This window comes from Protomyctophum parallelum (assembly GCF_964188405.1).
Source record: "Protomyctophum parallelum genome assembly, chromosome: 15".
In the NCBI taxonomy this organism is placed as follows: domain Eukaryota; kingdom Metazoa; phylum Chordata; class Actinopteri; order Myctophiformes; family Myctophidae; genus Protomyctophum; species Protomyctophum parallelum.
The window spans coordinates 20,498,163-20,632,188 of record NC_139710.1 but is presented as its reverse complement, the minus strand read 5'-3'; the positions used below and the strand labels follow the sequence as shown (position 1 = coordinate 20,632,188).

The following is a 134,026-nucleotide window of genomic DNA, read 5'->3' as shown; positions in this document are numbered from 1 at the left end:
CACGCACACGCACACGCACACACTCACATTCACGCATAATGCGGAACAAACTGTATGTACTTAATTGGTGTTTGCCAGGTAAAGCCTGGCCTATTTTCGCTCAGGTTGGATTTGAGGACCTAGTCATAATTGGTTGCCCCGGCCCCCGAGTCTGAACCCATAACGAACAAACCATTAGAAAGAAGAAAACTATTTTTTTGTTGTTTTTCTTTTTTTTTAATTATTTGTTCGGCCCAAAACATTGTGTTTGTTGTCATGAGTTGTAATCATCCGAGTTGGCTTTGACCGAGACTTACAGGTCTTGAAATAAATACTCTTCCGGGGCACTCGTCGTCATGAAAGGGGGCAGGACTGCGATGCTCTATTATTCAGGATAGTTATTCATCGCATGCTCATGCAGTAAAATGTTGACCTATAACATGAAGTAAATTTCATATTCTATAAAGATAGAAGAGGATTGTGTAATAACCACTGTGGTTTAATTACTACGCCTATTGTCTGTGTTACACGTCGACATCTTGTTACTGTATTATGGAACATATTAAAAGGATTCTGTGCAGGGAAATCTATGACACTATACTTTATCAAAATGCAAAGCTCAGGGTTTGGTGACATGTGGATATGTGCATGTGAATGTTGATGTTCATGTGGATATGTGCATGTGAATGTTGATGTTCATGTGGATATGTGCATGTGAATGTTGATGTTCATGTGGATATGTGCATGTGAATGTTGATGTTCATGTGGATATGTGCATGTGAATGTTGATGTTCATGTGGATATGTGCATGTGAATGTTGATGTTCAAATGTAGGCATTATGCAAAACGGGTGAGTGTGTTTTGCTCCCTGAGTTCATACGATTAAAGTAAATATAAGATACTGCACTAGTGATGAGCTTCGCTTAAACGTTCCAGTGGTCCAGTGGTTCCAGTAGCCCTGATTAAAAGGAATAAGCTATGATCCTGTATGAACATGACCAGCCATTCTCAGCCATCCACCCGAGATGTGCCTTTTCTGCATTCTCTTCTCTATTTCCGTCTATTCACGTCTCTCTCTACACAAGTCTAATGGGTCGACTCTACTGCCATATTCTGTTATTTAGTGCTCCACTGGGAATGCTGGGGTTAAGCGTGAAATTGAATGGGAACTCCATTTGTTTTCAAGTTCAAATACTGAACAAAGTTATAATAGCACTGCTAAAACAAATGCCTGTCTAACCTGTGAATTGTCTATGTAGTAATGTACTGTATAGGCAGCCTGCTACTTGAGCCATGGCATTCTGATTCAGAATCAGAATTAACTTTATTGTAACATCACAGTTTTACAGATAAAGATGTGGGTGAAATTTGTTTTGTGCAGGCTTTCTATTTTGAAATGTCACTAGAGGATAACCCCTGATGCAACCTCTTGAGTTGCATCAACTCATTTTCAATGGTGTTTCAAGGACACAACATACAACAAGAAAACAATACAGTAACACAGAACAAACAAAAAAGGACATAGGCCTATACACAAAGGCTCTTCCACCATCTCAAACCCACCACAAACACACTACATCAAACCCACTACATCAGTATATTTGTTTCCTTAGATATACCAGTAAGACTTCTGAGGGCAAGGTCGCATGCATGCATCCGCCTGGGTGATCAGGCGGATGTGCATTCATACAATGGGTTCTGTAAATGGAACATACAGTATATGCTACAACTCAACAATGCTTTATTGTACAGTTGCTATTCAGCCAGTATGGAGGACTTGAAGTTAAGCTAATCGACCTAAGACTTGGAGATAACCCATTCCACAACTGCTGTATAAAACCAAGTCCTTTCTCATGCAGCTTTTGAGTTCTCTCAACTTCTCTGTGTGATATCTGGAGGAGGTATTTCTAATTTCTTGGGGCCCAGATGTTATTTTTTATATAGTATCTATATGACCGCTGCTTATTTTGCCTACTTTATTAAAAGGCAGGGTAAGTGATATTATGATACTCAAGTTACTGCTTGTTCAGTAACAGGAGTCTCCCTGTCTCTCCAGCTCTTTAGTAAACAGAACATGCATTTTCAGGCCAGACACCAATTTTATCCAGTTAGGATAAATACATCTGGAAGTGATGACACAAAGAAATTTGTAGAAAAAAAGGAAATGCTGCTTTACAGTGGCGTGCACATACATTTAGAGGGGCAGGTGCTCAAGTGAAAAAAGGGCACCAATTGTGCAGCACGGGGAATCGGCCGGTTGCCTTAATAGTGTGAGATTTATAGATTTTGGGGCCTAAATAATATATCAGAAGCTTTTTTTTATCAAGAATTGATCAATGTCACCATGGTCCACATACTGTACAGTGTACTGTACACTATACACTGTACAAAAAAGGCCACATTGCCAAAAGGTCACATTGCCAAAAGGGTCTAGCTCTAGCACCCCTAGTGTATCTGTGCACCCCTAGTGTATCTGTGCACGCCACCTCTGATTTATCTTCACCAGACGTCCCCCCCCCCCCCCCCCCGTCTTTCATCATATTAATATTAATAATATTTTGGATGTCTCCTTGATTCCATCAACTCTAACACCACTAGTTGGTGCAGCAAAGCACATGTTTCTATCTTTTAATAGAGCACAACTAAAGCCATGGACTAAATTAACGGTGACAATATAAACAATTTTTTTTTTATTCCAATTCAGTGTTTCTTGTGATTTTCTATATATTTATTTTAAAGTTACAATTATATACATTGCCCGATGAAGCATTCCCTTAGAGGAAGAGGTTGACACTGTATGGCTGTTAATATGGTCAGTGTGGAGCCAACCTGAGAACCCATCGGCAAAAAATAAAGGAAAAAACAGCACCCTCTTTTTTCCCTTATTGACGTGATTCAGTCTGTCTCAAGAGACTAGTGTGGTCAGCTAGTTTGAGGACTATATTGGTGTATCGGATGGGATCATGGGGCATGTGTTGTGTCACCATGCAGAGGTGGTGGAAGAGTTGAGGACACTGACCTCTAGAGGTAAATGTGCAGCTTTTAGAAGAAACTGGAAGTTGTCTGCATGGTCCCAGTTATTATGCAACAATGCTAAGTGATAACAGCCCCAGGACAACCCTGAAGAGATGGCTGCATGCATACCAGGGGTAAAGAGTTCAGACGTCAAAGCAACAGGTTTGTGTGGTCAATCGGACAGCTTTGGTTGAGGCTGTGCAAGGGACTTTTCCGATTGCCTCGATTTTTTGAGTTTGATTTAGTTCAGAGATCTTCAATGTTTTTCAGGCCAAGGACTTAGTTAAGAGAGAGAGATGAAGCAGGGACCACACTAAAATGGTAGGCTAGGTTTGTAGCCTACCATTGGAGCATATCACTGTTTATTTTAAGAGGCTTGGACTGCATTTTGGATTATTCATTTACATTTTGACATTATTTTATTCTTTAAAAAATGAAACGTGTTGCAACCTCATCACAAAACACATTCAGTTTAATAATTGTGTGATTTTATTGATAACACGATTAACACATTTAATCTCCAACAATAAACGTATTTGTGTTTGTGTTCTCTCTTATACTGTAGCTGGTTTTCTCCATTGACCGTAATGAAAGATTGTTTGTTTGTTTGTTTGTTTGTTTGTTTGTCATGTTTATTTCGAATTAGCCCTAGAACGGCTCTTGTTGTTACATACAGTATGTACAGTATTTCACATACAGAGCCATAGAACAGAGCCATGATTTGTGGTAGAACGTTAACATGTGCGGCATAAATGTGATAAATGCTCCGTTTGTACTCACCCATTAAAACACAAAAGTTTGCGGTCACACAATTGGCAGGTGCTTTGCGATAGGTGCTGGGTAATTAATCACACCACCTGCCAATTGTGTGACCGCAAACTTTTGTGTTTCTTCGGTCAATTTGTGATGACAACAGGAAGTATCTAAAATCGGTTCATCGATATTCCAGTGCCCCCCCTCGCGCGGAGAGAAAGATGTCCGTGTGCATCTCTTGAAAAAGTGGAGATAATTCACTAAATACGCGTTTTGTGCCAGAACTTTCACATGGATATAAAACTAGAGGACCATTTTTCACTCCACGTCTTTGGAATAATTTAATGGGTGAGTACAAACGGAGCATTTATCACATTTATGCCGCACATGTTAACGTTCTACCACAAATCATGGCTCTGTTCTATGGCTCTGTATGTGAAATACTGTACATACTGTATGTAACAACAAGAGCCGTTCTAGGGCTAATTTGAATATGCCAATAAAACAGTTCAACAATTCCTTGCATTTCACATATCAAGGAAAAACTATTAAAATAAATAGTTAAAAAATAGTTAAAAAATGAATAAAAGGAAAAAGAAAAAAAGAAAGAAATCTAAGCATATCCGAAAAGGAGTGAGAAGAAGTAAAAACGTATAAACTCCCACCCCTCTATACAAGATTTCTCTTGTACGATTGTGCTCCCTAGTGGACTGCATTCATAACTGCACAGATAATCATCCATACCAGAAACACCTGTTCTCTGTCTGTAATAGGGGATATGGATGTTATATATTGTTCATCTTTTTATTAATTTTTGTGTAAATTTGTTAGACATAAATCTGTACTCACAAATCTTACTCACTGTGAATTATGACAAATTAAAATGTTTTTTCTTTTCACTGGATATTCTTAACTTCTCAACTTCCTTTGATCTTTCACCTCCATTATTTTTCTCCAATAAAAAAGCATTCAATCAATGAATCAATTAAACACCCCCCCCCCTCTTTTATCCTCTCCCTTCCTCTCTCTTTTACCCTCCCCCCTCTCTCTGCACATATGCTTGCATCAGTCATGAACTTTGTTAATAACAAAGATGGTTTAATTTGGTTTGTTACTTTGTGTTGTACATTGAGTTAAGTTTGTTTTATATTATTTTATTATACATAAAAATGCATATAATTTTATTATACATGAAATGCTTCATCCTTTATCATCACCTTTTATTTTGTTTTCATCTTTTATTTTGTTTACATTGAATATGCTTTTATATTTTTGATATCTTTCATTGTTTCTGTAAAAAGCAAAATGGTTTGTTAACTTTTAAGTTAAGTAGCAGTTTAAGTTTGTATTGTATTGTGTAATAAATAACATATTTTATTTGATAATCATATATCAAGCTTCATGTCTCTTCTTTTAGTGTTAAACATAATCTCTAATGTGAGGGGGACGTATTTGTTGCCGTATTACTTTTTGCATTCATTTTATTTCGTTTTTTCGTATATATATAGTTTTTTTCATTTTCCCCAAATATTAATAAAAACTAGAAAAAGTGCCGCCCGGGGATGTTTTGACATAAAAAAGATCTGTGTTGAACACATGACTATAGATATCGTGTATACAGATTTGCGTGATTTATGGATAATGTAAAGAAATGTGTTTTGCAAAAATCTGCCTCATGGCGCTATAATAGGCCGTTGTCTTTTAGGGAGTATGTTTATATATAATATATATATATAGGCCCTCAAAAATGTAATTGAAAAAAATCACACCCATGTGAAGTGATTATCATTGCACAGTATGGCATCGACCGGGCCAATGGTGCCGGAGATTATCTGTACACAGTCAGACGGACGGATGGACACACGGACGGACTGCAAAATATACTCTCCCCTTTGGCCTGGTGGAGAATAAATTAAAAAATCAGACCCGTGTCACCCGTCTGAAGTGAGTGGTGCTGTACTGTACTGTACTGTACTTCGTAGTACTGTACTGATAATCACTGTACTGTTCCCCTCACTGTACTGTACCGTACTGTACTGTACTGTACTGTACTGTACTGTACTTGCATGGCAACACGTGAGCTTGTAGATCTGAGAATATCTGTACTGTACGGGTGTGTGTTAGGCTGCGCAACAGTGACACTTGGTGGTGAACAAAAGGTATTTCCGTGCTCAGACATACATACATATAAAATCTACACTAATATATAGGCCCTCAAAAATGTAATTGAAAAAATCACACCCGTGTGAAGTGAGGTGTGCTCTTATCATCGTACATCATCTCATTCCGGCCAATCACAATTTGCGTCCTCAGCTTCGTCATCATTGTTTGTATTACGCAATGTTTGTGCACAAGTTAACTGCACAAACACCATCTAGGCTGGACATAGGAGGGGCTTGTGCCCTTAAAAAACACAAACCCTTAGGAAGGCAGTATGGGTGGGTACGGGTGTTATCACGGTTAAAATGGAGTTTGAAGTTACAATGGGTTTGTATAAGGCGGCGTGTCTCAAATGAACATCTCAAATGTTTGCTAGAAAAGCACACTTGACACACTTGACCTCATGGAGAGCGATCTTTATCATTGGCATGTCTGGTGTATATTCGGCGGTGTTGGTCGTCCACCTTTGTCAAGTACCATGTCCCAGGGAACAGATCGGCCACTGGGCTCTGCGGCACATAACTAGCGAGGTGGTGTATCTCTTCTCGTAGCTTCATGTTCTCAGCAAACACGGCAGGGGGGACCTTTCTCCGTGAGTCCAGTCGGACCTTAAGGTCACTTAGGCTGGCGAGCATTTTGTCCAGTCCAGAGCTGGGTGTACTGTCCTGTGTAACTGTGAGAGAGTAGAATGTAGCGGCGAGTCCTGACCCATAGGAGAAGACCCCAATCTTCTGACCCGACAGCTGTTGAAGTGTGTGTTGAGCAATGACAGACGCTAGGCAGCCGTACACTGAAGGGCAGTACATGTTGCCGTTCTGGTTGGAGACCAGGAGCGACGGCTTGGTCTTGTGCTCAAACAGCTCAGTACTGGCTTTCATGAAGGCTTTTTCTACGTCCCGGTCGAAGTAGGTCTCCTCTAGTTTCACGTCTCTGAGTGCTTCCAGGCCAGCGAAGGGTCCCGTCTCAGTATTGGGGTTTGGGTTGCTGAGGAAATCATTCAGCATGAGCCGGGCCAGGGACTTCTGCACCAGCTTGCAGTATGGCGTGTGGAAGACCACGAAACTGAAATCCTCCAGGCTGAAATGCTTGTCCGCGCTCTCTTTTTTCCACTGCGCTTGGATCTTGTCGCGGTACACGGAGTAGCACCGATCCAAGGCACTGAGGTAGCATTCGATGGACAGTTTGCCGTTCACTACGGGGTACTCTGACAGCATGTCAGGCTTGTAGAAGTCGTACACATGCCTCATGTGCGTTCCCCGCAGTCCTCGGTCGAAGACGAGAGGAGCGTTGGCGCCGACCAGCATGGCCACCGCCCCAGCACCGCCCGTGGGCCGAGCGCTTCCCATGGCGTAGACGGCGATGTCCCCCGCCACCACCAGAGCGTAGCGGCCATCCCAGTAGCTGGACTCGACCCAGTTTACAGCGTTGAAGAGTGCCGCCGTCCCCCCATAGCAGGCGTTGATGGTGTCGACCCCTTCCACGTCTGTGTTGCCGCAGGCCTCGAACAGCTGCATCAGGACTGTCTTGACAGACTTGGACTTGTCAATGATGGTCTCCGTCCCTACCTCCAGCCGCCCAACGCTGTCGTAGGCCAGCCGGTTCCCCTCCATGAGACGCTGAACGGCGGTGAGGCACAGCGAGTTGATGTCCTCGCGGTCCGAGCAGAAACCCATACGCGCCTGGCCCAGGCCCTCTGTGTACTTACCGGGGGAGACGCAGTCGAAACGCTCCAGGTCTGCCTGGTCCACATACTGCGAGGGGAAGTACACCTCCATGGCGAGGATGCCCACGTCTTTCGGCCACGTGGTCGCCATGATGCTTGCGGGATCTGATTTGAACATTAAGCCAACAATACAAAGAGATCTTCGATTTGGTTCAAATCCACTTAAAAGGGCCCGTTTTCTATCGGTACAGTGCATTATTTATACCGGTAAGACCACTGTCCCATATTAGGACACATCTATACAGGTTCTGCTCCCAACGTGACGTCAATCCTACTGACGAGTTATCTCCCTCCGAGAGTTTAGGCATGACTCTGAGACCCCCTTTCCACCAGTTCAGCTCTTTTTGGTTCTTAGTCCATGAGCCAGAACTCCAAAATCGGTGGGAAAAACTAGACCTATATTAAATTGTTTGTAGGATCAATACAAGTAAATTAATACATGATAATAACCCTTCCACGAGTGCATGTGTTTGGTCCGACGGAGCATTGGTCCGATCAACAACCTACCTCAAACCCTCACCCTAACCCTAACCTCCCCCGGGCAGACACCTAAACCTAACCCCAACCCTCTCCCGACCCCCAGCGCACCTCGGACCAATGCTCCTTCGGAGCAATGGTCCGTCGGATCATAGTACGCCCTTCCACAGTGACAGTAGTAGCTTTTTCATATTTTCGATTATTTTGCATATTTTCCTACATAATGGCTCATTTGCATTTTGCACATTTAAAAATGTAAAATGTGTAATACAATAAATCATTGTCTTCGTGTAAGTACTCAATTGGGGAAGTTTCATGGTGATAACAATCCAATATAGGTTTTTATGGTTTTATACCCGTTCCAATTTTGGAGCTCTGGGCTGGCTCATGGACTAAGAACCAAAAATAACTGAACCGGTTGGTTCAACAGACTGTAAAAGAAGAATAGGTTCAACCATTGGGAACCAAATGGTGGAAAAGGGGCCTGCCGCCTGAGTAAGACAGAGTTACGAAAACCCCTTTCACTTCATGGGGCCAGTCCAATGGCGGCGGGACAACAAATAGGGACAAGTCCGGAAGAAAGCCTGCAGCTTTAATGATCTTAAATCCATTTATTTTAGATTGTTTTGTAGTAATCGATTAGTACAACATAAACATTACAGAGACTTTAGTTGTCACTGTACAATACTTTAAAACAGTTGTCATGTTGCACAGTATGCACACATGCCTAAAATAGCTCTTATTTGCGCCGCCCTCGTTGAAAACAATGTAGGCCTACCTAGGCAGGCTATTTCAAACTCCAGCTTGTCCCCCTTCGTGGCATGGGCGCATGAAGCGCTCGGTTTCTGCCCCCTCAATATCGTAACTCTCTCTGGTTCAAAGTAACGGTTCTGTATGTGACGTTGACGCGATGACGTTCACATCGAGACCGAAACGCCTCAGCGTGCTTCTACGGATGATGGCAAGGTTCAATTCATTTTCGCTGCAGCCAGGACGGTTTGGGGGAATTAAAATAATGCTCCATCGAAATGAAACAACACGATGTACCAATTAACACCGCGATACAAATGTAAATGGGATTTCGGTCCCTTTGGTTGATCATTTCACGGTTTTGGATGAATTGGAGGTTGTGGTCACTGCAGGTTGACACTTGACAGTCACAGTAACGTTGAAATGATGCTGATGGCGTTTAGTGTAAGTGCGATACCAGGCCAATGATGTCTAAAAGGTACTTTATTGAATGTGTCAAAAAACGATATGCTTTATTAATGACGATCTTAGATCTTTAGAGATGGAAGTTGACTGTTGACATAGGCTACTGTATAGTAGACTATAATTTAGCCATGGTTCACATGACAGGTCGTCTGATATGACAGTCAAGTATGGGCCAGTTATATTCTATCTGTTCGTCTGTCGCAAATATGCAATAAGTACAACAGTGAATGTTGGTTCCAAAGTTTTCATCTAGCCCAGTAGTACAGTAAATTAATGTAGCCTAAAGCTATTCACTGTATTTAACTCACTGTATAGGCATATTAAACCTAATGGACCTGTAAGGGATTGACGATTATGTTGGATAGACTTCGGCCACTACTGGACCCATAATATGATGTACAGTGTAATCAAAAATATTGATGATTTCAATTGCATTGACTCTCATGACTTTTTTGTTACAAACCTGACATCAGGATACGCCTCCAATCTGGAAAAGGCCCAATCACTGAGTGTTATGGAGGACAATGGATGATCCCACAGGAGATCAGATTCAAGCGCATTGGCAGCCATGGGCGGGCCAAAACACCCGGTCCCCTGCTTCAACTCATGGACCCCAATATAACCCTGTACCCAACTTACAGCATCTCAATCTGACCTCAGATCACCTACCAGCCTCTGTGCATCACAACCAGGACAATCAGAAAAACTACAGCGTCCTAGCACCCTCACACGATGCTCATTATGATGCACTGTGCAGAACATCTCACACTGGCCACAGTTATCCACCCACGGCATTACATGCTAGCAGCACTGACCAGAATGCACAACCTGTTCATATTTTATCCACATCTCCAGTTGTAAGCCAAGGAAGAAACATACCTCCTCCACCTTCCGTCCCGATTTCAAACCGACATACACAGTCTTGCAGACCTCCACCCATGTCACCATGTGCCCCCGGCACCTCCCGAAAAGCAGCCTCCCCTCCTGTCCAACCCTCATATGCTCACCAGGGTCTATTCAACGGGCCGAAGTCACCGCATCAGAAAGAACCGGCCGCCCCCCAGCATCCGATGCGGCCGTGTGTGAACCAGAGACCACAAAGCATATCTCAGACCATGTGTGGAAGACCACCAGACCTGGGTTCTTCTCCTCTTTCCCCTCCTGGGGGATTCGGCTACGACCCCGGCCACACTTCACCCACCTCTCCTGTCCAACAACCAGCTCAGTGGGCACCTCCAACACCGCATTACAGTGGTACGTCTGTATGGCATGTGTCTGTGTGAGTGACTGACTGTTTATCTCTGGAGCTAATATTGCAAACTGCTACATTTGCTCACATGTTGTCAACCTCCACGCATTGAGGTATTTAACTTGAACATTATAGAGGAAGCCAATGGTGATCAGCTAGCGCCCTCAAATCTATTGGACTATTAGCTAGAGAATCAGATAGTTTTACAGTCAATTTTAATATAATTAGCCAATATAAATTGGGTAATTATATATACACACATATAAATAGTTATATAAAAAGGCATGCATTGAGATAATGTGTAGGCAAAATAGAAATTATACATGACTTGAAAGTAGACTAAATACATACAATAACACCAGTATGGTCCTTGAAGTAACTTGCTTATTAACTTGGAACAATCCATTGCCTCTGTCCTTATATTTTCCTCAGGGGTCATATATGATCCTGTTCCTGCGCCAGCTGACCATCCTTGCAGAAAGCCACCTGAAGAGGAGAACATGGTCTGAATGAATAACAGCACCAACAACATCTTCATCTTATTGTTATTATATTATTATGTTATGTTGGAGTAATGCAGAGGTGTATGTGTTATGTTCATGTCAGTGTCAGTTTGTAGATGCTTGGGTTAAAGCTGATATAAGCAATAATATGTCAAAAGTTTAATTACCTTTGTCTTGACTTGGTTGTTGTACTTTGTTTCCAGTCTCCCAGCTCCGAGTCTCGCTATGGTTTGGACCCGAAGCTGCTGCCCAGCGCTGTAAGCCCTCCTCTCATACTGCATGATTATTTTCACCCATTTCAGTCAGTTATCATTGACTCATTTCTTTCTTTCTTTCTTTCTTTCTTTCTTTCTTTCTTTCTTTCTTTCTTTCTTTCTTTCTTTCTTTCTTTCTTTCTTTCTTTCTTTCTTTTTTCTTTCTTTCTCAGGTGTTGGTGATGGCAGAGGACAGGGCAGAATGGGAGGGTAAGGTTTTCATGTCAGAACCCTACTCCTCCCTTCCCCCACTAGCTACCACAGCCTGCATCGTAGAGGACATGGGTAAACACACACACGCACACACACACACACACACACACACACACACACACACACACACACGCGCATGCATGCACACAACCTAACCTATAGTGTCTGTGTCTCTGCTACTGTCCAGGTAATGCCAGTCCCAGAGCCATCCGTTCCACCTGTTACTGTGTGCCCTGTGAGGGCCAGACCGCCTTGCTCAGCCACCTGCCCCTAGGGGCTCTGATCACCCCTCTGGCTACAGAAACTCCTGGAGAGGTTGGTGCTTTATAAAACATTCTAATAGATTTTTTGATGCGTTGCCCAAATACAGCGTCACAGAAAAAATAATGAAAATAGCCAATATTCTGTCTGTCTGTGTCTGTTTCTGTTTCTGGGCTTACCTGCCTGTCTGTGTGTCCCCCAGTGGTCCTTACCAGTGTGCGGTGAGGCAGAGTGTGTGACAGGTTGTGCAGAATGTGGGGCCTACATGTGCCCTGGGATGGGCTGGCAGGATTGTGGCCAGAGATTTTTCTGTCCCTTCTGTGGTAAAGTCAGCGAAGGTAAGACAACAAATACATGATTTGGAAAACATTCAATTTACTTTTATTGTGCGTTCAGTGGGGGTTCAGTGTCAAATAGTGTTTGTTGGCACACATTTGGCCTCATTTACTGTACGAATATTGACAGTATGAAAGAAAATTGGGCATCATTTCTACACATACATAGCCATTTACAGTATCAGATTCAACATGAGTGTACAGTGTAAAATATAGAAGGATGCAGTCTATGGCAAAGTACAAGCCCACGTCATCGACTATGTGTGTCAAATATCAATGTGTGTGTGTGTGTCTGTCTGTCAGTGCCCTGGCAGCACTACCAGCCCACCAAGGGGGTGGATGGGGTCAGAGTCGATAGAGACAAGAGGCCTGAGCTCAATATGGGATCCTATGAGATCCTAAACTCTCAGAAGGTTTGATTAACTTAATTACTATTGTCAACTTTGTGTGCGTTTGTGTATGTACAGTACCGAGGAGGTATTGTTTAATCTTAATCGTACGGTTCGCCATCTATGATTCAATCCTTATTCAGAGATAAAAAAACAGTTTTTCTTTGCGACAGTGCCTCACCCTCGCAAGGAGGTGAAGTCAGTGACAGAATGGAAAATCTAATTTTCTTTTTGGAAAAATAATTTTGGAAAGCATTTCAATATTTCTTTCATATTCCCCCCCACCAAAATGTCCTCAAAATGAATAAATGTCACGACATCAGGACGTTTGTAGTCTATTTTCATTCATTAGAATGCATTTGTACTGTTTGTGCAAATGTGGTACTTCTTAGAAGCCACTATGTACAGTATGTGTGCTGCAGACGTGCACTCATGCATTAGCGAGTACACGTGTAAAATTGCTGTATACCATATATTTCAATCCCAGGATGAAGCTGCAGTGCTGCTGCTAGCTATAGACGTATCTGCCTCAGCACTGAGAGGAGGACAGCTGGACTTTATAACACAACAGATACAATCTCTACTCGCCTCTCTCAATGGGTATCTCACTCTCTCTCACACACACACACACACACACACACACACACACACACACACACACACACACACACACACACACACACACACACACACACACACACACACACACACAGACCCTGCTGAATAGTAGCCTCGGTCCCAGGCTTACTCATCTGCGAAGAGAAAAGCCTGGTCACAGGCAGAGACGCTATCGGCGGAAGTGTTGGTCAGGAACATCCGTCAGATTTATTTCCCCCGGATACAACACTGATTTGTAGCATCAACGTCATTTCCTTGAGCAGTACTTCCGCCAAAATCCTGCAACTTCCGCCCAAACAAATGATAGCGTCTACAGTGTACTGTAGGTCTTGCCCAGCGTGGCTGAATAGTGTCCAACAATACAAGCAAACAGAATAATGGCTAATTTAAATTTAATTTGGTTGTCTGCCCTGTCACAAACCAAAAATAGCCGTTATCTACATTACAACGCTATCTACAATGCGCCACGGTGTGACGCCTGTTTAGATAGATCCATTTGATTAAGTATGAATCAACCATAACTGCTTGGCTTTGGTGTGGCACTATTAGTCAGTTTATGTCTTTTATCTGATTGGTTGGAGGAAGGACTGTGATGCGCAATCAGATGTCCGGGTGGGTTTGATGACCTATGACAGCAGGCTCCACCTCTACAACCTCAGCCCCGCCCTGTTCCGCCCACACATGCTGGTTGTCACGGAGACGGAGGACCTGCAGCTCCCTGTGCGGGAGGGGCTTCTCGTCGCCCTCAAAGACTGCATAGACAGTCTTGGCAGGTAACAGTCATATCCTCAAAGACTGCATAGACAGTCTTGGCAGGTAACAGTCATACAGACCAGTCTGACCATCAACTAGCAGCTAGTTGATGCCCCGCATTCCAAAGTGAAATTTTAAATCTTGCTATTAACCAACTTTGACATTGTACTGACATTGACACTGAGGCATTAAGTGGGTCGGTAAAGTGTGACTGAATGTTTTCTTCTGATTTTCAACATTTTGTGTGTGTGCGCGTGCGTGTACGTGTGTACGTGTGCGTGTGTGTGCGTGTGTGCATGTGTGCGCGCGTGCGTGCGTGTGCCAGTGTGTTGCAGCGTCTCCCTCTTCTCAGTCCAGAGTGTGATGACTCCAGTGGAGTTCCTTTGGAGATGCCCCTCACAGCAGCTTTGACCATATTTCAGGTCAGCATGGACCTGATGCATAATTATACCACAACCCATTCTTATTATAAAACCTGGAGGCACTCTGTTCATTTATTTTCTATGTATTGAGCAGTGGAATATTCTGGTAACATGTACGTTGTACATGGCTGTACGTATCTGCGTTCTTACTGTTTCACGTATCATCTTTTGCATAACAGCTGTGTAATGCCAATTGAAGTCCACCCAGTCCACCCCTACTTGTGTGGGGTTGTAAATAGTTTCAATGTACAATTTAGGCATTTGAAGAGTACGTGTTGAGTATTTACTAGAGTTGTGTTGTATTTAAGACTACCTAAAGTGTGACCAATACCAAAGGCAAGACTCCGACCAGAATTCTTTAAATTCTAATTGAGACAATATTACAATTGTTCTGTTCTGTTTAATTCTTGCTGCTTTACAGGCGATGAGTTGTCCAGGGAAGCTGTTGATGTTCCACACTGCCCCTCTGGTGGAAGGGGCTCACACACACTGCTCCTCAGCATTCTTTGGCTCCAACCAACCAAAGGTAACAAACGCACGCTCGCTCACAACTGTACACATGGTTATGCCTTGTTCCATATTCTTGCTGCTATAGCATATATACAACCTACAAGGTATCTCTATACATTCTTATGCCTTGTTGCACATTTCGTTTTGTTGTTATGCAGCTGCTTATGTTGCTATTGCTGCTATAGTAATTCTATAGTAAAGGCTTTTAGTCGTCTTATTATCTTGGCTGTATTATTGATATTGTTCTTATGTTGATGTTGCACAGTATGTCTAACCTCACCACACGTCGCTGCTTGTATGTATGAGTAGAGTAGTGACAGAGAAGAATGATTCTTCTTGATTCTTGACAAACACAAATAATTGAATTCCATTTTCCAGTCCATCTTCCAGCCATCAGAGTTTGCCGTCTCATTGGCCAATGACTGCATCAGTCAGGGCTGTGGCGTGCACCTTTACATCCTGTCCCAGCAGGAAGTGGGAGGGGCTTGGCCGGGACACGTTCCATATCTGACAGGAGGAGCTCTGTACACCTACAGCAACCTGCAGGTAAGGGGAGGTCTGTACACCTCTCCATCGCTGTTATGGAATATCAAACATCCTTATGATACTGTACATGTTCATCACATGACTCCCGATATAACGTTGCACGATTTGTGTGAGTTTTGAAGAAAATGGCATTAGTAGAATAAAGTGTCTTTAGAAGAAAATGCCAAATGGCACACATGCACAACATGTATAAATCAGGCTTTAGTCACCAGCCTTGGCGATGCACTCATCACCTGGTTGTCTCTTATACTGTATCAACAGCTGGACTTTCCTCTCTTACCCCCCACAGGGTGAGATGGACAGGCAGCGTTTCAGCACCGATCTGCAGAGGAGTGTGGAGACAGAGACAGTCTACAAAGCTCAGCTCAAGATACACGTCAGCAAAGGTGTGTGTGTGTGTCTGTGTGTTAGCGTGCCGTGCATGAGCATTCGCTCCCATAGTGGAAGAGAAAGATGGAATGCGAAAGAGATAACAGACTCCATCTTGTGCCACCCTTATCCCTTATCCCTAAACTAATTTGCCATTTTTTACTATTTAAAAAAACATTTTAAAATCTTTTAAACTAGCCGATCTACATTGAGACATAGAGCACCGAAGTCCTGACGTAACTCGCTCATCCCGACGATTCCCCTGGTTCGCGGAAGTGATTTCTCTATGGAGAATAACATGGGGTGATCTTAATATCGTCTACTATAAGCGTTGTGGTCCAAAAATAAACAAGCTGTCTCGGCGTTATTGTCGGGAAGGTGTCTCTGTATCGTTTGCAACAGTCAGTCACTCATATATGATACAGTCTGCTTCTAGCGAAAATCTAACTAATTCAGCAGCAGTAACATTAGCGTTTTCTCTCAGTCAGTTGATTCTTCATATCCATATGAGTGAAGCGGCCGGGGTGACATGTTTATTTTTCAAACACAGTTGTTATATGAGGCGATCTCAAATCGCCTCAATGGGGATTTCAATGCAACTAAACAAATACATGAACCTGGGGACAGACGCCCTCTACTGAAAGTGACGTCAGACTTCGGTGCTCTATTGTGAGCTTGTAGATCGGCTATTTGAACTATTTAAAAAGGTTAAAATAGGTTTAAATAGTAAAGAATTGCAAATTAGTTAAGGGTTAAGGGGTGGCGCAAGATATAGCCCAACGTGTGCACGAGGGATTCTGTGAGCGAGAGTAAGTTTCCTGTGTGTGCATGTCCACAGATCTGCGAGTGTCTGGGTGTTATGGGATGGTTGTCCCAGGGCCAGGTCCCAGTCAGGTGGCCCTGGCAACCCTCGACTGGCGCACCACGCTGGCTGTGGAGCTCACACACTGCAGGCCTCTGGATGAAAAGAGGGGCGTCGCAATACAGGTACAGTTAAGTGCAGCGGGACTACCTTTTTTTTGCAGAGCTTGGGAGTTGATGGGTGCTGATGGGGTGCTTGTTAGTTAGTTAGTTTCATTTATTGCCCACTTGTGGAAATTTGTCTTCGGTCTCAACACTTACACAATCATTTTCATGGAAAAAAATGCAGGACAACAGTGGCAAATACATTAAAAACAACAAATCTAGCGAGACATGGTATAATTTAGTGCCTTAATGGCATTTGGGATGAAGGAAATTTAAAAAATGTTACTGTTAGCTTTTGGTACTTTGACCGTCTACCAGAGGGAAGTAGAGTGGATCCCTGCAGAGTGGATGAGAGGGGTCATTTGCTATCTTGACAGCTTTTTTCCAAAGTACTTCCTTGTAGATGTTTTATAGGTTAGGGTTAGGTTTAGGCATAGTCTTGGTGAGGTTAGGGTTAGGTTTAGGCATAGTTTTTGGGAGGTTATATAACCCCGCCCTACTAGTAGTAGCCGGCGCAGTAAAACAAGCACCCCATCAGTGCCCATCGACTCCCAGGCTGTGCGAAAAACAGAGTCCCTAGGTGCAACAGAATTGTCAAGTCAGTTCTGTTTCTTATTGCGATAACAATAAATGAACAGACATAACAGGGCCCGCCCCATGCAAACGGAACCCTGGATGTCTAGTTACCACGGCTTCCTCTCCGTATTAGGTGGTGCTTTCCTACAGCAGCCAGAGAGGTGAGAGGAGGACCCGGGTTCATACACTGACTCTGCGCTGTTCTCGCCTCCCGCAGGACATCTTCCGCCACTGTCAGGCTCAAACGCTGCTCACCTTCTACTGCAAGAGGAGTACGTACGAAACCCACTGTCCATTATCATCTTAGTGATTATTCTATCAATTACTTTTTCGATTCATAGAATAATCGATTAAATTAATGCAAAACCTAAATTGATGAATGTGATTATACACTTAATTGTACAACGGTGTCGTGCAAAAACGAAGAAGCCGATCTAGATGCTCAGAGCTCACAATATTATTTTGAAAATCTTATATTGTAAAATCTAATATTTTATGCACCCCTTTTGCTATTCCCATGTTAATTTTTAAACCTTTCTGACCATTTTTGAGGATATCACCATCCAAATATGACTGCTTTAAAGTTTGCACTGGTTCTGCAATGCAATTAATTGCCTTTATGGGTGGACGGTGGGCGCCACAAATGTAGCTGTCCTGTTTTGACTGGCCAAGCCAGTCCATGTGGTCTATGTTTTGACATTGGTTTGTTGCCCTCCTCAGCATACTGTGCAGCGCTGCAGCGCCCCCTGCAGGAGCTAAGGGAGGAACTGCAGGCGGAGGTGACAAGAGCACTCGCCTGCTACCGCAAACACTGCAGCTCTGCCTTGGTGTCTGCAGGACAGGTACGTAGATACTGTTGTAATCAGCCTCATGCCGTGTTTTTGTTGTTTTTTAAATGGGAAAATGATATTTCGGTCAGGAGATCTTCATCAGGTTAAATTTCATACTGTAGTGTAATTTACAAAATTAGGGCAGTTTGAATTAAGCCTGCCAATTACATTGATTATGCATTATATCAATAGGAATAGTTTTGACAATAAGATATTGTTGAATTTGGCAATATTTGCCATTTTGAATTACTCAAATATATTAAAAATGTAACCAACATAATAGTACATACATACCTCCAACCACACACTATTATTTTTAATTCTTTTAGTTTCCCAAAGCAGTCGTGTCACTAATAATTATTGTCACAGGCACATTATTACATTGTTAACTGTACTTAACTTAATCATTTCACATTTGTCAATATTGGTCAGTGCAGCTATATCTTTTGACCATAGATTAATTATAAAGCAAGGCTTTTGCACACCTACAGGCGACAGGTGCGTAGGAGAGGGTACGGAACAAACACCCGCACACTGTCTTCAAATGCAGTGACCAACTTTTATTCAGTGAAACAGCAACGTTTCGGCCTATGCTATCAGGCCAAACTGTTCCCATTTTTCTTTCACAGGGAAAGTTTTTCATGAAGCTTCAACCTGCAAAATGTTGTCCTGATAGGCTTACCTTTAGGCCAGACAGCCTACAAAAAGGATGCTTTCCCATTTGTGGTCATAAAGATAGCCTGATGAAGGCCGCATAGGCCGAAACGTTGCTGTTTCCCTGAATAAAGGTTGGTCACTGCATTTGAAGACAGTGTGCGGGTGTTTGTTCCTTTTTCATAGATTAATTATAAAAATTGTGTGTGTGTGTTAGTTGGTCCTCCCCCAGTACCTGCGGGCGCTGCCCGTCTACATCAACAGCCTGAGGAAGAGTGAGGTGTTGCTGCCAGGCCTACAGAGCTCCATCCCCCAGCGGCTCCAGCTATGGTGCCAGCTCCTCCGAATGGACGCCAGCAGCACGGCCACTCACTTCTACCCCTTGCTGCTGCCGCTGGTATGTGACAATCATCACAAATCACTTTGAGCATGTCTGGAGTGGAACATGTATTTGAATGAACAACATGAAACATTTGAAAAGGTTTGGTTCTGGTGGTGTTTTAACAAAATAAATGCTCTCTACCTCCCTTTTTTATCGTCAGTAGAGTGCAATCAAAGAAGTTGTGTGACAATATTTTAGACATATATCGTGGTAGGTGGGCCATAAATAATCTGAGGACAATACCACTTAAACCCCTATATACTGTACTTTGTTGACTCGGGTCCCCCAGGCCCAGGGGTCTATACTTAGCCCCCTCCGCAGGTGCCTGCAGATTCTGGTCCTGTGTTCTATATTGTCACTCACTTTCTCTGCCCGCAGCCTCTGTCAATAGACGGCTCCAGTGGCGCTAGCTCCCCCAACCTAGCGGATGCGGTGCGCTGCAGTGCCGCCAGCCTGGACCCTGCAGGCATCTACCTGGTCCACGGCCCCCTGGCCCTGCTGCTCTGGGTGGGAAGTCAGGTCCCCGTGCAAACCCTGGTCCATCTCTTCAACGCAAGCTGCTTCTTGTCCATTCCCTCTGGGGAGGTGAGCCAGTTAGAGATATCACTAACCACAACATTTCGGCATTTAGCTTTTGGGGCATTTCATTACAGGCGAAACTTTTCCAACAATGTTCAAAGATAGCCATTGTACAATGGAACATGTTGGAATGACATGCTTTTGCTATTCGCCGTACAACTGACAAAGTATATAGGGCTTATACAGTAAGTGATTAAAGATGATTATACAGTGGAAAGTGAGGTGAAATGCAGTCAGATCGCACAGGTGTGAGGAAAGTAGAGAAGATGAGCCAGGGTAAAATGGACTAATTGAGTTATTTATACTGCATATTTTGTTGTTTTTCATTTTGATTTACATTCGACATACTACTGTATGCATATTTATGTTGTTCCATCAGACCAAGCTGCCAATCCTGGACAACCCCCTGTCCATCCATATCCGATCCTTCATCGACACACTGGAAGACAAGGTGCCTTATGCTCGCAAGGTGAGTATTCTTCTTCTTCTTCTTCTTCTTCTTCTTCTTCTTCTTCTTCTTCTTCTTCTTCTTCAGCGAGGCTAATAAATAAATGACAGTTACAGGAAGTGCTACAAAATACCTAGGATACCAACCAGGTAGACATCAAACGTTGCAAAATAATATGTGTGAACAGGTAAACAACATGCATTTGAATTACATAATCAACGTCTAAATAGGCAACAAGTGGAGATACAAAGACATGTGGAGTGCTAGCGGGTGAGGTAGTCTGAAGAGATGAGTCTTTAGAATGTAGTGGAAAATGAGGAGGGAGTCTGCAGTCATTGATACGAAGCTGGGCAGGCTCCTTGGTGAGCTAATCTTCTGGATATGCAAACCTACAGGAGTATGTTGCATTGTGTGCACATGTAGTAACACACATTCACCACAGAGTGGCACTACTGAATGATGCAGCAGGTGTATTATTTGGGATCCATGCCCAAGGCATCCTCACTGGCAGTTGTAAGAGGAGTCCCTGCTGGTTCTCTTGGGTTCAGATGCTTGTTTTGCATTCCAGTCAGTCAAATGCCTCTTCTCTAACCTTTAGGCAGCTAAATTGAATGGTTTTTAATATTGAAGAATATTTGGCGGAAATTACAACAGAAACAAAGTGAAAGGCAACGGGGCAGCAGTGATATAGATTTTATGCAACACCGACTACTGCAAAAACTTCCATCTGATCTAATAGGTCTCAGTAGGAATACGACGAGTCTGTCCATCGTGTCTGCACAGGAGTGGTGTGCAGTGTGCACTCATGCACTGCACATGAAATCATTGCATGTCGAGATGTGTCAGGATAAATTAAATGAATTGTGTTTCCACTTGACAGCTTAATGCCACTGGCTGTGGCCTCTGACAACTCGGCATCACTGTGTGTGTGTGTGTGTGTGTGTGTGTGTGTGTCTGTGTGTGTGTGTGTGTGTGTGACTGTGTGTGTGTGTGTGTGTGTGTGTGTGTGTAACCGCAGTGTGGGAACTTGTGTGTGCGTCTGTCGCCTCCAGACTTTCATGCAAGACCGCTAATAATTCTAAGTGTGTGTGTGTGTGTGTGTGTGTGTGTGTGCGTGCACTCCCCACAGCTCTGGTTGGTGAAACAGGGGGACAGTTGTGAGGAGGCCCTGCAGCGCCAGCTGGTGGAAGACAAGAGTCCCAACGGGGGAGCGTCATACGCTGACTTCCTGTACCACCTCCACGTCAACTCCGTCAGGCTGCTGCAGTGACCCATGCACACCCACGCCCCCCAAACCCCCAGGGAGGCTCTCCAACGTTGAAGCGATTGGCCCTACTGGTCAGAGCGGGGACTGCAAGCGGACCCATGGAGTTATGACGAGGAAACCCCGTGCAGCTGGGCTTTATCGTTGAGCGCTCGTTTGCACCTTCGCATTTTAGTCACCAAATTTTGGTGCCCAAATCGAAAAAATGCGGAAGTAGACCGTTCTTCCAGGTGCTTCAAAACGCCACTGAGCAACTTCCATTGAAATGAATAGGGGGGGGGGGGGGGGGGGGGGGGGGTCCGGTCCGGTCCGGTCCTCCCTCTATCCTTTTAAAACTCTATGGTTCTATGGTTCCTGTATTCACTATTCACTGTTTTTTTTTTTTTTTTTTTACACACTACTGCTGTTATTATTTAGGAATACGTGAAATTAGGGTGAGGGCTATGCATGTGGAACGTTTGAAGTCATACAGGTCAGCAAGTCTTTATTTGTTCATTTAACTCTTGGGCATTACAAATTACAAACAGACCCCCCGTTTGGTTACATTTATTTTGTACACTCAGGGTTACAGATGGATAAATGAACGGTGGATCATTTTTTACTGTTTGTCATTTTGTGTGTGTGTGTGTGTGAGGGTGTGTGTGTGTGTGTGTGTGTGTGTGTGTGTGTGTGTGTGTGTGTGTGTGTGTGTGTGTGTGTGCGCGTGTGCCTGTGTGTGTTGAAAAGAAAATGCTGAAGATGTTAATTTATTCCACTGTCATATCGACTTTAATCCTCGCCTGAGATGTGGTGCACACGTGGAGAGGGAGATAATGATGCCGTGTGCTTTGTGCATGTGTGTTTGTGAGAGTCATTCAGTGTGTGTGTGTGTGTGTGTGTGTGTGTGTGTGTGTGTATACCATAGACTGTAAAAGGGTGTATACCCAGTCATCTGTATACTGAGCAGAAATAAAGATTTAATGTAACTTTCCCCACTCTGTCATAAGAGGCTTTATAACATTGTGTGAGAAGTCTGAGAACACCAAAAACAGCAAGGGAATGTAGATTGTAATTAATGTTGGGAGCTATGCACTTTGAGGTGTACCCACTGTACCCATTATACACCACACAATGGCAGCCAAATGCACTACTTAAACAAATAGCAGCACCATGTTGAGTCCTAGTGGTTAATACATTGGGGCAATTATACTGTAACAATACTGCATATTAGGCTGTTTGATTGTCATGGAGAGGGAGGTAGGGACACATGGGAGGACTCACTCTGCCATTCTTTCTAATCTGAAACAGCTGGACTTAAAGTTAAAGCTTTCAGAACCTACAAAACCAGCTCCAGTAGGTAGCCTACTGTACAGCACCACCAAATTCTATTCATAGGCCTACTGTAGGCTACTATAATAATATAACCCATGCATGGCATAGGCTGCTCCACACATGCAGGCAAAAAGTATAAATGCCATAATTAATTAGTCATATATACATGTATGAGAATGAGATTAGTATGAAAAGGACTCCCTAAATAAAATAACATTGCAGTCCCAAACAGGTTTTACTTTTCCCTCTTTATAATTAACAAAATATACAGCTTGGCCTCAGTGGCCTGGCTCGCAAAGCGTAAAACCTCACAATTTGGCCCTATTTGGAAATAGGGAGGTGTGACACACACAAACACACACGCGCGCGCACACACACACGCACACACACACACGCGCACACAAACTGTCCAACAGGGGTCGTTGCGCTGCGCTTCTCAGCCGCGGCTTTGGGAGCGGAGAGTCAGAGCAAACGGAGCGAGCGCAGTCACCGCTGTGGACTAGCGATAGAGACACAGCTGATAGTGGGGGAGAGAAGAGAGCACGCAGCAGCACCCACCCTCGGTCTGGTCTGGTCGCCGGGCTTCTTTATCATCAAAAACCCTCATTTGAGAAAAGAAAAGCGTATCAACTGCCGCAAGAAAGGCCGTCTCCGAACAGGCGGCTGCTTATTGGCGACTTTTAGAGAAGAAATAGTATTTTGCAGCGGCGCTGAAACCCTGACAAGAGCGAGCGACGTGCTGTAGTAGGGAGACATGGCTACGACAACCTGTACACGATTTACGGACGAATTCCAGCTATACGAGGAGCTGGGGAAGTAAGTAGGAGGTTTATTAAGTGTGTGTTTTCTTATTTTTATGTTGGTCAGGAGCGTTTCAAACTACGGTCTTTCGTCCCCGTGGCGGTCTTCACACTTCAGCGACATACTGGCTTGCATTTCACTGTTGTGTTGGTGTGGTCTTATTTGACAGCTCTCAAAATACGCTCAGTGCTTTCTCTGTAACAGAACACGCGCGCGCGCGCACACACACACACACACACACACACACACACACACACACACACACACACACACACACACACACACACACACACACACACATTGCCATTTATTAGCCACCTCGTAGAAAGCTAAGAACATTATTGTAAAGGAGCTGTTTTTGCTACAGTGTAGCGGGTTTTGACACGCCGAGCTGTCAAAACCCACGCTCATTTGAGTCATTTATACTCTGTAGTACGACTGTGTCGCTGTCTAAAAAGAACAGATCTGGGACGCTTTATTAGCTTCATTAAAGACACCGCGCGATGGAGTAGACAAGTGAAGTGTTGATTAACAGCAGCAGCATGCATCTTTTTTGCATGCTGCTTTCGGGGGGCAATTTTGGCAAAAGAAAAAGGGGTGGTGCTGATCTGATCTGCTATCACCAAAGGATGATATAATTTGGACAAATATTCCTATCATTAAACGAATATAGACTAGAGCTATGTGTACTTGGCCTACAGTACTAGGTGGTGGCTTTGCTTTGAAAAATGCAAAAGGAAACTTAACTTTTTTTGATCTGTCCAATGCCTATGGTTTATATAAATCTCCCAAATCACCAGCTAGGCATGTTATACCTTTTTGAGTGGTGCAACCACTCCTACAACCAGGAATGTCCGTATCATGTATCCGTCAAGAGCACGAGTGGTGTGCACATGCGTGAAATTGGACATAAGTATGTGACATGGCTGCCACCTGCTGGACGCAAATCCAACTGCTGACTGTCTAGGTTCATTGATATCCATAATAAAGCAGAGAGAGAGAGGGGAGGGGGGAGGGGAGGGGAGGGGAGGGGGGGGGGGAGGGGGGGGGAGAGAGAGAGGGGAGTTGCACCACTCGGTTCACACAGGTGTGATTTTTTTCAACTAGAAATGAGTCCCCAACCCTCAGCAAAGCAATAATGTTCCTAGAATGTGTCTCCACTTGAATTCCATTCAACCCTGTAACAGTATGTGTCTACCATGGTTTTGGAGCAGTAGCCTACTACATTGTTCTCAAACATTTTCATGTCAAAGACCCCCAAATTGATTTGTATTAGGTGGGTCAATATTTAAAAATGATTAAAAAATAAAAATGTAGGTTGGCTTAGCTATATTTATACAGCTGAAGTAATTAAAGCGGTTAATCTGGACCCTCAATTTGTTGGGGACCCCCTGGAATCCCCTCAATGACCTCCGGGAGCCCCACTTTGAGAACCATTTGTATGGAGTAAAAAGTTGCAGAGGTGAAAAATACAACAGCATAACGACATTCAGAACAGTGCTTCAGTGCAGGACAGCTTTGAAGTGACAGAAACTAATTACAGTATTTAAGCCAAGAAATGATCATGGATTGATCTTAATATTCAGACAGAGTAGTGAGTCAAATTAAGATATGAGATTGAGCACAAGTGTGAATACATGGCTATCCATGGTTGTAATCCTAATCCCACATCTAAGGCATAGTAACAAATGATCACTCTCCAGCACTCTTCTGTGTAAGGTTGCAATATAAGTACTAGGCCTACATTGTTTTTCTGAAAGCACTTGTGCCACTGTGTTGCAAAGTGTTTTATCTTGGCACACACATTTCCTGGAGAAATCTTTTTCCATACCATACATCCTGATGTGGCCCTGTGTCAACTAATGGCATTAAACTTGTTTGTAGGCCCTTGCCATCACACACACTCACACTCACACTGTGACTATGGCCGTTTTTAGCCCACGGTTTTTTGTGCAAAACTAATGCTTGGAAAGGATTGAGCATCATGGCAAAATAATGGTGCTAGAGTGCCAGCAGATATGGTAGATTTTACTCTGAAAAGCCTTCAGTTACCCTCCAAAACTGGGAGGCATAATCTTCCGTTCTTACCTCGCACTGATTAATCCAGTCTCTAGTCGTTTATTTTCCAAAGGAGATGCTTCCTGAAGTCAGAAATGAAGACAGAACATTGCCCTTTTGGTCAAAACCATGGAGAGCGCCCTAGATTTAGAGTTATGAGCTCTAATGGAGCCGTAAACGATGAAGTGAACGGCAGTGTGCATGCGCGAAACACAAGGAGTGCGCTACAGAAGGAAAGGCCAACCAAAAAATAAAACAAATTGTTATTTTTTTTAATATCAATAAAAGAAACCTAAGGACGCCTATGTACACGTCCAAGGCACCCCGTGGTTTTGATTCCCAGGACGTGTATACACGTCCTTAGCATAAAAGGTGTTAAAGCATGATGAAATTTAGATTTCCGCCCACTTATATAGGTTGTTAATGGTATGGTCACATATTATGCCAATTATGAAAATTGCTCAACATATGCAAGTTAGCTTACTCAACATTTCTTAAAGATATTTTTTTTTTGTGGTTTACGCCTTTTATTGGTTTTTTGAAGGGACAGACAGTAGGCTGACAGGAAATAGGAGAGAGATGGGGGAAGACATGCAGTAAAGGCCGTGTGGGGCTCGGGAGTCGAACCGGCGGCCCAGACGGTTACGCCACCGCCTGGGCCTTACTCAACATTTCTAACATAAAACGTTAAGGTACTCAAATTGCCCAAGTTCACATTGGACTCTATGGGCTGGCAAGTAGGGGGAGGTCTCTGATACTTCTAGCTACAAAAGAGTAAAACTCCCATGACATTTGCGGTGGTGGTAACATTTCCATGGTAACATTGGATATGTATATGTTTTACAATTGGTATGTTTATCTAGGAGGAATATATTACAATTTATAATTATTTGTACTGTATCAAACAGAAATATGGCTTTTTATTACACATTGGAGCACATTTTGGTGGAGACTTCCCAATAAGTCCATGGTTCATCAAAACGAAACATGTTTTTCAAACAGTATTGGGCCCTTGGCCTAGAGTGGCCTTTGTAAGGCAGTAACAACGTATCAGGTGTGATAATCAGTCGTCCAAAAACCTTTGTCAATTTAATTGGCACAGTTTTTCCCCGGAGGAATTTGGGCTCAGAGCCGTAACTTCCACAGCCTTAAACCGGATTTATACTTGGTTGTATATATGCCGGATGTCGAGCACTGAAAACGGCGGATCTACAAACTGTGTTTGTAAAAGTGACTTTATAAGTGTGTGTGGGGCAAGTGCAGCTCATGTAGCCTATGCAAGTAATTTACGCAACTCATGTGCGTCAGTACGTCGTGTACCATCAGGTGTGTGTGTGTGTGTGTGTGTGTGTGTGTGTTGTTGTGTGTGTGTGTGTGTGTGTGTGTGTGTGTGTGTGTGTGTGCACGTGCGTCTGCTTTCCCAGCAGCCCTCTGCCACGCCAGCTATGTGGGGTGAGGTGCAAGTGTGGAGGAGCAGGAGCCTTGTGGCCTTCTCAGTCCTCCCAATCAGTTGACAGGGGATCTGGGGAAGGATAGTGGGCGTTATGGGGGCTTTAAATCACTTTAATGTCTCCACTGAGACACACGGGACAGACATGGGTCACTAATGAAAGGCACTTTGTTAACATATTGATTTCTACGACTCTAGATCAGGCAGGGCTAATTCTGGTTGATGTTAAGATCACTGGAGGTGGTGTGTGTGTGTGTGTGTGTGTGTGTGTGTGTTTTAAATGTTGCTGTCCTTGTGGGGAAAGTGACAATACAGGGAATGGGATATGTTTGATGGTTTCCCACTTTAGGAAAGGCACATTTTTAGAGTTGAGGCCCTAACACCGGGAGCGTGATGAGTACCGGTAAACAATTAAAAAATACCAATATTTCATATTAAAGTATTAAATTGGTGATGCCTCATTCATACAGGTTGATGGTTCTATTTAAATAAATTACTTTGCTTGATCGCCGCATAATATTCACGTTCTATGTGGATCGTACTCATGACACAGTCAATTATTGTGAATTAATTGTACAAAATAAGTGTCTAAGGGCCTTTAGTTATTATAGCTAGTCAAAGATTTAGGCTTTTAGTTTTTTAGCTTTTATGATATACATTAGTGTTGCGGTTAATTTTAGGGTTAGGGACATGTACCAAAGTTAACTTGTGTGAGATGGAACATTATTATCATATGGGCACGGTGGCGCAGTCGGTATCACTGTCGCCTGACAGCTAGAAGGTCCTGGGTTCGATTCCCATTGGGGACGCTGTGAGCGGTCCTCTGCGTCATCAGTGCCCTAATACATTGGGTGGGTTTGGCAAAAGGGCCTTTCTGTGTGGAGTTTGAGTCTATACATGGACTCCTCATGTATAGAAGGAAGCATGATATCAGTCTGTTGCTCTCCCCAAATTGGCAGAGGGAGTGTAGCGCCGACGGTTACGTTGCAAAAACCGTGGGATAAAGAAATAGAAGAAAATAAAGGTTACATAATTTTACTGTACGTCCGTGCTATTTAACATTTTTGAGTAATAAAGTATTTCGTCAATCATTGATATTTGATTCCTATATCACATCATTCCTGTAAAAAATTGCCAAAGGTAATAGGTTATGAGTGACAGGCTGACAGCCTGCTTAGTGGTGTCAAGGTTTGTGTCTGCTATCTGGGTAAAGAAACAGATTGTATTAAGCAGCACAAAACAAACCATGTATAGTCTTAGAGAACTGGACTTGAACTGCATGTACTGTACTTCAACCGCTTTCTTCCAAATCTCTTTGCCAAAAATAACAGATGTTCAAGCTCACAATGTGTCGCGTTGCAACACGCTGTGAACTTGTAGATCTGCTATTTTTGAGGAATGTTCCCCAAGTGGTTAAACTAGCAGCTGTAGATGTGATATTGGGCAGCCAGCTACAATACATTACCTACCTATGTGTATCAGCTAAAATGAGTAGGCTACGAGAGACCCCGTGCCTGTCGGCTCTCTCCTAGAAAATGATTTGGTGGATACCCCGCCTCAACCCCTATTTAGTGTGGTTGCCCAAATTAATCGAAGCATGTAGCTTACTGCTTATATCTTACTGTAGGGCAGAAATTAAGAAGTTAGGGTTAGGCCAGCCCAGCCCAGCAGGTTAAAATATGTCATTTCTTACAGCATACTGTATAAATGTGTCTGTTTTTAGTCGGAGTGAGAGAGTGGGTTTATTATTCAATGTCCTGTCTGCACAGAGGCAATCCCCCAATCCCTGTTTTAACTGTGATCAGCTGGGTTCACAATCACAGCTGTCACCTTTGACCCCGACCCTGTTGGTCATCTAGAACTATGATTTTTAACTATGTCTTTAGAGTGTACAAATGGAAGGGTCCATTTGCTTCAGGGTTAAATGAACACTTAACTTAACAGTGTTTGATGTCCTGTATGGAAGCAGAGCAGTGGTGCTGAATATATAGATATATCAGGCATTAGACTGGGATCAACTCGGACAGTACACTAGGCAGTTTTCTTTTTGTCTCCACCAGCCTACCCCAAATCTTCAACGACAGCCTGTTATAGCGCCGCCATGAGCAAGATTTTTGCAAAACACATTTCCCCATATTCCATCCCTATTGGCTAAGATTGCCTTCCAAAGTTTGCAAGATTGGTCCTTTTTGAACAAAATGCCTCAAATCATGCAGAGTACAATTTGAGGGAAATCTTTCATGTACATTCCCACTATGCAGAGGAAGAAATGACACTTGAAAATGTAGCAGCCTCATGTTTTACCTATAACTGCACCGATCTGTGTAAAACTTTGTATGCACACTCCCTAGACTAGAGGCAAAGGACAAACCTTTGACCTGCATTTTTCACATATGCTCTTTATGTGTGGGGCGGCGGGGTCTCAGGGTTAGAGTGGCCGGATGGTAACTGCAAGGTTGCCAGTTCGAACCCGGGCTCCCCCAGAGTTAGTGTCCTTGAGCAAGACACTGAACCCCAAATTGCTCCCGATGTGCTGGTTGGTGCTGGTATGGGCACTGATGACACGGAGGAGAGAACATGCCCACAGCATCCCCAGCGGGAATCGAACCCAGGACCTTCTAGCTGTGAGGCGACATCACTACCAACTGTGCCACCATGCCCCTACTTTAGGCAGTTTTCTGATCTAGAGACGGATAAAAAAATAATTCCCTCAGAAACCAGATAAGAGATATCAGGGTCCATGTTAGCTCTGGTCCATAGCCAATGCTTCTATGATTCTGCCCTGCATTGGCTATGCTACTTTCGCTTTTAACTCTCACATGGAACTCAGACCAGCCTCTCCTCTTTAGCGTAAATAAAAATAAAGTTTTTGCTACTCACCAAAACAAAGGCAGGTTGTGTCATTAGAAAGCCTACTTTCCTTAGTGGACGCACTCTGAGCCCCCCACCACATGTATAAACGGTACTTTTTGGCTAAAAAGGGATTTTGTTTCCACCGGGGAAAAAAATACTTTTAGTTACTCCAATGCGCCCTCTACCAAAAAATCCCTTTCTAGCCAAAGCGGACCGTTTATACGTGTGGTGGGGGGCTCAGAGTACGTCCACTAAGGAAAGTAGGCTTTTTAATGACACAACCCGCCTTTGTTTTGGTTAGCAGAAAAAACGTTCTTTTTAAATACGCTAAAGAGGAGAGGCTGGTCTGAGTTCCATGTGAGATTTAAAAGCGAAAGTAGCATAGTCAATGCAGGGCAGAATCATAGAAGCATTGGCTATGGACCAGAGCTAGGTCCATGTGGAATCCTATGAATCCAGTAAGTTCCGACAAGTGTATTATGTCTTTTATACTTTTGTTTGGTATGCCTCATAGCACCTGGCGAGACTATGCTACTCGATTCTGTATTCATGTGGGGGGAACAATAACATTGTGGTGCGCAACCGGATACAAGTAGGGGAATTCAAGAGTAGGCTTGACCTAGAGCATCACACTAGTTGGTTCAGAACGACAACCAGGCTTTCTCCAGTGTGAAATGCCTGGTGACATAAGGTTAACCGTTGTCATGATCACAATGCAGCCTATTGTGTTTTCTACAGTACATCAAATCTCTTCTACAAAAATAGTCAATCTACATTGCTCACTGATTGATGCTTGCTGAATGTTTGCCCCCAGAATGTGGTTAAGTTAATGTTCTTCACAATGTATTACTGTAAAGTTGTAAATGTGCGTTTTCACAGTTTGAAAGTGTCTAGCTATGTGATACAGCGTGAATTTACGAAGGCTCACACTGCCACTGGTTCTCGCGTTTAAATGTCTGTTCCAGAGCTCATTTTAGCCCTCTGTCTCGCGTGCCTCACATCTTCACGTTATCGAGTATGCGCTGACTGGCTTTTGGAGACCCCACAGGAGCCTATTAAGCAGACAAACCCTGGCAGTGTAGTCTATTTATGTACCTAGCCACAATTAGCAAGTGACATCAGAACTATATTCCGTGCTGGACAGGGAGAAATGCTAGCTGTGCAGAAAATGTTCTCGTCAAAAAGACTGCCTGCGAGCAAGCAAAGCTGTTGATTGACCACCTCTTTACGGTTTCAATTGTCTTCTGGGAATTTTATCACAAATGAGTGATGCTCACACTTGGACAGCAGAATTCCATATTATTAGCTCTGAGAGTGTAACAATGCAATGGTTAGAGCTAGGGCTGTCACGATTACAAATTGCAGTTAGCGATTAATTGGCACACAAATAATTGCGATTAACTATTAAATTGCAAATAGTTTTTGGCATTGAACATTGGAATAGGATTTTAATTTCTGTTAATTTTCTAGGCTTCATAATCACAAATTGTACAGGGCAGATATGTCGGATAACTTAGTTAATACAAAGAAATTACTGACATGACACATTTAATAAATCAGGAATGCCAGACGACGGTCAGAGCGATCGAAACAATGTACTCTAAATAAATAGTTTTTGTAAGTGAAGATGGTGTGCGGGACTCCCTCTTTACATTATTCAAGTTCATACTGAGAATGTATGAAAACTTTTCTACATGGAATGGAAACGATTGACAAAATAATTGTGTAGGTTACCGGTATGTAATAATTGTGACAGGCTTAGTTAGGTCAATTTTTATACTCTCAGAGTATATGTTGTTTGCTCTAAACCTGATCCTTCTGTTCTGTCTCTGTTTCCAGGGGAGCATTTTCAGTGGTGCGCAGATGTGTTAAGCTGTGCATAGGACAGGAGTACGCTGCCAAAATAATCAACACCAAAAAGTTATCTGCACGAGGTAAGCATAAGCACGTCCATTATTCTTTGACTTCCAACAGGCTGGTTGAGTAGGTTAGGATTATTAGTTGGGTTATGTAATGTTTTCAGGCCAACACATATAGCTGTATACTTGAAAACCTTACCTTGACATGTAGCCGAAAAATAAAATGGACCTTAGTTGGTTAAAACGGTTCCTGGTTTTGCTGGGGACATGCTGGAACCAGTAGAGACATTGAGAAGGACATAGCTACGCAGATCTCTGGCAGCAGATAATACACACACAACATAATCTGTCCATATAATGGCCTCTGATCAGGTGGCCCACAGTGGCCTTTCATGAGCAGCAGGTTCACCTTTAACATTGGCCTGCTTGAGTCACTCTAATAAGCATCACGCACTGTCCACTCAGTAACGGTTTTAGCCAAAGCCAAGGCCAAATGCCACGGCCACGGGATCCCAGTCATCCCCCTCCCCCAAGCCCCACCACCCCAGCTCCACAATGGCCACCGCGGTGCTCTTCACGCAGCCAGTTGCCCAGTGTAAATCTCCTGCTGCGCCACTGCCTAGTCGTAACTGGAGCCACGGCACAGCGGGGCTGTGCCAGGTGGCATCGCGCTGACACTTGACTGTCACCCTTCGCACGCACGCGCGACCACTACTAGTACTTGTGTGTGAAAATGTCGAGTGTGGTCTGCAGGCATTTTAACAGCCATTAGCAGAAGGCGTTTACCTAGAACTTCAAAGTCATCTTGTTATGTCTGTCTGTCTCTGATTGCGTGGTGTTATTTCCTGTAGCTTGATATCAGCTTAAGGTCAGGTCAAAGAAAGGAACTCTTCTTTCTGGGCCCATCTCTCAGGATAAATCACAAAGGAAATTCAATTCAGCTGGGCCTGCTATAAAAGTGATTTCACGTGAATAAACAAAATACAAAAATAAATGTTATGTGAACACTATTTGAGTGTGCTAGTCTTTCAATGTACTTTAATCTCGATCTGCAACTGTTGTGTGTGGCTGGTCTGTGTTGTGACTGTGTCTGACCACACACACACACTGCACATTTGACGAGATTAACCCATTCACCAGATTATCCTGCTCCTATTAGCGTAAAACTAACAGATAATCCCATTTATACTGGCTTGATGAGACTGATATCAGGGGACCACTCAACAGCACATGCCCGCTATGCATACACAATAAATAAATTATATCTAGCTATTATAGATCCCATTATGGCTAGGGCTACATATCTTAACTGTAACCGTTGTCGGATCACATCTCAGTGTGTCGACCGGTCTCTGCTTTCAGCCTGCCTCCATATTTCCGAGGTGGAGAATGATCACAGCGTTTAAATATTTGATAGCTGGATTGATCCATGCTGACTGAGGTGTGTGTGTGTGTGTGTGTGTGTGCGTGCGTGTGTGCGTGTGTACGTTGCAGGCTGGGCCACTGGCCCACTGTATATTTCTATCGGCACTCCGTGGGCCTATTTATAGCTCCATGACCTATCTGACATGGGCTTCTGCAGCAGGGTTTTATGGCAGCCCGGCCCCCTGACTCACTGTCCCGCTTTGGAGGTGGGAGTTTTTGGGGGTATTGTCTATTTGACTAGGGCCTCACCGATTCCTATAGGTTGTTACGATGATTTGACCGATATTTCGGTTCAAATTAAATCAAATCTTTATTTAATCACCATTAAAAAAACATAAATTAACATGTTTTAAAATAAAAACATGTATTGAATTTTTACTTTTTCACATAAAGATGAATCGTAAATGTATACAGATAAAGTAAGACAAACTAGAAATGTATAAATTAAAAGCACAACGAACATGTTTTTACAACCAACCAAAAATAGACTAATAACGACCTATATACCGATATATTTGTCGGACTAGTTTTGACATGCATAATGGTTGGTATGAGCCTTCTTGTGGCGGTGAGAGACTTTGAGGAGCGCCGGGTCAAGACTGGCGATGGATGTGGTTGCAAATTTGGTGGTGGGTGCAGGGGGTGGGGTGGTCTGTGTGTGTGTGTGTGTGTGTGTGTGTGTGTGTGCGGGGGGGGGGGGGGGGGGGGGGGGGGTCAGGCGAGAGAAGGCACCTCAGGCACTTGGCAGCTGTGGACCAAGCGTCTGTGCGCCTACATGCCTTTAGCACGGGACTCTCATCTGACTCTCTCTTAAGCACGCACTCACACATACGCACGCACGCACGCACGCACACCACACACACACACACACACACACACACACACACACACACACACACAGCTGTTTCCACAAGCTGCTTGATGGACTTTTTAATGTTTGCTTTAAGCATGCCCCCTCGTAGTCGTAACGTAATGTGTCAGCCAAGTCTATGGACTTTGTGTGCCCCAAAAGGCGCCCCTCAGTACAATTGTGTCCCCCACCTACCTCGAAAACCTGTTGTCCAGAACCGACCCGCGGCAATGATCTCCATATTGGAGATCCCTGAAGAATGCCGATGTCAATACTATGATGTGATATTGATAACGTCAGGGTCCGTACAGTACAGTACAGTACAGTACAGTACAGTACAGTACAGTACAGTACAGTACAGTACAGTACAGTACAGTACAGTACAGTACAGTACAGTACAGTACAGTACAGTACAGTACAGTACAGTACTACAGTATATGCCATATACTGTACTGTATGGCATAAAGGAACACTGACAGCAAATGGTACAACAGGACAACGGGTACTCTTGAGTCTTGACAACGAATAAAACTAGGTAGCATAACTGGCCAATGGGGCAATGAGTATTTGAAACATTTTGGAAACTTTTGAAGAAAAAAAAATATAACATGCCAAAACTAGGGACCAGGTTGAAAACGGTTAGGGCTTTCATTTTAACTATATCCCCAACAACCCACAGAGCAATAGTCGGCTTCTTTAGCTGTCTAGGGGCTTAGCTTAGACATTGATTAGCATGGATTTTACGTTGATTAACGTCTATAGACCGGCGATATCTTTGTCGTTTTTTAAAGGTCTATATATATAGTCTGTCTATAACTGTTGAAACCCATAGCCAATTTTAGACATATTAGCCTGAAAAATGCTCAGTGGGTATAGTATATAAATAAAGTGTACTATATCATATCATATCATATTATCGCTGTACAGCCGTGCACTATAGCCTCATTTAGTGGTTCCCAAATGGTGGCACACTGGTGGAGAAAGGTCTAGGTGTGCCTTGGGATTTTGTTGTGACAACCACTCATTTAATTAACCCATTAAGACCTGAGACCTAGATCAGTAGTTCTCAAACGGCCGCGGAACCCCCATCTGAAAATGTTTTGTCGCCAGGGACCCACAGAAGGGGAGATTTGTGTTAAAAAAAATCTAAATGACTCAACATTATTCAAACTTAGCAGATGTGCAAGCTCGCAGCGCTGCATTAAGTCTCATGCTGTGATATTTGTATTTTATTTAGCATACTGTATCAGTAACTTTGTGCACACCCATTCCTAATATAGAGGCAAATTCTATACTGAAACACTTTTTAACTGCTTTCAACCTGTGGTCCCTGTTCTATTTTCACATAAAAAAGAAGCAAAAATAGCAGATCTGCAAGCTCATAACGTCATTGTAAGGTTGTTGCTTGGCTATTCTTGCTAACAATGTACCTGTAGGTGTGCCTGGAGTTTTGTCTTTCTTGGGCACAAAAAGTTAGAAAACCACCGTCCTAATTCATACTCGGTAGTACGACAGTCGACATTGTCGCTTGCCAAAAGAGAACTGGTCTAGATTTGGTTCGCTTTGGCACACAGCACCCCTGGTGCCATGGAGCATAACTTGAGCTTATATGTATGTAATACACTGCTGGAGATTCAGCTGCAATGCAGTGGCGGTGGAGCTGACCTGCTTTTCAGCCAGCGAGCTCGGTGTCATTGTCAAGACCGCACGGGAGACTGGCTCAATGTCACATAGCCAGGATAGCTCTGATACAACCTATGTGGCTAAATGAAGCCTTATCACACAACATTACATTATCTTTAAAGCAGGCTAGGAACCCCTTAGCTGAGAGAGAGATGAAGCCGGGACCCTCATTACATAATAGTATATGTATATAATGTATTATTAGACATTTAACCACATTAAATGTTCAATAGTTGGTAAACTTGACCTTTGGCCCTGTACTTGGTTTCCAGAGTGTTCTTTAACTGAGAGTGTAAAAATGGACTTTATACTGCTTGTAAAGATGGCGCCTGTGGCTGTGCCAGGACCTTAACTATAAACGGTCGGTAACCGCAGCGATGATAAATGGATGAAAGTAAGTTGTCCGAGTGTATAGTGCAGTAGTGCAGGTGCTGGATGCCTGTGTGTGTGTGTGTGTGTGTGTGTGTGTGTGTGTGTGTGTGTGTGTGTGTGTGTGTGTGTGTGTGTGTGTGTGTGTGTGTGAAAACATCATGGAAACTATTATGGTGATTAGAATTGTGATTAGGTGATTGTTTAAGGCAGCGACATCTATTGCCACAACTGTGAATTGGGAAGGCCTGTAACGAGAGAGAATTTTGTAGTTTAATATAATATCAGGAGAGGCTGTGAGTTGCACTGCACTGTTTCAACAGTGTTTTTTGGTAGCCAAAAACGCCCGGTCTGTCAAAACACCAAAATACAGGGAGAGGGCAAAATGTGTCTGCAGTGAAACACCACCACCACACTACTATAGTGTAAGATTGCATTTGTTGTGTGACAACATGGTTTATTGTCATAGGACAAAAAGAGGAACTAACCAGGTGCTCAACGGAGATATCAAAAAGTAATGATGATAAAAGGTGCTCACACAGATCAAAACGGGATCAAGGCATAGATAAACTAGATAAAGTGCCCCTCGGGGCACAGGTCTCCACCAGGGCAGGTCAAGTTGTGGCCTCCTGGTGGTGCTATAATAGGGCCAATGTGAAAAGGGTGCCATTTCTTCTTAAATCCACCTGTTGGTGGAGCAGGCCAATGTGAAAAGGGTGGGATATACATATATTCCTCAGCCTAATAGGAAAGTCTGTGAAAGATTTCACATAAATTGCACGCTGTGTTCATGATCGAGGCTTTCTGTTCAAAAGGGGCCAATCCTGCTAATGTTAGCCAATTAGGATGGAATCTGAAATATCGGACAGATCCGTCTTGAACACATGACTAGTATAGAGAGAGTGTGTAACAATTGAGAGTAATATAAAAAAAATGTTTTTCAAAAGTCGGCCTACTGGTGGCGCTATAACAGGCTGTTCTGGGAAAATTTGGGGCTGAGGTTCATTGTTGGAATCCAGGGAGTGAGTGTGTGTAAAATTTGGCATCGGCCGGTGCCAGCTGTACACAGACGGACAGACGGATGGACACAAGCATGCATGCACGCTCACACACACACACACACACACACACACACACACACACACACACACACACACACACACACACACACACACACTGAAGTTAAAAATAGGAGGGAAGCCTTTATTAAATTAAAAAGGCGACTGCCACCATGTTTCGACCATTAATTGGTATTCATCAGGGCAAGAATGAATTGCCCTGATGAAGGGGGGTAATAGGCCACGAACCTTGCCGGAGTACTTATAATACAAGTAGTGTGAAATGTGGAGGCATTTGAGCATGTGTGTGTGATGCAGTGAGGAAGGTGAACACGCATGGTGTTGTGTGCAGGCACCCCACACGTTGTCTTTCTTTTATCTGTATTGTACTGTGTTTTTGTATGGACGTGGTGTTGGGTGCCTGCACATATGCATTGCACACATGGCATCAACGCATGGTGTTGAGTGCAGGCGCCCCACACTTTGTCTTTCTTTTATCTGTTGTACTGTGTTTTTGTATGGACGTGGTGATGGGTGCCTGCACATATGCACACATGGCATCAACGCATGGTGTTGTGTGCAGGCGCCCTACACTTTGTCTTTCTTTTATCTGTTGTACTGTGTTTTGTATGGACGTAGTGATGGGTGCTTGCACATATGCACACACGGCATCAACGCATGGTGTTGTGTGCAGGCGCCCTACACTTTGTCTTTCTTTTATCTGTTGTACTGTGTTTTGTATGGACGTAGTGATGGGTGCTTGCACATATGCACACACGGCATCAACGCATGGTGTTGTGTGCAGGCGCCCTACACTCTGTCTTTCTTTTATCATTTACTTTTTAAGAGCCTGCCCAGGGACTACAGATGAAATTTAGCTTTGGCTAACTCTGGCCCATTTACATTGATGTGAAAACTGACATGTTGATTAATGAGCGTTGTCCCTGTCAAAAATAATAATAATAATAATAATAAAAAAGGTGCATAGCTGTGGTGTTGAATTGTGTAGCTCTGATATTGTATTAACATAAAACAAAAATGTAACGATATTAATTAAAATAATGTTATTGTACATAATGCCGCTTAAAGGGTATAGACCACTGCGAACAGCAGTGATTCAGTCGGCGTAGGCATACCTACTGGATCTTCTTTCTACACAAATTAGTCAAAACATCCTTTCTCATCCTTTAAGTATGCCTTAAATAGGATTTCCTTTTTGAAAATGCATTCACAACATTGTGATTCCCGTTCATAGTTTGAGAACCTCTGATGTACAGTAGGCGAACATTTACAGTTTTTCTGGCAATGGCAGATTCACAAGCTCACGTTATCTGAGTGGTAGTGGGCAGAGAGGAGGCGTCTTTCTCCTCCAACAGCAGCCATGCTTTGTTTCTCTAATCCCTCCCTGCCCTCCTCCCCCTCCTGTTGTCTCAACAGTCTTCTCTCCAGTGAAGTACTCATGTTTTTTGTTTTTTTTACTTAAGTAAAAGTATCAATGTAGAAAATAAAGTACAAGTCTAGAATTCTAAATTTACTCGAGAATCTCAAAAATGCATCCTAAAGTACTCATTATGCAGAAGTTTTCGAATGTATAAAAGTAAAAACCTTTGGAAAATAATAGCAGATTCACAGCACAAAAAAAGTAAAAGCACAATATTTGCCTGAGATCTAATGGCATATAAAACAAATAAAAGTATTGGAAATACTCAAGTAAAGCACAAATACCTCAATATTGTACTTAATACCTCAGTATTGTTACTTTCCACCACTGCTTCTCTCTCCCCGACTCACTCCTCTCATCTTCTGAGAGCATAATCACTAGGTGCTCACTTCACTGTCACTCCTCGTGTGTGCGTGTGTGCGCGTGCTCACGTGCTTGTCTCTGTGTGGCACTGGCTTGTCCATGTGCTGTGTGTGTGTGGGCGAACACCGTTATCTTAGGGTTCATGCTGTGCTCTGCATGTATGCACAAACGTGGTGGTCCACTGCCCTGGCGTCTGTCTGTGCGTGTGTGTGTTTATGTAACACAGCCATGACGCTAGCCAGACCAGATCTTTATGTATGCATGTATACACAGGATGCATACATTCAGTTGAATTGAACCCTATGTTTCTGGAACACGGGATTTTAACTAACAGTTGAACAATTTAATATTGGGCGCTGAAGGCTAAATCCATCACGGTAATTCACATGGATTTGGTAGAATGCAAAAAAAGCTACAGCCAGGCGATCTCTGGTCGAAGTGTTTATTGTTGACATGTTTTGCTTTTATTTAAGGGACCGACGTTGGTCCCTTATTGTTTTTTGTCTTTTTCTTCTCCTTCTTCTTCCGCCAAAAATAGCAGTTCTGGCTGAACCGTGCAGTCGGTTTTCGCGAAACTTGTCAACATGGTAGAGGGCCAAAAGGTGGCGATATAGCACTCAATTGAAAATACAAACTTTGAACAGGCATAGCTCATGAACCGTTTGACCGTTGGCAATGAAATTTTGATACACATACAGTATGTGGCTCCTCATGCCGAACAACTTTCGTGCTCCGACTTTTGACCTCTGACCTTCATCACAAGACACTACAGTGGCAAGACACTGAACCCCAAATCGCTCCATATGTGCTGGTTGGTACCTAGCCCTGGAACATGACTGCCATGATGATTATCATGACAGTCATGCAGAAACTTTGCCCTGTTTTTTGCGCTCGCTGCATTTACAAGATTTCCGTATATATAAACATTCAGATTTCAAATATAAAGTACTCACAAAGTGTCCCACGGGTGTTAGTTAGTAGCAGCGCCAGCGATTAGAATTGCTGCGTCCCGCGTTGTTTAATAAAAAGCATTTTTGTCCGAGCTCCCCGGCTACTTTTTTCAAACGGGGTTGCTTATTCCCTTCTGGCTTGGTCCCACGACTCCCACCTTATCGCTGCTTGCAGCTATATTGTTGTGATTGTGACACTGATGTCTGTGAAATGGGCTTTATAAATAAAATGTAATTACTTACTTTCAATATTGACTTTGCTCAGCATTGTGTGTCGCTCACTGGAAATATCTGATCAACAAGCTCACAATGTGTGGCGGTGCCTTGTAGATCTGCTATTTTCGGCGATCTAAATCAGGCTTAACAAAGAAGTTTATGACTTGGATGTACGGCACAGTTCATATTAAGTTTGTTCCACTGGAAAAAGTTGCTATGTCTCTCTCTCTCTACTACTACTACTACTTGGACCCGCTTAAAATCCTTGCCATGAAATCCTTTGTGACGAAATATGCAGGTTTTTACGTGATTTTATGCAGTGAAATTGCGGGAAGTTGTCAAATATGCGGAAAGTTGCAAAATATGCAGAACATTTTCAAATGCAGAATATTCGTATGCGGAAAGTTGTGAAATAATATGCGAAAATTATCAAAATATATGGGATTATGTGGTAAATTATGCGATCACAATAAACACATTTTTCTGGAGGGTCTACTTCTACTACCTCCCCATCATCCTCCTCTCTCTCTCTGTCTTTCAGATCACCAGAAGCTGGAGAGAGAGGCTCGTATCTGTCGTCTGCTGAAGCACTCCAACATCGGTGAGAAGCTCCCTCCTCTACCGTTAATCACTGTCCCGACATCCTCACCAGCAGCACACCGAATCATAAAAGCATTTATTTTCATTTTTTCTGGCGCATTCCACCGGTTTCCTTCAGTCAACTATATTCATAGCATACGTATTCATATTGCGTGTTTAGCGTGCTCTAGTATGCTGCCCCCGCACTCTGAATTTCACACTGACGATTTAGGGTTTCAGAATATGTTCAGATGTGATTCGAGTCTCAATTAATTCCACCGGTTTGTCCCCCACCTCTCTCTCTCTCTCTCTCTCTCTCTCTCTCTCTCTCTCTCTCTCTCCCTCCCTCTCTCTCTCCCTCCCCCTCATTTTCTCCTCCTCCTTCTCTGACAGTTCGTCTCCATGACAGTATATCAGAGGAGGGTTTCCACTACCTCCTGTTTGACTTGTAAGTCTCCTTGTCACCTTCCTTCCTTAAACTTCGCCATATGACAGAGTTGCGCACCAAAAGTAGCAGATCCACGAGCGCACAGCGAGTCTCGTCTGAGACGTGCTGTGCGCTTGTAGATCTGCTATTTTCAGAATATGACATTTCGTACGGTGATGTATAAATCAGGCCATGTCTGCTCCGTCGTGCGATTGTGGCGCCGCGCTGCGAAAGTAGATGATCTACAATCTCGTACAAACTCTGACTAAATTCCTATACTTCGTGTTTTTTCCACATTCGTGAACACCTCCAGTTGCATAACTCCAACCCCCCCCCCCCCCCTAGATCCTAAACACACACACACACACACGCACATGCACATGCACACGCACACGCTCACGCACACTCACACTCCATCCTCCACATTTCCCTCTCTGCACTGCAACCCCAGCCTCCCATCTTCAAGCTATTCCCTCCTGTTTCCTTGGCAACGGTGCACAAGAAGGGGGGGGATGGGGGGGGTGGGGGTGTGGTGGTGGGGGGGGGGGGGGGGTGGTGTTGTTTGCCGTGGGGAAATGAAGGGGGGAAGTCCTGGTTTATAGCCGAAGCAAGCTGGGGGGCTTCCCCTCGCCAATGACTACACTGAAGGCAATTCTAAGGTGTGTGTGTGTGTGTGTGGTACAGGGTGACTGGAGGTGAGCTGTTCGAGGACATCGTAGCCAGAGAGTATTACAGCGAGGCCGACGCCAGGTATGAGCTTCCTCATCACCCCCCCCCCCCCCCCCTCTGACCCTCTGTTCACTGTTCCTGTCTTCTCCTTTTTCCTCACTCTCCATTCATACTCATGCAGTACATATACTGTATATTGGTTCCACCAGCTCTCTCTCTCTCTCTCTCTCTCTCTCTCTCTCTGTCCCTCTCTGTTTAATTGTTCTGTTACACGTTCAGTTCCCTAGCTGTCTCTTTGCTCCCCCCCTGTTTCTATGTCCTTCTTCCTTCACGGATCTTCTCTCCTTTCCTGCTTCCTCCACCACCTCTACACCACTCCTACGGTCGCTCACCACACGGCACGCCTCTCGAGCTTCTCAGTTATAACCCCCTCACACGTGTGTGTGTGTGTGTGTGTGTGTGTGTGTGTGTGTGTGTGTGTGTGTGTGTGTGTGTGCGTGCGTGCGCGCGTTTCATGTCCCACTTCTCTCCTGCGGTCCGTCATCTTTCCTCTTCAGCCATTTTCTCCACGCACGCACTTGTGTGTGTGCGTGTGTACGCGCACACGCACACTTCCTGCCTCTGACTGTACATATCTTAAGCCCATGCTGACTCATCCCCAGCCCAGCACACACAGTTATATTCATCTGGTGGGGGTGGGGGGTGTTACAGGAGGAACTGACAGACCCCCCCGCTGGTCACTGGCGCTCTGTGTGGCCTCGCTATCATAGAGAGAGAGAGAGACGGATAGAGTGAGTGAGAGACGAATGCACAACAAAACATGCACGCACGCACGTACGTGCGTGGATACTGTGTGTTCGTACGCACAGCGTGAGGTCCATAATCCTTACCTATCTGTCAGTGCTGCAGCAGGTGATTTACACTGTTCGTCATGGTGCGTTTATAAATGAGGCATTACACCCCCCCCCCCCCCCCAACACACACACAGTCACAGTACTGTTTCCGTTTGGAGATTTTGTTGCTAAATTGCCCACCCAAGTGTGTGTGTGTGTGTGGGCGTGGGTGCTCGTGTGGGTGGGTGTGTACGTACGTGCATGTATGTATTTTGATACAATACGAGTGAGGGCCAAATAGTAGTATTGTAGGATGGTAGAGATAGACATGGTGAGGACAACTTTCATGGTTATCACAAAATAAATGGTTGTTTTATTGCTGGTGTAACTCTGATTGTCGTCTCTATCCCCGTAATTGCAATGAGTGCCTGCACAACCAAATTTCACCCATGTTACTTGTAATGTGTTGTGACAATAAAGTCTGATTGATTGATTGATTGATAGTTTTTTTTCTCTTTTTTTAAGGACAACTTTAGTTTTTTTCAACCAAGGTTCATGTTTTAGGTTATTAGAGAAAGTAAAAGGTCAGTGTATTTTTTTTTCATGTGCTTCTTTCTTTCGTTTTAGGGATTTTAGCTGTTTTTTTAGGGGGTGGGGGCATTCGAGAACGGGGCAAAATATGTATTTCTTTACAAAGTTTTATAGCGATTTATTCTTTTATTCTTTACTATAGTCCTACTAGACCTCAGGAAATTACATCTGGCCACAGAAGATCACAGGCTATATTGAATGTGTCAAACTGGCATATTGAGCCTATACACACAGTGCTTGCCCCAGTAGGCTACCTTCACATCCAGTATAGATCCTGTGATCTTTTGTGGCCAGATGTAATTCCTTGGGGTCTAGTAAGACTATAGGAAATAATACAAAAAGTAATCGCTATAACATTTTTTTAAGAAATACACATTTAGCCCCATGCTCGAATGCCCCCGCCCCCCCCCCCCCCTATAAAAAACAGCTAAAATCCCTAAAACGAAAGAAAGCAGCACATGAAAACAAATTAACACTCATCTTTTACTTTCTCTCATAACAACCTAAAACATGAACCTTGGTTGAAAAAAACTAAAGTTGTCCTTTAAGCTCACTGATATGAGTTGCCGGTGGCAGTGGCTCAGAGTGGCCTGTAGATTTGCTGGATGGGAACCGCAATGTTCCCAGTTCCATCCTGGACTCCCCCAGAGTTAGTGTCGAAGTGTCCTTGAGCAAGACTCTGAACCCCTACGTAATTGCTCCCGATTTGCAGGTTAATTGGTGCCTTACATGGTTTCCTCAGCCATTGGTGTATGGATGTGTGTGTGTGTGTGTGAATGGGTGAATGTAATGCACAATCTATGTAAACGCTTTGGTTAAAAGAGCTACATAAAAGTGCCATTTACCATTTATGAGCTTGTAGATCGGTTACTTTCTGTTTTTATAGGGTTAGGGTCAAACATGTGTTATGCTGATGTTGCTATTGCTGTAACACAGTATATAGAACCTCTTCTTCTCTTAGTTTCTTCTTCTTGTTATGTTGATGTTGCACATTCTTTTTCAGCCCCTCACAGACGTGAACTTAGCTGCTTGTACTGTGTGATAAAGTATTGTAAAATATAAGTCAGTGGGGCTCGCATCAGGCTGAAACGTGCCCACATTTGGACTCGATATGTCAGATACTGTATGTCATGGACACATTCGGCGGGCCACATTAAGTCACAGATCCACGTGGAAGCCATGCGGTTATTAGACACCGCCTTGTGGTGTCAGTGTGTGGAGGTGAACAGAACGTGTGAATATGACACCACAAGCTTTGCAGCAGAGCTTATTTTCTTATATTAAACAAAACCCCAATGAAAATAAATTCCTTTGGAAATCAGCCATAGGGTCCCATGGCAGAGGTAACCGGGTAGGCATGCAAAAAAGTGTGTGTGTGTGTGTGTGTGTGTGTGTGTGTGTGTGTGTGTGTGTGTGTGTGTGTGTGTGTGTGTGTGTGTGTGTGTGTGTGTGTGTGTGTGTGTGTGTGTGTGTGTGTGTGTGTGTGTGTGTGTGTGTGTGTGTGTGTGTGTGTGTGTGTGTGTGTGTGTGTGCGTGCGTGGCTAATCTTGTACTGATCTGTGCCAAGCACGCTGCCGTAAGCCAAGGAAGTACAGTACATCCCTAAATATATCCCCCCTTTTTTGTGTGTTAATCTTTTCTCACATTTTGTGAATTCATAATCTCAGATTCCCCATCCGTTGTTCTGGTGTGTAGTATGCAGCTACCTTACTGTACGTGTGTCCAAACCATTGCTTTCAATGAGGACAGAGCCGGCTGTATTTCTTCCCGCTCCATTTTAGTCAGGCCAGCGACTGGCAGAGTGACCCAAGCTACTAATAGCCACACACTGCTTGTTGCACAACAACCATGGAAGCTGGGAAGGCAAGTCGACATTACCAGCAGGCAGCAGCAAAACAATAAAACCAAAAGTAATCAATAAATGAAAATTTAAAATTTTACATGAATCCGCCCCTAATCTTAGACTGATTGTGTCACCACCAGTGTGCTCTTGTTGGTCACATTTTCTGTCACTGCACGCTGGTTAAATTTAGCACCCTGCCTCAATTTTGTTTAGAGCATTCTTGCATCACCTCAGGTCTACACATAACGAGAGAGCCATTCACGAAATGCTTCGTCACACTGCTACACTTCCTGCCACACGATTTCTTTCTCGCACTCCGTCTCTCACATAGATATAAAAAATAGATGCCTCATTGGCTGCTGCAGTTGGTTGGAGCCATGTGTGTTGACGGGAGGGCGGAAGAATTTACACTGGTACGCCGGGACAGTGGACAGCACACTACGCAACGCTGCCACTCAAGTGACTACTGGCCAATCACATTGCATCTTTCCCGGGACTTATCAGACCCGTACACGCGCTCTGTGACGCACGCTCATGCTTCCGCGGGGCTTCGCAAGGAATCTCTGGGATTCTTTGCCCTCCCTTGAGCACATACGCTCCAGAGCTGAAATGGGTGTCTACCTTTATCTGTCTATGATCTCTCCCTTCCTCATGCACACACATGGAAATGTAGATGCATCTCAGTTACACGTGTGTGTGTGTGTGTGTGCGTACTACTGTATGTGTGACAGTGTGTCCTTCACTCAGTACTGTGTGTCCTGCACAGTATCTATAAATTGTTAATGTGTTTCGCTGCCCTGTAGCGTTGTGTAGTAAATTTGTTGGGGAACACCTTGTAATGTAGATGTTAAGATGAAGAGCACATTTCAGTTTGTTGCAATAGTCTTACTACAGTGGTAGCTGTGTGTAAGTAAGTAAGTAGTTGCGCAGGTCGAAAAGGCTTATTGTCGGCATCAGCCGAGAACGCGGGAGTATACTGTTTCGCTGTTACATTGCGCTATAGACTCCTGAGAGATGGAATGCTGATGTGGTGCGCCACACCCACCATCAGCTCCCAGTACTTTCTGCACGACTTGCAGCACTCGAGCTGTGCTACTCATATACACTGAGTTGGCGTTGCCCGGGATTGGACCCAACCAGGACCTTGTGATCCAAAGGCAAGACTGAGCTATCCCTGTATATGTGTTTGTTGCTGTGCTGTTGAATCCAGCATTGAGCCATGACCATGCCAACTGGCCCAGTTGTCAAACGGTCTCTGGCACTTGAATTCCCCTCATGGGATCAATACGGTATCTAATGGATTCACATTATGCTACGGTGATTCTGACCACGCACTGCGTTTGGACATTTCTCGTTTCAATGTTTGAGTGAGCTGTTCTTTCACCCATGTCTGTAGACGTAATTATGTCACATTATTAATACGGCTCCCGTAGATTTTAAGCTTGCGTGCTTTTTCACTTCATTGAGGACATTGGTTCTGTCGCTAGAGAAGCTTTTTGTGTTATCTTCTGCTCTCACACTGGTTAGTTCTTACCGGTGTTTGCACCTGACACTCTGATTGGCCATATTAATGTAACGCCCATTAATGCAGAAAGGTTATTCTGTCCACTCCCACAGCGTCATACTATGCGTATATGCGCCCCATCAGAGTTGTATTGTGATTACATGCCCCCACAGGTCCTTGAGGCTGTTCCAGCCGGGAACCCAGAAAAATAAGGACATGGAAATATTTGAGAATGTAAAAGCACCTCTTAACGTTATACGTTGTTTTGCACTAATGATTCAGAGGAGTTAAAACAACCGTAACTGTTGGCAATTTTGACGCATCACACGCCCACATGGAAAAGCTTTCTAACAAGTCGTCAAGTTGATGTGATGGTTTTTCGCCCTGTGAGTCCATTTGCGTTTTCTGCCCATGCCATACGTAATGTCCTACTAATGAGACAGACTCCCTAATGATCTCCACATGCACCATGTAACCCCTGAAGTGCCTCACGCAAGCACGCACACACTTGGCGCACACACGCATGCATTGCATGCACACACTTTTACCTCTCCGGTGAATGCTAGACATCCAGGCCAGACCTGTCCCCCAGCTCCCTTGGAGACCAGCAAGTGGGACTTTAATTAGCTCCGATAATTAGTCACACACACACACACACACACACACACACACACACACACACACACACACACACACACACACACACACACTGTGCCACATCACACCTTGCCTCCTCCTTTCAGAAGTCCAGTGGTAGGATTTGGAGACGTTTTAGTTCAGGAGTACACTGATGCTCCGCTGTGTTATGTGGTATTCTGTCGTTGCCATGGCACTCAAAATGACCAGGGTGGGGGTTTTTTTTGTAGAATTTTTCACCGCTGAAGAAGTACTCTTTGCTAGCATGACCAGGGTGTTTTTCTTTTTTGTAGAATCTTTCTAGCAGTTCAAAGAGGGGTGGAATCTTTCCCTACGCTGACCCCAGGCTAAACATGTCTGTGCGATTATGTGCTTTTCAGCGCTGCGAGCTCGTGTAGCCTCTGCCTGAGAAGTTAGTGAATTAGTGTCCCATTTTGTCACACATGCACACTGGCCCTGTGGTGCATGTCCCCCTGAGAAGAGAGAGGGCCATTGTTGCTCAAAGTGCTGAGTGGATTTTTGTATTTATTTTTGTATTGTTATTATTATTATTATTTTTGCATAAATAAATTTTAAATGTTTGCATAATTGTATTCATACTTTTATTTTTCCCCTACCTGTACTCAATAGTGTACACCTACTGTACATCCCATTACACCAACGTATATATGCACCTGGAAATTGTAATGCTGGGGGTTAACCATAACAAAAGCCGTGTGTTTCCCTGTCAACTGTCAGCTGCTGTCAGCTGTCATCTGTCACCTGTCAACTGTCACCTGTCACCTGTCACTTTCAATGATAAGGACCCCCCCCCCCCCCCCACCCCTGGCCCACACACACACATCATGCATACAAGTCACTTCAAAGATAAGGACCCCCACCCCTGGTTTTAACATCTAATTAACACACACTAACACAGCGACAGTGTTTTGAGGGGGGTTTACAAGTTTCAACTGGCACCTGGCACTTCAAAAAAAGTGTAGTCCCCACCCCACCAGAGCGGCATCTGCTATTCTATTGTTCTATTCACACCTCACCAAACTTCAAACGACTTTCGACAGTGCCCTGGCCATAAACAAGATTGCCTGGGTTAGATACCATCCCCCACCTCACCCCCAGAGCATCATCTGCAATTCTATTGTTCTATTAACACCTGTAGATGCCATGTCTGTAGGCTTGGGACATGTCACATGGACATAGAGGAAGAGATGATCAGCTTTTAAAACATACACATACATTATAAAAACTATTATTAGCTTTTATTATTTAATAATAACTATCATATGCTAATTATAATTATGATATTTATGAGATATACAATATGACTTTTATGATTTATGGAATGTAAAGAATTTAATTACTAATTTGCATAATTTATGCATTAATTGCTCACTAGCGCCACTAGTGGTAGTGGTCAGCATGGGTAATGAACACCAGCCATACTATACTACTGCTATTCATGAAGAATAATATGCAACCCTTTTACAACTAGCAGTTGCACTCATTCTGATTTTTCAAAGTGACTATTGCCACTCTGCAGTTGAATTAAAACTTTTACTTTTACTCCACTGCATCTCCGATGGACCCGTTTCTTACAGCCCTTGCACTGGAGAGAGTTAGCTTGTACTCCCTTCCCACAGACTCCACATGGCCAAGCTCCTGACTGCGGTATCACTCCCAGGCCAGCACCACCAACCATGACCTTTGACTTCTCCGCATTCACCTTCATGCCTTTCACTTCCAGGCATGTCTTCCAGGCCACTAGCCTCCATGCTAGGTCTTCTCTGGTGTGAGCCATCAGTACCAGGTCATCTGCATAAAGCAGTTCCCATGGTAGTCCACCCCTGACTTCCCTCGATACCACATCCATCACAATAGCAAACAGTAATGGTCCGAGTACTGATCCCTGATGCACACCCACCCTCACTTTGTCCTGTCCTGACTACTGTGCATGTTCTGCTGTAAAGAGTCATCACTACCTTGACCAGTCCCTCCTCCAGACTTCCTTACTACCTCACCACCTCTCTTGGCACCCTATCGAAAGCTTTTTCTAGGTCAACAAAAGCATAGTACAACCTCTTCCTCTTCTCTTGGTGTTTCTCTTGCATCTGTCGAGTAACAAAGATTGCATCTGTCGCACCAACGGGCTATGTACTGGCAGGGAGAGGCTTACGTACTCGGCTCTCCAGTTCGCAATCCTCTAGCCAGCGGTGAAGGTTGACAGTGACAAGTGACAGGCACTGGATGACACTAGACTCATCACAACAACGCGACTTCTTACGAAGAAGACAGACTAAAGAGTACAGTAGAGAGAAAATGGTAAATGGTGCATTTATATAGCGCCTTTTATCCAAGGCGCTTTACAGAGATTGTGCATTACATTCACCCATTCATACACCGATGGCAGCGGAAACCATGCAAGGCACCAACTAGCACATCGGGAGCAACTAGGGGTTCAGTGTCTTGCTCAAGGACACTTCGACAGTAACTCTGGGGGAGCCCGGTTCGAACTGGCAACCTTACGGTTACCATCCAGGCACTCTACCCCTGAGCCACCGCCGCCCCGAGAACAGGACTGGTACAGTAGAGGGAACAGGACTGGTACAGTAGAGGGAACAGGACTGGTACAGTAGAGGGAACAGGACTGGTACAGTAGAGAGAACAGGACTGGTACAGTAGAGAGAACAGGACTGGTACAGTAGAGAGAACTGGACTGGTACAGTAGAGGACTAGGTACAGTAGAGGACTAGGTACAGTAGAGAGAACAGGACTGGTACAGTAGAGGACTAGGTACAGTAGAGAGAACAGGACTGGTACAGTATAGAGAACAGGGCTGGTACAGTGAACACATAGAGCAGAATAGTGTGTCTTTCTCATATAGGCTGTTTATATCTTATCTGACTCAGCTAGTCATAAAGGGGTCACAAACAATAAGTATTGTCCGTCCACACTGAATTAGGGTGAGCAAGCACTTGCACAAGCTGATATCAGAGCCACGTACACCGCTTTTCGGTGCAGAATCCGGTGTATTCGCTTCTGTATTGAATATGTGCACAACATTTCGTTTGTGCCATTTTGATTGTCGTCTCAGCCCTGTTTGTGCTGTGTGTGTGTACTGTATGTGTGTGTGCGTGCGTGCACACGCACATCTGTGTGAGTGTAGTGCGGGTATCACAACATGAACTGTGTGTGTGTGTGTGTGTGTGTGTGTGTGTGTGTGTGTGATAAACGCTGCGAGTGATGGTGTGTGCAGTCTGTGCACATGTTTGTGTGTTTATGAGACGGGGAGAGGAAGAGTGAGTGATGGCAAGTGTTGGTGGTTGTGCATAAACTCTCTCTCTCTCGCCCACACAGTAGACACTGTGTGGGTGTGGATCCTGCAGCCTGCCTGTCTCCCTACTCCTACTGTTGGTCACATATCATCGCTGTCTGGCACAAACCTTGTATCTCCATATCTTATCTCTTTGTTTTCCGTTAATGAATGTCATGCAAAAGGGTAGCGGAATTAGCCGAGCTGTATATTATATATATATATCTTGAAATGGTTTTGGATTGGATCCATTGGAGCTATTCTATTGGAACCACAGGTTATTTTTTTTCCATTTCCTGGAAATGAAAGGTTTTGGACATACAAGGTTTCCGCCCGACATCGACGCACTCTCTTGGTGCTCACGCATAAATACACATACAATTGCAACAAACGGGCAAACAAACACTTGCATACAATCACACATATACGTCACACGTGCGTACCGGTACACAGTATACGTGCGAGGCACATGACCGTGAGGTGCAGATGCACTACAGTATAGCTTTCTCCAAGCTATAGCCGTCATTTTTTCATTTGTTCTACTTTCCATCATCCTCTCCTTCACTGTTTCACAGCTCTCCTCTTCTCCTTTCCTCAATGTTTTTGTGATGTTGTCTGACAGGATGTTCTGCTTTGGGTTGTCTTGTCTTGTCTGTCACCGAAAAAACCAAAAACAAAACAATGTTTTTTGTCTCCTCTGTTCCTCCACTTGCACCCCCCCCCCCCTCCAAATCAACCCCCCACTCGTTTATCCATCTTCGTCGTTTTCACCTCGTCTTCCCCTTTTCCCTTGTTGTGCGTCGTCTTCTCACCTCATGTTGGGATCCACCCTGCCCATCACTACATTCACCTGCCATACTGTCCTCTCCTCATCCTTCACCCATCCCACCCTTCCTTCCTTCTTTCTTTTTACCCCCCCCGCCCCCCACTCCTTCACTTCTCCCTCCCTCTCTCTGTTTTGTCTTCACAGTCACTGTATCCATCAGATTCTAGACAGTGTCCATCACATTCACCAACATGACATAGTGCACAGGGACCTCAAGGTTAGTATGTGTTAGAGGAGCAACTGCAAAGCCACCCTCCCGGCCCGTCCCGACCTCTCCTCTACCTCTCATCTTCTCTCTTTTCCTCTCCTCTCATCTCCTCTCCTCCCTTCTTTTGCCCCCTATGCCTGCTCCCTTACCTTCTTCCAACCTTCCTAAAGCACTTTCTCCGTCACCTGTCTGTCTTGTCTTGTCTTGGTCTGTCTGTCTGTCTGTTCGTGACTCTTGTCTGTGTGATGGTATGTCCGCCTGTCCGACTCTCTGTCTCTTGGTATGCTCTTTTTGTTTGATTTCCTTTCTTTCAACTTTGTTTTGTTTGTGTATCATGTTTTAATCGGCAGTGCCCGGCCTGCCCCCCCCCCCCCCTCACCCTTCCTTCCTCCTATCCCTTCCCCACCCCGGTCCTAGCCGCCCCACTCCTCCCACTGAGCCTGCCCACCACACCACCACCCCCTGCCCACCACCACCAGTCAGGCATCCCAAAACTCTGGAACCGAAAGGCTTGCAATGCACTGACTGTCCATCAGTGGATCAGTCAGTCGCCTCAACTTCACCCTACCAGCCAGCCAGCCAAATGTACCTTTGGGCTCCCTGTCATAACGTCCGTCCAACCCCGGTCCCACTCCCAACCCTATCCGCTTACAGGCTCTCCTCTACGTGTACTGTACTGTATGCCATGTACTCTTGACACCATGCACACTGCTTCACGTGCACCAGACAATCCTCTGTGTTCATTTAACTCACAGAGAGAGAGAGAGAGTGTACAAAATGAAACCAAAACCATTAAGGGTCCTTTTGATTCCATTTGTAGTAAAATTGACACTAATTTACACATTCACACACAATCCGCCACCATGTGAAATATTCTAATATCCATGACCAAGTGGCATACAGCGACCGGAACATTTGTAGGCTTTGTTGTTCATTTATTTATTGGACGCAGCAGACTCCACACCATAACAAAACACTGAGACTGCATTGTGTGTGTGTGTGCGCGCTTGTTTTCTTTGTAGTAATAGCACTGGTTGTAGAAGTGACCATATGTTATAGATATATTCACTTACTATATATATATATAACTATTAATATCTCATTGAAGGAAGATTATCGTAATATTGCAACATATGGAGGATCAAATTATTCTTGGTGTCGTCTGGCTACGGTACAGAAGACAGCCACCCAGGTCTACAAACTCACAACACGTTGACTGTAATACTGTAGAGACTTCTTTTTTTTAATTACTTTTTAAATATTTGAAATGTGTAAATACAAGGTTTCTACCCAATAGCGACGGCATGCACACACGCAGAGCACACATTTGGTGGATGTGACCTGCCCAGTATTTATTCATCGGGAGACCTTTCGGAACAAGACACAGGATTCTAATTTATAGCCATGAACTTTACAGGCATGCCTCTCTCTCTCTCTCTCTCTCTCTCTCTCTCTCTCTGCTCCCCCTCTCTTTTTCTGACTTTCTCTCTTCTCTGGCTTACAGTCATATCACATAGGTCAGAGTTCACAAACGGTGTGTGTACAAGTCCAGGTGTTTTTGATTGATTGATTGAAATATTTATTAACAGTTTGCAGAATTACAGTACATTTCAAGCACAAACTCAATACAAAGACTGTTAACTGAGTGGACGACCCAATTAAGCATTAAACTTGTTTACAACAGGGTCCACCATGTTCAATTCATCAAAACATTTAGAGACGTACAGGGGATTTTGTGGCACACACTCACGCATGCACACACGATCCATTGCGAGCTTGTAGGTTGGTTATTTTTGCTTTGAATATAGATGTGCCTTGAGATTTTGACTTACCCATTGGTGTGCCTTGGGAAAAAAGCCAATTATATTGCAGCCAGTAAAGTCGGTATAATATTCCCGACTTCTTTTTATTTGTTTTCAAATTCCGTCTTATTGAATTTTATTTGACTTCTCACCAAATGTCATTATATGATTAATCTCATGCGTTCGTCAGAGCAGAAATAAACGCACCTCGTGTTTAGAACATCATTGGCGTTGTCGCCTCTTGGGGGGGGGGGGGGTATTTTTAGTGCTCCGTGGTGTTGGTGGTGCATGACACACGGCGGTGGGTGGGTGGGCGTGTGGACGGGAAGCGGACTGTGGACAGACAGAGCCGCGGGTCCCAGACACTTCTTCATAATGTGTCATTAATTGTACGATGACTCACTCACTCTTTCTTTACCTCATCCTCCTATCCAATGCCCTCACCCGCCCCCAACCTCGGCCATGCAGCCACTTCCCTCACACACAGCCTCCTCAGTCACCCGGGGTCTGTTGACCACATCATAGGACAACAGGACACTTCCCTCACACACAGCCTCCTCAGTCACCCGGGGTCTGTTGACCACATCATAGGACAACAGGACGGGACGGAGTGTTCGGGACGGACGGACATTGGCTGAGTCGGTTGGAGTTAACTTTGGGCAAATACTGTGGAGATCTACTTCAAGATCTACAATCCTCAGCTATTTTCACCTATTCGTCGACAAATTGTATATAGCGTAGCCTCCCCATTCTGGGTCAAAGAGATTTGGTGTAAGGGGAAAAATCGGAGCAGACCAGTATTCTGAGAGTAAATTTTAAGAGGTTAAAGATATAGTGCAGGCTCCTTTTTGCTGAGACGCAAGGCAACAGCCAAGCCCCCCCACCCCCCCGCTGTGGGTTGGCCGCAGGGAACAAGGCTTAAGTGTGAGGCCATGGCAATGGAAGAACCCCTTCATCTCAACCACCCACCCCAAATCATCAATCACAACTACCCTGATACCCTGACCCCACCCCATCCCTGCCTACTCCACTCCCCTGGCCTGTGCACGGAATTGTAAGCGTTGCTCAGACTAACATGCGCCCCTCCCCCCTGGTGTTTGCATGCAGTCATTGCATCCAGCAGATCCTGGAGGCGGTGCTTCACTGCCATCAAATGGGTGTGGTGCACCGGGACCTGAAGGTGAGTGATGGCCAACACCCTTTCTGCCGTGTGTGTGTGTGTGTGTGTGTGTGTGTGTGTGTGTGTGTGTGTGTGTGTGTGTGTGTGTGTGTGTGTGTGTGTGTGTGTGTGTGTGTGTGTGTGTGTGTGTGTGTGTGTGTGTGTGTGACTCCCCACCATAAGCCCTCACTGACGAAACAAAAATGATACAAAATAACAAAAACAATCTTGTGTACATACAGTATAATGGACAGCTTCCTTATGACCATTTGCTTTGGCCTGCCAAACAACCTGCAGAACCTTGCAGATTGGGAGCAATGGCAGTCTTCCTGTGTGTAGTTCATTTGACTTGCATTGGAGTGGTTGACTACAAGTGAAATGCCTGCCAAGTGGGGTCAACTACACGCTTCTTTCCTATCGTTTTGACGCCCGGTCAGAGTTCACCGATGTTGAACTCAAAGGGAAGCAGCAGCCCTTCGCTCCCGTCCAATAGGACAAAAATCGAGAGTTGCAAATTGCGGCTAGGGAAATGCTTGATGTTAAATCTGCAGTCAGTCATTTTCAAGTCCTAGTCAGGATTTGGACCTTAGACCACCTGGCTCCAACCACTGTAGATGTGCTGCTCATATTGTGAAATGTATTAACATAAACAGCTTAACATTCGCATTAACATTTAAAATGTGTTATTCACTAGAATAACTTCTAGGTTGCACCTTTAAATATTCCCCTGCTGTCTCAGTCCCAATAATATGCCCTATATCTGTTTTTAGAAAGGTTAACCTACTAGCCTTGTCATGGGAATAAAAATCGCACTCTGTTGTCAATGATTGCCAAATATATAAAGGGCTATTATTAAGCATGTTCTACCAGTACATTGGTTCACATAGTATTGTGCTGAACCATAGCTGTCAGTGTCTGTTTAAAAGTTCATTCTGAGCTGAATTAGTCCTACTAGTTGTATACTGAAAATAGCCTACACTATGTCCATGAATGGTAATAAGAAATATTCAGCTCCTAGAAACCATATACTATGGTGAGTGTTGCTATCAAAAACTTATAAGAACTGACAATCAGAATTATCTCCAAAAACAAAACATTTCATTGTCCTGTTGTATTGTGTGTAATTGTGCATGGCCTGTGTGTTGCATCTTGTTCCGCATGGGTCTGTTTTTCCAAGTCGGCCCGCTTCTATGCAAATGTCAGTGCGGCGCATTCCAGCCAAGACGTGTTGTGTTTATCAGAACTGTTGTGGCCATTGCTTTATTTAGCTGACACGCCGATCAGGTTTCACACCCAGGCATCGGGGGGGCATTTCATGCAATAGGTCATAGTGTGATGACTGAGGACAGCCTTGCTGCCAACATCCCTCTGATCAGGGATTGGGTTATGGCAAATGAAGTGACAACACAGTGAACATATCTGTCTGCCAAAGAAGAAAAGGGGGGGGGGGGAAATGGCACAATCGTAATGACTGACATATGTGACGGCTTCTGACCAAGGCTAAGTAATTGAACTAATTAAAAAAAAAATCATGCCATGTGAAATCAGGGAGTTATAGCTTCAAATATTGGTTGTTCAGTTTGGCCCACCAGCTTTGGAGATATGACTTACAGTATAGACTAGTAATGTCTTGCAGAGAAACAATCTGGAGATACAGTCAACAATAAAGATTTCTGATATTAAACGGTAAATAAATTCCTCTTGTTACAAAACCAGGCAGTCATGGACATAATTAATTTGATATATCAATTAAAATAGTGTCAAATTGAACCGCTGGTCTGTATAACTGGCTTCATTGTGCAGTCGACGCTGGCCAAGTGGTGTAATTTCCTCATCTTTGTCGGGGTGAATTGACTGAGGACTGAGGAGCGGCTTCTGGTTTCACACTGTGACCGTCTGCTTAAATTGGAGTGCCCTTTTAATGGAGGCCTCCGTCTCCTCCACTTCCTGCGAAGGAATCAGAGCGGGTGCCTCGTCAAGAATGCTGCAGCGGCTCCCGCTCTCTCTGTGTGTGTGTGTGTGTGTGTGTGTGTGTGTGTGTGTGTGTGTGTGTGTGTGTGTGTGTGTGTGTGTGTGTGTGTGTGTGTGTGTGTGTGTGTGTGTGTGTGTGTGTGTGTGTGTGTGTGTGTGTGTGTGTGCGCACCGTTCTCTGAGTCTGTCTCTCTGTCCCTAAATGGCAGTATTTCCCAAACTGTGTGTAAACCTTTTACAAACTTCTTTCAAATAATTTGGAAAATAAAACATTATTCCAAAGAATTTCAGACATTTAAAATAAAAAAAGAAATTCCATAAATAATTACTTAAAGGACCACTTTGCCCAACCTATTTTCATATACCGTACCTGGTGCTCATTAATGCTCATAAGATGCTACGATGTATGTCTACTTGGTCTGTGTCTCAGAGGAGGACTGTTCGGAAGTCAGTTATAAGATGCTATGATTTATGTCTACTTGGTCAACTGTTCAGAAGTCAGTTCAGAAATCTGCCTACCTACCACTGAGTCAGTGACATAATTGTAGTAAAGTTTGTTCATTAAAAAAAAACTTTATATATTTTTAATGAAGCAATATCTATTATTTTATTATTGCGTGCTAACTTTCCAGGAAGATAAAGGCTGTAGTTTCTATTAGCTTGGAATTCCTATCGATGGCATTGGAAGGCATGTTACTGAATTGTCCATAGCCCAAAAAATGAGACCCAGAATAAGTAGAGGACCAAATATATGAAAATAAGGTTGAAAATGCTCCTTTAATTGTGAAAATAGCCGATCTACAAGCTCACAACGCGATGTGATTTTTGAGCTTGTAGATCGATTTGAAATGTGGCTTTTAACTTTTCAATTCATAATGTATTTGTGTTAGTTTGGGTCCAGGGGAGACAATTACATTATCTTTTGGATCTCGGCTGACAAAGTTGAAACCCCTGCTCTAAAGGATGTGCTATGCAGAGCGTGCTTATTTTCTGTCAGTATGAGGAAGGAAACATTCACGCTCTAGGAGCTATATTGGAAAGAAATTGGGCCTCTTCCTTACTCCCTTTACAGGTCTTCCCAATGATACTAATAAATAATTCCATTCTTGTCGAGCAGAGTCAGGTGCTGATGTGCATGTTGGCTCGCTAGGAACACTCTGCGTGCTCCACCAGTGGTTCTCAAGGTGTGGTCCAGGTACCCCATGGTTAATACATACCACAGAGATAAATAATTATTAGAGACTGCACCATAATTCACCTCCCATCCACGTGCATGGAGTTGCTCACCCAGCGCATACTCCCTTTTCACCCCTTCTTCCAGGTCGGATACGTGGTGGGCTCTGGCCATTTTGGGCCCCAAAAAAGTAATAGAATTGCATTCATAAACGCGCCGGGAGCACCGCGAGTCGTGCATGCGTGTGCGTACGAATCATGAAGGAGCACCGCCGCTGTCGAGTACGACGCTGTGGAGTGGGCGGAGCATAGCACACATTCATTTTTGCGGAAACTTGCGCCGTTTCTGAAACGCGGTGGGAGGGGCCCAGTGTGTGACCTCATCTCGGAGCTACAGAATGAGCGTAGGGAGAGGGCACATATGGGGCTAAGCCTATTGCTGCTGTGATGAGAAAGGATGCTATTCTGGTGGAAGCTTGCGCTTCATCAGAATTTCCGCCCACATTTCCCTTTTCACGGATTATCTTACTGCTGCAGTGTTGGCAAGTTCTAACTCCCCCATTTAGTGGTAGAGCTTGACGAATATTATGATGACATGAGGCAAGGCTTCTCGGGATTAGTCCCTCTCTCTCTTTCTAGGCCTCTCTTCTGAGCTCAAAGCCCAAACTTATGCGTACATTTGTCTAAAATGCTATGTCTCTATTACCATGCCTCAGACTAGGGATGGGTGGCAGAGAAAGTGGATTGTGTGCGGGGGGCTTGTGCTGGGCATTATGATGAAAGGGGGAGCGGGAGAGAACCAGGGAAAACGAAGACAACCTGCAGCAATGCAGGGGAGGCAACAATGGAGGAGCACACTCGGAGTGAGAGGGTGTTCCTTCTTCTTTGGACACTCATGATGTGTGTCTTGGTCACAAAGTGACCGGCTGAAGTGAAGAGAGGTTAGATCAGGAGACGTCACTTTCACAGGCTACGGAAAGCATCGATCCACCCACTTTGTCTGTTTTCCCAACCTTGGAAACGCTGGGTTCGCCTCGACTCTACTAAAAACTGCAGTATGAAACGCGACCCAGGTGTGGACAGGCGCAGCTAACGCGCACCAAGTCTGCTCAGCACAGCACAGCTTCACGGCAGCAGAGAGAGAGAAGCCAGTGAAAAGCCAGTGGGGATAGCAGCCCATTATTAGAGCCCTCCCCTGATGGGGAATAATGAGGTTGGCTGTCTTATCTGGGCCACAGAGAAGGAGTCTGTACACCACAGCACGCCACAGGGGGCCAAGGCAGCGTGGCACTGCAGTCAGAGCATTTTAATGCTTTTTGTTGAGATGTAGATCAACTCCATGCGGTTTGTGCCACATAGATCAATGTCGTGTATTACATTTAAGTGTTGTGTGTGTGTTCTTCAACGTTTGGATTTGTAATACTTAATGCAGAGAATGTATGAGGTGTATGCATGTGTAAGACCGTTAAGACCTCAAACCCCTTCTTCCCCCGTCAAGAGTGTGTTGTCGTTATCGTTTTGGCCCCAGTCCTTCTAGTCTTAAGGGTCCAGTAACCTCAGCACCCTCCCCCTCCCCTCTCCAGCCAGAGAACCTGTTATTGGCCAGCAAATGCAAGAACGCAGCGGTGAAGCTGGCCGACTTCGGCCTGGCCATCGAGGTGCAGGGCGATCAGCAGGCCTGGTTCGGTATGTAGCTTCACACATGCGTCTCCTGAATGCGTCCTCTACTACTGGTCTCTGTGGCAAAATGGTACTGTCCCCCCCCCTTTGGAGGAATGACTTTTTTTTCTATCAATCACTCACTATGTGATGGCTTGACTCCATGAAGATTTTTTTGTTTTTGTTACATGCCTTCACACAGTGAATGAAGAATTAAAAAAATATATATATTTTTGATATTTTATGTAATTGGGTCCAATATTAACAATCGCGAAACTGTATAAAATCACAGTTTAATGCAATTGTCCTGTATTTAGTTGTGCACAGTACTTCCAAAATACTGTATTTTTGCTCAAACTTTACTATTGAAACACTATAAACGGTATCAAGCACGAACGAGGAGTGCGTCTGTGTGTGCGTGTGAACACGGCTTGTGTTGAGACTGGGCCTTAAGCCTATATAGAGAGCCACCACAGACCACCGTATGCTGACATGATCTTAAGATAACCCCGAGTTAATATCTTTAGTTATGAGTGATCATACAGCATGCTGCGTCCTCATGTTTCTGTGTCATTCGGTTTGTCAGTCAAATCAACTGTACATGTGCGCGTTGTGCTGCAGGATTCGCAGGCACACCGGGGTATCTGTCCCCCGAGGTGCTGAGGAAGGAGGCATATGGGAAACCTGTGGACATCTGGGCCTGTGGTGAGTATAGCAGTGTCATTCACACATTGTAAAAGCAAACTGTATGTGCATGGTACTACGACCTGGATCTCTGTGCACACAAACCACAAGCGTGCTGGTAAGCTATAAGCAAAGAAAGAAAAGTTGATGAGATGGAGAAGCTTAACGTGTCTGTCTGTCTGTCTGTCTGTCTTAGGGGTGATTCTGTATATCCTCCTGGTAGGATACCCTCCTTTCTGGGATGAGGACCAGCACAAGCTGTACCAGCAGATCAAGGCTGGAGCGTATGACGTGAGTGCATGGCCTCTTCTATACTCTTCTGTTTTTCTCTTTCTCCTTCTATTCTCTCCACTATAATCCTCTATCCTGGCTTTCCTCTATATAGTCTGACTATATTCCATCTCCCTACATTTTTCTTTTCCTCGTTTGTTTTTGGAAAACGGTACTAATTAATTCAGTCACCTCATTCATATTTCAGGAGTGTAAGGAGGCCGTACCTCGGATCTATTTCAAGAGGGTGTGTGTGTGTGTGTGTGTGTGTGTGTGTGTGTGGAAAGAAAGTGACAGTGACAGGAGGCAAGATTATTTTTGGGAAGACTTTTTGGTTTTAACGGCGGCCAAAATGATTTAAAACATGGCTTCCTCAAAACGGTGTGCTATACAATGTACACTGTTATACCTGCCATATTAAAGGGATAGTGCGCTGCGTACAATGGTTCTCACTAAAGTCCTTTAAAAATCTATACACTGTATGCAACAGCTGAAAACATTATGATGACATATTTGTATATTACATTTTCTCAGGTTGCCATTTTTGGTTTAAGATCATGTCTGAGTCGAGACTGAGTATGATTCAATGGCCCTGCTACACCACCGCCAACTACAACTGGCACCAGTCTGGGTGAACATCAACATAGTTTGACTGAATTCATAATATACAGTACATACATACTCCTGGCCATCAAGGAAATCAATTGATCTTTATTCTGTTCCGAAATACAAATGGAAAGCTAGCTGTGATTTTGGATGTGCCTTATAGACCGATTCACAGAGGGGTTCCCTGGGCGCGGCCATTACTGAGGTGTAATCCATGGAGCAGGTGCTCCGTAGGCCAGGTGTAGCTAATCAGTGCTGTTGCGCTTAATGGTACACCTCAGTAATGGCCGCACCCAGGAAACCCTCTGTGAATCGGTCTATAGGCTTGAACAGATCAATGGTGGGTTATTGATCACACCTGGATGCGGTCAGAGTGGCACAGAATGGAGACATTTCCTTCTTACCTACAATCGGCTGGTTAAAAGATATTTCAGTCTCTGTCTCTCAACCCCCAACTCTTTGCACATTTACAGTTGTCTTGTTTCATCTGTATTTTCTTTTCTTTTAAAGATATTTTTTTGCGGCTTACGCCTTTTATTGATTTTTTAAGGGACAGATAGTAGGCTGACAGGAAACGGGAGAGAGATGGGGGGATGACATGCGGTAAAGGCCGTGTCGGGTTCGGGAGTCGAACCCGCGGCACACCGCGACTGGATCACCAGTCTGGTGCCCAGACCGTTACGCTACGGCCTGGGCCTCATCTGTATTTTCGAATGACTAACCGAAGACGGTAACGTGGTTGGATGTACAGTATAGCAACCTGAATCCAGTTATTCATCTACCACTCAGCCACAGGGAATCCCTCCTGACCAAGGGTAGTTGGGTATTTAGACAGGGCTTCTCTGCTACATGCATATATGTCTCAAATCAGGTCTGTCCCTGCAGTTCCCTTCCCCAGAGTGGGACACGGTGACCCCTGAAGCCAAGAACCTGATCAACCAAATGCTGACCATCAACCCTGCCAAAAGGATCACAGCCCAGGAGGCCCTGAAACACCCATGGGTCTGCGTAAGTGCCCCCCCCCCCCCTCGACCACTTTGTCAGACATGGACACAAACGGAAAGGAGATGGATGTTAAATCATATACGTTCATTTAGGCATACGATCCAGGCTCGCGCACACACATACACAAAGGAATTATGTATCAATAAGTACAGTGATTATTAAATTGCATTTATTATAGTGACATTTTGTAGTGTGCTCTGTGACAGCCGGCAAAGTTAACTCGAATAACCTTCATCGTCTCCCACCCCTCCCCTCCCCTCCCAGCAACGTTCCACAGTGGCGTCCATGATGCATAGGCAGGAGACCGTGGAGTGTCTGAAGAAGTTCAACGCCAGGAGGAAACTCAAGGTCTGTGCTCGTGGCAGCTGTCTTAATTTGTTCGTTATTATTATTATTATTATTATTGTTTTTCTTTAATTATTATTATTATTACATTTATTATATTTTGTACCCCTTTTTCTCCCCAATTTTGTCATTATGCTAATTGATTTCTCTCCACACACATTTTGTGTGGGGCAGAATCAATCAGTTGCTGGAAATCAGCGACTGAAGAGAAGGGTTTGTGATATTGTCTCTTAGCCTTGCAGAAAAGACTGGAGAGTTTGTTTGGCTCTCTGAGACTATAATATCCATCTTGAAATGGCCCCTTTCCAATCCATTATCATTTTAACAGCCCATATAACGGTATTTACACAGGTTAATGAGAAAAGATTTCCAGAATTACTTTACTCATCTTTCTCTCTCTGTAAAGGAAAATCACACCTGTGTGAACTGAGCGGTGCAACTAAACAGGAAGCATGTACAGCAGCCTGCACAGCAGCACTCCACAGCTCCGTCAGTCAGACAACAACAAAGCCCAAACGAATCAATGAATGAAGAAGCCGCTTTTGTTTTTGTTTTGTTTTTGCTTTTGTTCCGTGGATGGGACATTTACATTTAAAACGGATGGACGCGTAGATAACGGCATGGTTGTGTGCAATATTGGAGGGAAAGGTTCCATAATCCATATGACCAACGTTAGCTTCCATGGTAGCTGCTTCAGCTTAACATGTCTCGCCGAGTACACCGGAGGCTCGCGGTGATTCACCACAGCACTAAGCTGTCAAGTTGTCCTCGATGCAATGCAGCAAGCGTGGAAGTCCGACAGTTTTTGATTTTATTCCTTTTCCCCCCTAATGAAGTTGTTTTATTTGTTTCCTCATGCCCCCCATGTAAAGCACATTTGAGTATTCATATACTGTAGACACTGAAATGACAGTTACCTCGTTGCAGCTCTCCGTGCTCGGCAACACACATGCAGACACACATAGCTGCATAATGGAGCAGAGGCACCGCTCAAAAAGATAATACTGTAGTACCGTAGCCATGTTTTATTGGCGTTGTTGGTATAACATCTCCCTGACAGCAGTAAAGCAGGTACAGTTAATTGATTTAGAATTGAGTATTTATTGTTTTTTGTTTCATTTTCCTCCCAGGGGGCCATTCTCACCACCATGCTGGTTTCTCGGAACTTCTCTGGTAAGCATCAGTCACCAATGCATGTCGCTCTGTTTCAGTCAATGCATGCAATATTTAGGACAATCAAGCATAACATATATGCTTAATTTATGCTAAGTCGTATGATAGTGGAATTGACAAGCTCACAACCCGCTGTGGATGCAATGTGTAATGACATTGTAGATTGGCTTTTTGTGGTGCCCAATACCGATGTATGACTACTTACTGTAAGAAACATCCATTAAGATCGAGAGTTTATAGCATACCATTCGTCTCTGGTTTGACATATTAATTTAATGTGTATCATCTCAGAAATTGTACTCTATTATTCAGCGACTCATCTAGGGAGTTTTAAATGATCATTGATTCAGATAAAAAACTATTCTACATTGTCACAAGTTTGATAAAAGCCCAGGAAGAGTAGATGCTGCTGATGGTAGCTAATGGGTAGCCAATCACAGACTGCAACACCAACCCAAAAATAAAGACGAAATGTAAGTTAGAGCACCACATCTGAAAAGTGATTTCCAAGTCTAATTATGTACACATAATAATTATGCTAACAATATGTGTGTTTGTAGTGGGTTTATATCCTGTGTGCTCGCTGCTCGGGTAGGACAACTACTGTTTGACAAGAGGTATTGCATCAAGGTTCAAATGCCATTTAGTCACTCACTGCTCATACAATCGGTCCCTTATAGCTCAACAGTACAAATAGTGTCCTCGGGTAGAACTTTGGAGGAAATTCTGCAGTCAACTTTTCTTTTCTTTCTTTTTTTTACCCATTTTGGGCGGGAACCCCTTTTGGTGTTAGCATTATGTTATGCTTTAGCTATTGAAAAATAGATGATCTACAAGCTCACGCAGGTTCATGCAGCATCAGTATTTATCTGTACTGCATGATGGTAGTGATATCGAAGGAATGAAACTCAGAGTTGCAAAAGGATAAATACAATTATTAAATTTAATAAATTACATTAACAAATTGGATAGCACTCAGATACTACTTTATTTATTATTTTATGTTTTTGTTTTATTGTCACTGTGAACCTTTCTGTATGTGGTATTAATTACACCATCTTCTTCTTCAAACTAATGGGCACTATTTGTTTCCGACCTCTCTCTATCTCTCTCTCTCTATATCCCTCTCTCCTCCTCTATCTCTCTGTATCCCATTCTCTCTCTCTTCCTTTCTCTCCTTGTTGTCTCTCTCCCTCCCTCCCTGGCCCTCTGGTTGCCACGTACCTGCGCGTCCCTCCGTGTTGTGACTGGGTGTCGGGACACCAACAGTGGGCAGCAGGTCGACCACGGCGCCAGCTGTCTCGGTCGCCGCGGCGGCTGCGGCGGCGGCGGCCAGCGGAACCGCGGCGGGGCTGGTCGAACAAGGTATTGTGGCGGCGGCGCCCCGGGAGTGGCGTGTCTGTCCCCCCTCCACTTCCCCTGTACGCCACCCCACCCACCCTGGAGCATGGGAGCTCAGAGCATGGTGGTGGCTGGTCACGCTACCCCCCATGAGTTCACCTTATTTTCCCCTCTCATCATTCCCTGCTGTCATGCATCAGTCACCCTTTACAGAGAACTTTGTAGAAATTACCCTCTCTCGCTCTCTCTCTCTCTGTCTCTCTCTCTCTCTCTTTCTCTCTCTCTCTCGCTCTCTCTCGCTCTCTCTGTGTTTCATTGCACTCATTCTGCATCCAACTCCTTCCCTGTCTCTTGTTTTCCTCTGTTGGATAATGATACAGGAAGGACCCCCCCCACACCCCCACTGTTACTTAAAGGATGGACTTGTTAGTGAATGCTGCATGGGGCACTCGTTGTTGTGCATGCATGGTTAGCACTGCAAGAGACGCAAGGTTGGGCAGCTTCTCAGGAAATGCAGTGAAAACAATGAAACGGTTGCCTTTTCATGTATTTCATGTATCTATTTGTATATATATATATATATACATATATCTATATATGTATTGTATATATATTTATACTTACGAACATGTGTACATAGTGTACATATACAAATGTACACTTAACCCATTTTGGGCGGGAACCCCTTTTATTGTTTAAAACATTGTTGAGGATTTAGAAGATGTTTTTTTTAAATTGAGGTCGGGCCTAAATGGGTTAATGTGTAAAAATGGCTGTCATTGGATGTCACAACGCACAATCATAATTATAATGTTCACGGGTTCGGGAAGGTATCCCTGTTCTGGTAACCAGAATAACCATTAAGGTAAATCTGCCAAACAATATACAACATACATACAAAAAGTATTTTCAATTGTTATTCTTTTTGCAAAAATGTGTCATATGACAGTGTAGACGGGAGAGAGTGAATACAGGGAAGCTGTGTGTGGAAGTATAGCCCCTGTGGGCTGCTCTCAGCCTCCACCAAGGGTCCAATCAATCAAATATTCATTTGCCTCCCCCTAGTATCCACACATGCACGCACGCACGCACGCAGACATTACACGCCCCGGACGTCACAGGGGATGAGGTTAAATGTGAGTGTGTATTGGCCTTTAATAACCACTTAAAAAACCCTATATACTTTGTGGGGATTTGATTTGATTTGATATTTTCAAGATGCAATTCACAAAGTGCAGTACAGAATTATCACGATTGCACAAAAAGTCAGAGGACTTAATTCCATTGTGATCCAAATAAATAGTTACAGCGTAGTAGAACATGTATTGACATTCATGGATCATCAACAAAAGACAATAATTGTGGATTCGCCGGATGTTCTTCTCCATACGAGGGACGCTATAGGGTTGATGTGCAGGAACATGTCTGGAGGAACCCTACCACCAGACAGCGTCCACCCTTTCCGAAGAGCTGGTCAATACTCTTAAGACTAAACCTTGCCAGATGAGGTTCTTGGAGTAGCGACAATGTGCTCGGCAGCATAGCTGGTTGATGATCAATGTCAATCCATGCCCATCCTTGCCTCCATCTTGCAGCCTTTGCATTCAGTGTGCATATACAGTATATGCAGCCATACGTCTTTATTTCTTTAGCTGCTAGTTTATTAGTCATTAACCTCTTCCTCCTTTCTCCTCTTGCTTCACGTGTAATTCGTGGCAAGGTAAGAGTCCCTGGCTGTGAACTATAAGCTGCGTGAACTTTGACCCTTTGGTTCTATTCACTTCCACCATGGAGATGAGCTGGAGATCTCTTTATTACACTATTATAATGACTTGTTGTAACCATCGCGCTCTGACTTCTGGCGCGTTATCCACTTAGATCAACATCGTATAAATAAAGTCACTGGGTCGCAGATCTACAAGTTTGCAACGCAAAGTGAGAGGTGTTGCAAACAGCTTGTAGCTCGTCTATATTCGCTCTGCAACAATGGCACACTGCTAAGTCTAACTCGACCCTTGACTCTTTAACCCATTTTGGTGTTAGCATTATGTTATGCTTTAGCTATTTAAAAATAGCAGATCTACAAGCTCATAGCGCGCCACCGAGTGGCGCGCTACGAGCTTGTAGGTCTGATATTTTTGAGAAGTCGAAGAGCGACTGACAGAAGACATTTTTAGAATCTGATCTCAGGTCAGAATGAAAACTGTCAGGATGTAGAAGACATTAGAATCTGATCTCAGGTCAGAATGGGTTAGTAAAAGCGGAGTCCTCCCCTCCCCCTCCCCTGCTGAGTAGAGAATGCACTTGATAATGTTCTGACCCCGTTTCCTCTCCTCAATAACAACAAGTCAAGTGAACGGAGGCTGGGGTTAGTGAGGAGCCACGGGCACAACATTGGCGCCTGAACATTCTCCATGTTCTGAGCCGCGGATTCCCACGTGCTTCCTCATCGCTGGCGATACGGGGACTATGAGAAGAGAGGGAAACGATTGAATATAGAAATAAAAGAGAGTAAGATGGGGATGGAGAGAGAAGAGGGGGAGAGAGAGAGAGAAAATAGGCACAGAATTCCAGAAATAGTGTTTTATGTAACATGGCTGGGCGGTTGATGTGATCGGATGTGATTCGACTGTGGAATGCAGTCTGCGCTTCTTAAAATACCTCAGGCTTCCATCTGGGAAAGTCGGGAGGAAGTAGAAACGGTGCACAGCCGACGTGGAATGCGGCAGGTAGCTGATCGGAACCTACTGCATGCAGGAATGTTGTGGACGTGTGCACAGTACAATCCTCAGCGTTTAACTCTTGAGAGCGTACAAATGAAGCAAAATGCAACGTTGTGTTTGGTTTTATTTGTACACTTGTGTGTGTGTGTGTATGTGTGTGTGTGTGTGTGATTGCCATGCAGTGGGTAGGTCAATTAAGGCGAGTAAGAGCAGACTCAGTCTAGGTGAAAGTGTGCATGTGTTTTCCTGCATGTGTAGACTTGTAGTGCATCTGGTGTTGGGGTCAGTGGTAAAGGACCTTCCCCACTTTTCAACCTATCTTCATATAATTGGTCCTCACTAATGTTAAATGTTCATGATAAATTACCACAATTTTTGAGGAGCGCCCCTCACTTCACACAGGTGTTTTTTTTTTTTTTTTTTTTCATATTTCATTTTTGACATTGCAACTTTTCAGGAATAGAAAGCCTGGATTTCTATTAGCTTGAATTCCCCATCGATGATGTCACTGGTGGATGGGTTTCTGAACTGCCCACAGCCCTCCAATGAGATACAGACAGAGTAGACAGAATTTGTGTGTGTGTGTGTGTGTGTCTTACGTAGTGTATGCACAATCTTTCCACTATGGGTGGGCCACTCGGGGGCCACCCGCTGTGTCCGTGCTGCAGCAGCCTGGTCTTTGCATACACCCTGCGGACCATCTGTGTCCCTCATTGTAAGAGATTATGTGTATTATGCTAATCGGAGAACTGTGTCTGCAGCTTCATTCCTTCCTCTCTCTCTCTCTCTCTCTCTCTCTCTCTCTCTCACACACACTCACACACACACACACACACACACACACACTCTCTCTCTCTCTCTCTCTCTCTCATATATTACCCATCATTAGAAAGCAGACTGAAGACTAATCCTCCCCTAAAGAGCCGGTTAAGGCAAACCGTATATTGTTGGGCGTCGATGGCTTCGTACGGCAGCCATATTTGCGGCGGTTCTGTCATTGGGGTCATGGTGGCGAGCCAGAACACCAGCTAGAGAACAAAGCACTTACTGGAGTATAGAGGTGGTGGAGAGACTGCGGATGAGGCAGCTACGCCCAGTTGTGTTATACATGGCAATGATGTGACCCGACAGTAACGTTTCCTGTTCCAGAAAGCTTTGGCATTCACTCTCTTAATGCCAGTCTGACGTGCAACTTGCACTACAGTAAATTAATACTGGGATAGATATTACCTCTGCTGTCGCGAAGAAACCACCTATCTCCAAAATACATTTTTCAGGAAATTAAAAAAAACGTATATTTTGAAAACAAAGCAATACTGCCTCATCAAAGTTGTTGTTGTTGACTTTATATATTGTCAATTACTTGCATGAGAGGGGGAGAGGTGGTGGAGTTGGTTGCTGGAGACAGTGTGAGGGTCCAATGGAGTTGAGAGGTTTTGTCCAAAGTGTTTTTTACTACTTTCCATTGGTTCCAATTTTGAAACGACACACAGACGTAAAGGGTGTTCAATAGCATTGATATTTCTTTGCCATCTACGTACATATTCGTACCCCCCGCCTATGGGATGTTACCTGCCAGCTACGTACATATACATACTACGTACATATACATACTACGTACATATACATACTACGTACATATACATACTACGTACATATACATACTACACAGTGGTGTCACTTGTCGGAAAGGACAGTTTTTCAACCAGCAGTGCAGTTGTACTACGATGTATAAATTAGGTTTCAGAGTGTAGCAGCAGTTGCTGCGGGCTGTTCAAAACGGTGTTTGAGCGGCTGCCACTGTATGCTGTTATCATTGTAAATGTCCATCTCTGACATATTCCCTCTCTCTCTCTCGCTCTCTCTCTCTCTCGCTCGCTCTCTCTCTCTGTTCATCATTGCAGCAGCCAAGAGTTTGCTCAACAAGAAGGCAGACGTCAAGGTAAGCGTCTCCTCCCTCCCCCTTTCTCCTTTTGTCTACTCTGCTCCTTAGGTCACCCACTTTCCCTCCTCCTGCCTCCTGCCTCCTAACTCCTCTTCCTCCCCTCCTAATTGTTTCTTTTGAACTCTTCCCCTTTCCTAGCTCTCCTCTCTTATGTGTGTGTGTGTGTGTGTGTGTGTGTGTGTGTGCTTCACTGTACCTGCACAATTCATATTCACGCTGCCTTGTGTGAGCTTGGGCCTTTTTTCGCGTGTGAGCTTGCAGTGGTACATCCGTCTGAGAGTGTGTGTTTGGATGTGGTGTTCTGGAGGGAGCTCTTGCTCCATCTCTCCATTATGAAGCACCGGTGCCATCTGCCACAGCCCCTCTCCAACCCTCTCATTTTTTCAATCAGCTCCTCTCCCTCTTTCTCTCTCGTCTTCTTGTTGCTTCCGTTTCCTGCTCACCCCATCCGGTCTTTAACCTCGCATTTCCAGCACACGTCCTTAGCGAAGATCTCGCACCAATAAGCCACGCACGAACATGCGAGCTGTGTACACTCACTGCATTGACACATCCCACGCACAGCTCCCTCGCATGTCCCCTGAGCACAGTGGCGAGCGGAGGAAAGAAGAGCCAAAAGCACGTGCGTTTCGGTTCGCAGTACATTTGAGCGGCGTCTCGCCGCCATTCCAGCTCGGCGCTTGTGCGCGTGCGGATGTGAAGTATACGGCAGATATGGAGAGGTCTCCCCAGTGTGCAGATGTGGCTGTGTGTGTGCGTACATGCGTGTGTCTGCAGGCTGCCCCTCCCCCTCTCCTCAGTGGGTTCAGTGTGGAATCTGACTCCAGTTCCAGGAATAGCTCCCAAGTTTGGACCCTGGAAACTCGGGCGACAGAAATAGACTTTCACTTCCCCTGTGCCGCGCTCATCGCCTAGCAACAGGCTCCCCACGCGCTCGCCCCGAACCATTTCCGAGGATTTTTAACTTTTCGTCCACCGCTCTTCCCTTTTTCCGCTCCTTTCCCCTCTCTCGTTTTCTTGTCTTTCTCCATCCTCTATCTGCACCTCTCTCTCTCTCTCTCTCTCTCTCTCTCTCTCTCTCTCTCTCTCTCTTACATACACTTGCTGGCCTTGTAATATGCAACACTACCAACCACCAACACCTCTATACCTGTTCATTGCTGGCTGCTCTGTGGAGCCATGCCAATGCCTTGTCTCTTCTCGCCCCCCCCCCCCCCCCCCCCTTTCCTCTTTCTGATGACTTCCCACATTCAGCCTCCCCTCGTTCCTTGACTCCGCTTCTTCCTCCCTTGCTTACCGCCTCTCCTTCAGGATCAGAAGAAGTCTATCCTCTTTGGGAGGAGCTCCTTGTGCTGGGAGTGTATGCACACAGTGCACATGGTCTGCATTCACCTGTTGGTTCTCTTGTCTCTTTCACCTTCTACCATCCATCCACTCAACCTGCATAATCCATCCATCAATCCATCCATCCATCCATTGCCAATGGGGGGTGGGGTGGGGACAGAAACGCAAGTCCAGCTCAACCATCCAGCACTACATGGTGAGCATGCAGTTTACACTAAACCCACACCAGTTCGGCTTCTCGTCCTCCACTTGGCACCTTATTGTCTTCCTATACGGATACGGGGTCATTTCTCTTTAATTTTCCTAATTTTAGAGTACATAATGAGGGCAGCGCTAGGGCAGCGGTGGCTCTAAGGGTTAGAGGAGTGCCCTTGTTGCCGAAAGGTTGCCGGTTCGATTCCCCGGACGGGCAGGAAAAATCTGTGTGGGGAAGTGATTGTCATCACTCACCCAACACCGCTGAAGTGCCCTTGAGCAAGGCACTGAACCCCCAACTGCTCCCCCTGGAGCTGCTTAGTGGCCAACAGTATAAGACTGTGGCCGTACTGGTCAGCTCCCAGGTGTGTGTGTGTGTGTGTGTGTGTGTGTGTGTGTGTGTGTGTGTGTGTGTGTGTGTGTGTGTGTGTGTGTGTGTGTGTGTGTGTGTGTGTGTGTGTGTGTGTGTGTGTGTGTGTGTGTGTGTGTGTGTGTGTGTGTCTCTGTCTGTCTGCGTGTTGTTGGTAGATTTAAACTACACTATAGGTGGTGGACAGGTGCTTAACTTTTGCCCTGTGCCACCTGAGTGCTCTCCATCTTCTATAGAGTAACGTCGCCTTGGCTTAGCCTGCAGGGTTTATAATAAGTACTTAACCGGGGGGGGGGGTCATGTTCCCCTCGGAGGAACAGCTGTCTCTTGTTTGGGGTGCTGCAGCCAGCCTTTAGAGGCATTAGTGGCTTTCATTGCCACCGAAGTCCACAACTGTGGCAAGCTCCCATTCTTGAGGTGTTTTTTTTGTGAAAGTATTTTCAGTTCACACCCTCCGTCCGCCCTTGTCACTGCAAGTGTGATCCTCACCATGGATACACAACACGTGGCTGGCGCTCGCCGTGTGTGTGTGTGTGTGTGTGTGTGTCACATCTTTATGTCAGCTTATGGCCAGCTTACTTTGACTTCTGCTTCATAGCAATTCTGTGAGCATGTCTTAGTGTGTTCTCCTCTCCTCCCCTCTCCCCCCTTTCTTAACCTAGACGTTTATCCACCCCATGTCTAATATCTCACACGCACACACACACATACACACACCCCATTGTACCTTCCGTTGTCGTCCCCAAGCTCTCATTGGTTTCAGCCCTCATCACTTTCAGCTACCACTGTGTTGTGCTGTACCTTCAGTACTATAAGTACCCCTTATATACAGTACTCTGTATGACAAATGGCAGCTGCAGCTTTGATGATTTGTGCTTATTAACATTCAACGCAGGCTTTGAAACTGGATTTTGCCGTTGCCCACACATGGCGGCGGGAAATTGGAATTGGAGTCCCGAGCGAAGGAAGACACCGTTAACGGCCTGATACTGTCACATCCCTTGTGTCACTTCTCAGGAACACACTGTGAATGTTGTGAACGGTGTGAATGCTTGCTGTATTTAACCTCTTCTGCAGACAAAATGACGGAGCTCCTGAGCACGCATGCATGGTGCATGCACACATACAAAATGCACTGACCTAACGGTACCTCCTGTTGTTAACACCCTTTTTGTTGTGTTCCCTTTCCTCCCCACTCCACTCCTCTCATCTCCTGTCCTCTCCTCTCCATGCACAGCCCCAGACAAACAGCACGAAAAACAGCATAGTCACCAGCCCTAAAGGAACCACCCCTTCACCTGCTCTGGTATTTACCTCCTAATAACCCGTGTCTGTTTGTCATAACCCGTAATAACTGTGCATGTTTGTCAGTACCTCGCCTATCTGCCGTCCCTCTTGTTTATCTCGTCTTGGTGGATGTGTATCAGCTGAGACGAGGGCACGGCAGTCTGCCTGTTGGCAAAGGGGGCCAATGATACAGGGATATCTTCACATTTAGTTTTACGTGATGACCATGTGGGTATACTGTATGGTGTGTTCTGGTAACGTGACAGTCACTCCAACCTCCCCCTGCCCTTCAACTTCAATTGTATTGTCACATACCCAGGTTTACCAGTCTGTGTATGCGAGTCGTCAGTATGCAGGTGTGTGTCGTCGTCTATGCCACCGTGCTTCAGCGTGTGCGTGAAAATGTGGGCAAGTGTTTTGCGTGACCATGTAGGAGAGCTTGTGCGTGCGCCATCGGGGATCACAGCGGTGGAAAAAGTACTCACATTCTTTACTTAAGTAAAAGTATCAATACTGCAATGTTGAAATACCCTGTACCCTGGAATTCAAAATTGACTTGAGTAAAAGTACAAAAGTATTGGTACCAAAAGTAGACAGTACTTGTTATGCAGAAGGTCCCATTTCACAAGATTTAAAATGTATTTAAAAAAAGAATCTTTTGAAAATAGCAGATGTACAAGCTTGTGAGCTTGTAGATCGGCTTTTTTCAAATGGCTGAAATGTATAGGGTTGAAGTGGTTAATGTATGTTTTGAATAATAATCTAAATCTATAAAGTAACTAGTGGTCAAATAATTGTAATGTAAATAGAGTCAAATGTACAATATTTGCTTCCGAGATTTAGTTTAGAGGAGAAATAAAAGTACAGAAAATTGGAAACAATTGAAAGGAACCTTGTTACTTTACAAAGTACACGAGTTGTGACCGTCAGTATCTAGTGAAACCATAATGCACACTAAAAGAAGGCTCACTACATAGTGAGGTAAAATGGCCGTGCGTACTGCGGTCGAAGTCCCCCCCCCCCCCCCCCCAGCAATCTCCGTCTATCTCCATCTGCAGGCCCCCAGGTACTTTATTCCCTCTTGTCATTGTCTCCCATGCCGTCGCCACTGCCTGTTGCCCCAGGCGATGGTTGCCATGACGACATCGCCATCATAGTCAGGGAGACAACTGGCCGATGATTGGTCACCGGGAAGGTGTCACTTCCTGTGCGAGGTTAAGAGCCGGGTTGAACGGGGGGGGGGGGGGGGGTGGTGTGTGTGAGTGAGTGTGTGAGTGTGTGAGTGCGTGCGTGCGTGCGTGCGTGCGTGCGTGCGTGCGGGCAGGCGTGCGTGCTCTGATATACACCGGCTGACAGTTGAAGAGCACAGAAAATAGCAGGGAATGGAAGAGGAGACGGCAGTGACTAAAACAAGACTGACAGAGTGAAAGCCAAAGTGCTACTGGGTACTAGGCACGGCAGGGTGGAACACAAGTTTGTCCCTTTTCACTCTTGGTGAAAGAACCAAACTTGTAATTCAAGTTGACTGTTCATGAGTAAATGGCATTTTAGGATGGCTTCCTGCCTTCATTTAGGTTCCCAACCTTTCGGTTCAACCACCCATCTGATGCTGCCACGGCAGCCCATGCATTGTTAGCTTATGTTTATTTTAATGATCAATCAAACAAGTGGGTTCCAGATTGGATTAATGGAACCAATATTGGTTCTTATTTACTGGTATCACTTTGAAAACAACATTTTCAATGTTTTAAAGATAAATACCAGGAATTCTTTGAGGGGTGCTAGCCCCTCCCATGGCCAGCTTTGTGTGTGCGTGTGTACCTCATATCGATGATTTTCTTGGCTGAGGGCATAAAAAGTGAGCTGAGGACGCCAAAAGCGATTGGCCGGAATGTGATGATGTATGATAAGAGCACCCCTGACTTCACACGGGTGTGATTTCGTTACCGTAATTCTAAATAAATGTTTGTGTTTTGCCAATTATTTGAGGACCCACTTGCAATACACAACACAGCCCAAAGGTTGGAAATCACTGACTTTAAGACCACACAACGCTCTCTGGCGATGATGGCAGAGAGACATTGGCATGCAGTCACTGATGCGAGGCATAAATGCCCCTGCACACTAATGTGCTGTGAGTGAAGCTATTGCAGTAAAGTCATTAACCACATGACCCCTGGCATCCCTAATCTCATTAGCATGGTATTTAGTGTGGAGGGGGTAATATATAGTCAACAATTTACATTATGTATAGGGTTTAAGCATCTAAAGGAATAGTTCAATAAAAATTCTGTATGTACAATGTCTGGTTTGCACGCATGCATCAATGTTTCCAAAACAGAATTAAAACTAGCATAAATACAGCTATTTTCCACTAACGGTGCAATAATTTGGCTTCGGACTACTTGGCTTGTTCTGTGCAAGCTGTATGGAGTAATTGTATGGTGGTTTGGCCCTTTTTTAATCTAAAGACCTGGATCTGAAGATCTCCGGGTTCAAGACCTCCTTTTCATCAAAAATGTTATGGAATTGTGTACACGTGTTTATCCACTTTCTTTTGACCCCTAATGGTTATAAAAACTCCCACAATTGACCCTTTTTGCTACCATAGGTCGTAGTTTACCATGAAAACCTGCAAAACCTGTCAGTCCGTCCGTCCGTCCATCACGCATCTTGACACGCTCCATATATGGCCAATACAGAATTCATTCCATATGTTGATTTGACCTAATCGGACCTCATCAAGGTGATGCCACTGACTCTGCCCCCCAGGTTATATAACAGGGGGGGCAGAGGGGGGTCCCACCTTGTGACATTATTCCTCCATCTGCCTGCGTTGTAGAACCCTGCTAAGTGGTTTCTAGCCAGGGTGAGGACTCCTCCAGGGTGAGGACTCCTCCAGGGTGAGGACTCCTCCTCCAGGGTGAGGACTCCTCCTCCAGGGTGAGGACTCCTCCTCCAGGGTGAGGACTCCTCCTCCAGGGTGAGGACTCCTCCTCCAGGGTGAGGGCTCCTCCTCCAGGGTGAGGACTCCTCCAGGGTGAGGACTCCTCCTCCAGGGTGAGGACTCCTCCTCCAGGGTGAGGACTCCTCCTCCAGGGTGAGGACTCCTCCTCCAGGGTGAGGACTCCTCCTCCAGGGTGAGGACTCCTCCTCCAGGGTGTGAACTCCTCCTCCAGGGTGAGGACTCCTCCTCCAGGGTGAGGACTCCTCCTCCAGGGTGAGGACTCCTCCTCCAGGGTGTGAACTCCTCCTCCAGGGTGAGGACTCCTCCGGCCTGGGGGTCCTTGGCAGCCCCCCCTGCGGAGGGACCTACTGACTCAGGCTGGAGGCAAGGTCTTCCACCCGCGCCCTGTGTGTGTGTGTGTGTGTGTGTGTGTGTGTGTGTGTGTGTGTGTGTGTGTGTGTGTGTGTGTGTGTGTGTGTGTGTGTGTGTGTGTGTGTGTGTGTGTGTGTGTGTGTGTGTGTGTGTGTGTGTGTGTGTGTGTGTGCGCGCCATGCATTAGTGCTGTGTCTCTTCTGGCTCTGCGTGTTCGTGTGTAAATGCATATTCTGGGATTTAGCAGACCTCCAAACAACACTTTTCAGCTCCATCCACCCACTCTTTCACTCTGGAGGGTTCTTTCATCTTTCCTTAATACTGTATATATCTCTCTCTTTCATCCAGCTTTGATATTGCTCTCTCTCTCTCGCTCCCTCCTTGTCCACTTGATAGCCGTCCATTCTCTACAATTATGTCACGTTTTTCTGTTCTTTTCCCACTTTCTCCCTTCTGCCCCACCTCCCCCACCCCACCCCACCTCTCCTCTCTCCTCTCTCCTATCTCTAGGAGCCTCAGACTACAGTTATCCATAACCCGGTCGACAGGACGAAGGTAAGCTCATCATCAATACCCCAGTCCTGACTTTCTCTCTCCTCCTCATCCTCCTCATCATCATCCTCCTCCTTATTGCTCCCTTCCTACCGTCCATCACTCACTCAGCGTGATATCTGCTATACCGATGCAAGCGTGCAAGCCTGTGTGAATGAGTGTTGACTGATTTATACTTAGTTGCACTGTCCAACTAAGGCTCATAAACATACTAATTGAACCCCAGTGGCCCACAGAGCGAGTGTGAGTAGTTTGAGTGTTCAAGATGCCATGATTTCTTTCCACCCACATGATCATCAGGTATTATTGAGGGGCGCTAGCCCATCCTATATCGAGCTATATTGTAGATTATTATCTTAAATCTTAACACAGACATTAAATGCTATTGACAATGAATGGAGAATGTACGTATGTATGTGTCTGAGCAAATTGGCTATTTTTGCCATAAGCACCCCTCACTTCACACGGGTGTGATTATTTTTGCGACTGTCCGCAGGTCGCATTTACTATGAAAACGTGCATTTCCCGTCAGTCACCCCACACCTCCATATATGGTCATGCCTTGTGACATCACGTGACACGTGACTTCATCGTCAGGGATGGAGATCCCTGATGATGAAGGCCCGGCCATACCTGGGTCCTCATCAAACCCTGTACACTCAAGACACTGCCCCCGCTGCCACCCTTAGATCTCCATATATGGAGCTGACCTGTCTGACATTCCATTATGTTGATCTGACCTCATCAAATTGTACACTCAAGACACGCTCCATATATGGCCAGTATAGAATTCATTCCATATGTTGATCTGACTCCCCCATGCCAAAGCGCCAGTGCTCGCCCAGCAGTCTGCCGTCACCCAGGCGGATGCGTGCACGCCCACAGGGCATCTTACTGGTTATATAAGGAGGAAGAATTTTGTACAAAAGTGTACAGTATTTGTTAAAATGTTGTTTTTATGTGAACACACCCACCAGTTCAATACGTTTTCCTGGTTTGCCTGGTGGTGATCCACCTGAACTGAAGCTGCACCTACAGCTGTTGTTGTATGATAATTGGATGATATTGTGATGTCACTATATCACGGTTTATTTCATTGGCACGTTTGACTGTCAAGGTTTCAGCCTCCAGGAAGAAGCCCTAATTGCAAAGGGAAGACATCATTGCACATAACAACCACACTAAGGGATCTAATGAAGTACTGTCACCTCATAAACACATGAAAAACTGGAAAATATACACAAATCACTGCACTCCCATCTTTCAGGACTCCTGGGTAGCCACCATAGGGTTATATATAAACTAGAGTAGAGGTGGCCCCGCCCCCCACCTATTCATTTCAATGAAGTTGCTCAACCAGCACATGAAGCATGCGTAAGTAGTAAAGTACACTTTACTTCCTGAGTTGACACTAACGTTAGTGCAGGCGCACTAGCGCTTCAGACGATATACAAGCATGCATAGCAGCGTTTTAAATGCACAAGTCTTGCAATACTACGAGATTTGACAACCAGGACATGGCAGCTTCAATAGTCCTCCGTGGTCCTGGTAGTGTGGTACCCAGGCCACTACAGGGTACAACTGATTATCCTAGCATGGTGTGAGTTTCTATTCCTGCGTCCTGCATGCTTTTTCAGGCAAGATACTTGATAAGTGTGTGTGTGTGTGTGTGTGTGTGTGTGTGTGTGTGCGCACGCGCTTCTATTGAGGTCAACGCGTCTTGCTTCTCCATGCAGGGGGGAATTTTAGGCCCATTTAGTCTGCTAATTGGAAACCAGAGGCTAAATACAGAGCACATAGCTAGAGACACGGGGTTCAAGTTCACTGTTCTTTTTCTTCCCATTGTTTTCTCCAGGCTTCATTTTCAAGATATTGGTGTGTGCCATAGTTGTGTGCCATTAACTTGCAGCTAACCACTTAAACGTTTATACCACTTAAACGTTTATTCTTAGTTACACACTTGTCCCCAAGTGTGAACCTCAACATTTCCACTGTGTTTTTGTGTGTGTGTGGGTGTTGCCACCTTACAACTTAACTTGACTCTGCCTCTTTCTCTGACCTCCAGGAATCGTCTGACAGCAGCAACACCACGGTGGAAGACGAGGACGTGAAAGGTAAGAGAGGATGATGAAATGAAAAAGTAACATCAGAAATGGTGGCTGGAAAAAGGTCCTTATCGTTTATCAATGATGGCTTTGTCCATACATTCCAGAGTAATAAGTCCTGCTGCTGCCAGAAAGGCTATCAAGAAACGAGAATCAATTTTACTGTCATATCACAGGTTTACAGAGATGTAGAAGTGGGTGAGATTTTTTTTGTTGCAATATGTGAAAATATTATATTCAGTATTTTCACATAGACCAGAAAAATATGATGATTAGGTATCTTGGTTTCGTCACCAATTCAGGGAGATATATATATATATTTAAATGTCAATGAGAAACAGATTAACGCTAAAGAAAAACCTTTTTGGATACTACTTCTGGCAAGTTGCACACCAGCTAGGCGTTATGGTGAATGTAAAAACACTGAGGCATTATGGTCATGGTCTGACTGTTAGCAAAATAACTTCAGGACGGATGGTTGGATTTGCATGAAACTTGTGGGATCATTATGCGTCCCTGAAGTGATTAACTAGGCATGTAAAGATTCTCTCAAGAAACACAATTTGTTTCCAGACAAATTACATATATTTTATTATTTATCTTACACTCAATTCAGTAGCAAATGACTGAAACCTTTCCCCCCCCAATTCTCTACAAAGATCCTGTATTCTCTTCCCTTCAGCCCTGTTTTCATCGCAATTCAAATTGCGACTTAATCACAATTTAAATTGTCACCAGTTTGTATCGATTTGAATTGATTTACGAGAAATCATTGCGTGCCTATGATTAATCATCATGGATGTTTGAGAAATCAATGTTTAAATCAGGGGCGCTAGGGATTGTTTTTGGCAAGACTTTTCAAATGACTCTGCACTTGAAAATTGCAACGTGATTTTTTTTTTTTTTTAACCGTCTTCCTGCCATTGCCGAAGCCCTTCGGCAATTGAAGCATTAATTTGATATTAACGCTTGCTGCCATTGCCGAAGCCCTTCGGCAATTGCCCTTTATTAGTGCATATGATTGATCAAGCCATAATGCTACTCACGTTAGCCGGTTAGCTAGCACTGTTGTTAGCACTGCACTGGATCGTTCATATTAATTCACCGTCGCCATAAGAATCCATTCTATCCGTTTCTTTCAATCGCCTGTATCTCCTATTCCTTGTCCCAGATGGCATTTTTGGTCAAAACAGCGTTTCTTTGACGGCACGAGCCGACGTTGTGGAGTGCAAAAATGTACCGGCATTTTTCGATCATGTAAACAAAGGTTGTCTTGGCAACGTAAAGCTGGCAGGGATAAGCTCACTTCCGGTTGAGGCAAAATGTGGCTTTTCAAAATAAGAGCTCAAATTAAAAAAATGCTGGCATGAATTAGGTCCTAATTTCTCAATAAATGGCAGCAGTAAAAGGGTTAAATAACTTTTTATTGAATTTTTATGTTTTCACATAAAGATGAATCAAATGTATAGATAAAGTGAGACAAACTAGAAAGGTATAAATTATAAGCACAATACAATAAAACAGACAAGAAAAACAAATGGCACAGAAACAAAACAAACAAACAAACAAAAGAAAATGGCGAGCAGCACATACACAATACAGTACATGGGCACATCAGAAGGCAAATTGCAAGAGTACAGCTGGGGCTCTCCAATCCAACGAATCACTTCCTTTATAAATCACAGTAGATAGATCCCTGGGCAAGTAATCTATCAGCGGCTGCCATATATTCATATGACACTGTTATTCAAAGACGGAATATGACAGTCAAACATTTTGGGCAGTGGTGGAAAGTAACCAAGTACATTTACTTAAGTACTGTAGTTAAGTAAAATGTTGAGGTATTGGTGCTTTACTTGAGTATTTCCAATTTCCAGTACTTTAACTTCTACTCCACTACATCGCAGAGGCAAATATTGTACTTTTACTCCACTACATTTATTTGAAAAGTTTAGTTACTAGTTACTTTCTAGACCTATACATTTAGTCCGAATAGAAAGTGTGGTTGTACAAACTGTAAACAGGAGCTCGTTGTCGAGGGTTCGAAAATGGTAATACAACAAAGAGGCACTCTGTTACTTTATTTAAACGGCTTAAGCTCAGCAAAGGGCATCAAAAAAGACCTACCTAAGGCTACCAAAGATTTCGTTGAAAATAGCAGATCTCTGATTCAAAAGATTTTTATACGTTTGAAAACCTGAAATGAGAGATTCTGCAATGAGTACTTTTAGTTTTGGTACTTTAATTACATTTTGATGGCAGTACTTTTACTGAAGTGCATTTTGAATTCCCGACTTTTACTTAAGTAAAACATTTGAGTACTTTTTCCACCACTGCTTTTGGGTACAAGTATCAAAACACTAGTCACTGCTCCAGCCTCATTCCCACTGTAGTGACAGGGCAGTTGCTGGGCTAATAACTGACCTGTTACTGACCCCTCATGGAGCCATGGCCGCATTACCGTCTGTTGCTGTTAGAACTGATGACAAGGGTGTGGGGCTGGGGGAAATTGAAATGTAAGAGTCGTTGTAATGCTTGTCAGGGTTTGGCTTTCTCAGAAGTGTTGGCATTTGGCTGAAACCTTTATACTGGGAAACACTCGCACACCTCTGAAATACCAACAAGACCTGCTGGGTGTTGACTGTGTGTGTGTGTATGTGTGTGTGTGGGTGTGGGTGTGTGTGGGTGTGTGTGGGTGTTGCTTGAGGTTTAAACTTTGGAGATAAATAATGTCTTCTTGTGAAGACCTCCTAATGTTGTATGACTTTACATGGTGCTTTCAAGAGGCAGCGTGTGTGCGACTGTGTGTGTCTGTGGTTATACACACCCCTCTTTTCCACCTCTTGCTTTGAGCCAAGCACAATGCATCTCCCTATAAATAAGGTCAGACTTGCAGCATTTTATTGCCAAGCAGAACATGGTCCCGTCTCCTTCCCTCCCCCTATACTGTACTGTGCCATGTTGTACTGTACCTTACCTCTATATGCAGTAAAAGCTATGGTAGTACTGCCCCACCTTCCGACCGTTCTCCTAAAGCCCAAATACCATAACCCCCCAGCACACTAGAGGGCAAGGGCACCTTGTGTCTAAAGGGGTGGGGGTTGGCTCTAAATTTAGCCCCGGTGGCAGCGTGCTCCAAGAAGAGCTAAAGCTATGGCTACCGTCACGTGGGACACGACACAGTCACCCCAAAGATACGCTGGCAACATAGTGGTGATCAGTGCCAGAGACGCAACCTGCAGATAGAACCAGGTGAGAGAGGGGTGGTTGGTTTTGGTGGGAACAGGCCATAACTTATGCTGTTGTCCTTTTTTTTTTTTTTTTTTTTTTCTTTTCTTTTCCTTTTTTTTTTTTTTTTGTAAGATCACTTCATGTCACTGCTCGACAGCTGGTTTGTAATCCAATGCCTGTGCCGGGTGACGGAGCATCTGACCACATAACTTTTCTATTACTCTCAATACTTTTATAGAGAGAATTATGTCGCTGGATTCTGAGCTTTGTTTACCGCAAACTTCTTTGGACCATTTTTTTTTAAAGTTTGCAGCAGCTTTTGTTGACTTTATCTCTGTGAATTTCACTTCGGGAAAACCCAGGGGCAGGTTGAGGTTAGCAACAACTCAGCACCGCAACAGAACACACCCCCCACACCCCCCCCGTCCTCTCCAGTTGACTTCATGCTATGCGTTACTGGGTCGTCTGTCTGTGTGTTGCTCTTCCTGGGTTTGGCAGCTGATTAAACAAACAAGTGATAATTTGTAATGTCCGCACTCACTCTCTCCTGGTCACGGCCATTTTGCTCATTCTGTCTCGGCCCACGGGCCAGGCTGCCGTGAACAAACTCAATAAAGTAGCGTGTATACGGGGTGGACACACAACTGATGACCAGAAGACCAAAGGGCATTGATTTGTACTTTGTGTTGAGAATTGGCTGCCAAGGCAAGGACACTGTGTAGTGAGTAACGTCTTTCCATCACTTTGTTGTTGTTTATCTCCTCCTTCACATACTCTCCTCCCTTCCTCTCTCCCATCCTCACCGTGTTGTCTGTTATATATGTGTGTGTGTGTGTGTGTGTGTGTGTGTGTGTGTGTGTGTGTGTGTGTGTGTGTGTGTGTGTGTGTGTGTGTGTGTGTGTGTGTGTGTGTGTGTGTGTGTGTGTGTGTGTGTGGGTGTGGGCTGTGATCAGGGAACGGTATAGACAGCCCAGTTAAGTCACAGTCCAGCACCAGCTCTCAGCCTGATACCCCTCAGGGCCCTTCACCTGCTGTCTACTGTAAGTCAGCATGGCTTTGTGATGCAGATTGCGCGCGCGCGCTCGCACACACACACACACACACACACACACACACACACACACACACACTGCAACTACGTACAACTAACACACTAACAGCTGTGTGGGTTTCATTTGAAGAGTGCCGTGATTTTTTTTCCTGCACAGTTCCAACCTGCCCAATTTATGCTCTTTCATATGACAATCTACAAGCTGATCTTCAAGCTCACGATGCGGCCAACACAGGATACGCTGTGAGCTGGTAGATCAGCTATATATTTGTCATGCGATGCCATATGATGAAGTATAATAATCATGTTGTTCCTTGCCGGACGCAAAATGCTAGTTTAACCACTCAAACTGTATAGTTTACCGGGGCTCTATACTCTATACTAGTTCCGCATTTTTTTCCCCTCAACACCAAATCTCTTTTCCACAAATAGCCGAATCTACCAGCTTGTAGAGCTGACATTTCTGCCCAAATGTTCACCCCATAATTATAGGCATGCTAGGGTTCATGCGGTTAAAGTCTCGGGATGATACAGAGCTGCCTACAATTATTAATTTTAGAAACCGACATCCAGCCAGCGGCTGACATGTTCTAGTCGCTGGCTGATTAATCGGGTGGCTCCATGTCCAAGACGTTGTGGAAAAAAAGTATTTGAGAAAAAAAGATGAAGTGAAGTGTGCGTGTGATCCATCTCTTCCTCTATACTAGTCCAGTCTATTGTGCCCTGCTCCTCTCAAATCACTCCTGTATCACCCACCCCATGTCTTGAGAAAGGTCCACCGCTTCCTCCCTGTGGACATAGATGGTATTGCAGCACCTGTGTGTGTGTGTGTGTGTGTGTGTGTGTGGGACCCCTCCTCCCCTTCTATTTCTGAGCATGAGCCGATCAACTGTGCATCTTTTATCAATGTATGTGTTCATCACTGAGTGAGCGTCACACTTGGTCTCAGAGACCTCTGCAGGTATTTCACTCCAGTCGATTGTAAAAACATTGCCAGTCAAATAGTACGTTGTGATCTCATGGTAGGGATATGGTCAGTGGTGGAAGAAGTACTCGCAGTACCACAATAAGTATACAAATACGCTATTACGACTACAAGTCAAAGTGCTGGCATCAAAGTATAGTTGCAGTACCAAAGTAAAAGTACTGAAAACAAAATGTAAAAAGTATAACATGGTGGTTAATTGGTTAATGTAGGTTTTGTACAAAGTAACTTGTAGCTAAAGTTGCAAAGTATGTGACTTACGTTATATAAGCAAATTGTGCTATTTGACTGCGTGCGTCAACACTGCGGCCATTGCTCTCCGGACTATGTGTGAACACCGTCGGCGTGGTTCAGAGAGCCTCCCTCCATTCACCTCCATGTCTTCATGTGTCCCTCGCTCCGTCCTTCCACCTCAGCTGCCACTAAGTTTGCCGACCTGCTAGGCTCTGTGCGTAGGGGTTCGGGGCCCACGTCCGACGGCGAGGGGGGAGCCAGCACTCCTCCTCTGGCCAGCCTCTCGGCCTCTTCCCCCCCGCACACCCCCATGCAGAGTAAGTAGCAATCCCTCTCCGCCCGTCGCCCCCCCCCATTTAGACCTGAGGACGATTCTGCAAATGCCTTCTAAATCCTGACGGTTTTCTGAAAATATATATATATGATGTTTGATAATGTGTGATACAGTAAAGATATAAAAAAAGAATGTTGGCCCTATTGAGTATTTCCCTAAAAAAATATTCTAAATCCTCCAGTTTGAGCTTGTAGATGTGCTATTTTTCAATAGCTAAATTATAACAATGTTTAAAACACCAAAAGGGGTTCCCGCCCAAAATGGGTTAAGATTGTCTATCATCATATCTACCAAATGTAATGTATTTTAATATAATTCAGCACTATATATTTGAAGTTTCAATAGTCATGTATGGCCCTTCACTCACTGTATCGAAGTCAGTATGGTCCCCTGGAAAATAAAATAATGCTGCCCACCCTTGCCCTAGTTAAACACTCTCCTAACCTCTAATAATAAATGGGATTATTATACGTGCTTTGGACTATATCCATTCCTGTAGTGTACGTGCTTCATTGATGTCTCTCTGTCTCTCCCTCCTCTGGCTCCATGTTCCTTCATGCATCCTGACCTCTGTCAACCCCCCACCACCCCTCCTCACCCCCTCCCCATGATGCCGTGCAGTGTCCCGCCTCACAGACCTAGTGAGCAGCGTGCGCAGGGCGCCGGTACCCACGCCCCCCGAGGCGGAGTCCTCGACGGGGCCCGCTCCCGTCCTCAATGCCAGGCCAACACCCCCGCCTGCACACACCACCTCCCCACCTCCCCCACGCACTCCCCCCAGCCCCTCACCCTTCTCCTCCCAGAGTGAGTACTGAGCATGAGCACTTCCCTGAGCCCATGAGCCCTGTCAGGGTCCTCTGTGATTGCCTGCCGCGCTGTTGAGGTGTGTTGTGTTGTGTTTTTCGGACGAGGTGCCCTGACTAGAGTGTGTTGGACCTAAGACGTTGTGTGGTTTTACTTCCTGAGCTCGGAGTGTCAATGATTGTGATGCTGATGCATATTAACCTCCTGTCTCCGTCGTGCAGCGATCAACATGTCAGACTTTTTGAAGGAATTGAAAATACAAATGCTACCAAATCAGTGATGTTGTTCTTCAGTTCAGGCTTTGCAAATCAGTGACGTTGTTCTTCAGTACAGGCTTTGCTTTTTGAGTTGATTTCATTGTCGCACAAATAAGCCTTGTTGAGCTTGTTATGTAAAGGTATTGCTAAGTTTATATGGTGTTCAGGTAAGTGTTTTTATAACTCACCAACTGTGTGCAAACTAACTAGGATCCACTGGCTCAGTTAGTCGCTATTCAATGTGACTCAGTGTGCATTTCCTCTCCTTTGCAGCACGCAAACAAGAAATCATCAAGATCACCGAGCAACTCATAGAGGCAGTCAACAATGGAGACTTCGAGGCATATGCGTGAGTCGGCGCTTATTTTAGTGTAGGACTGCAAATGTCCATTATGTTCTTAGCGGTTATTCTATCGATACCTTTTTTTTAATTCATCGAATTACAGAGAAGCATGTTTTTATTTTATTTTCATTTATATGTCAATGAATCCGATTATTTTGGTGAATACAATTTGGTCTCCAAATAAAATAAAGATCATGTGGTCTAGTAGAACCACTACTGGTTGACAAGTGGTACTGAAGGTCAAAATTCAATACCTCCCCGCTCGGTTGTAAAATAAAAATGCACGGGAACCCAGGTTGGAATCCCCGGTAGGACGTGAAAGTATTGTTGTACAATAGAATCATGCAAACATAGCTAAAATCTAAAATCTCATGACGTGTCGCAACATGGCACGTTATGAGCTTGTAGATTATTTTGGGGGAAAATCATTCGTTTAGAGTTTTTATAATCGATCGGTTGTTCATGATTGAGGTACGTGCAAGTGTGATTTGAACCACTCTCCATTCCGCCGATGTACGAATAACACACTGTCCTTTGTTCTGCAGTAAGATCTGCGACCCTGGTCTGACCTCCTTCGAACCCGAGGCCCTGGGCAACCTTGTAGAGGGCATGGACTTCCACAGATTCTACTTTGAGAACCGTAAGAGACACAGCCCTCGTGGAGGCACTAACCCGGTGGTTCCCAAACCTTTCAGGTCGAGGCCCAAAAAGAGAGCGTTTGCCCGGGACCCTCACCCAAACAGCCAATCTACAAGCACACAACAAGGCACTTCACGTTGCGTTGTGAGCTTGTAGATCAGCTGTTTTCACTACGTCTTAATTATTTTTATTTTTATTTATGGAATGGGGTGGTCTAACTAACACAATAAATACAATTGATGTCCTGACTGTACTGATCTTTGCTGTCCCCCCCCCCCAGTTCTGGCGAAAAACAGTAAGCCCATCCACACCACCATCCTGAACCCCCACGTCCACCTGATCGGCGAGGACGCGGCCTGCATCGCCTACATCCGCCTCACACAGTACGTGGACGGCCAGGGCCGGCCGCGCTCCAGCCAGTCGGAGGAGACGCGCGTGTGGCACCGCCGGGACAGCAAGTGGCAGAACGTGCACTTCCACTGCTCAGGTGCACCGGCCGCCCCGCTGCAATGAGGTACGTCCAGAGCATACATCACGGTGAACTGCAGGGTATAGGGGGAGATTTGTGTACAAAAGAGAAAAGAATATTATTTAATAAAAAAAATTAAATGTTCGAAGACAAATGTTTGTGTCACTGTATTTTTACTGTCGTTCTCAGGGGTCGACTCCTATTACATCTGACAAGAGTGCTCAGCTGGAGGGAGAGAGAGACAGAGAGAAAGAGAGAGAGAGAGAGAAAGGAAGAGGAGGTAGAAGGGATGGAATGATAATGTCGGGGAGAGGGGGGGAGTCAGCAGTCCCAGACCTTCCCACACTGGGCCCACCCATCTCAACCCCCAGCATGCATCTCCCCACCCCACTCTGTTGCCACTAAATGCCACTGTAGGCCATCGTACAGCAACCCCACTCTGTTGCCACTGTAGGCCACCGTACAGCAATGGAAACTTGCGGTCACCCCCTCTCTTCCTACTTCTGACAAAGCGGGCAGTTTGAGGAGGGGGGGGGGGTGTGTTCTTGATGTTTTTAAGAACTCAGTATGTGTTTCCTTCTTCCTGTGGTGACCCCATGACCCCCCCCCCCCCCCCCACCCTACTTCCTGGGGTTTTTGTGACCCTATACCCCACCCGTTCTGTGTGAATCCACACCTGTGTGACAAAAACACTGCACTGGAAATACAGTATTGTAAAGTTTTAAGTAAGTTCTATTATAACTAATTATTATGACTATTATTATTATTATTATTATTATTACATAGTTGCAATTGTATATGTACTTTGTATAATTTGAAATTCTTGATGCCAGTGGTTTCTAGAGTCAAAGGAAATCTCTTCTTTTCATTGTTTTTCTCTTGTCTTTTTAAGGAAGCATGACTTATTTTCCCCAATATTCACAGTGGCTGTTTTTTATTGTGGCTATTAGGTGAAAATTTATATTGGCAGTTTTTTCATTTTTTTTTCTTCTTCTTTTTTGTAATTTGCTTCTTGTATTGTTTCTATTATACTGCGCCCAAACTCACTTTTTTTTTGAAGGACAGTGTCTGACCGGGAGTCAAGCGTGCATGAAAGAGGTAGGGTGTGTGTGTCCGTGTGCGGTAGTAAAACCTGGATTTATACTTTGTTGTGTAGTGATGTCACCCACCGAAAATAGCAAATGAAAAGCTCACAATGCATTGCAGCGCAACACATTGTGAGCTTGTAGATCTGCTATTTTCGGTGCGTGACACCAGCACGTAACTATATGTCAGTTTGAAATTGGCACATAGTAAGTGCTTATCCAAAAAATAATGATTATCTATTTTTTTCCCATTTAAGATTGGCATTGTTGAATCTGAATAATTACAAACATACTAAGGTGTCAAAGAAAAGGCAGTTCAGATTACAATTGTTTTCTTGTACATTTGCCATCTTTACATACTATACTAGCTCTGTAGTGTAAGTTATATCAGGACCTCCTTGCACTCTAAATGGTAGTGGCAAGCATGCTGCACATATCACAGGAAGACTCATCTACAGAACATAATACACAATATAGAAGAAATGCATATCGTTTCCCCCTAGCTCACGTTATTACTGAAAGGAGTATTTTTTGGTTTCCTGGTCAAGGGGAAATCCCTTTTAGTGCTTCACCCAACAGATGACTTCTCATGTGGCTCAGATGAGCGCATGGGGGGCGTTATAAACACAGTAAAGTCCTCCGTGTTCATTTGACTCAAGAATGTTCAAATGTAAGAGTCCAGATTTGGTTAAATTTCTTACATTTCTTACAGTTACGCATGGATAATGAACAGGGCGTTAACAGGATTTCCCTGTGTACTTTTCCTTTTACCTTGCATGTTTGCCTCGTCTTCTCCAATCCTACAGGCAACATTGCAGCCTTACTTCTAAAGCCATAGCGTGTCACACGCACGGTCCTTCTGTCCATTTCCCACATCAAACCACTTAGATAAATGCCATTCTGAGGCGTCCTCAGAGTCCTGTCCACTGTCCATACGTTGGGTCAGTGATGACAGTTTACATGAGAAGAGGAGCTAAGAAGCTCTATGAGTTTGACACATATGCCAGAAGAAAGATTTGATCACCCACGAGGCCATTGTTTCTCATTTCTGGACAGTGATATACCAGTTGGTCTGAAAGGATGTCCTGTGTGTGTGTGTGTGTGTGTGTGTGTGTGTGCGCGTGTATGAGAGAGTGCATGTCCACTTCCATTAATGTGTAACCTACTCCTTCCTTACATGGAGATCTTGGAGTTGTATGCTGTGTGTGTGAGAGAGGAAAGTTTGAAGGAGAAGGCTTTATTTTAGAGGACATATCAGCCCTCTGCCTTCAGTCCACAACTTGTACTTTTCTTATCATTTAGTTTTTCTTACTTGTTTTCATATTTTTATCACCATGCTCTTTGACTTGTGTCTTGTGTTAACAATCAAGTGTTATTATCAGCTTTTCTTAGAAACGTGTTTGTGCCAGAGGTTTTGACGGGAATGAAAAGATGGACTTTACAGAGCTGACAGTCGACTGGAGCTTTGACTTCCAATGAGGTCAGTTCAGTAGTTCCTTAACTATCCGTCATTGGCTGCCTTCGGAGTGTGTGGCCACTATTGGTCAGACCGACATGAAAGGGACTTGACGTGTCTCATTATTGGACAGGCAGTCAGCCGGTGGCTAGTCCTCAGGTTTATATTTATTTTGATTATTTATTTATTTATTTGAGGAGATGTTTAAAATTTGCCTTTTTTTCCTGTTGTTTTTCCTGTTGTACAGCCTCATGCTCTGTTATTATTCAAAGGGACATCACTGCATGTAAGCACAAGTTTTCTTTTAAAGGGATAGTACACCCAATTTACATCCTGCATGTGTGTGTTTTACTGTAACTGACCAATGCGGAATGTTTTTCTTTTCCTGCGGCTACTATATAATTTCCCTACGTTGCATTTTCTTTTTTTACTTTTCCACTAAAGCTGAGTTTCAGAAAGCCCTGCTTTACCAGAGGGGAACATTTATGTAGAAACATGACAACAGGTGTGTATTTTGTGTGAACTATCCTCCAAACAAAATGTTTTGTCACATTATTGTTGTATGTGTGATAAAGCTTTTGACCTGCAGGCTCTAGGGTAAAGGTTGTGTTTGCCAGGTGTCATCTGCTAACAATGTTCACACTAAGACGACATGGTAGATCTGTTTGTGTCCATTTGTAACTCAGTGTCTACAAATGTAACCAAATGGACTCATAAGGTTCATTTGTAAGTTGAATTATCATTCACCAAACATGACCCCCTGGCCCCTTCAAAATAAGAAAATGCTGCATATGTACAGTAACAAAGGCTTTATTCCTCTGTTCTTCTTAGTGTTTACTAGCCTTGAAGTCAATAAGATTCACCTTTTTAAATGAGGGAGAATACAGTGTTACACAGCTGCAACTAACTAGCATCGTTTTCTTTGCATGATGACGAGACACTTGTTTTATGGTGTTTTTTTCCTTTTTATTTGGTTTTATTTGGTTTAAATGGTCATTTTCTACTGAATGCTGGTATACAAAACCTTTCTCTATCTATTTTCTCAGCTTTGTAGGCACATAACTATTTTTGTCCCAAGATGATATTGAAGAGGATTATAATGACTATGTTGATGATGATGGTGGTGGTTGTGGTTTTGGTACTAATAAGGATGACTCAGTATGAGGATAGTTGTGTGATGTTATGATTATTTAGCATGCTTTTCTACGGAGCTCTGTGTTGTCAGTGCATGCTGGCTGACTTTTGTAGAACAGGACATGTTTCACCCAACCAGCAATGATGGCACTTTGAGGAACAACACTTTTATCCAACTCGGACTGAATGCAGTCCACTTGACTAGGGGGTGCAATCACACAGGAGAAAACAGGACACGGGACACAGATGGCCTAATGTCTAGCCAGATTTTTTTTTACTGTCGGGTCGAAAATTGCGGATCTATACAAGTTCATCCGTTGGAAATTGAGCGTCAGCTTACAATAGGCCTATAACATAATGATCAGTGTGCTAATTCACAGCAGCTTTCCTTTTCAGAGCACTTTGGCTTTGGGTCAATGCTATAGCTCTACTGACCTTCAGTCAGTTTTAACACGACCGTGTTTTAAAGTCTCTCTAAAGCACTGCTGTCTTATTTTCATCGAATGATCGCTGTGCTGACAACACCGAGCTAACTTCCTTTTGTATGTTTCTTTCACCCTTTCCTTGTCCCTCTCCCTCTGTTTCTCACCTTATTCAGTCATTTCTTCTGCAGATGACTCCCCCCCCCTTGTCTTTTTTTCTGTTTGGGTTTCTTCTGTATAATATTAATCTTGATCTATCTAGTTCTCTGACTCTTCACATTATTGCTCTGTTCTCTTATGTGCTTCGTGTGTTTCTCTAACTTCAAGAAAAGTGTTGTGTTATCAATAAAATGACAATTTAAGTATGCAACTGAACATGTTTTGTCTTTTGAGGCTGCAACACAATGTCCGATTTCTTTTTTTAGATTAATGAAAAATGGAACATTCACATTGTGTGTCAGCTACAGCTGAACAGTATATGTTTTATGGCAGGGGTCCTCAACTAGAAATGCTGAAGGTCCACAAATAATGTTTGAATAAGACCATGGTCCAGTCTCATGCGCGCGCAAATAAAATTGCGGGTCGCGGGCCCCACGGGGTGGGGCTGCCCCCCTCGCCCCCCACCCCTAGAAACTACTATGCCTGTTTAGTACAGTCAAACCAAGCTTATACAAATCGGGTCCCATCCAACCAACCATATACTCATTATACTGTACGGTGCAGAGTAGAGACAAATATTCACCTCCAAAAATCAAATTTTGTTCATTCAACTGAATGTGTGAATGTGTCACTGCGACCCATTTAACAGCTAGTGAGCCAGTCAGCGCAACATTGTCATCAGGACATGCGCACACACACAATCAGTCGGTCCACATTCAGAGCGTTAATTGGGGTTGCTCTCTCGCGGTCGCGGTGACTTTTTTTCTTCTCTTTATTCTATCATTTCTCCAGGGTCCGCAGAGAGGCGGACCGCGGCACACGACCGGACCGCGGTTGAGGACCACTGTTTTATGGTATGCAGGCATTGACAATGTACATACATCTTTGTGTGTTTGTCTGCTTTCCGCCAGTAGGAACTCATGTAGCCTATATATAGTTTCCTGATTAACCACGTTTAATCCCACCGCTCAAAACATTTGCAACCTCTCACCTTTTGCTGACCTTTTTTCAAAATAATAAATTAATAATGGTCACAGGCGGCACGTGCAAAAATTGTAGGAGCACATTACATGTGACCTTTTTTCTCAATTGCGTTTTGTATAATTTATCAGTTTTACATTTTAGGATACATTTCTAATCACTCTTTAACAATAATCTGCATTGTTAGCATTCAGTGTAGATTAACAACTACAGATGCAGATGCATTTGCCTTCCCTAATGGGTCCTAGTAAGACACAATGACAAGATGCTGTGTGCATCACGCCTTTCTGCCAACAATCAACAGAAGCTGGCCAGGAAAGTCAATCTTTATTGAAAAAAGATGCCATGTACAAGCATCACGGTGGCATATCCTTGGCATCTTATAACCAACCTTGAGCGTATGCCACATCGAGCTCACTGTCGGGGGCATCACGGGTGAACCCTTTGAGTCTTTTAGACCAGCGTCACACTCGCTGGTACTCACTACATACAGCATTTTTGAGTGGTGCAACCACTCCAAAGAACAGCAATGTCCGTGTCTATGTGTTGGTCACCTATGTGACGTTAATGAGCACCAGTATGTACCAGTAGGGGCGCTGTAGTACTGCACTGTTGCCTGCTAATGAGAGAGAGAGGGGAGTTGCAACACTCGGTTCACACGGGTGTGATTTTTTTCTCAAACTGAAACACTAGTGGGATTATTATTTCATGTCAATAAGTACAACTATCAGACAGTGTAACCCAGGTAAAATAATGCTTAACTTATGTTATGATATGAATGATAAATAGCAGTCAACTTCTGTGTTTTGGCATGGTTGGGTTTCACACCTAATGCGTAATATAAATCATATAAATCGTACTCCAGACAACCTCGTCCAAGCATATCCGTTCTCGGGTACATTAGTATTCATACTAATCACAACATCTGGAAAGTGGACCCAGGTCCGGATTCGAGACCCTAGTGTGACTTTGCCCTTTATTAGTTCATCATTTCCCAAATTTGTCCAAATCTTTCAAAAATAGTAGATCTAAAGGCTCACAACGCGTCACGATGTGAGTTTGTACATCTGGTATTTTCACTACGTGTTTCATAAATGGAGTCAAAATACAATGTCTTGGAAATGTATAAGTATATAAAATAAAAACTCATATGGAAAGAAATACAGAAATAGTTAGAGTCCAGTGCTATGGCCAGCTGTTGATCACCTCCCTCGCCATCAGACTAGTTTGACCAGTCTCTCACTGGCCTCCCACAGTTTCTTGGCCACACCGGAGTCTCTGGCAAAAGGACGCAGGGTGGCCGGCCGGCAGTCTACAAAGTAGCCCCCGCTGTGTTGGGCGGCCTCGTCCGACACGGCACAGTAGACGACCGTCTGAGCGCCCAGCTCGCACGGCACAAAGAACATCCACATGATCACCTGCATGAGCATCCGGAACAGGAAGGAGAAGTGGTAGATCCAGCCACTCTGGACGAAACCTGGAGCACACAGAGCCACAGACAGAGATGTTAGGACCAGTGGGGACGAAACCTGGAGCACACAGAGCCACAAACAGATGTTAGGACCAGTGGGGACGAAACCTGGAGCACACAGAGCCACAGACAGAGATGTTAGGACCAGTGGGGACGAAACCTGGAGCACACAGAGCCACAGACAGATGTTAGGACCAGTGGGGACGAAACCTGGAGCACACAGAGCCACAAACAGATGTTAGGACCATTGGGGATGAAACCTGGAGCACACAGAGCCACAAACAGATGTTAGGACCAGTGGGGACGAAACCTGGAGCACACAGAGCCACAGACAGAGATGTTAGGACCAGTGGGGACGAAACCTGGAGCACACAGAGCCACAGACAGATGTTAGGACCAGTGGGGACGAAACCTGGAGCACACAGAGCCGCAGACAGAGATGTTAGGACCAGTGGGGACAAAACCTGGAGCACACAGAGCCATAGACAGAGATGTTAGGACCAGTGGGGACGAAACCTGGAGCACACAGAGCCACAGACAGATGTTAGGACCAGTGGGGACGAAACCTGGAGCACTTAAGTTCATACACACTATTGAAACAAAATCGCTCTCTCTGTTCCAGGTGGAGAGGAGCTCACAATTCATTTTCAATGGAAGTCACCCCCCTCCCCTCCCCTCCAATATCACCTATGAATTTTGTAACGGCATGTAACGATTCACTCAACTCATATGATTCGAATCACGATAATAGGTTCACGATACAATGTTTAACGATTTTTTAAAACACCAAATTCCAAACTCATTCCAAATGACTGAAAAATCTATATTATTTCTCTTACACATTATTTTTTAAAGGATAATTCCATGCTAGAATGCTTTCTTATCTTTCTTTGTAGTTGTTACGTCCCCACCAAAGAGGTCCAGGTGTTATTTTGTGCAAAAGCTCCTTATTGGCTATTTCCCTTTGGTGGGGACGTAACAACTACAAAGGAAGGTAAGAAAGCCTTTTAGTATGGAATTCTCCTTTAAACAATGCTTTGTTTTCTCTTATCCTCAAATGACTAGCAAATGACTGAAAACCTTTTTATAATCAATGTTCATGCTGAGAAAGATGCTGTATTTTGTTTTAGGAAATCAATTTAAATAGTCTGGTTATTAGTATTATTATTAGGAACTTTGAATCGATTTTAATCGATTTACGATAAATCGTTACATGCCTACTAGTGTACTTGTGTAACAGTGGTGTGTTCTACCCAGGGGGGCAGTCAGACAGATATTTTGTGAAGCCACTAAGGAAATGAAAGTTCATATAATGGCCTGTTGTGGCGCTGTCATTGGACACAGAAAAACCCATAGCCCCATAGAAGTCCATGTATTTGGGCCCAACTTCACCTAGACTGTATTACCTTAATAAACATGGTCATGAATACTTTCTGCTTCCAGTCACTAGTTTAAAGTCTCATTTCTAATGTCATAATATTCTTTTTGGAAAATTATGGTGAACGCTTTGTCCATATTTTTTACAGTCTATGGTTCTACCGTGGAACTGATCATACGGCGTATAACGTTAAGAACAAACTGAGAATTGGCGTATGCCATAGACATAGATGTACCTTCAAAGGAGCGTATCTGATATTCAGGAGGGGCAGAAGGCAGCAAGAAAATGGACTTCAGAGGCCAACAAAACTACTAACTAACTAAAGTTTTTTGGGAAACGGGCAGAAATGTTGTCACTTCACTTGTTGTAGGTGTCGGGACATTAGCATCATAAAAGCAGCGACCATATACAGTACATGATGTCATCTCAGCGGAGGTAGGCTACTGTGGTGTCCAAGTGCTCGCTAAATCTGAATGAATGTCCGTCTCACCCATAGTTATGCATAAATATATATATATATATATACACACACACACACACAGTATATTCAGTGACCACGGACGTGCGTGCCGTGGGTGTGGGCGGGAATAAGTATAGTATGACCTGAAAACAAGTCTAGAACATGCCAGTGTGTGTAAGCTAGTACACGGAGCTTCTCGTGACGTCTCACCAGGATGCACCACATAGGTGGTCAGCCCTTTCCCCTCAGTGATGCGGGCCAGCTCCTGGCTGAAGTAGATGTTGGCCAGCTTGCTGCGGCAGTAGGTGAAAAACGGCACCAGGTTGTAGTTGAGGTCCTGGAAGTTCAGCCTCTGGTACTTGTAGTTGGAGCATGTGAGGGTGATCACTCTGCTGGGGGCGCTCTCCTTCAGGCAAGGCAGGAGCAGGTTGGTCAGCAGGAAGTGGCCCAGGTGGTTGACCCCGAAGCACATGCTGAAGCCGTCGTCCGTCCAGTCCAGAACGCTGGGCATGCCTGCATTGGGGCAGTAAAATGGGACAGAAAAGATTGAAAGGAGACATCCAAGTATGATGAGGCAGCTGAACCGCAAATGGGAATGGAGGAAGATACTCGTTGACTGCCAAGAATGACATCTATAGACGTCCTTCAGTATCCAGCACTTAAAACACGATTGAGCACTCTTCTGCAACCTGTGAGTTAACCCATTTTGACTTGAGATCAGATTAATCTAGGGTTAATCTAGCTTCCAGATCAGATAAAACAAAATGATCACCATAACAACTCGTATTTCACAAAAATAAAAAAATCTCTATGTTCCAGACAGCGTTTTTTGTGTCATGATGCAACACTTGGTGAGCTTGTACTGTACATCGGCTAGTTTTGAAAATCATTGCCTATAATAATATGCCCAAAATAGGGATGCCCGCCGGTTACTAGTTTGAAAGTGTTTCAGCTCAATCAGGTTTTCAACAGACTCACCAGCGTTGTTGACGAGGATGTCCAGACGCTTCTCTTTCTGCAGGAACCTCTTACAGAATTCCCTGATGCAAGACATGTTGGCCAGATCCAGCTCCATGTAGAGAACGTTGAGACTGTGGCTCTTGAACTTAATCTCTCTCACAGCCTTCTCCGCGTTCTCCACATCTCTACAAGCGATGATGACACGGGCTCCTCGCATCGCCAGAGCCACGGCTGTCTCTTTACCGATGCCAGAACTTCCACCTAGAATAGAAATTAGGGGGGCAACAATGAATCGATAGTTACAACTTACATCCTTAAGCATGGGCGAAGCTTGGGGGGGTGCAGGGGGGCACTGCACCCCCCCTGCAACTTAACTTCTGGCTTCTGACTGTAGTTTGTAATCATCTCTCTTATCATGATATGATGACTCGCTGTACGGCTGTAGTGCATGTGTGTATGTGTGTGAGCTGCTGTACTACCTAAATAACTCATTTTTACGGGTTAGGGCATTGTAAAAACGCTAAAATAATAAAATAAAGGTAAAAAAGAATCGGGTGTCGTTCGCCAAGCAGTCGCACCCCCAGGCGTCAAGTTTAAGCTCTGCCTATGTCCTTAAGAGAAATGGTTAAAAGCAAAACATGTGCATTATTTTAATTTCATTATTTAAAGACGTACAAATATACACTACTATGAAAAACAGGAAGTCATCATCATAAAGGGGAAAAAGGGAACATGTAGGCTACAGACAGTATGGGAGAAAAGGGGTGTTTTGTTCTCAAAACAAAGTGGGGTCCAGGGACCTATGGGTTAATTCATTGAGAGGGTTCCACATGGACGGACCCTCACACACAGTTCTATATACAAATGGAAGTAAATTGCTTATGGGTCCACTCCATTTGGTTCCATTTGTACATTCTCAGACAAGTTGAACCACTGGTGTTTTCAGTAGGGGGTCTGATCCGCCCTACAGAAACTGGTGTTTCTATAGGGGGGCCGGAACAATCGATGAACTGATTTTACAAATACGTCCTGTTTACCACAGACGTCATCACCAATTGACCAGGGAAACACAAAAGTTTGCAGTCACACAATTGGCAGGTGGTGTGATTAATTACCCAGCACCTATCGCAAAGCACCTGCCAATTGTGTGACTGCAAACCTTTGTGTTTCCCTGGTCAATTGGTGATGACGTTTGCGGCAAACAGGACTATTTGTAAAATCAGTTCATCGATTGTTCCGGCCCCCCCTCGCCCGGAGAGAAAGATGTCCGTGTGCATCTCTTGAAAAAGTGGAGATAATTGACTAAATACACGTTTTGTGCCAGAACTTTCACATGGATATAAAACTAGAGGACCATATTTCACTCCACGTCTTTGGAATTATTTAATGGGTGAGTACAAACTGAGCATTTATCACATTTAGGCCGCACATGTTAAAGTTCTACCACAAATCAAGGAGGGTGTACTATGGCTCTTGTATGTGAAATACTGTACATACTGTATGTAACAACAAGAGCCGTTCTAGGGCTAATACAAATTATATGGCATCAATAGAGATTTGCATACCTGTGATGAGAACCGTTTTCCCATCAAGTCTTTTCAGGTCGCTGCAAAACCTTCTCTTTTTCATCCATTTCAAAATAAAGAATGCAAACAAAGACGCGACAATCGTATACAACACATACATTTCTTTAAAATTAATGAACCAGGAAGGAGAAGACCCCCACAGACAGTGTCTGTCTGATGCTGAGACGATGAGACTGCAGGCAGGCAGCACGTAGCTTGATGGTTTAGTTATCCATTAAGTTCTCAAATGTTCTAGATGAATCGAGGTGATTTCAGGTATTATCCTTGGTGAACCCATGATCTTAAATAATCACAGTTGATGAGAATGAAAAGCTCTTCGTCCTGCGATGAATGAATGTGTTATTCTCTGAAACAGCTGACATTTTTCTTATTCTCTATGATAATGGAGGATCACAATCAATGTTTACATGTCCACACCGCCACCTATTGTACCAGCTGTGACACTGACTATAGTTTCAAACGCTGGGCACCATTAAAACATGTTTTTGCTTAATTGGCTATATAATTAGAAAAATCATTTTGGGCATAAACTAGAAGTTGAAGGGTCCATTTTGGTCTCCCGGCCCCCCCACACCCTTTGGGGAAAAAATAGCTAATTAAACACGTCACATGTGCCGCTCTGCCCACAACATTTAATCCCTTTCTAAATAGAAGTAGCACTATCTTTTGCGCAATAACTAATGTAGAAATAGGCTACTTTTTCTACATTAGGTAGCCTATTACTATTCCTACAGATTTTGTATTGCACAAAATACCACACATCAAATCAATTCGGTCGTACAATCAACCTCGCTTGGATTTCTTGGATCATAATGATACTTATTGGCCCTGCTTGTGCCAGATTACATTTTGTGCCATAGCTGTGTTTTCTTCAAAACACACTTACTTTTTGCTACTCTACTACTACAGATGTTTTCCAAATAAATATAAATAAGTATGAGATAATGTGATCAAGATGTAGGCCTCTGCCCGGGCAGAGGCCTACATCTTGACTACAATTTTTCACATCCCATTCCAAGTGGCTATGACCAAAGTTTGCGGGCCCTGGGTACTTGGGTAGGCAACCCGGCCGGGAGAAGACCTGTGCTCAGAGGAGCAGACTTTTCTAGTCGAAATCTGCAAAGTAACTAAAAGCTGTGAGCCTGTCAAATAATTGTATTGGAGAAAACTGCAATATATTTGCCTCTGATATGTTGTGGAGTAAGTACGCCAATACAATACGATATTTTCGAGGGGCGCCTCCTATATACTGTACAGGTTTAATGTTTGTTTTTAGTTTGTTGTTTTAAAAACGCCATTGACAATGAAGTCATATTGTCCCTCATTACGTCATATTGTCTCTTTATTGTTAATGGCTTTTAAGGTTTGTGTTGGCACCGTTTGTTTTACATCACCACATTACATCACGTAATCAGCATGAGTTAGACTTTAATATATTAGCGCCCCTCATTTCACACGGGTGTGATTTTTTTTTACTTTAAAGCGATGGTTCTCAACCTGTGGGACGGGACTGCCAGGGGGGTCCCCACATCATTTATCACATGAGATGACAGTGAAGTGACAATTTAAAGACTTTTAAGACCTTTTTAATAACCTCAACAAAGGGAAACAATAGAAAAAGACCATTACTGCATCAAAAGTAAACTCATTATAGCCTACTATAAAAACTGGTGAAACATTGCCAAATTGTCAAATAATATAAAAAAGAGGCAAGAATTGTGAAAATGGCAAGAATTATGAAAATAGCCAATCTATAAGCTCACAACGCGCTGTGTAATACCTCAGCTCCTACAATTCCAAGTGCTTGTCAGGGTAGGAGGGTCCCCAGTTCAACTTCAAAAGTCGACTTTAAAGTCGACTACTTGGTGAATATAGTTAGTTTGAAACACTGCTCATTATAATGTACGTCACATATGGGACAGCATCTGTACACTGTGCATAGAGCTTTTGACACAGGATAACATTTCTAAATGACAAATGCCATATACTGTAGAGTTCAGAAACAGAATTCAACTTTATTGTCCGTGTTTGATTCTCAGCCATTGTGAAAGGAGCTGACTTTACTCGTGTCGCTTTTGGTTATTTGCCAGCACTCGGCCCCATATTAATAAACTGACTTGTCTTGGTTTTGAGGCTGTAGATATTGGACTTCCAGATCTTATGGAGTCTTTCCGAAGTCTGCACTGGATGTTTTTTTGGGCAGCATTGTCCTGGCTAATCAAAAACCACTGTCCTAGAGAGCATAAAATTAAACTAACTTTCTTTGTGGCTCAGCAGCAGATTTGAACCGGAAACACATACTCTATGAAGGTCATGGTGTTTCCAGAGTCTATATTGACCCATATGTACAGTCTTTATAGATCTAAATTAACACTGTGTATTGTTGTCCTATATTCGTGTCGTGTGGCTGTCTGTCCTCCTCTCCCAGGAATCTAAGAAGAGCGGGACATTCTACCGTGGGACACTGAGCTGCTTCTGTTGCGGTGGCTGCCTGTTCTATGGTTCACAGCACCAGCACACCTGGATGATGCAACGTGGAGTGGAGGACAACCTTTCTGTCTGACATGCAGGTTAATGTTGTTCTCTTAAATGTATCTCATCGTAACCAATATCAACACTATACAGATCTATCTGTTTCGTTCCATTCGCACTTACATTCATGCTGAGAGGATGTTACTGTGTATGGACATTAAAAGCAGTGACAATTTGTTGATTTATATATCAAACGTAATGTGCTTGCTTAAAGGTGCAATCCACAAGTTGTATGTCCTACCCATGTTTTGAACCCAGGACTCCCACATGAGAGACTAAACATCTACTGCTCAGCCAAGACAAAATCCCTTGGACACCTTATTGCCCTTATGAGCTTGAGGCAGGGCAACTTGTCAACCAAGTGTCCAACCTGACACCAGGGTCTACATACATTTATCAATGGAAGAGTAGGGAGACCACCTCCAACCACTGCAGATGTAGGCCTCGTTACATTGCATTCACATTCTCTACCATACTGGCTTAAAATAACTTTTTATTAATTAAAAGAAGATCCAGATTGCAGCTTTAATTTTCTCAGTTTGTGGTTGTAGCCTATATAAAGAGACTGTCTTGTCCTATCTCTGAATTCATACTTGTTGTGCTGTTGGCAGCAGGGCGCTCTGCTTCGGTGTAAACTGAGACGGCCTTTGGGAAGCCTCTTCTTTGAAAGCATGAGATTCCATCATTCCACTGTGCTTTGCTCTCAGACTCCCAGACAGACCATTAGCCACAAAGTTCTAAACGCCTGAACTCTGGTTGTATCAGCTTCGTGTTTGTAAATGGGAACCACCTGTGTCCCCCTAATGGCTCAGTTCAGCTCCATGTTCCCACCATGACCTCTCTGAATCAATGGTATTGTAGTTCTCAGCTGTCGCCACTAGAAGACAGTGTATCCCAGTCTATTGTAGCCATTGGCCTTCATGAGAGAAAGCACTGTTCCTGCCATCTCATCGGCTGTCTCTTTGCCAAGTGAAAGTCCCGTAGGCCTATTCACAAATGTACTTGAGTAAAAGTACAAAAGTATTGGCATCAAAATATACATAAAGGGGTATTCACTTTAGAACACTTTGTGGTCGTTTTTACGTCTATTCAGGCTTTTGTGTGCACACCAAACAATTAGCTGCTTTAACCAGTATTTGTATATTTGATATTATTCATGTGATAATTTTTTTATCAGCATGCTCACAAGGTTTTGAGCTTGTAGATCTGCAATATATAAATAGACGTATAAAATAGGGTGCAGTGTTAAAGCATATCTACACATTAATTTGTCACTAGAGTTTTGTTTAAATAACTACACCGGTGCCCGGCTGTAGATCTAGCACAGAGTCGGTAACGATGGAGGTTGGAGATCCATGCCCCACCCTGTTGTACCCGTGTCAGAGTACCCGTTCCACCCATCTGTTTGTGTCCCTTTATTCCCATATAGTTCTGTGTCAGGCTGCCAGGCATGCCCAAATATGGAGTGTTGAGTTGTGTCAGAGCTGTCCAGAGCCCGGGAAGAAGCCTTTTGTGGCGGTTCTGGACAAGCTTGGGTCCGACCGACTCGACACCGGGCACTGCACTCCCTGGAGGGGTGTGGAATGTCCTCAAGGATATAACATAATGGATAACATCTATAATACTTTTATAAGCCATTTATTTATGTACAAAGCACTCTTTGTGCTTTACAGAAAGGATCTACACACAGCGTAGAAGAGGCAATGCAGGTTATAGAAACCGCTGTGGTGTATTATGTCCATATGAAAAACTAAATGTTGAGGAAAGAGGCTCTCCCTCATCCACCCCCCCCCCCCCCCCCCCCACACACACACACACACCCCACAGGGATCCTGTTCCATTTACCATCCTCTTCTTATTAGTGCTACAAGTTTGAGACTTCCTCTCGAGTCGATAGCTATCAGGGATGGGTAGATCTTCTATCAGATCTGGAGCTCTGTCGCGCCCGCTCGGTGTAACCGCAGGCTGAGTCACAGCTGGACACAATAGAACCTGAGTATTAACACCCCCACCCACCACGCGCACGCGCACACGCGCACACCATGAAAACGAATGGCTTTCATAACCCGTTGCTGTATGTATGGAGCAGATGAATGGTATTTATTAAGTCAGGCTTTCGTGACTCATCCACGCACTGAAATCATCAAAACGCATTGAAAATGTTAAAATTTTCAAACGCATTCCTCCCGAGGCCTCTAAAGTCAAGTGCTTTTTGGCTCTGCGTGTGAGAGGCTAAGACATATTTAGGTTTGGTAGTTCAGTTTCTTGTTTCCAGTGGTGGACAAAATACTCCCAGTAGGCTACTCAAAGTATAGGTACTCCTGATCAAATATTACTATATTGCTACCTATAACTACTACAAGTGAAAGTAGCTTGGTCCAATTTGTTCTTGAGTTTACTTGCTTTTAAAAATATGCATACAAGTATTTATTTTTAAATAAATATCAGTATAGTCTGGTGACCACCAGAGAGACGGGTGACAGCCGGAATGTAGACGGCACCCGGGTGAGCAGTATGGGTTAGCGCCCCAGCCTGTGTCCTTCGTGAGGACACATGAGGTCCATTATAATCCACCTCTCCTGAATGAAGTGCCTGGTGCTGGGAGTCTGGTGCAACGCACGGGTCCTGGGCCTGGTGAGAGCAGGAGTGGACCTGGTGAGACATAGGAGGGGCCCGGACAGGAGTCAACCCACAGAGCCTAGTCCTTCCACGTGCCAGAATTTGGTTCTCCCAGTCCCGGCAGAGTAGTTCCGGAGCAACGGATTGTGTGGCCTTGCTCATTCCCTGATGGACTGATCGAGGGTAGCTACTGGGACGTAAGTCAGGATTTGATCATCCCCGGCTGGGTCGCCTGAGTGAGGGGTATGATGTTGGTAGACCCGAAACCCTGTTGACCTCAGGATACATCACAGAGGATACGTCCCAGGTGCATCCATGCGTTGTATTTTTAGTTAGTTATAGTTTCTTTTATAAAATATCAAGAATAGTGAAAATAGCAGATCTAAAGGCTTATAGATCTGCTATTTTCACTATATTTTAAATGGGGCAGAGGAGTCAAAAGTACAATACAGTATGTGTCTGTTGGAGTCTGGAGATGGAGATAAGAGGTTTCTCCCTGACAGCAACGATGTACTTCATGTATGATGTCCAGTGGTGTGGTGTCCACCACTGCTTATTTGTGACTGCTGCTCAGGCGGCCCAGATCCATGCCGACAGATTAGCCATTTTCACATTATGTGGTGGTTTTTACAAAGAGTGCCCAAGGGACACCAATGGGCAAGTCAAAATCTCAATGCACAGTTGCACACTTGCATTCAATGCGTTGTGAGCTTGTAGATGTGAGCTTGTAGATCTTCTATTTTTGATTTCTTGAATCATTTAGAAAAATGTTAACACAAACCATGACAGTTAACAGCTGTTAAGAGCTACAGTATACCTCTGCAGTGAAACCAGGACACTGACTGTGTGTGTGTGTGTGTGTGTGTGTGTGTGTGTGTGTGTGTGTGTGTGTGTGTGTGTGTGTGTGTGTGTGTGTGTGTGTGTGTGTGTGTGTGTGTGTGTGTGTGTGTGTGTGTGTGTGTGTGTGTGTGTGTGTGTGTGTGTGTGTGTGTCAAACTCCACCTTAGCGCACAGCCGCGGACAGAAGAAGCGGCGTTTTTTCTGCATTTTTAGACAGCTGGTGGATGGGAAAGAAGCAGATTCCCGTAAACGCTCTCCTCTGCGGCAGTCAGCCACAGGGGTGGAGCTTATTTTCCATCCACCAGCTGTCTAAAAACTCAGAATTTACGTAAAACGCAGCTTCTTCTGTCCGTGGCTGTGCGCTAAGGTCTTCCCAGGGGGTGTGTGTGTGTTCAACTGCATGGTGCTCATTGACACTCGATAATGTCAAGGGCTGGGTTTCCCAAATAAATGTTGTGTCGCACGTATTCCCTTCGGGAAACACAGCCAAGGCAATTATGTTTATGCACTTATGTAAGGTAGCATGATTGAATTACCTGTATAGACATTATGCTGCTCATTCTACAGTTGTGGCTCCCGGACAAATCTAGTTGAATTCGCCAGTTTTGACTGCATGGCCAAAGTAGAGAAAAAAAAGAGAAAAAAAATCCTGCACTGTCTTCACTTGAGTTTCTTTCTTATAGACTGGCCAAAGTATAAAATATGGTTGAAGTGGTTAAAATATATATTAACTAATTTCGCTGGGGACCCCCTGGAACCCTCCCAAGGACCCCTGGGGGTCCCCGGGACCCCACTTTGAGAATCACTGTTGTAAACACTACCTAACAGAACCCTAACAGGGAGACGGTCTGCCGGGTCTGGCTGGATTCTTCATTTCCTGAGTCACCCCCAGCATGCCGAGCAGGTTCAGCAGCCAGCCAACATGGAGCTGTGTGGTGCAAATGAGCATTTCATCACAACAAGGGCCACCGCGTCCAGTTTGTCGTCTTCCCTGAGTCACCTTTAATGAGTTCCTGTCAGCGAGGATGACAGAAAGTTCCCTCTGTTGACAGCGGATTACTGCCTGAATGTCTTCTGTCAGCCCAGCAGTGAAAGCCCCATCGCGGCGCACTGTGACGGATTATAATTTGCCAGACGTTTAGAGCGATGTGCTCGTCAAGTGATTTTTAACTGCATCGGGCTTTACGAGAGCTCAGCGTGTTCTGGCGATCCGTTTTAAAGTCTTCTGCAGAAGAGCGGGGAGCAGGGTTTGGAGACGGAGTCCTTGGAATGTTTTTGATCCGAGGGAATATAAAATGGGATGCCGTGGAGACCTGAGACGTTGGGGGTTATAGAATTTATTGGCTTGGCTGGGCCTTATCATGCTCGCCTGAAAAACAATAGGCCCTGGCTGAGGTTCAGATGCATGCATAGTGTTATAATATTAATAAAGTTCTTTGTGCGTTGGAGAAGAATGTGATTAAAGGGAATGTGACAGCTGCCGAGGATACGGACGGAGACAGGCGTGAAGTAGTGGGGAGAGAGATGAAGTGATTTTTCACAAGGGGGAAAAACCAAAACGGATTGGAGAGGCAAAGTCACGCTCAAGTTTTACGCCCTCCAGACCTCTCCCAAGATTCCTTTGAAATGCAGCAGATGAGAGGAGTGAGAGAGAGAGAGAGAGAGAGAGAGTATGCATAAAAAAAGCTGCTGCAATGCCAACTAAGGCCCTAGGAGACATTTAAACTAGTCACGTCTGCCAGGAACCACCAATGTTTTTTCTGTGAACGATGAAGGACCCCGTCTGGGGCAGGTCATACGTACCTCCTCACCTCCTCCTCACTGTACTCTCTCCCTTTTACCTATAAACAGGTTTAATGTTTGTCTTTAGTTCAATTTTTGTTTTGTAAACAATGAAGGGAAAATCTCCGTCATAATGTGCCCCTCACTTCACACGGGTGTGATTTTTCTCAACTCCATCTCCCCTCACATTTCCAATTGTTTCATAACTGGCATGAGAAGTAATTGTTTGACAGTGACACTTCTCTGTTTATTTCCTTTCTCTCTCTCTCACTCTACCCTCTGCTCTCCGTTTGTCTCTCCTTCGAGTTGGTGAAATGTTGCCACCGCCACATCCCAGAACATCACAATTGAAGTCTTATGCCTGATTTATGCTTGGTTGTGCACTTTGTCACACACCGAAAATAGCAGATCTACAAGCTGTGAGCTTGCAGATGTGCTATTTTAGGAAGGAAATAGGAGATTTTGTGCTATTTTAACACCGGCACGCAAATGGGTATAAAGCATTTGCTGCAGAATCGCAAACATTGGGCATTTGGAAAAGGCGAGTGTTTACTGTTTTCCCATGTGGTAGGTCTCCCAAGCACTCGGTCAAAAGGGGCATGTCCATGAAATGTAGTGGAGTGAAAGCCATAAGAATCTTTACTTAAGTAAATGTGCGTTGTGCTTTGTTACTGTCCACTACTGACTGCCATTGACACCAGTGGTGTAGTCTACTGTGCAAGCGTATAGCCTATACATGCGCATGTCGTGCAGGAAATATTAATTAGGCTACCGTCTGAAAAAAACCTAGTCTACACTACAGCACTGACACCCCACCCCCACAGAGAGGCCCAGACCCGGGTTCGAATCCAGGTGGTTACACAGGCTATCATACTCAAAGGTCGTTCTCCTCATGGTGGAGCATTGAATGTTCTGTGACAGTAGCATGGCTCTGAGCCTAATTGCTTTACACCTCTGTCTCCCAGAGCCGCTGCTGCTGTGTACAGAGTAGACTGCACATTCTGAATCTCCAATGAGAGTGGCTGGACATGATTCACTGACCAAGGGAGGAAAATAGATAGCATTGGAAATTGGCTGCTGTCCATGTTTAAGTCTGAATTTGGTGCATTTTATTATACATATTCAGACACTTCCAGGATGTATCGCACAGCTACTTTGGGCAAAATGTGAGAGCCCAACAGTGGCTTGTCACTCATACAAATTGATACAAAATCTTATGAAGCTACACTATTTTGATAGGATGGCCATGGAGTTCAAGTCAGCTTTGCTCTGGGTCTCATGGCACACGCAAGGCGCAAGCTCAAAATGACTGATGATGATGGATGATAGCTGCTGTGGTGCAAATTAAAATACATCACTTATTTTGAGGGCCTCCTATGTCCAGCTTTTAGTGTGTGTACTGCAAACACAAACTTTGTCCTAACACAAACATTAAATGCCATTGACAACGAATGGACAATTTTGAGTGTTTGTGTAAACACAAACATTGCGTAACACAAACATTGAAGACAAAGGTGAGGACCGGTTAGGTTTAGGGTTAATAACCCAACCCTATTCTGATTGGCCGGAATGAGATGATGTATGATGATGTACGATGATAAGAGCGCCCCTCACTTCACACGGGTGAGATTCTTGAGGGGCCTCCTACTGTGTATAGGCCTACAGCTTTTGTCCACACACGTCTCATATTTGACAATGAAAGGAGAAATTAGATAAAATACAGTAGGATCACTCTCAATTTCTGAAATTGACGGGTGCTCTTATCATCGTACATCATCATGACATAAAATATGTCTTTTTGCTCAGACACTATGACATAAATGACATTGTCATTGGGAATTTGTGTAGGACAAGCTGAATATATATATATATAGGTGAATATATAGGAGGGACTAGCGCTACTCTCGTTCACTTTTGTGTAAGACAAAAGCTGGATATATAGCTGGATATAGGTGGATATAGGAGGGGCTAGCGCCTCTCAAAGAATGCATTTTAACAGGGTAACTTCAATTTAGTTTTCCTTTTGGTATTGAAGTACAGTACCTTAGGCTTAGGGCAATTGGAAAAGCAAACCCATAGCCCATATCGTTGCTTCTGTTAGAGCTATAATGGTAAGATTGGTGTGAAAGGATACATTTCTGGGGTTGAGGAATTCAATAGGTTTCAATGTAAAAAAAACAATACTTCACTAATTACCAGTGGGGGAGTAACATATGCAAAATTCACATTTCGTGGAAGTCCTGGACAGTACCGAAGGAGTGACTGGGGTAGTTGTGCCACTCTTTAAGAAAGAGGAACTGATGGTGTGTGCCAATTATAGAGGTATCTCATTGTTCAGTCTTCCTGGGAAAGTTTAGGGGAACACCAAGGTACTGTACTGTAAAGGAGAGTCCGGCCGATAGTCGAACCTAAGACTCAAGAGGAGCAATGTTCCGTCCTGGTCGTGGCCTCGTGGAATAACTGAATGAAGAAAAAAGTGGAATGTCCGCACACGATATAATTCTGCTCCCCGTCTTTTTTATTTTAACCTATAAATACAACAACGTTTCGCCCCTCCGGGCTTCTCGTGGAACAACTGACCAGATTCTGGAGACGGTCGAGTGTCTCCCTAGGGAGGTCCTCGCTGTCCCACTGTTAGGAGACCCCATGGCAGACCAAGGACCAGATTGGGGGATTATATCTCCACACTGACCTTGGAACGCCTCGGCATCCCCCAGGAGGAAGTTCCTATATGTAGCTCTGGAAAGGAAAGGAAAATCTGTACAGTCAGACAGACTAACTTAAGAGTACATGGTATGTACATATTAAGATGTTGTACCTCTTAAAAAAACAAAATCTAAGTTTTTTTATATGGGAGAAATGTCACCTTTTTGACACTTGTTTTTGAGGGGCACTATAGCCCAGCTTTGTCTGTTTGTGTGTACCCCATAGTGACTATTTGATTGGCTGAGCAACCCATGTATTGAGGATAAAAAGTGAGGACAAAAAAATGAAGATGGAAAAGTGAGGACGCAAATTGTGATTGACTGGAATGTGATGATGTATGATGACAAGAGCGCCCCTCACTTTCACACAGGTGTGATTTTATTAAATGTGCATATTTTACCACCATTGTGATGGTAATGACAAAACCATTGATTTGTTTTAGATTTGAGATTGACCCGACTACCGACTCCGAGTACGTTGGTGTACGTTGGTAGTCTGCACCGTCGCATACAGTCTATAGAGTGTGGCTATACAGTATGTAGCTCTGGCTTTCTCCTCGCCATTCGCCCCAAAACACACCTGGATGGAAATGCAGATAACTAGAAAAAGTGCCCCTCGGGTACAGGTCTCCACCAGGCCAGGCCAGGTTGAGGCCTCCTGGTGGCGCTATAATAGGCCAATGTGAAAAGGGTGCCATTTCGCCTTTGATGGCAATTGGATGATTTGAGGCATTTTGTTCCAAAAATGTGTTTTGCAAAAATTCACCTGTTGGTGGCTCTATAACAGGCCAATGTGAAAAGGGTGTGATATATTCCTCAGCCTAGTAGGAAAGTGCATGAAAGATTTCACGTTAATTGCGTTCAAGATTTGAGGCTTTTTTGTTCAAAACGGGCCAATCCTGCAAACTTTGAAAGCCAATTAGGATGGAATATGAAATATCGGACAGATCCGTCTTGAGCAGATGCCTATAGAGATACTGTGTAACGATTTGCGATATTTTTGAGTAATATCAAAAAATGTGTTTTACACGGCATCGACCAGGTTAACTGTGCCAGAGATTAGCTGGTATCGGACGGACGGACACACACACGGACGGAGTGCAAATCATACTCTCTCCCCATGCCTTCGGCCTGGTGGAGACAATAATTGGAGCTGTTCAGTCAATCTCCAGCCAAGACTTCCCATATATCTCACGGTTCTACCTCTGAATATAGACCTGTATTCCGTGTCAGGTGAAAACTAGAGAGCCAGAGGTCTCCTCCACCCATCTTCCTCAAGTTCTCTTCACTAAGCCAACAGCGACAAACACAGTGAATCCCACCTGCGTATTTGATATCCAACATGTTCCGGCCTCCTATCTCCATTTCTCATAAATTCCCCTTTCTGATCTGATCGAACAAAAAACAATACACCCCCACATCATCCCCAGGACTAGAGTCAAAGCCTCCGGTCCAGGTAAGGGAAGGAGCTAGCGCTACAGTTAGCTCCTGGGGCCTACAGAAGCAAATTAAAGGCTTTGTTTTATGGGCTCACAGACTTCAAATGGGCTTCCCCACCATAACTCTGCCGGGCTGAGGAAGAAAGATGAGTGTCAGTAGGAGTTTGGAGCTGCCCCTTTGCTCCCAGCAGCCCCTGAGGGGGGAGAGCGAAACCACTTTGGTTTCAACCCATGGGGGGCAAAAAGGTGAGAGCACCTGCCCCCTTTTATAGCCTTGATCACAGGGAGGCCAGGTGCATTAAGAGACAGGGAAGTGTCTCAGAGCTCTGCAGATGTGAGACGGGGTGATCTCACACGTGTGCATGTCAATTGGCTACTCACGCTTGCATAGTTGACGTGGGACACACGCAGCTACAAAACACAAGGGAGCACAGTGTAGATACAGTAGATTGACTGACTGACTGACTGACTGACCATTATAGATGTGGGGAAAATGTAGTCACCAGTGGCAGCACAGCAGTTAAGGTACATACGTGCGTGCGCACGAGGCTCCCGATGCCTCAAGTCCTCAGACCCAGACATGCAGGCCGGGGTACTTTCCGCATCTAGGGTTACCCTGCAGGCCTCAACAGGTCTACTGGCAGCTCAGAACAGGAGCAAGAAAGTCATTACACCATGACGTGTGTGCGTGTGTGGGTACCTTTATGTCTACGCCCGCCCATATATGCTATATATATGACACATCAAAAGATCGAAGGGGCCTTGTCTGAACCTGGCAGGAGATTGAAACCATGAGGGAGGAAGCATTTGGTTTGTTTTTTAACGCAGACCAACACCGGGAAGTTAAAACTTCTTATACAATTAGGCATAATGGACAAATGATGAGGCTTCGTACAGAAGTCTCATGTGCAGCTGAATGCCAGTAATTGGTCCCTGCTCTAAAAGCATGGCCACCAGAACATTGCTTATGGACAGATTTGATTCAGTGTACAGTACACAACTCCAGTACTCGAGTCAAAGTATAGATATTCTAATACTTTGAATAATTATTCAAAGTTCATCTCAAGTGAAAGTTGCTCTGTCAAAAAGAAAAATCATTATTATTATTATTAAGTATGCAAAAGTACATGCTTTAAAAACATATTTAGGAGTTCAAAAGTATAAATTACAAAGTATATTTTAATTTGATTGTCAATGCATTGCTTTATTGAAATTTGATATTTCCCCAAAAATGATTTTTTTTCCAGAAATGTTCTGAAGAAATATCAATAATGGTGCAAATAGCAGATCTCCAATCTCACACCGTGTCACATCACATTGCCTTTTGAGCTTGTAAATCTGCTATTTGCAATATATTTTTTAGAGCTGATGTTTTCCATGCCTAGAAATGTAGTGAAGTCAAAAGTACATTTGTCTTTGAAATGTAGTGAAAGTATATAAAAGAAATCACACCCGTGTGAAGTGAGGGGCACTCTTATCATCGTACATCATCATGACGTAAAATAGACACTGTCTATTTGCTCAGACACTATGATGTAAAATTCCCAATTCATTGTCAATGGGAATTTAATGTTTGTGTAGGACAACGTTTGTGGACAGACACCGAAAGCTGGATATAGGAGGTCCCTCAAAAATACAACTACTCGGCCCAGGCCGTAGCGTAACGGTCTGGGCACCGGACTGGTAATCCAGTCGCAGTGTGCCGCGGGTTCGACTCCCGGACCCGACACGGCCTTTACTGCATGTCATCCCCCATCTCTCTCCCGTTTCCTGTCAGCCTACTGTCTGTCCCTTCAAAAATCTATAAAAAAGGCGTAAGCCGCAAAAAAATATCTTAAAAAAATAAATAAAATACAACTACTCAAGTATAGTACAGATACTAAGAAAGTAAATGTACTCTATACTGACCACGACTTTGTCAACCTTCCTGGTCTCTCAAAAGACCTGCTGTAACTCTATACGGGGTTATAGAGTTAGAGTATAGAGTTTCGGGGAGTCGATTCTTTTAGACAAAATTGTTGTCCCGCTGCTACTGAAAGGCTTTGGTTGACAACAACCGAAAAACATCAAGAGCTGAACATTTGGAATTCATACTTGTGTTGTGTAAGATAACGTTCCTTATACCGGCAGTGTTCTATTGACCTCATGACCCTTTGTCAGGAAAACCTCAGGCACTGCTGGGATGTCATTTGGTCTTTTATTGAGTTTGGAAAATCTCCAGGTCAGGGTAATGAACCACACCAAGGATTCAGGGCATGGAGCTAAAGGAAAAACACAGATTATTTTTATATTCCTTTACATGCTTTGCATGGCCGACAGCCCAATGCACGGTAGACAGAGCGTTCTGTAAGCACTACATACAGATAACATCAATACAAGCAACACTCCCTGCTGCCATATGTCTCTGATTCATGAAATGGATTATTGTGGACTTTTATTTTGGGGCAAATTAGACTTCAGAAATCTCATAAAAGTAGCTAAATTAGAGACAAAACGTAATTTACCTGAATAAATACTAAAAGAATCATGTAAACATGGCTTTAATTTTGTACTTTTCTGGTTGCGAACGCAGTGAGCCACTTACTATGAGACCCTGCTGCTCATGTCTGTGTGTCTGTCCCGCTGTGACACCACCCGCCCGCCACCAGAGGGCGCAGCTGTAGCACACACACACACACACACACACACACACACACACAGGGCGCAGCTGTAGCACACACAAACACACACACACACACACACACACACACACACACACAACCACACACACACGAGCTGCGTTCGCTTCCCGCGTTTGCGCGTCTTACTTGTTATTGGAAAGGTGATTTTCTCTCATTTAGCTCTCATTTATATTCCTGTCAACTGCAGGTTGTTTATTGTGCATTCATATGAAAAAGGACATGGGACACAGTATAAGGCAAGCACTGTCTGTCTCTCAGTCCTCAGCTATTGTAAAGCTCAATGCAGGTACAGTACGTTTAAACAACAGCAGATGGCGTAGTTTCTAATTTAGCTGGATTCAACAATAACCTTTACACACACACACACACACACACACACACACACACACACACACACACACACACACACACACACACACACACACACACACACACACACACACACACACACACACACACACACACCACACAAATCCCAGTAGATCAACAGTTTCATGAAATACTCAGACCCCAGTGCCCACCAACACCCAAGTCACTTAAACAGTGGTGTGTGTGTGTGTGTGTGTGTGTGCGTGTGCGTGTGCGTGTGCGTGTGCGTGTGCGTGTGCGTGTGCGTGTGCGTGTGCGTGCGTGTGTGTGTGTGTGTGGGGGGGGGGGGGGGGGGATCGTTGGGGATCAATTGAGCTTGTGTGTGTGTGTGAGAAAGAGAGTAACAGGAAGCGTTAAATTATATACTGTATATATACCAGTAAGACGCCTGAGGGCGAGAAGTGTGCACGCATCCGCTTGGGTGACAGCAGACTGCTGGGTGAGCGCTGGCGCTTTGGCATGGGGGGTAAGATCTTAATTTTCAGGCCTGTTAAGAACTCTAGTTTTCGCCGGCTGCCGGGCGGCTACACTAATAACTTTGTGGTTAGAAATAGATTTTGAATGGACAGGTATCAGTCAAAAGGGAGACATCGAAGAGGTATAGGATGGATGGGGAAGGATCAACATATGGAATGTCAGAACAGGTCAGCTCCATATATGGAGGTCTAAGGGTTTGAGGTTTGAGGTCAGATGTAGAGTTGCTGGCCAATATTGATGACATCAGGGATCTCCATATATGGGCTTAATATTGATGACATCAGGGATCTGCATCCCTGATGATGTCACGTGATGTCATGTGGTCCATCCCTGATGATGTCACGTGCTCCATCCCTGACGATGTCCGAAAAACAAACTGACGGGAAATGCGTGATTCCATAGTTAACCTTCGGTCGCAATAATATACCAGTAAAACGCCCTGAGGGAGAGGTTGCGTGCACGCATCCGCCTGGGTGACGGCAGACTGCTGGGCGAGCGCTGGTGCTTTCGCATTGGGGGCTCAGATTAACATATGGAATGAATTCTGTACTGGCCATATGGAGCGTGTCTTGAGTGTACAGGATTTGATGAGGTCAGATCAACATATGGAATGTCAGAACAAACCAGGGGGGCAGTCAGACAGATATTTTGTGAAGCCACTAAGGAAATCGGGACTTCCTGAAAGTTCATATAATGGCCTGTTGTGGCGCTGTCAACTTCACCTAGACTGTATTACCTTAATAAACATGGTCATGAATACTTTCTGCTTCCAGTCACTAGTTTAAAGTTTCATTTCTCATTCTCATTCTCAAAAAATTACCATAAAGTCGCGTATGTTCTGAGGGGCGTGGCTACCGTTACAGTCTATGATCGGGAGCCTGCACCCCCCGTTCGAGTCAAAATAAAAACCGAAGAAGAAGGGGGGAAGTCCCGCCTCGTCTGGGCCAGCCAATGGCCAGCTGGGCCCAAACGGATCTAGAAAGATGGCGATTTACAATTCAAGGACTGACTGGCTTCATCTTACGTCCATATCAGACCCGGAGAACGCTTTGTCCATATTCAGTCTATGGTCAGAACAGGTCAGCTCCATATGGAGATCTAAGAGTGGCAGCGGGGCAGTGTCTTGGGTTGGGTTTGATGAGGGCCCAGGTAGGGCCGGGTCTTAATTTCTGGGCCTGTTGAGAACTCTAGTTTTTGCCAGCTGCCAAGCGTGGCTTGGGACAGGCCATCAGTCAAAAGGGAATATGGAATGTCAGAACAGGTCAGCTCCATATATGGAGATCTAAGGGTTTGAGGTCAGATCTAGAGTTGCTGGCCGGCTCCATATATGCAGATCTAGGTGATGATCCAGTCTCCTCCATGTATGGCTATTCAGGGTTTGATGAGGTCAGTGTCGTGATCTTCATGTGGAGACGGCCATAAATGGAGTGTGTCACGATGCGTGATGGACTGACGACCATATATGGTGGTGTGATGTGTCATGAGGCGTGATGTCACGAGTCGTAATGGACTGACAACCATATATGGAGGCGTGACCTGACTGACTGACAGGTTTTGCAGGTTTTCATGCATAGTAATCTGCGACCTACATGTATGATCACAATGAACTCTGTTTGGCCCTTTCTTAGTCCACTTCCTCCTGGGTGCTTCTGTGTTTATTCCTACTAACAACAACACATGTTGACACCTCAAGAGCCATGTGACCACATGTGACACATCCTGTGAAGAGAGTCCCCTGAGGAGGAGGCGTGGTCCTCAGACTGTTCAACAACCAGCTGGCAGTTAGTATAGTACAATGTAAGGCTTCTTGGACTGTCCCATCCACCATTCCACTTCAGCGGCAAGGTGTAGGGTTCAGTTACACGACGGCGGCTCACGCATGACTGGGCAAATGGCTTTGCACATCAGCAACCACACTGTTTGTGCCAGGGCCATAGTTCAGGTAACTGTATGCTGCAAGGTTCAAAACCCATCTCTGTTCACATGCATATAACTTACTATAGGCTTAGTCAAGATGTATGTTAATGGATTATTATCTGTTCTATGAAACATTATCGTCTATGAAACATTGCCCTTTCAGCCAATGGCTGAACTCATAGCAGAACACACACCGGACGATTATGCTGAATAGTTTAGCTGGGACTGTGAGAGTGTCTTGCTGGTGAGCGCCAGTGGAATGGCAATCTTTCCATCATGGGGGCAATTGTAAGAGGACAGCTCCCAGGCCATCAAAGGAGCCATCAACTGCGAGGATGAGTAGTGCATTAAAGACTGAATGGGCTAACGTCGTACTGTGCACAAGCTCAAGTTTCAAAGCTCTAAATGCTTCCATGCACTCATCATTCCAGTCTGCTGAAGACGGTCTCTCATTTTTATCGCCGCCAGGCCGGATTGGCCAAATGTGAGGGATTATTTAAAAAAAAAACATTGCATAAAAACAAACATTGAAGATGAAGGTGAGGACGCAAATGATAAGAGCACCCCTCACTTCACACGGATGTGATTTTTCATATTCCAATCCGATTGGCTACTAAAATTTTGAGTTTTGCGATTGTCAGGAAACGTTGTCAGGAAACGTTGCACTGCCTGTATTCCAAGGAATATCTGGTCGCAAGTTCGCAACACAGCCTTGGGTAGGCAAGCTGGCCTGCCGGGAATCTCTACTTTCGGGACAGTGGACTTTTCTAGTTTGACATTTGGTTTATGGCCTCTCCTTTTGTGCCGTGCTGCAGGCTGAATAATAAGGTTGAATAATGGTTTATAGATATATTAAAGATATTAGTAGAGAACATTGCTAAAATCAGATTTTCTTGGCACATGCTGTTTTCCCATCAGATATGGGGTTCAGCTTCATGCACATCATTTGTAGCCTGCACTTTACTTGGGTCTGTCTTAACACCATCTGCACATATGATGTGTCTCAGAGCCTTAACAGACCGGCAAAGAAAGTGTCACTTCTTAGGCGAGATTTAGAGCTTCAAGTTGCACTATACTTGGCAGCAAAGAGTGAGAAAACCATCTCCAAACGTTTTAGTGCAACCTGTTCAAATGGAGCATCCCTCATCCAGGCAAGGAAGCTCTGAGAAGGAAGTGAAGTGGTCACGTGACTGGGCTGCGCCATGACACTTTCATGGACACTTTCATGGGAGCCAAACTACCCGGAAGTTTGGCAGAATGCACTGGAGTCAATGAGAGCTCAGTGACCAGCTCATGAACAAACATTATTTATGAACAATTGAGACCTTTTGTAAAGTAATCACTTCTGGAAAATAACAGAAGACATATCACAGGTTGTTTTCTAATCACTTACTTTTCGATGTGCACAGAGTGCACAGTATATAGGATCTAAACAGCAGCAGTTATCGTTTCTGGCTCCGAAGTATCGCGAGATTTGGCTGCCAGACAGGAAACGGTGGGAAGTCTCGCGATACTTGGTGCGTTCAGAAATGTACTTTGTGCTCTTTAGATATCATACCTCTATAAAAATTACAGTGTACACATCGAATAACAACACAGCAGACAATAATGTGTTACATGTCTTCTGTTATTTTCCAGAAGTGATTACTTTACCAAAGGTCTCAATTGTTCATAAATAATGTTTGTTCATGAGCTGGTCACTGAGCTCTCATTGACTTCCGGGTAGTTTGGCTCCCATGAAAGCCTCCATGAAAGTGTCATGGCGCAGCCCAGTCACATGACCACTTCCCTTCCTTCTCAGAGCTTCCTTGCATCCAGGTAGCAAAGCAGGCTTGTGAAGTTCTCGGCTGTGAATGTTTGGTGGCCCTTGTGCAGTCTGCCAGTCTGATATTATAGAACCCTGACATTGTCGAGAACACTTTGCCACCTATAGTGCAGTGAGGGTGTCTGTCTGATGGGTGACAGGATGAGCGTGACTCTCTCAATGTTATTGCATTCAACCACCGAAAGTCAATGTGAAGGTTAATGTTTGGCTTGACAACCATAGGACGATGTAAGGGTTGAGACAGTGGCTGTAGTGGCACGTACATCTTTTGAGTTCAGCTGTGTTGATTCTGTTTGGCACTGCTGCTACTACCATCCTACATTCATCTGAGTAGGATGGCAAACAATAAACTTGCACCTGCTGCTAGTACACACATGCATATCATGCTAATGTTTTTTTTTGTTTTTTACGAACATGTGCAAACCTGCATACGATGCTAATGTTTTATGTACGTGCTATAGTGCTCTCACATACTCTATGCATATATCTTCTTTCTCTATTTAACCTGTTTATATCCTGCGTTTTTCTCCTCTTACAGAAACCTAAAAATTATGAGCGCTGTCTTCTGAGCTGTGATTATTTGGTCACCAAGTCCAACTGTGTAATGAGCCACTTGATGGCATTGCCCAGCATGGCATCACTTTGGCCTGGCAGAACCAGAACAGGAATTATCACCTTAAAGGGTTAGTTCAGATTTTTAGACTTAAAGCTGTAGGAAATACTTGCCATTAATATAGTGGTTGCAAAGGTATTAATTGATTGCCTGAGTCCCATGCTGCTGCTGGCGTAGAGATACTGCCAAGCAGGGAGGCATTGGGTCCCGTAGGCTACATTTTTGGAAGCCTGTTGTTGGTATGTCTCTTTTTATTGGCTTGAGCATAACCTGGGCCTTGGTGAAGCACCTTCGCACTCCTCTCTCTATGTCGTCCTCAGACGAGCCCTCCACAGCTCTCCAGTCATCTCAATTCTCCATACGTTGACAGTGAATGACACCTCCTTTCTATGGGAAATTGCATTTTCCTCCTCTCACTCTCCTTGTGGTCTCCTGATAGACGGTTTTTCAGGTTAGTTTAGAAAGAAACCAATGATTGACATATTTTACTGGATGGTGTCAGGACATTGTGGGACTCTATGCCATGTTTCCCCTGGACAAGATATTTGGCAGGGTGTTCTGAGTGTCAATGTTAATGACCGGCTAGTCTCATCCTCCTGACTGCTAACCCACTTTGACCCCACTTTGAGAACCACTGCTCTATAACTTGCCAATAATTTCACCCAGGTGCTGACATTACGGTAACCTGCACATATCTACCCTTCTGGGAAGCACCTCTACCCTTCTGGAGACTCCAATATGTGCCTGTTCTGCAACAATCTATTTCATGAATGGGAGCCCCGAAAAAACATAGCTGTGTTCTGTTCTAACTCGGCGAGTGGTACTTAAAAATAAGCAGATACAACCTCACAAAGTGTCACAGTGCAATGTTTTATTAGCTTGTAGATCAACTATTTTCCGTCTGCCGACCGCATCATACAACAATGTATAAATCAGTTATCTTTCCCATGTGTGGCCTCACTTCCTTCGATCAAGGTGTTTTGTTATTTACTGAGTCGACAACCTCAACAAATATCACAAAATCTAGGCGGGTTGAGGGTCAATAAATGTAGAGACTGGCCTACAGGTGTCCGTGCAGATGTGTGTTTGTGTTCTAGTCTGCTACTGTTCAGACTGAATGGAAAAGACCCATTTAAACCACTTGAACCCTTAACACCCCCTATTCTGGGGGAAACCTCCACTAGACATGCATATTTCTGGCGAAGCGAAGGAAACGAGAAGGAAACGAGAGCTGACCAAGTACAGAGCCAACTCGGGTCTGTTTCACTAAGAACAGGGGCTTTTAAGTGGTTAAGCAAGCAGGTATATGCCCGGCCTGATTGGGCCAAATGGCCTGCCAGACAAGCCCACATCTCATGTTTCTCCCGTGGCCATGTCCGTTGCTTTGAACCAGACTCACTTCTCCATTTCAAAACAAACCCTTTGGGGCAGTGGCTCTCAGGCATGTTCATGTCAAGGACCCCCGACTTGTATTTGGCTGAACGCCCAGTCGCCCGCCTGAAATGATTTTGTGGCAGGGACCCCCAGAAGAGAATATTCATGGCAAAAATGGCAAATCTACAGATCTAGCTATACTTAGAAATATAAATTAGTGGTTAAACTGATTTTGTGGTTAAACAGATTTTGATGCTATATTAACTCATTTCGCTGGGGACCCCCAGGAACCCCCTCAAGGACCACTGGCATGTCCGTGTCCGGACCCCAGGGAACCAGGGCCTTGGGGGAGGAGGGGGGTTGGCAATGGGTCCCATGTGGCCGATCCCTGTGAGTGATAGGATTGGGGTCCGGCTGGAGTAGAAGGAGGGGTCCTGAGGGGTGTAATTGAAATAACCTGGTCTACTTTGAAGTTTCGGACTGCATGGTGAGCTGCGGTCAGCAACTAGCAGCTGTGCAATGCTGCAACCATTACGACGTCCTGAGCTCACCAGTGAGAAGAAAGTAACATCGCAGGAGAATGGATGGTGTTCTCAGAGTCGAAGGAACATGGCAGTATAGCCACTAAACAAAAGGTGGTGCACTATCAGAGTTACAAATGAATACATTTTAAAAGTCTTCTGCGTACACATTGCACCCACACACAGTATCTGCCTTCTCTGTTCTCTTAATCTGGAAATAAAGTCATTATGGTTCAACACGGTACGCTCACACGGAAACGGGTCCTATAATGCCCCAACAAAGCCTCAAGCAAACTGTTGGGAACCCTCAGTCAGACGAGGTCTTTCTACAGTATCAGCTTTAGATCGGCTGACTAACTGTATAATCTCCTAACTGGGTGCAAATTTCCCTGCTTTCATGTGTCAGTCAGTGCTTACAGGAGAGGCAATGGAGCGAGTCACTGAGCTTGTTTGCAGAGTCAGATGCTGATTAATTGCGTATGGATAAGAGTTGAGGTTTTTCATCTCTGTGGGGGCCCGTTCTAAGCCCGAAAAGTTTACCCGTGCTTATCGTCCCTATAGCCCAATGTAATTAGCTCCATCAAATTCAAACACAAATAAATGCCAACGTGCTCTTTGAGCCCTGTGAAAGCCTGTTGCCTTCACATGGGAGTTTTCCCCATTTCTCAGATCTGCCTTGTATCCCTGGATTATGAAGAAAGGCTTCTGGTGTGGCTTTAGATGATGCTTTTGTTTTGGGTGTGCTTTCTTTTTTGTTGTTGTTGGAGGGTGTCTTCAGCTTCACAGGTGCATGTTGTCGTCTGTTGCTTCTTGATTCTGTCCCATGGTTCAGTTGGCACCGTGACATGTTCCCTCCTCGATTTAAAGGGCCCAGGTTGAAATAAAGATTCATTACGAGATTACTGTCTTTGCCCACAATTTTTATTTATTTATTTTGGCACTGTCGACATGAGATGTTGTTGCAACTGTAGCCAATCCTACATTAGATCAATATGGATGCTATCTATTTATAGACCGAAATTAGTCAGATGGAACCGTGTGAGTCATTTCAGAACTGTGCATGTGGCTTGTCTACGCAGACCAGCAAGAAACACACCTACATTGAATTTGACCCAGGTTTGAACCTCAGCTTCTCGGTGGATCCATAGAAACGTGGCCTAACCACTTCTAGTTCTACCCTACTGTGTAGAACTAAGTCTACCGAGATCCCCCAGTGCTCTATTCTAGATCTGATAATACTTCCCTTACACCAAATCTCTTGGCCGAAAATAGCAAATCTACAAGCTCATAGTGGGAGCTTACCGGCAATGTTGCCGAATGTTCGCCCGAGAATAGAGGCGCTTTTCAAGTGGTAATGACACAAACTGCTCTTGACGTTAACACTGCATATAAGTTTACTACTCACAGGCCTGCTACCAGTGTTCCCCCTTCCTCCACATCAACATCAGAGGCTCAGTTCTATCCCCAGAGGTATCCTAATCCACTCACCAACCGGCGGCCATTAGGACCCAAAGGCTCGTTTTTCATTGGAGTCAGTTCTTTTTATAATGGAGCACGTCATTCTCCCAGGCCACAGAAAAGGCAGATACCTCACTTTACTACACCACAGATGAGCGTAGCAGAGCAAAACACAGCCAGCATGCCCAATCCGCCCTTACAGATGTTCGTCCTAGACCCTGCCCAACACAGGAAGCCATTAAAGAGCAAATCAATCAGTCAGCCCTATGGAAACTTTTTTTGAGGGGGGGGGCAAAGCTTCCATGGAAAGCTTGCGGAGGGGCATGTTGCCAGGGGAGTGAGATGCATGCACTACGTAGCCTGTACCAAATATAAATTCATTGCAGGCTCTTGGAAACCTGTGTTTTCATAAACACAAGGACAGTGTGTAAGCGATTTCCCGATTTGGAGTACTTGAGATGCTAAGCAGCATGGGGCCCTGGGAAAAACAGGAGGGGGTGGTGGGTTATTATTATTATCAAATCTTGTGTGGAGAAAATTATTTCTGATAATCCTGAAACACTTTCTCACAGATATCTCGATCCACAAGCCTCGCCATGCTGCACGTTAAACTTGTGACCCATTGCAACCGTATTAGATGTGCTCTTTTTGTCCGAATGTTCTCCTTTTTTCCCGCTGAATGTTCACCTATTATGACATGCCCAGAATATGGATGTTAAGATGCATGTGGCTAAATGCAGAGCTCTTAACAGCCATGGCCTACAGGCTACTATGTTATGGTCCTGAGTACAAATGAACATGATGATGGCCGATCTCAACAAGCATGCCAAGTTCAAGTTGTGCTCTCGTCTCGGTTGTTTATCCTCCTTTTGAAGAAGTCCAGTGCCCGAGGGAAACCAAGTCATTTGTGCAGCGACCCGTGTCGCTGCACTCAGCACTATACAGTACATAATCTCCTTTTCACCAGGCGAGGACTGAGTCAACCTGCCGCCATTGCAAATTAGTTCCTTGAAATCCTATCACTATCAGATCCCACCAGCATCTGCTGTAATCTTTCTTTCGTCTTCTCTTTACTTTGTTGGCAACTAGACCTTTCAGATAACTTGTTGCAAGTTAACCACAGGAATCCTAGAATCCCTCACAATATGGTGAATGATCGACCAAAAACTGGCAAACATTCAGCAAAACATTGAAGATCTACAAGCCTTATGTATAGTTACATACCGTAGGTGCTAAATATGACTGAGAATGTGATCTAAAATCTCAACTTTAACCCCCAAACTGGTAAGGATGGCTGACTCCGCTGTCGGTGTGTGAATGTAAAGTGCTTTGAATGTAGTTTCCAGCCTGATTCGCTGCGTTCCGTAATTTGTTTTGTCACTGGAAATCAGGCTACTTCGTATGGTTTATGGCAGTGGTTCCCCAGCAAAAGTAGTTAATACAGCATCATAATCATAAACCACTTTATCCATGTACACGTGGCCTATTCAAAAATAGCAGATCGACAAGCTCTCAGTGGGTCACTTTGTGTCCTGCTGTGAGTTCTTACAGTACATCTGCTACTTTTGATGTTTTTGGAAAATATATAGAAAATATTGATGTTTTTTGTTTATTTTGTTTTTTTAAGTACACATCTTCTCTTCTGTCCTGGGGGTCCCTAGCACAAAACCTTTTCAGATGTTTGGGAACTCCTGTATCTCCTCACAGACCTGTGAAGCTGTATATGTAGCCTAATCTACACATAATCTTCTACCTAAGGATTCTTTTATCTCCACAGGTCATATACTTTTATACCTCTGTGTTTTCACTGTCTGAACCTGAGTCGGTCTAGATTTATGGCAGCACCTGTATGCTAGCACAGCAGCAGCACACACATCAAACTGTTAACTGAGCAGGGGGGACTGTTCCAGCAAGCAGGGGAAGTCCCATCAAATCCAACCCCAGAATCCCCCAAATCATCAGCAACTTTGTTCTTGCCAGCAGAGATAAAGCTCTGGAATCCTCCCCAACCATTATGCTTAATGATCTGCTTAACTAGCCACGCTATGCCAAAGTCAGTTCCAAGAAGAAAGGCGACTTCAAACGGCACAAATATCTACACGCTCCGTTTGCCTTCCCCTCTAGCATGCAATGTGTAACTCGCAAAGCACATACTGTACGGTTAAGGAGGAGTCATATTTGCGGTTCTACCTGGAGCTTCATCAAAGCCTTTTTTTTTAATTATTTTTAATGGAAAATATACATTGAATTCTGGGCACCAGTCAGTATTAGTAGTAGGCGGTTTTATGAGACGATAATATCTGTCGCAGCCGGCAGACTTGATGAGCCTAGACTTGACTTCTCTGCGCCACCTGCCTTCAGATTCACCCACATTAGAGAGAACACTCTAGACTGCCACTTAGGCTAATTATCCAATACTTGTGTTCATTAACTACTATCAACACGGCGTCACTGTTTTCGGCATGTCATAAGATAAATCACGTTATTTATTTATTTGACAAAATAGGGATTGAATCAAATATGGTGTGTGTGTGTGTGTTTGTGGTAAATAAATGGTGCATTTATATAGCGCCTTTATCCAAGGCGCTTTACAAAGATTGTGCATTACATTCACACACACATCACACACACCGATGGCGGAAGAAACCATGCAAGGCACCAACCAGCACATCAGGAGCATTTAGGGGTTCAGAGTCTTGCTCAAGGACACTTCGACACTAACACTGGGGGAGCCCGGGTTCAAACTGGCAACCTTGCGGTTACCATCCAGCCACTCTACCCCTCAGCCACCGCTGTGTGTGTGTGTGTGTGTGTGTGTGTGTGTGTGTGTGTGTGTGTGTGTGTGTGTGTGTGTGTGTGTGTGTGTGTGTGTGTGTGTGTGTGTGTGTGTGTGTGTGTGTGTGTGTGTGTGTGTGTGTGTGTGTGTGTGTGTGTGTGTGTGTGTGTGTGTGTGAGAAAGAAAGAAAAAGAGATCTCATCAGATGCTTGACAGAATAAGATATAAATAAACATACATGTCATGTTTATGAAGACCGTTGTTCAGATTGGAAATTCTGTACTTGAGGATTATGTGGTCTGAAAACGATGTGGAGGCTGTTTGGCTCCCTTTGGTGTCTGGTTTTATTTAACTCACATACACTGTCCCTGACTGCACTCCTCATGGCCTGGTCAGGTCCCACACACAAGCAGTCATAGAGTTTGTCTATGTGTTCCCGTGTGTGCATATAGTATGCACAAAATTGTGGGCACTGATGGTCTTTTGGTCTCTACGTTGTGTTATAATGGTCCACCGCTGCTCTGACTCACAGTTTGTCCTCGACCCCCTCGTCTTATTTCTCAGGTGTTATGCGAGGTCAAAGATATCCTCATTCTTGTTCCGTCTCCACTCCAGTGGTGCCAGTACACACAGAGAAACCACCTCAAACCCAGCGTCAGAATGCATGGTGAAGAAAGGCGATATTAAGTGACTTTGAACATGGCCTTAACCGTTGATGCGAGGCAGGATGGATCCTTTCTTTCATGTTGTAGACGCCAAATTCTTGACCGTTGATACAAGGCAGCTGGATCAGTTCTTTCAAGTGACCCCATGATCATCCGAATGTCGCAGCAGAAGTCGAGACTTGTCAGACCAAGCAACGTCGTTTTCTAATCTTCCGTTGTCCGATTTTGGTTTATATATTACCGTTTTGGCAATTAGAATCCCTTGCTCAGAATGTAATATATTAGTTTACTATATTACATTCCCAATAATGAGCATTAATAGTAACTTACTTCCAAGAATTGTGTAACACACCTACTGTGCGAGCCGTCTCTCATAAACTGTAATTGCATGACTGTGAGAGAGCATCATGCTCTCTGAAGTGGATCTTTGGAAAGGGCATAGTTTATGCCGGTTCTCCTGATTAGCCTCACGTTGTAATTGAGAGTGAGTAGTGGTGGGAGAACTGCCAAACATTGGAGGAACTTTGACATGGTGTATTAACTAGGAATATACAGGGGATGTGCAGGGGAAGTCTTGTCCTCATCTTGAAACCCTAAACCTGCAAACATGCTTTTGTTCTTGAATTCCGTGGCCAGACATTATGGTAATTCGTTCTGTCAGCTGCAGATATGGCATATGTGACCCTATGAAATCAGTGACTGTAAAACCAGATGTATTCTTCTTCGGCGCATGAACGTTGCACACCGACATTGCTGATCTACAAGCTGACAATGTGTCGCATTCATGACGCATTGTAGAACTCCTATTTTTGATGCATGACACCGTAGTACGATGGAGCATCAATTAGGCATAGCCCCCTTTTGGCCAAATAAATATTTAGCTCTTGAAAATGACAACAGCAATTTATCGTGCTGTCGTTTTTGCTGTTGTAAACACTACCAATGTACGGATCCTCAAAGTGTGTTTCTCATCAGCATTTTACGCTTTGCATATGGCAAATTGCGGTTCTCTCTGATGAGACACTGCATTCCCTCCCTGAGTGGATGAAATGAAAGGACAGCCATCAGAGGATGTTTGTGGTGTTGTTTCATTCGACATGGGAAAAAAAGATGAGTAGTTACGTACGTTGTAGAAACAGGTTTGCCCTCAATGTACCCCACAAAAGTAAAAACCCTCAAGTTGTTTATGCGCACATGGAACAACATTGTACTAGATTTGGTTGGGGAATGATTTTACACAGCCCTTTGAAGAGCAGACAGGCTACCAAATGTCTCAAAGACAAAAGCGCTCTTGAGAGACAAAGAGAACTTTCAGATGGTGCTTCGCAGAACGTTCCAGACATGTTATGCAGACAACAAAGACAAAATAGAGGGACCTTTCCAGCCCAGTGGCTAAGGGTCTAAGGTCAAGTTGTTGTTTGGAAGCCTGTTTAAGTAAATTCAGCTACGATAGCGGGACTCTTGTGTTTTCTGCTTAACATGATGTTTCCAAATAGTATGTGGGGAAAAAACTGCTGAGTCACTCTTGCTCACCAGTGGCGCCAACAGGTTTTGCTGTGTGATTCAGATGTGCCGCCGTTTTGAACCCCCCTGGCGAGATCTATCCCATTATGGTCCCTATAACCAACTGTTTCTGTGTGAAACGTGACACTGCATGGCCCACACGCGTATGGCATCTGGCTGATGGCCCTGTATCCCGTGGTGAGTTAATATGACAGTGTTATCGGTTGTAATAGACGATGATTAAGATGCTGTTACGGTTTCCTCATCTTGATCATTGTCTTTGTCATCATTATCATCATGGCGGTTTGTCAGTGCTGCTGAATTAGTGTCATAACACTTCACTGCTTCACAGTGATGCCCTGGGCGCTGGTATAACTCTGATTTAACTCTGTAAAAATGGATTCCGATGTACCCGGCGGTGAATCATCAGTTCAGTGATTGCCAAACATGGAGTAATCACTTTTGCAGACATCCGGCTTTTACCAGTTTAGCTGGTTTTAGGCTTGGTTTCCCCCGAAAAAAGGTTTGAACGCTGAAATACATGTGCCTGTTTTAAGCCCATGGAGTGTGGCTTTACAGCTACCAATTAGTGAACAAATTAATGGACCAGGTGCAACATGATGGGCGAACTTCACCCGTCGAGGCCAAAAGATGGCATCAGAATTCATGCCATGTGGTACCCCAGGCCCGCCCGACATTACAGTTAGAATTTCCCCAGCTTTGGAGCACTTGGGTGGTGCAGTGGTTAAAGTTCCTACCCACCACCATCACGAAGACCAGGGGCTTGAGTCCTCCGTTGTGCATGCAGCTTGGCCGGGCATGGCAACGAACGAGCGAGGGAAGCTTGGCAGTGAGGTTGGTTCGCTGTTTACTATGGAATCGTGCATTTCCTGTCCGTCAGTGTATCACTCAAAATCCCCATACATGGGCGAGCCCATGGTGCCCAGGTCTCGTGGCATCAAGTGACATCATCAGTGATGAAGATCCCTGATGTCATAGTAAATGCGACCCGCTGTCGCAATTAAGCCCATATATGCCCCTAGCTGGGCCCTCATCAAAGACACTGCCCCCGCCCAGCAGTCTGCTCTCACCCAGGCAGGCAGATAAGTTGATCTGACCCCCCATGCCAAAGTTCCAGCGCTTGACAATAGTCTGCTGTCTGTCAACCAGGCGGATGCGTGCACTCTCGCCATCAGGTGTCTTACTGGTTGTATTAGCGACTCCAATATAGTGGTGGAAATTACCATAATATAAAAATACTCTGTTACAAATAAAAGTCCTGTATTCAAAAATGTCCTTGAGTTAATGCACAAAAAGTTAAACTGTAAGGAACGTGTGTGGGTCAAGTAGGCACTACCCAGTGTGTCACTAACCGAAATTAAGTCATATAACATTTAAAATAAATTATTACAAGAACATTACTGGAATAAATCACTTAAATGTAGGCTAATTTATTGTTCCTCATACAATATTTTACAATACATAAAATAAAGAAAAAAAAACATTTGAAGAGAATGAACATTATAATGAAATAGACATCATACATGTTTTAGGTCCTATTTGAACTGCCCATACATAATGACTGCAACTTTATTTATTGATATGACATCATATACGGTTATCCTCGGTTAACCGCTCACAGTCCAAAGAAAGGTTAAACATTTTACCCAAAAAGGTCCAAATGCCCGTACAGATTGTATTGTTTACAGTCTTTATTAATTGGGGCTGTCCCTGACTCATGGTTTAATATGGTTGAATCAGCTTCGTCATCTTTTATGCGAATAGTCAAGAATTCATTGTTCTGTTTGTATAACAATGTCGCAATTTATAGTCTATAACCCCATTTTTACTTGATTTATTTTGTAAATTTGTAAATTTGTATGATGTGTAAGCTTAGAGGAATTTTCTAGGACCAGTTACAAATTGCAGACAGGTGCTCTTTTGTGGCTGTTTTGAAGGAGTTACACATTTTAATGTTTGTTGGAAGGGCATTCCACATTCTGGTGGCATGGCAGTAGAACACATTTGACCCCGTGTTTGTGCCAAATCTGGGTTGAGCGAGATTTGTGGAGCTTCCTCTGGCCTGTGTGTGTCTTTAACGTTATTGAAGTAGCCTGACAGGTACAGTACATGAATATCCCTCTTGAAGACGAGGCCCATTGCAAATTGCTTTACTCTAGAGTTCTATGCAGAGGCCAAGTAGTAACCAGAAATGTTAATGATTTAATGACTACTTAAATGTACAAAGGTCAAAGGGTCACGACTCATGACATCAGAGTGGTTTCTGTCATCTTCATGCACCTGGTTCACATCGTCTCTGTCGGGCGGAAACCTCATATGTCCAAAGCTATTTGTTTACAGGATTCAAATTCAAAAGTGGCAAAAGTAGCAGATCTACAATCTCAAAAAGTTTCTAGCTGGTGGATATGCTACTTTCAATGCTTTTGTGTGATGCTGTAGGCTAGTATGATTAAGTGGGGCCGTCATTTACGAAAAAAACTAAAATATGTTTCTGCCCAAACGGCAGCGATATTGGATGGGACTCATAATCAGATTTTGGGGTGCAAACAGTTAATTGAACTAATCAATGTAATTGATTATGCAAAATTATCTATAATTTAACATAATAATCTATTAATTATAGGCGAAAAGCTTATTTTTAGTGAAGTTCAATCTACAAGAGTTTGTATGTAGATTACCTGTCTAATCTTCTATTTTTGAACGGCACCATCGTGTTTTTTTTTCATATAACGATCATTTGATTAATTATTATTAGTATTAGTATTCTATCGAATAATCACTAAGAAGAACATAATGGATAGTCACAGCCCTATAATCTGATTAGATGAGCCCACGTAGACCCAACCATTGATCAAGTAACCAGCACGTTTTGGTCAGAGTGATTTAACTGTCGGCGTGTCCCACCTGTTGCTGACCCGTTCTGATTTGAACAGTGTTTTCTTGTTCTATTCCTTTTTTCCTTGCTGCTTTCTTCTTCCTGCCTGTATTATGTTGAACCGGAGCAACGTTATAATAAGCAGCCATTCTAGAGGGTGTCACCCCCGGGTCTAATTAAAGACCTGGCTGGGAGGCAGAGAGAGATGGATGACTGTTCACTGTGTCAGAGAGAGAGAGAGCAGGCGAGGGACTGCTGCTAGCTGCTCGTGGCTGCTGGTTACAGTATGTGCAGGTGGCTAGGTGTAAACGTTAGCTTTTATCTTGGCTTTGAACAAGGGCAGGCTCAGGGGCCTGCGCAGGTGGGGTTAAGGAGGGATGAGGGATAGGGGGGCTTGTGAGGGGAGGGGTGGAGGCGGGGTTAACGGCTGCAGAACGGAGCCTGAGGCCATTGTTCGTCAAAAGGAGCCTATACTTCAGATGAGCTGCGGCGTGGACAGAGAGTGACACGATAATGTGTCTTGTGTTGTGTGTGCAACCGCTAATGATGAGGATCATATAGGCAGCGGTGTGGCCATAGGGGGTTGTCGTCTGGCTGGGATAGAGAGAAAAAGAGACAACAACCAGATGCCTGGGTTGAGTAATTACATTGACTCACGGTGACCCCCACAAGAGTAGAGACAAGAATGCGCGTGCGCATGTGTGTGTCTGTGTGTGCATGTGTGTGTTTTGTTTTTAATTAAAGTAATGAGTCAAGCAGTATAGCAAAGACTTTGGCAGTGTGAAGAATTACCCTGACGTTAAACCTTGTGACTCAGGCGTGATGTCAAAGGAGGGCGGTGATCGTCTTTCCGTTTATTACCACGCAGCCAACATAATTTATATATAATATATATAATATGACTTTTCACCAGATTTTAACTTAAAGTTAATGTTTCCAAGGTGAGGTGCACATAGTCTCCAGAAAGGGGGATTTTGCTTAGTTGCCTGCCTTACATGCTGAAAAATAGACGGCTCACAGCTTGAGAGTGTATACTGTAGATCGGCTATTTTGTGACCCACGACACAGCGGCACACAACCAAGTATAAATCACTTCAGGCCTGAACATTTCCACAATGCGCACTCTCTTCCACTGCATCACATTATGAAACGGCTCATCCACGCAGAACATTTCTCATGTTTAACCAATAGGAAATGAGGACATTATCCACACTCTCTTTCTCTCCTGCATTTTTGCATGTAAAATCATCTGGGTCTAGTTCTTATTCAAATATGCATACCTCTCACTGGCGAGGCAAGTCAGGCATGTCGAAAACATCTCTCAAAGGGCTCATTCTGGCCAAGAAGAACCAAGACAACCGCGTCGTGCCGGTAAACGTATTTTCGCGGTTCTGGATTTGTTTCCATGGACGCTATGGTCTGGTTTCAGATAAGGTTCTTAGAACCTCATTCGGGCCCTGTTCACGAGGTAGTACTAGCCCTGAGTTCTGGGAACCTAGACCTCCGAACTTAATAAGTTCAACTTGTACTTTTTACATTCTCTGAGTTCCAGCATTGACATGTATTTTACAGTGTGTTGTCCCTTTTTGGGGCGGCCTTTGTGCTAAACAACAACTAAATCTTACCTACAAGCTCACAGTGTGTCAAATCGTGACGCGTTGTGATCTTGTAGATCTTCTATTTTCACGCACTGTTAATTTGTTTTGAAAGAACTTCAAGGGTTCTAGAAGGTTTCAGGTCGTTGGGGGGGTTCCGAATTACCCGTTGCAGTTGAAGAGGGCCATTAAGATGCTGCTCTGACCTCCACCTGTGATCAGATACGGTGTGATGTGGTCTGCTGCGTCTCAGGGTGAGCGGTGTTATGTGTGGAGGTGCGGCAGTTTAGCGGGAGAGCGTGAAAGACAAAGAGAGCAGGCATTACTGTAAACTCCAGCAGACCACAAGGAATGCAGCCAGGCAGCGTGTACGGGCACGTCCAACATGTGATCGCACACGCACGCATGCACGCACGTGCGCACACACACACACACACACACACACACACACACACACACACACACACACACACACACACACACACACACACACACACACACACACACACACACACACACACACACACGCTTACAACCACGTCTGCACGCACACACACACACACACACACACACACACACACGCACGCTTACAACCACATCTGCACACACACAGGTACAGAGAGACACACGAACACACACACAGACACACACACTCACACGCTTACAACCACGTCTGCACACACACACACACACACACACACACACACACACACACACACACACACACACACACACTTACAACCACGTCTGCACACACACACACACAGTCACACACACATCACAAACACATCACACACACACACACACACACACACACGCTTACAACCACACACACACACTTACACTAACGTACAATCATGCACACACATTCAACCTACGGGCACATGCACACAACACACACAGGCAGAAATAAAGAGAAATGTGATCATCTGGTGATGGAAAGGGAAGTGGCATGAATGGAACTCCTACTAAAGTTCATTTTTATGTTCACATGGTGTTCATAATCGGTGCTCGACATGAAGGAAACATATATGAGTGGCAGAAGAAGGCATGCTACAGTCAGATCACCCACTGGAGCCTAATGAGTTTACTCAGTTTGACTGATGGATGAACTGGATGGATTTCTTCCTCTCACTCAGAACAAGGGGGTGAACGGTCAACCTCACCGCTGTTGATCTACTATGGCAGAGGTTCTCAAAGTGGGGGTCCTTGAGGGAGTCCCAGGAGGTCCCAAGCAAACAATTTGAATACAGCATCAAAACCAGTGTGTGGGTTAAGATGTTCAAAGAGACTACAGTATTTATATTATACAGTAGGCGATTTGACAATATTGGCGATCTACAACAGAGAGATAGTCTTTGGAAAGTTTTGAATACGTTTTGAAACATTTCATAACCTTAGATGGGGTTCCCTGGCACAAACTATTTTCAGATGGGCCTCCGCTCCCCCTTCGCCCATTTGAGGGTCCTTGACATGAAAAGGTCTGAGAACCACTTTACTATATGGCAGAGCAAATGGCCTTTTCTCAAATCAAGTCAGTCATCACCACAATGTAAGTGAGGTCTGACTCTGGCCAGTATCTTCAGGCCACACTGTTATAGAAAGGGCACACGTCATTTTAGATTACTTTCCCAGTGCACCCTCTCAAACCCAACCCCTTTAGGTTTGGCAAAATAATGTTTTTCTGTTTCTCTCTCTCTCTCTCTCTCTCTCTCTCTCTCTCTCTCTCTCTCTCTCTCCTTTTCCCCAAGACTGGTGAGATCATAATGGGCATTCTATTTTGGGGCTTGAGACTGATTTTTTGCTTGCAAAGTTTTTTGCTGGTGAGGTGATTCATTATTACACAGTATACGTGCTGCTTGATTCATGGCGCGTTGGATGGAACACACGAGGGTGCTGTTTTGCACTGCAGACATCTGCTGGAATGTGGAACGTGGTAAAGAGGTCAAAAAATGCTTTCACACATCCATGGTTGTGCACCTGTTTTCGTGCAATGTGCAAGATATGGACATCTCTCTTGGAGAGGATTAAGCAATATTGTTTTGCTTTCAGGCAGAAATCTCTTATCTACACATTTTTCCCCCCACCATGAATTAACGCCCTACTTGATCATACCTACAGCGTTGCAAAAAAGTTGCTTCGCACCATGTTTTAGGCTCATAGATCTGCTATATCTGCTATCCGACAGAGACGATTAGTTAGTCATAGTCAGTTAATCAATGAATTGGTACATTTGGTCTTTGTTGGATGCGAGCACATCCCTTGTAAACTCTAGATACAATTAACCCTTTATTTCTACCAGTCATTTAGAATTCTACCAGTTCAGCCACCACTGGTGAGTTTGACTGGTCTCTGTGCAACTTTATACAGGTTTGTGGATTAACTCTACAAAATTATAACTATCAGCCAACGATTTTTTTTTTTTTTTTTTATCAAATGTTTTTTATTTTAAGACAAAAATCACAATAATACACGTTAACAACATGAATGACTTAAAGAAAACAAAACACATATAAAACAACACATAACAGCAAAAGCAAGGAACACAAAAACAAAAACAAACAATCCCACCCACCCCTCCCCCCCGAGACCAAAGATGCCACAAAATGTCATTACTCCTACTACTGTGCAATGGAAACAAAAAATAAATAAATAATGATAATAATAACAATAATGATTAAACCATGCCCTTAACCAAATCTGCAATACCAGACCAAATGGCCAACGAATAATTTCTTTAGTTGTGAGAACAGTCGTACATTGCCTGTTTAACCTTTCCTTTGGTAGCTGTGGATCTCCTCAAAAGTAGCACATTCTTATACAGAATTCAACCTACTGAATCCAAATCCAATGCTATACAATATCAGCATGAAAGTTATTCTTCAACACATAAAGCATATAAGTGGAATGAGTTACACTTAATTACAAATAGTTACAAATAGTCATGGCTTACATTAGAACACGAACATTTTAACCCCAAGAATAATACATATGGGTTATTGATGTATGCACCAGTGAATGTTTAACCTTTTTATAATCAAGGACCCCCAGTTTGATGAATATGCATTAGCGGCCTCAGTCCACCACGTCTCTTTTTTTGGCTTTGTTTTTAATCTCTGGGAAGTAAAAACTGTCAGTGTTCATTTAACTCTGAGTGTACAAATGGAACCAAGTAGACAGTGACCTATTCTATACAGCGCTCTAAACTCATAAGACCTGAGGCTGATTCTACAAATGCCTTCTAAACGGTAGTTATTTTTAAGATAATAAGCAAAACTCTAAATGACGCCTGGTTTTAATGGGTTTGAACTGGGTAACATAATATTACATAAGGGTAAATGTAATATGTTGGGGCAAATTATCCTAAACTAGGCCTATATATATATATATATATATATATATATATATATAGGCTA

The 134,026-nt window shown here is 44.3% G+C and overlaps 4 protein-coding genes across 9 annotated transcripts; 2 read left to right on the top strand and 2 right to left on the bottom strand.

The window, feature by feature from the left end:
* Nucleotides 1-6,308: 6,308 nt before the first annotated feature.
* Nucleotides 6,309-7,748, bottom strand: LOC310871719 (hydroxymethylglutaryl-CoA synthase, cytoplasmic-like; the record flags this gene model as incomplete). Its single annotated transcript, XM_083783358.1, has 1 exon — nucleotides 6,309-7,748. One exon carries the CDS (start codon nucleotides 7,746-7,748, stop codon nucleotides 6,309-6,311), a length of 1,440 nt encoding a protein of 479 aa, XP_083639484.1.
* A 1,367-nt stretch (nucleotides 7,749-9,115) lies between these two features.
* LOC310872331 (protein transport protein Sec24C) lies at nucleotides 9,116-21,715 on the top strand. The gene is made up of 21 exons (XM_083784106.1): nucleotides 9,116-9,335; nucleotides 9,796-10,576; nucleotides 11,004-11,074; nucleotides 11,278-11,331; nucleotides 11,502-11,613; nucleotides 11,729-11,856; nucleotides 12,005-12,140; nucleotides 12,441-12,550; nucleotides 13,014-13,126; nucleotides 13,726-13,917; nucleotides 14,223-14,319; nucleotides 14,741-14,845; nucleotides 15,208-15,375; nucleotides 15,665-15,761; nucleotides 16,583-16,731; nucleotides 17,420-17,558; nucleotides 18,007-18,128; nucleotides 18,988-19,167; nucleotides 19,531-19,737; nucleotides 20,111-20,200; nucleotides 21,309-21,715. Exons 2-21 carry the CDS (start codon nucleotides 9,847-9,849, stop codon nucleotides 21,447-21,449), a joined length of 3,141 nt encoding a protein of 1,046 aa, XP_083640232.1. The 5' UTR covers nucleotides 9,116-9,335; nucleotides 9,796-9,846; the 3' UTR covers nucleotides 21,450-21,715.
* Nucleotides 21,716-23,221: 1,506 nt separating this feature from the next.
* On the top strand, nucleotides 23,222-91,393 carry camk2b1 (calcium/calmodulin-dependent protein kinase (CaM kinase) II beta 1). 6 transcript variants are annotated; one of them, XR_014570370.1, is made up of 25 exons: nucleotides 23,222-23,570; nucleotides 31,756-31,850; nucleotides 40,672-40,731; nucleotides 41,103-41,157; nucleotides 41,821-41,886; nucleotides 51,493-51,565; nucleotides 59,245-59,347; nucleotides 59,942-60,025; nucleotides 60,201-60,295; nucleotides 61,766-61,888; nucleotides 62,150-62,233; nucleotides 63,361-63,403; nucleotides 64,673-64,768; nucleotides 69,372-69,409; nucleotides 72,559-72,627; nucleotides 76,438-76,482; nucleotides 78,545-78,593; nucleotides 82,769-82,855; nucleotides 84,268-84,402; nucleotides 85,041-85,223; nucleotides 85,754-85,829; nucleotides 86,369-86,463; nucleotides 86,743-86,976; nucleotides 87,121-87,766; nucleotides 87,824-91,393. XR_014570370.1 is itself a non-coding variant. In XM_083784112.1 (25 exons), the coding sequence occupies exons 1-24, from the start codon at nucleotides 23,509-23,511 to the stop codon at nucleotides 86,973-86,975; spliced, it is 2,085 nt and encodes a 694-aa protein (XP_083640238.1). In that variant the 5' UTR covers nucleotides 23,222-23,508; the 3' UTR covers nucleotide 86,976; nucleotides 87,121-91,393. The 6 variants fall into 6 exon arrangements, 5 of the variants coding, with proteins under 5 accessions (XP_083640238.1, XP_083640234.1, XP_083640235.1 ...); XM_083784112.1 differs by lacking the exon at nucleotides 51,493-51,565 and adding exons at nucleotides 54,466-54,538; nucleotides 70,917-70,952 and having other exon boundaries at nucleotides 87,121-91,393; XM_083784108.1 differs by having other exon boundaries at nucleotides 87,121-91,393.
* Nucleotides 91,394-93,005: 1,612 nt separating this feature from the next.
* On the bottom strand, nucleotides 93,006-98,373 carry LOC310872338 (retinol dehydrogenase 14). Its single transcript, XM_083784118.1, has 5 exons — nucleotides 98,003-98,373; nucleotides 96,456-96,698; nucleotides 95,688-95,990; nucleotides 93,367-93,645; nucleotides 93,006-93,334 (listed from the first exon to the last, which is right to left on the bottom strand). Exons 1-4 carry the CDS (start codon nucleotides 98,121-98,123, stop codon nucleotides 93,386-93,388), a joined length of 927 nt encoding a protein of 308 aa, XP_083640244.1. The 5' UTR covers nucleotides 98,124-98,373; the 3' UTR covers nucleotides 93,006-93,334; nucleotides 93,367-93,385.
* Nucleotides 98,374-134,026: the final 35,653 nt, after the last annotated feature.

Bases quoted from the DNA above. Each gene is read 5' to 3' on its own strand.
- LOC310872331 (XM_083784106.1), top strand. From the start codon at position 9,847: ATGGATGATCCCACAGGAGATCAGATTCAAGCGCATTGGCAGCCATGG. The intron at 11,614-11,728 runs GTAAACACACAC...GCTACTGTCCAG, and splicing joins CTGCATCGTAGAGGACATGG to GTAATGCCAGTCCCAGAGCC. The intron at 19,738-20,110 runs GTGAGCCAGTTA...TTGTTCCATCAG, and splicing joins TGTCCATTCCCTCTGGGGAG to ACCAAGCTGCCAATCCTGGA.
- camk2b1 (XM_083784112.1), top strand. From the start codon at position 23,509: ATGGCTACGACAACCTGTACACGATTTACGGACGAATTCCAGCTATAC. The intron at 69,410-70,916 runs GTAAGCGTCTCC...GGGTGGGGACAG, and splicing joins ACAAGAAGGCAGACGTCAAG to AAACGCAAGTCCAGCTCAAC. The intron at 78,594-82,768 runs GTAAGAGAGGAT...GGCTGTGATCAG, and splicing joins GGAAGACGAGGACGTGAAAG to GGAACGGTATAGACAGCCCA.
- LOC310872338 (XM_083784118.1), bottom strand. From the start codon at position 98,123: ATGTATGTGTTGTATACGATTGTCGCGTCTTTGTTTGCATTCTTTATT. The intron at 96,699-98,002 runs GTATGCAAATCT...TTTCTATTCTAG, and splicing joins GAAAACGGTTCTCATCACAG to GTGGAAGTTCTGGCATCGGT. The intron at 93,646-95,687 runs GTGAGACGTCAC...TGTGTGCTCCAG, and splicing joins CACCTATGTGGTGCATCCTG to GTTTCGTCCAGAGTGGCTGG.